This window comes from Oryctolagus cuniculus, chromosome 9 (assembly GCF_964237555.1).
Source record: "Oryctolagus cuniculus chromosome 9, mOryCun1.1, whole genome shotgun sequence".
In the NCBI taxonomy this organism is placed as follows: domain Eukaryota; kingdom Metazoa; phylum Chordata; class Mammalia; order Lagomorpha; family Leporidae; genus Oryctolagus; species Oryctolagus cuniculus.
Genome location: NC_091440.1, coordinates 1,159,103 through 1,302,509, shown reverse-complemented (window position 1 = coordinate 1,302,509; position 143,407 = coordinate 1,159,103). Strand labels below are relative to the sequence as shown.

The window sequence follows — 143,407 nt, the reverse complement described above, 5'->3', positions numbered from 1 at the left end:
ACTGGGGCATTTTCTGCCCCCGGACACCAGGCGGCAGGGTCTCAGCTCCAAGCATGCAGGTGCCTCATGGGCTCGGTCCTCAGGGCCACGCGGGCATGGGCACCTTCCCCACCTGACTCCAGATGAGAAACCCCAGTCCCAGGGGACGGTCCTGGGCCATCTCGGCACACACGGGAGGGACAGGGCCCGCGCAGGGCTCCTTCCAGGAGAGCAGGCCGGGAGGATCCTGCAAACCGGGTCCTGGGCAGAGAAGTCGGCGCCGGTCCATGCACACTGCTGAACTAGGGTTTTTTTTTCCCCAGATCTGACTACTGAAACGCCATCCAGTGCAAGAAACCAAGACATGCCTGGAGTGTTTGGTAAGGACTCCCCCCGAGTCTGCTCTGCCTGTCAGAGGAGTGGGAGTTGTTAGCACAAGCTGTAGATTTCAAAAAGAGCCCATTTGGTGAGGCCAGAACCATGCTGGCACAGCCCACGGCCTCCGCGTCTGCCTCTGAGAGTCAGACACCCACAGAATGAAGTAGAATTTTAGGTCAGGAGCCCTGGCCAGCGTCTGGGAGCCTCGCTTCCCCCAGCAAGGTCCAGGGGCCAGCAGGGGCACCCAGAGCTTGCTAGAACCACCTGGGCCCAGGCCCCACCCAGACCTCCTGAGTCCGATCTGCATCCCTGGCCGGAGAGCAGGACCCACGAGGACCCAGGCAGAGCCCCGGCCTCCCCAGCTTCCCACCCCCGGGGGGCAGGACCGACCCCGCCTCTGCCCCAAGCGGACTGCTGCTTTGGTGGGCCTGAGTGTTTCCTGAGAGCTCCCAGGGAGGCTGAGGGTCGCGGGTCAACACGAGGCAAGCCACAGATGCGGCCCCACACGCTCCACGGCCACGGCAGTGAGAGACGGGAGAAAGGCGCTTCAGAGCCGCCGTTACTGCAACACAGGATGGGAGCCGTGCTCCAGGGTAGTTTCAGTCTTGTTATCACGCCGAATCTTCACCGTGCAGCGTGTACCTGGCACTGAGAGAACGCTGCAGTCTGGGGCAGCCACGTCGTGGCGCGTGGCCACGTGGCCAGAGCCCCCCAGGGACAGTGCCCCAGGACTGGTCGGCCCCTGATGGGTTTGTTTTTTTTTTTTTGGGGGGGGGGGTTATGTTTGCCGTCAGGATTTCCAGACGGTTTTGGTGTTTCTGCAGGAATTCAGGGCAGGGCCAGCCCAGCCCAGCTCAGGCCCCCCGGCCAGGGGCTCCTGTTCTGCACCCACAGGGTGCACAGACGGCCCCAGGCACGGGCGGCCAGCGGGGCGGGGGTCCTGTGGTCCTGTGGCCAGGGCTTCCCTATGCTCTCGTGTGCTTTTCCCAGATGAGATTCTCGTCCAGGAGATTTTGGATCCGAATAAAACAAAGTCGGCTGAAACGCAAACCACCGCGGCGACAGTGCCCATGAAGACGGTCCAGGAGAAAAGCAAGTGCAGCGCTCCCGGCCACATACAGCGCGTCCGCCCCATGTACCACGTGTCTACCCCACGTACAGTGCTCCCGCCCACATACAGCGCTCCCGCCCACGTACCACGTGTCCACCCCACGTATAGCGCATCCACCCCACGTACAGCGCTCCCGCCCACGTACCACGTGTCCACCCCATGTACCACATGTCCACCCCATGTACCACGTGTCCACCCCATGTACCACGTGTCCACCCCACGTACAGCGCATCCGTCCCATGTACAGCGCTCCCAGCCCACGTACACTGCTCCCGGCCCACGTACACCACTTCCGTCCCACATACACCTCTTCCCGCCCCAAGTACACCTCTTCCCGCCCTACCTCTTCCCACCCCACGTACACCTCTTCCCGCCCCGCGGTCGCACGCGCCCCTGGGAGTCTGTGGGACAGGCCCAGCCCTGCTATCTTAGCACACTGAGACCAGCTGTGCCTGAGACAAAGGCACGCGGTGACGTGGAAGAAAGAACTACACACCACTTCTGCGGGGACGGAGGCAGGGACCCCAGAGTGGCAGGGCGGTTCCCTGTCCACTCCGGGGTGGTCCCCAGTGTGCACACGCCAGCACATTGTGCTCGGCTGCACATGGGGTAGCCCCTGAGGGACAGGTGCAGGGACAGTGGCCACGCCCAGCGTGCACCTCGCGTGGCGCCCTCCGGAGGCTTCGGGGAGCAGAGCGGCTGCTGTTACCCCACTTGAAGGGAGGCGGGACTGAGCTGTAACCGGGCTGCGCCCCGGGCCACTGAGACGGGGCGGGCACACGCAGCGCACTCTCCCGAGTGCAGCTTCACCTGGTCAGAAACGTACAGGTGAATCAGGCAGCACGCAGACCCCGGGCAGCCGCCGGGGTGGGGAGGGGCCGGGCCAGCAATCCCACGAGGCACAGGGGCGGGCACTCCTCAGGAGGCGGCTCGGCATCCTGACACCCCGCCCCCAGGCATCCCCCCAGCTCCTAGATGTGCCCAGACCACTGGACGCAAGGTGGTCAGGTGAGGCCAGACTCCTGCGTGGCTTTCTGCATCGGGCGTCGCGAGGAAACACCCGAGGCTGTGTAATGTATGAACAGGCTATCACGTGGTGGGCGAGACGGGCTCTCTCCCTCTTCTCAGGAGCCACAGCGGTCTTCAATCATGAGACCCCCGTGACCTCACACAACCCCAACAGCCCCAAGCCCCAGTCCGAGCCCGCAGCTGGGTCAGGGCTGGCCCCTCTCGGTTCCCCACGACGGGCAGCGGGGCTCGGCAGTGGCGTGAGGGACAGTCCCCCAACCGTGGACTGCGTCTGCCCCGTGCACTTGTCCAAACACAACCCGAGCTGCCGACATCGTCCCACCTGCCACACTCCGGCCAGGAGAGTTCCCACATGTGTGATGAGACGCCCTCCCATCTCTTCCATGTTCTCCATGAAGACTCTGGGATCGATGAGAATTACCAGGCTGACAGCTCCGAGAATTACCACGAATTATTAGAGCACATACAGTTCTCTTCTGGCAATGAGGACAGAAACTCCAACAACGGTAAACACACCCAGGAGGGAGGGGCGGCCCTGCCCAGGGTCCCCAGGGGGCTGTCGGGGGGGGAGGCAGTGCAGACGCAGACGGAAGCGTCTCCCTCGGGAAGGGAAAGGGCCCGAGGTCTCCAGCTTTGGGGAAACCACAGCCTGGAGCTTGGCAGAAAGGCCTCTGGTAGGTGCCACAATGCCAGCCCCTGCCCTGAGACTAGGCTGAGTCACTTCTCCCTGGGGGCAGGGGGGCCAGAGTGTCCCCCAGGGGTTCCCCAAGAGAGGGATGAGTTTGCTGGGGCCCAGGGGGACACGCGGGAATCCCACAGGGCACAGGGTGCCACGTCTTCTCTGTCCCGAGGGTTGTGAACCAGAAAGGGGGAGGTGTCACATGACACAGGTGTGGAACACCCCGGTGTGGTCACGGCTCCCACGCTGTGTCGGGTGAGGGGGAGAGTGGATTAAACGCTCGTCCCAGCCCCCAGCAGCTCCGGGGGGTCCGGAACTCTGCGCTCAGTCGCCCCACCGCCTCCGTCGTGAGCAGCCTCTGGGGCTGGGAGGCCTGAGCCAGGTATTTCAGGGTGAAGCTCAGCTGTGACTCCACTTTGCATTAACACCTCACACTGCCCCGAACCCGTCCCACTGCCTGGCGTCTGCCGGTTGCCTGTGGGTATCCCAGTGTTTGCCACAGGGCAACTCCTCTGCCTCTCCTCACAGACTCATTCACCCGATTCTGCGGTGCTGCCCCTCCCCCACCCACTTCTTCACTCAGCATTGCCAAGCATGTGGCCACGTGGCTCTGCATGTAGTCCAGGGTCAGCACACATGAACGTGGTTATCTGTCCCGCTGCCGGGGGCCCAGCAGGGCCGGGGCTCCCTCTGCACGGCTCTCTCATACCCCGACGTGTCCATCTCTGAGGCGCCGCCGGACTTCCTGGTCCCACAGATGTCCTGGGCTCTCCGGGGGCTCCCTGCTCCGCCTGGGTTGGGCTCCATTTATTGGAGGGGTGCTCTTCGCAGTCAAGCACCAGCACCGGGTGCTGCGGCACGCAGGGCTGGGCACGTGCGGACTGCGCAGCCCTCCCTCCGCTCGCTGCAGTGGACACCCTGGTGCCCAGGTGTTCTCCTGTGGCTGCCGAAGCGTCTCCGAGGTAAATCCTCAGAACCGGAGTGAACATCCGTGGCAGTGGCCGGGTGACTGACGCAGACTTTGCGAACACGTTTGCAAGTGAGACCTGACGATGTCTTAGCATCTCAGGGTAATGCTTCATGACGGCCGAAATCTTCGCACGCCTGTAATCAGTAACCTTCCTGTTTTCCCCGTGTTCTGCGCTGAAGAGGCCAGCACTGGAGAGAACGCCCACGTGGGGGCTGCCGAGGACTCCCGCAAGCCACAGCTGTCTGCCGGAGGTGAGGCGGCTGCAGGCCCACCTGCGCTGTGGGCGCCGGAGGGGCAGCACGGGGGGGGTGACCACGTGCTGTGATGCTGCCAGATCCCCGTGACATCGTGTGGTCGCCATCAGGATCCCCGAGGCACGCGGAGTCTGAGCGCCTCCCGCAGGCCGTTTCTGTGGACGCGGTCGGGCTGTTTCCTCATACCTGCTGGGTTTTGTGTCTTGATGTTTGCCTGTTGCGTCTTAAGATCTCGGGGTGTACCTCAAGCTTCCTAAACTAACGCACAAAGCTTCTGTCAGCGGGGCAGAGCCAGCCTTGCGGGGGGCGGGGGCTTCATGGACCTGGCGCAAGGGAAGTCGCATCATCTGGTTTCTGGTTCTCTTGTACAAGACCCGAACACCTTTCCTCGTCACACAGTTCCGCTCCCTCCCTGTCTCCCCTCTTGCCCCATGCCGTGTGGCTTGATGACGGAGGCATCCAACCCTGGCCTCGCGGGAGACGGCGCGCGGCCCTGGCAGGACCCTCGGCCTCACGGTGGACTTCCTGCAGCCTCGGGCACCCTCGAGCTCACCTGCGCCTACCCCTGCCCCCCCCAGGGAGGTGGGGGGGGGGGCAGGGGCCGTGCCCGTGACCGAGGAGCTTCTGTGACGTTTCTGGCTCCAGCTGCCGTGACATGTGCGGCAGTGCTGTGGTGGGCAGCAGGGAGGGGGTGGCTGGTCTTACGTCACGGTGTTTTCTCCCGTTTTCTGTGCTGGCTCAGGCAGACACCGGCAGGCGCAGAGCTAGGCAGCTGCCGCCATGACCGTCAGCTCCGTGGAGATCAAGCTGAGCGACTTGGAGGAGGCGATGTCCTTGTTTTGTTTGCCAATGTTGAAAACTGTCAAAAATTCTCTAGCAGTTCTAAGTAAAGCGTAATAAAGATGTTTTTAAAATGCATAGCTGGTCCAACAACAAAGTAAAGGAAGTCTGGGCTCGAACCCAAGACTTGAAACCACGAGCAGTCGGTTATACATGTGACCAGAGTGGCCCCAGGGCGTTCGGGGGGGGGGGTGTGTGCAAAGTTCAGCTGCAGAAGCTGAGGCCACCTGAGACCCCTGAGTGATGCGGAGCCCAGCACGGCACAGGGCAGCACCCGGCTCGGGGAAACCGGGCGGTGTGTGCCACGTGGGGACCTGAGCGTGCTTTAATTGGAGAGGCAGACACACACGACGGTGCACTCCCACATGCCTGCAGATGCGGCAGGCCAGGGACTCGATCCATGTGAAGAGACAGTCCAGAGCCAGTTCCGCTGCCTCCCGGGGTCTGCGTCGGCAAGAGTTAGAATGAGAAGCCGAGAAAGCTCCCATCTCTAGTGCACTCCCCTCCCCGAGAGCCTGCAATGGCTGAGACGGGCGGGGAACCCCACGGGGTCGCCCAGGTGGGTGGCAGGGACCCAACTACTGGAGCCATGGCCTGGGACCTCCCAGGGTGTGCATTAGCAGGAAGCTGAGTCAGGAGGGAGCTGGGGCTTGAACCCAGGCACTCGGATGCGCGATGTGGGTGTCCCAGGGACGTCTGAGCCACCGCGCCAAAGCCCTGCCTTGGACTGGTCCTTCCTGCGGATCCTGGAGCAGCTCCTCTGTGACCCTAGCATGGCGCTTGTCCTACCAGGCAAGCCCGGGGGGTGGGTGCACGGTGGGGGCCATCGCGGGCCGGCTCTGGGGAAGGCCGCCCTCAGCCCAGGCTTTCGGGGACTTCACAGACAACGGCTCTGCTGAGCACGAGGTCACAACACCGCACTTGCGGAGGCAGCACGCTGTGGGGAAACCAGCCGGCGGAACACGCGCGCTGCTGGGCTTCACGGGCTGCGGATACCAAACAGCTTGCCGGGGCCTTGGGTGTACGGGTCTCCGCTTCTCTTCTGCTCAGAGCCCTTTTCGGAAAATGCTCTCCGAATACAGAATCCAAAATCCCAGCCTTCCTGTGGCCGCCAGGAAGCTCAGGCAGCGGGGTCCCCGTGCGGGCTGGATCCCAAGTCAGGCCCAGAGAAAGGAAACAGGGCCCATTTCTCACGCTTGGCCTGGGGTGGCAAAGAGGAGCTGCCACACACAGGTGCGAACAAAGCCATCAGTGAGTCACAAAAGCCGGGCGTGGGCGGCACGCTCCCCCCGGCCCTGGCACGTGCGAGGAAGCACTGGCCAGGTGCGCAGCCCCTCCCACTCTCGGGAGCGTTAAGCCTGCAGAATGCTTGGTTCTTCCCAGAACACAAGCCACAGCCCATGGATCCGGGGCAGGCGTGAAGGCACCATTTCCCGCCTCTTTCTTAGGGGTTCCTCCCCATGACCAAGTGCTGGGAGGGGGCAAGCGCCCCGACTCAACATCAGTCACAGACAGAAAGGCCGAGGCTGGGCGGCAGGGATGCTGAGTGGACGTCACCCCTGGGACCCAGGCACACGGCACCTGCGTGTAAAGTCAAGACAGCCTGGTGGGGGGGGGGGGGGCTGCAGAACTCATCTGTGCCGTGCAAGGGACTCAGGAGGGCCGAGCGGCCCCCAGCCCCCAGGCCAAGAGCAGGCGACCGCAGCCAGCTCGGGGGAGACTGACCTCCACAGCGGCCACACAGCCCTCGCCAGGCCACCTCGGACTCACGCCCGCACCAACGGCAGAGCAGAGACGTGCGCTCGTTTCAAGGCGTGAACACAAGTCCCTCAGCCTGTGCCACGCGCTGACACGTGATGTCTGACACGCAATAGAACATCCAGCACGCAAGGGAGAAGGCGAGCAGCCGGGGTCTAGAGGGGGCGAGCAGAGCCAGACGGGGACGCCCTGCCTGCTGGAACTGCCAGGCAGCCACAGCGGCGGCCACAGGCTGAGGGCCACAGTGGAAGCGTGGAACACACACGCAGTGAGGGGAGGTCAGCAGAGGCAGAAGAGACGGAACCAGACACGAACCCTCACGCGGTTTCTCCAGGGGCCGGCTGGTGCTGCACGGCCAAGATAGCAGTGGTCATCCCGAGCACGGGCCCACCGCAACACAACTGAGGCACAGAGGGGCCAAGAGCACCAGAAACGTCGGAGCCAACACCATGGCCTCGCGCGCTCCCACACACGTCCCCAGTCACAGCAGAGGAGCCAACCAGGGGAAGGAAACACGTGGTGGTGGGGGGGGGGGTGAGGACCATCAGAGGGACGGTCTGACTACAGCTCCACGCCTCAGAGGACAGTGAGCAGGGGCAACCACACACACACACCACACTCACCTCACACACAGCCACACACACTCACCTCACCACACTCACCTCACACACAGCCACACACACTCATCACACCACACTCACCTCAGCCACAGCCACACACACTCATCACACCACACTCACCTCACACACACACATACCACACTCACCTGACCCAAGCCACACACTCTATCACACCACTCTTCTCACACACACACACTCACCTGACCCACAGCCATACACACTCATCACACCACACTCACCTCACACACACACACCACACTCACCTCACACACAGCCACACACACCCATCACACCACACTTATCTCACACACACACACCACACTCACCCACAGCCACACACTCTATCACACCACTCATCTCACACACACACTCACCTGACCCACAGCCATACACACTCATCACACACACTCACCTCACATACACCACACTCATCACACCACACTCATCTCACACACAGCCACACACACTCATCACACCACACTCATCACACACACATACCCATCACACCCCACACACATGCGCACACACATGCACACGCACCCAATCACACACTCATCACACCACTCATCTCACACACATGTACACACTACACACACGCAGACATTTCATACACACATGCAATACTGCAAACACGCACACACCACACATTATGCAGTCACGTGAGCGCATGCACACACCACACATTATGCAGTCACACACATGCACATACCACACATGTGCAGATAAACCACACGTGGCACACATTCATACACACGCATACATGCACACACACACACTTCTCTTGGCATGTTATACTCAAGTTGCCTACAATTTTAAAAGGAGAATAGTCGAAATCAGGCAGCAGGGAGAAAAGAAGCACTCTGTACAGGAAAGACAAAGAGGAAGCACAGCCAACTGCTCCTCGGAGAGCTCACAGCCTGCAGGACAATGCAGCGGCCTCCGGGAACTGAGAAACACTGTCAGCCCACAGTGGCAAACTCGGTGAAAATATCTGTCAAACATGAAGACAAAGTGAAATTTTCTGCAGACAAACAAAAGCTGAGAGACTACATTGTTAGCAGATCTGCAAAATTAGAAATACCAAATGGCATTCTTCAGCCCAAAATGTGGATTGCACAAAGAAGCGAAAAGTGCAGAAGCGGTATAAATGAGAGTAGCTGAGGGAGACTTTGTTCCCGGGAGCTGGAAGCACTTGAAAACACAATAGAAACCTCCAAAGGAGAAAAGGGAGGAAATGCAGAAGCAAAAATGCAGCAGACGGACGCGTGGCGGCTACAGCCCACTCTACGTGGCGGGCTCTGCACACGTGGGGAGGGGGGGCTGGCTTCACCTCAGGTGGACGGAATACGTTACACACGGAGACTGCAGGGCCCACATCTAAGCACCAAGCCCGGGAAACAGGCAGCCTGGAGTCATCAACAAGGCAGGGGGAAGGGAATGCACGAGGAACCCATCAGGCCACTGGGAAGCACGGAGCGCGCCGGCCACTTTGAACCCCGACACCCGACAGGCAGGTTGAGCCTAGGTGTCCTAACCAGGGCTTGTCAGGGTACAGGTAAGGAGCAGCGCGGCCCCTGGCTCACTTCTCTAAGACTCTCCAACTTGGAACTGTGGGATCTAAGCCTACTAGAGACCACCTACCCACCAAAGGATGAACTCTGACCCACAAAGTCAGAAAAGCAAGGCTTGGCTTTGTGACCTTGCCAGGCTGGGGGGCAACACTGGGGGGCAGCACTGGGGGGCAGCACTGGGGGCAGCACTGGGGGCAGCACTGTGGGCAGCACTGGGGGGCAGCACTGGGGGCAGCACTGGGGGCAGCACTGTGGGCAGCACTGGGGGCAGCACTGGGGGCAGTACTGTGGGCAGCACTGGGGGCAGCACTGGGGGGCAGTACTGGGGGCAGCACTGGGGGCAGCACTGGGGGCAGCACTGGGGGGCAGTACTGTGGGCAGCACTGGGGGCAGCATTGGGGGCAGTACTGTGGGCAGCACTGGGGGCAGCACTGGGGGGCAGTACTGGGGGCAGCACTGGGGGCAGCACTGGGGGGCAGCACTGGGGGCAGCACTGGGGGCAGCACTGGGGGGCAGTACTGGGGGCAGCACTGGGGGACCGAGGAGCAGCAGGCTGGGGGGCAGCAGGCTGGGGGGAGCAGCAGGCTGGGGGGAGCAGGCTGGGGGCAGCTGAGTCCCACCGGGGATCTGGGGGCCTCACCACGAGGCGCTCAGTCCTGTGGGGCAGACAGGCTGAGCACACACAGGGCAGGAGGGTCTGTGTCACGGAGGACAGTTCCCTCAGGCTTCCTGAAGGCCAAAGGCAAGACAGACGGAGGAGGCAGACAAGGGCCACGTGACCCCCACAAGCCCATGTCCCCCCCCACCCCGTGTCCAGGAGGCCCAGGCACGGCTTGTGCCACAGCCTTCAGAACAGGGGTGCGGCCGGCGCCACGGCTCACTAGGCTAATCCTCCGCCTGCAGCGCCGGCACCCAGGTTCTAGTCCCAGTCAGGGCACCAGATTCTGTCCCGGTTGCCCCTCTTCCAGGCCAGCTCTCTGCTGTGGCCAGGGAGTGCAGTGGAGGATGGCCCAGGTCATTGGGTCCTGCACCCCATGGGAGACCAGGAGAAGCACCTGGCTCCTGGCTTCAGATCAGCGCGGTGCACCGGCCGCGGTACAACAGCCACGGCGGCCATTGGAGGGTGAACCAACGGCAAAAGGAAGACCTTTCTCTTTCTCTCTGTCTCTCTCTCTCACTGTCCACTCTGCCTGTCAAAAACAAAACAAAACAAAACAAAACAAAAAACAGGGGTGCTCTACGCTGGCGGTTTTCAAACTGAGGGTACGACCCAAGCTGGGGCAAAAACCCCTTGCTTTGGGATGGCACCCAATATGGGACAGACTAGAGAGCCTGGCCACACCCACGCGTCTGCAGTGAGGGTCGCGATGCGGATGTGCAGGCCACTACGTAGGTGGCTCACGGCGTCAGCGGGACTGGGTGGGTCTGAGGCTGTGGGAAGGACCTGGCCCGGGCCTCTCCGGTGCTGGCAGTGCTGTAAGCCCTTGGCGAGCCCTGGCTCTGCGACATACCAGCTGGTCTCACCTCCCCCTGCGCACGGCCCTAAGTGTGGCTGTGTCCCACCATGCTGGCTCAGGGCCTCCCTGAGCCAGTGTGACCTCACCTCAACGTTCTCACCTGCAAGGACCTATCTCAAACGTGGAGCTGCTGGGGTGTAGCGCTTCAGCGCCTGATTCAGGGAGACCACAACCCCATCTTGCCACCAAAGACCTTCTCACCAGCTTCCGGGAAATAGGCTGAGGGGTTCCCCCACTGAAGGTTGACTGCACTCTCTAAAATTACAGTCCACACTCCACCATTTTGTTCGGTTAAGAGCCACACTGAAGGTGAGGATTACTTCCTCCCGCGGTGGCACGTGGTCCCTGACACCCAGGCCACAAGCCCAGTGTTTCCATGGCGACCGCACAGGTGGCTCCCCACAGAAGGCTGCTTCAAGGATGCTGTAGAATAATTCACATCCAGAGCCCATTCAAATGTCCAGTTCCTCATCCGGGCACACCCTGAGGGCCGCTGTGTGTCAGGGAGGCAGATGTCAGAGAGATGGACAGGTGGGTAGGTGTACACATGACTGACAGACGATACATGGGTAGGTGACAGATACAGATTGGGTTACAGGTGGGCTAATAGATGATAGATAATGAATTGATAGACTTCTGACAGATAAATGGATAATAGTAGGCAGGTAAGTAGATAATAAATTGAAAGACGGCTAGTTAGGTTGACGGGTAGACAGAAGGTAAGAGACTGAGACGCGAGAGGTAGGTAGATAACAGATTGATGGGCAGATAGGCAGGTAAATAGTGACGGGGCTGGGCAGTCACAGGTAGACCATGTGTTTTTAATTCAGGGAGCAGAAAGCTGACGGAGGTGACTTAGGTTGGAAAAGCTGTTTTCGGGCTGGCTCACTTCAAGTAGGCACCTTTTGTTTTCCTTGGGGGTTACGGGAAGCCGCACATCTGTCTGCAAAGATGTTCCCGGCCGCCTGCTCTGGTGGTCCTGCGGGAGTGGCCGCAGGACCATGCACCCTTGCCCTGCGCACCGCAGGCCGGCCGCAGGGCGCTCTGTGGGTGTCGGGAGGTCCCGCCACTGATGCAGTCTGCTATGTACCTGAGCAGACACAAGCATAAGCTGCAGGTCACCACAGGGGACAGCCCCCCAACACCCTCGCAGCTCCCACAGTCCTGCTTGGAGCAGGCAGGCAGCAGGCCCTGGGGTGAGCTGGCACCTGCTGTCCAGGGCTGCTCCCAGCTGAGTCCGGCGACCACTTTAGAGGTGGATCTCAGGCAGAGGCGGTAGCCGGTGGCGCCAGAGCCGCCCGTGGGCCCGTGGCTCCTACTCCCCTCGGGGGCCTCGAGCCTCCTCCTGCAGAAGTGAACCGGGGGCCAACAACCCCCAGCCTCCGCGCAGACAATCCTCCAGGGGGTTCCTGCGAGGCAAACCCTAAACATCAGCCGGGGCTTCCCCCGGGTGTCCACCACGAGGTGGGCAGGGAGCCCTTCCCCCTTGGTGTCCACCAAGAGGCAGGCTACGGGCCCTTCCCCCAGGGCGTCCACCGCAGGGCAGGCCGGGAGTCCTTCCCCCGAGGCGTCCACCACGAGGCGGGCCAGGACCCTTCCCCCCAGGCACCCCGCAGCAGGGCGGGGGCGCGCTTTTCCCCGGTGGGCGCACCTGCCACAGAGCTAGGCCCCAGGCACCGAGACCCTGAGAAGACTCCTGGCCGCGCCGCGCATGTGACTGGTCCTGGTCCTAGAGCCGCGAGCCCAGCCCCAGCCGCAGCCCTGGGAAGGTGCCGCCTGCAAGCCCTGGGGGAGCACACGCAGGGCCGGGGTCCCTGTCCTCAAGGGCCCATGGCCCCGAAGCCGGCTCCCCAACCTCGTCCCCTCACCTGCCCGGGCTGCCCTGACCAGAGCCGTCCCCAGCGGCCAGGTGCTGGCAGAGGTCTTGGGCGACTCCCCCCACACACACAGACACGCGGGCTGCACAGCAGGGTCCTGGTGACCCGCACCCGGGCACGTGGGGCTCCAGAGAATCAGTGTCTGAGGAGAAACTCGGGCCACCTCGGCGGGCCGCTCTGCGGGAGCCCACTCGCCCTGCTCACTGGGCTGCAGCATGGGAAAAGGGTCCAGCCGCACCTGCTGCATGATGCCCCTGGGCCAGCACTGTCGCCTGAAAGGGTCAGGCTTAGCTCAATCTGAAGTCCACTCCATCCTCCCATCTGTCATGTTGCAGGGCACCCTCGTAGGCCAAGGGGAGACAAGTGGGCAGTGGACCCCAGGGACAGAGGAGACAGAAGAGGGGGACACTGGGAGCCACCACGCTCAATGAATTAGCAGACCCGGGATTTGGTACAGGGCCTGACCCACTTGCCAACCTTCATTAAGGTACTCTGCATAGGATAAACTATGCACCTCCTGAGCATACAGATCTGCATGTTTCAACAAGGCCGTGGCACCCCGTCACCGTCGCCATAAACAACAGGGCAGGGGCTCCTCACCCGAGGAAAATCTGGCCCGGCAGACCCCAGCCCGGCAGACCTGCTGCGTTCTGCCCTGCGACTTCTCCAGGATGTCACATAAATGGAACGACACGCCACCTGGACCCCTGAGCTGGGATTCTACAACGCACACAGAGTGTTTGGGACTTGGCCCTCTTCTGCGTATTTCTGTCATTCATCTCTCTTCTCTGCTGAGTAAAATTCAGTTGTAACCACAGTTTGTTCATTCTCTTGCTAGCTGACCAGCAGCTGATCTGCCTCCTGGCCTGAGAATTACAATATGAAGCAGCTGGAAGCATCGCCATGTTTGTTCTCAGGTGACCACAGAGCTTCGTCCCGGTTAGCTGGGGGCCCAGGGCCACGGTCACAGCTGTACTGGATAAGAACGTAGCCCGCCAGCAGGGTTCCAGCTGCTCCGGAACTCCCCAACGCCGCTCTTCTCTCCTTAATTTATTTTTATTTTATTTATTTAGTTATTGCATTCCAACAGGTGCACAGCTACGTCTCACTACAACACTAACAGGATGTCCCCGAGGACCGACGCTGGACACCTTCCATGTGACTTCACGTACCTTCTTTGGCCACATCCCTGCTCAAGTGTGCTGCCCACTTTTCATTGGTCTATTTTCTTGTCATTGAGTGTTGATGTCTTTTTCTATGCACAACCTCTATCAGACAACCTGGTTCCACCGTCTGACCAGCCTACGGGCCTTCACTTGCACGATGGTCTTTCAAGGCTGGGAAATTCTTCAGCGTGACCACGTCTACCTCTTCCATTTTCAGCTCCTGGGACATGATCCTGGTTCCACAAAGAGGCTGCTGTCCAGTTCAAGGTCACAGATGTTGTCTATGCTCTTTCCTAGAAGTTTTGTTTCTAGGGATGCGACCCATTTTGAGTTAATTTGCATATATGGTGCAAGGTAGGGATTATTTTGGTTTGGCTTTGCACATATTCATGTCCAGTTATGCCAACACCATTTTTTAAAAAAAAGAAACCTCAGCTTTCTCCTTTGAATTACCTTTGTGTATTTGTTGAAATGAGTTGATTATATGAGTCTACTTCTGGACTCTACTGCTTTCCATTGATCTCAGTAAGGCCAATCCTTTTGTAGATACGGCATTGTCCTGGTTACCGTAGGCTGATAAGATCTGACCCTTCTAGCTTTGTTATTAATTTTGGAAATTTGTTAATTCTGGTTCCTGTTTTTCCACATACATATAGGAAACTGTTTCCATAAAACATCCTGCTGGGATTTTGTGACTGCTACAAATCTGTAGATCCATTTGGCAAAAACTGACTTCTTAACAATATTTAGTCTTCCAATCGATGAATGACCCTGTTGACTCAGCCCTCCTTGGTTTCCTTCATTACTATTTTGTAGTTTTCAGCAAAAAGGTGTTGGCTATAATTACTAGGTTTACACAAAAGTGTTTCATACTCATGTGTCATTATGGTACTGGTTTTTAAAATCAACTTCTATTTCTTCATTTGTATTAAATGCAGAAATACTATTTTTGTACACTGACTTTGTAGCCTGCAACTTTGCTAAACCCATTACTTAATTCTAGCAGTTTTTTGTGGGTTCTTTAGGGTTTCCTACATAGAGACTCACGTCATCTCCCTCCCCAGACACCCACCTTTGACTTGCCTTCATGCCTACTCCCTGGTGGGGCTCTCCAGCGCAGCGCTGCGTGTTGAGAGCCGGCCTGCTTCCACACTGAAAGGTGAAGGCATTAGTCTCCACCAGGAGGGTAATGCTCCCGAGGGCTTCTCACGAATCCCTCTAGCTGGGATGAAGAAATGACCTTGCGTTAGTTTGCTGAGTTTTGATCATGCATGGATATTAAATTTGACAGAGGATTTTTCTGATCTACTGTGGACAGCAAAGCCTTTCTGTAAAACGTCGGTCAGAGCTCTGCTCCGAGGGCAGCCTGGTGTCTGGGGCAGCTGCTCACCACGACTGGGTGAAGATGGCAGGGTGGGAGGGGCTTGCTGCTCAAGTTAGGAGAAGACAGTTTTAAAAAGTGGGACGAGTGTGGTCTCGGAAGCTTTCCTTCATTCTGTGGGTTTGGTGGAACATGTGATTGAGTCTGGGGGGTTGAGCCAGCCCTGCACTCCCAGACAGACCTACCTGGTTACGACATACTCTCCTTTTCACATATATTGCTGGTTTCAATTTGCTAAAATTCGGACTAGAATTGATGCCTCAGTGTTCATGAGGGATACTGGTCTGTACCTTCTTCAATTATTTTAGTTAGTTCCAGTTTCAAGATGATAATGGCCTCATACAATAAGTTGGGAACTATTCCTGCTTCGATTTTCTGGGTATGTTTGTGTAAAATGGACAATATTTCTACCTAAAATGTTCGCTAGAACGTACCAATGAAGGACATGGGGACTATATTTTCTTTACGGAATGATTTTAACTGCACGTTTAATTTCTTAAGGAATGAGGATCTACGCACTGCTTCTATGTCTTCCTCATAAGCTTTGTGCCTTGAGAGAGATCGTCTCATTTCATCTAAGCTGGCAAAAGTCAAAGTCAAAGCTGCTCCTAACAGTCTCCTGTTATCCATTTCAATGTCTGCAGAACCGGGCGTGATGTCAGTTTTCTAATTCTTGATATTGGTGGTCTGCAGCTTTCAAAAAAATTAAGTCTGATTAGAGGTTCATCAGTTTCATTGTTCTGCTCAGAGGACAGGTTTGGCCTCATTTTTCTCGACTGCTTCTGTTTCCATTAGAGCGACTTCCACTCTGTACTTCCTTCTTTCCGCTGTTCATTGTGAGTTTTCTAGTTGTTTTAATGTGAATATGTAAATCACGGATTTGAAATTTGGTCACTTTTGTAATATAAATGTTTAGTGCTAAAAAATTCCTTTAGGTATCACGTAATCTCATCCCTTTTAATTTTCATTCAGTTAGACATCCTTTCAATTCATCTTTTAAATTGATTCTTTTTTTTTTTTTTTTTTTTTTGACAGGTAGAGTTAGTGTGAGAGAGAGACAGAGAGAAAGGTCTTCCTTCCGTTGGTTCACTCCTCAAATGGCCACTACAGCCGGCGTTACACCAATCTGAAGCCAGGAGCCAGGTGCTTCCTCCTGGTCTCCCATGCAGGTGCAGGGCCCAAGGACCTGGGCCATCCTCCACTGCCTTCCCGGGCCACAGCAGAGCTGGACTGGAAGAGGAACAACCGGGACTAGAACCTGGTGCCCATAAGGGATGCTGGCGCCGCAGGCGGAGAATTAACCAAGTGAGTCGTGGTGCTGGCCCCTAAGTTGATTCTTTGATCCCTGGGTTATTTAGAAGTTAACTGCTGATCCCTGGGTTATTTAGAAGTTAACTGTTGGGTTTTGAAATATGTGGAGATTTTCCAGATACGATTATTTGTTGATTCATAATTTAATTTCATTTTGATAATAGAGCATATATTATATTACTTAAATATTTTAAGTGCATTTTAAAACTTTCAATATGGCTAAGAGAGTACGCTTTAGCAAATATTCCCCATACACCTTAAAAGCGTATGTACCGTACTGTTGATGGGCGGACTCTCTTATAAACAGCTACAGACTTGTTCAGGTTCCTACACACTGTTGAATTTATCTACCTATTGGACTGATGGTTGAAAATGTGTACTAGGGGCTGGCGATGTGGCTCAGCATCCTGTATCAGAGCGGCAGGGCAAGACCCGGCTGCTCCACTCCCAATCCGGCTTCCTGCTAACGTGCCTGAAAGACAGCCCAAAAACCTGGCCCCTGCACCCACGTGGAGGACCTAGATGAAGTTCCTGGCGTAAGCTTTGGCCTGACCTAGGCCCGGCTGTGGAGGCCATTTGAGGGGTGAGCCAGAGGATGGAAGGTCTCTCTCTCCTTTTCAAATAAATGAACTTTTTAAGAAAATGTGGTATTGAAGTCTCAGACTATAATGTGACTTCTCCATTATTCCTTTTAGTTCTGGCAGTGTTTGCATGCTTTGAAGCTCTTTTTTAGGCAAACACATGTGGGAATGTTATGTTTTCCTGATGAATTACCCCTTTTAAAGTTAAGAAATTACACTTCTTATCTCTAGTAATGTTTTTTGCCCCTAAATCTACATTGTCTGAAATTTAAATCTGGCATTTTTTGATCAGTATTAGCATGGCCTGTCTTTAATCATCATTTTCCTTTTAATCTATTTGAGTCTTCATAATTAAAGGTCTTCCTTTTTTAAAATCTAATTGGACAGTCTATGATTCTTGAACATAAGGTACACGGTTTTGTTAAAAATACATGCGTCTTTTATTCCACCATCTATGTTATTTCTGGGCCAATTTGAGTGGTTGATTTTTCTTCTCATTTAAGTGATAATTTACTGCTTATCTGCATGTCCTGTAATTTTCGGTTAGGTGTGAGATACTGTGAGTTCTACTTCATGTGTTGGATATTCCCACATTTAAAATAATAATGTTCTTGGCTCTTTTTCTCTGTTAAGTTACAGGAATCGGTCTGGTCTTCTGGCTTTTGTTCTGTGGGACACAGCAGCGTTTGCTCGAAGCCCAGTGCTCCCCACGACTGAGCTGAGGCAGTTCCGAGCGCTTCACTCGCCGTCCTGTGTGTCACGACGCTCGGCTTGTGTTTCCTGTGTACTGCGGCCCGCGGGAGCTCTGGAATGGTTCTGCCCATCGTTGTGGGGTTCTTTTCCATCCTGGGGAGTTCGCTCAGAACCACTGCGTGACCAGGTGACCCCTGCAGCTCTCCGACTCCCTCTGTCTCCCTCTGTCTCCCTCCCTTCCTCCTCTGGCCCGTGGGCCTCTCCGAATCCCCAGCTGCACCTCAACCTGGGAGTTCTGCCCACCCCTGCCCTCCACGTGCTGCCCCCAGGCTGTGCACCCCTGCTTCACGCCTCCTGAGGACCTCCAGCTTGTGCTGCCTGCTGTTTGATATATACACTCATCGTCCCCAACTATTTTCTTATTTTTTAAGTAAACCAGGAGGATTAATCTGGTTCGTGTTACTCCATATTGCCCAAACACTAAAGTAGAAATACCAGACTTAAACCCACATGGTTCCTTTGAGGAACTGTGCCCTGGGAGGAGTCGACGGTCCCTAAGCTCTTTCCCAGCTCAGCAACAAACTACCTCAGTGACCCTAGGCGAGTAGCCTGACCTCAGCGGGGCCTCATCCGAGGGTGCCAAGGGTCAGACAGGAACACACACACAGGGACCATGGGAACGTTAGCATGACTGGGGCCTCCTGGGGACTCCCAGAGGCTGCACACTACACTCTACACTCCTCAGACTCAAGATGAAGGGTCATTACATTAGTTGATGAATTCTAGATTGTTCCACAAAACAGTTACCCTGAAGCACATGCCAGTTTCCTAAGCAGTTTCCTCTACAAAACATCAAGCGTAGTAAGTGTGGCGTTCGATGTCCAGGCAGAGTATGTCACTGCCGCAGTCCGCGTCCAGATTATCCCTGGGAAAGGACAGAGAGTTTAACCGCCGCGGTCTCTGGGAGGAAACGCAAGAGGAACTAGCTCACTGCTTTCCGGGGTAAGAGCCGTACCATGTGCCTTTAACACGTCGCCACACATAACCTGAGGACCTCAAAACAACCTGGCCGAGTGGCCTGAAGCCTGAAGCACCCGGGGGAGGAAGGATCTGCGAACAGGCTCCCTTCCTGGCTGCCAGGGCAGCCCCCCCCGCCCCGCCCCTGTGACCCACCGTTCCAGGACCCCCGAGATCCTGACGCCCTTCCTTACACAGCAGCTGCGCCTGCGCTGCAGGTTAAGACTCCCGGCCCCGTTAAAATCTGGGGGTCCCTGGGGCATATGTACCTCTACCCATCGTCACTGATGTCCTACTTAACATGAACGTCAGCCCAGGATCCCCTCGCTCAACTGCAGCCCTGGGAGCCACCGGGCAGGTAAGTGGGGGGTCGTATTTCCCAGGAAACCAGAGGCCGCGGGAGCCAGGGCAGGAGGCAGAGGGGCAGGGCCCAGCAGTACTTCTGAGTGCTCCACGCTGTCCTCGTGGGGAAACAAGAGCCAGGAGGCAGACACAGAGAAGGAAGAAGCGGGGGCATCCCGGGGCAGAGAGGAGGGGCGGGGCAGGGCCACACCAGGCTCGGGAGCAGCAGGCGCTGGGCCCTCACAGCCCTCGTACTCCCTGCGGCAGAGGGCAGGACGGCTGGGGGCGGGGCTGTGGCAGTGAAGTGTCCTATGGGGCGTGTCCAGGTCCACGGGTCAGCAGTGCCAGATCCTCTTCACTGCATCGAGTCTGGACCTGCACGGTCTCCGGGCAAGGGACAGTCACGAGGGGCCCCCGACCTGAGCGCGACGCTGGCTGCCCGGCTCATGGAAGAGGGCATTGTGACAGCCTGGCCCGAAACCCAGCCGGGTCACTGCCGGTGTCGGCTGCGCGTGGCTGCCCAGTGTGAGAGGAAGAGGCCGGGGCCACGCCTCACTCATCAGGGCTCACCAGTGGGAACTTTCTCCACAGGAAAGAATTCAAAAGATGATCAGCATCACAAGCTATCAGTTCTGGACAAAATCCTCGCGATACAGGGCGATAGAAAGGTAGACCGGAGCCAACACTGGGATAAATCCCTTCCCAGGCAGCTCTGTTCCCAGGCGGAGAGAACAACGCGGCCACTGCAGGGTCGGGGTGTCCTCCGGGCGGCTCTGGGCAGGGTGGGGAGGGGGCGGCTACAGCTCCATGGGCATGGGCACCTGACCTGCAAGTCCAAACTCAGAGTCCTGGGCCACGTCAGCACGGGAGCCCCCCGCCCTAGCCTGGTGGGACCAGGGATCACCAGGGACACGTGAGGCTGTGCTGCGCCCACAGGACAGCCTCCACCTGGGCCCTCTGTGGCCAGGCCCAGGAAGGTCACCAGCGCCCATCAGGCCTGCCCACCCCCGCTGCTGCTCCTAGCTGCTCAACGGCGGCTCACACACATGCCCTGGCTTCTGGCTCTGGCCCAGCCTTCTCTCTGGAACTTTCCAGAAGCCTTTTGGCCCCTTCTGCAAGCCAGTCCTTCCGTGGTGGCCAGGCTGGGACGTGGCGGGTGTGTCCAGACGTCCTCCCAGCCTCCGAGGGGACGTCGGCCATCAGCGCCAAGGGGCCGGGGCTGAGACCCCTCCCCCCACACGCCTGTGGTCACATGGAGCTGCTGGTGGGCAGACTGTCCAGGCTGTGGGAAACACTCCCGCTGGCGTTCTGTGGACCTGAGCACCAAGAGTGCGTGGCGCTGGTCCAGGCCTGCTGGGAGCTGGGGCTGAAACTCAGGCCCAGCAGGAAGGCTGACCCTGGGTGTCTCAAATTAAACCTCCTTCTTCCAAACAGTAAACAGTGTCCACTGAAGGCCGGAGGGGACCAAGCTCAGAGGCGCTCAGGGCAGTGAGTGTGGCATCAACATGAGCCCCAGCAGGAGCCCCGTGCTGCTCAAAACACGCCACCCCCACCCTTGGGAGGAAAAACCCATGCCCACATGTGTGTTGCTAGCCATTCCAAGTAAGCGAAGCTGTTTCGTTCATGCAGTCCCAAAGACGTGCAGGCACTTCAGGGCCCGGCTGGAAGGCTCATGGGGTTTTCATGAAGGAAACAGGAAAGAAAGACTGATCAAGCATGGAAACAGAGCGCAGAAGATCCTGCATGTCCAAGAGAACAGGATCTTCCAGATGCATGTAACACCCACAACACACGTGTGCACATGCATGACACACCCATGACATGCACACAGGCATGGCCCAGGCACATGTACGCATGGAATGCCTACAACACAGGCACAACACCCACATGCACACAGGCACATGTCTACGACATGCACACTCATACATGGCATGCCTACCATGCACACGTAGAAACACGCCCATGACATGCATGTACACACAGGCACAACATGCCCACAACACACCCACAACATACACAAATGCAACACACATGCATGGCATGCCCACAACACACACAGGCACAACAGGACCATGATGTACACACGCACACGCAGGAGCCCCACACCGCTGCAGGGGGGATCAGGCTGTGTGCGGCAGAAGGTGACACGTTTGGGATGCTAAGTGACAGTGCCAGGCCCCTGCTGCGGCTGCTTTCGTCAGTCAGTGGCCCCAGCTGTCCAGGGAGGACTGTTGACTGCTTGTCCACACAAGCCCCTGTGCGGGGAAATTAGACACACGAGGCAATTCAAAGATGGCGCCCAAAGGAAGCAAGGTGGGCAGAACACAAAGTTTTTGCCACTAAAGCTGATTGGCCGCGCAGCGTCAGGGTAGGTGACGATGACTGATGATGAGTGTGTAGACATGTGGCCAGTCCTATAAGAATCGCCCCATAAAGCGACCCTTTCAGTGACTGGTTGGTCCTTAGCCCTGCCCCAATGACTCTGCAGTTTTGTGCTTGAAAAGGCTCTGTTACAGGCGCAATAAACGTGTAATAATAAGCTCTCTGCCTGACTTGGCTCCCCGCTGTGTCTGACCGTCTCCGGGTTTGCGAGGCTGGGAAATGGGCGAGCAACCCACTTGCCTTTCCTCGGACCCAGTCCATCCTCGTACGGGTGGACTGAGACCCTGCACCCCGACAGCAGTGCTGGCCCTGAGACCTCACAACTGCGTCCTCCCACCCCACGCTCGTCCTGACCCCACAGGGCCCCCGACTTCCACGGCCTTCAGAGCTGACTTAATAGCACAACCCTATCACCAGGCCCCTCTCAGTGACGCCTCGAAGGCATCAGAAGGCGGGGCCTGGCCCAGGGATGGACGCCCACTGCTCTCAGCCGAGAAGTATGGTCATGAGCAAGACACAAACACGGACGCGGGCTGGCATCTGTGTGAGGGTGCGCCTGGGGAGACGGGTCTGCAGCCCCGCATCCGACCCCGCATCCGATCCCGCATCTGACTGGGTGCGCCCCATCCTACGTTACCGGCTGGGAGGACGTTTAAACTCCTCCTCCACTCTGTATGACTTCAGGGTTTTTTGTTTTTTGTTTTTTGTTTTTTTTTAAGAACAACTCAGCAAAATAAAATTCCGGTTTATTGTTGGACAACATTGTTTCACACATACATCAAACAGGCCAAAAAAAAAAAAAACCAGCAACTTCATAGACAAAAAAAGGAAAAAAAGAAACCTTTTATCTTTGGCCTTTTTAACCATCTCATACAAACCAACTACTTTTAGTACAGCTAAGTACATACCCAAAAATGTTACGGGAATGCTCGGAATAAGATTGTTTTTTTTTTGTTGTCGTTTTTGCTTTTTTTACAAGGTTTTTTTTTTCTCCTTTGAGATTAGAATGAACATGGTCACACCACAAGTAAAGTCAGAAGTAGGACAGAGGACGCTCGAAGGCTGGTCTGGTCATCCGAGATCATTAAAAATGGCTGACCCCTAACAATATGTACAAAAATATAAAATGTAAATAAAAAATACAAACAAATTTTCCTTTTTAAAGTACTTTTAAGAAAGAAAGCAGGGCCTGGAGTTTGGTGCTGTCCCTCCCCTGTTGCGAATTCACTGGGTTTGTGGGCGTGAGCACTGCGTCCGCAGGGGCGCGGGCGGCCTCTACTCGGAGGTGACCACGTTGAGGGAGACGGGAGTGAGGGTGGAAGGTCACGACGGCCTCGGGTTCAGGGGTGCCTTCTGCCTTGCGGTCTAGTCATCCTCGTCGGTCTTCTGCTTCTTGGTGTCCACGTCGTCCTCCTCGTCATCCTCAGCTGCCCGCTTGCCTGTAGCCGCCTCGGCCTCCTTCGTCTCCGTCTTCTTCCTCACCATCGCCCTCTTCCTCCTCCTCTTCCTCGTCTACCTCATTGTCCGCCTCCTGCTCCCCTTTCTCCTCGTTGGCGTTGCCATTGGCGGGGGCGTCTCTCCCATTCTCCGCCTCCTCCACCACTTCCTTCTCCTTCAAGTCCTTGGTGGTGATCTCGGAGCTGGTGTCCACGGCCGCGTCGGACATGGTGGGGCACGCCGGGGATCCGAGGCAGCGGACTCGAGAGAAAGCGGACGTTCGGGGGCTCTGGTGACAAAGCTGCCGGAGTCCGCGGCGGCGGTGGCGGAGGCGGCTGCGGCGAGCGGGGAGCCGGGCCCGGGAACAATGCAAAGATGGCTTTTCAGAGCAGCCAGTGGGGCGACTTCAGGTGTTTGACACGTGTGACCTGCTCTTGGCAAGTTCCTGTCCTCTGGTCTCCACGCAGGCCCATCAGCCGCCCGCAGGGGAGGGGCTGTCCCGGGCTTCTCTCAGTCTTGCTGGAGCCAGGCTAGAGGTTCATATAGACCAGGCCGCTACATCAGCTGCTGGATTCCGCCTTTTCAGAGACGACATGTCTGTAGTACTCCTGCCGCAGACGGCTTTATCTATCTCTCGTCCACACTGTCTTCTGGGTAATCCTGGCATCGTTTACCATCCTGTGGCATTCAAAGTTCCCTAACATTGTATTTCTTTATTTTGCCCTTTTTGTCTTTTTTCTTCTAATATCCTATTTAACGTGTATCTTTTCGGTCACTATATAGGAGTAACATTTTTCAAAACCCAGTCCTCTGTGTTTTTATCAGAATATTAACCTGTTTCCATCTGTGTTAACCCAAGTGACTCCACACTGTGGCCGCATTTGCACCTGCTACCTCAGTGTCTTCCACCTGTCTCACACGCCTAAACTGCCCCTTCTTCCACTACCTGGATTAGACATGGATTTTCTTACCAGACAAGAACTTCTACGTCTACTTAATTGCGAACACGGCATTAAGGGTGCCGTGGCGACCTCACTGTGTGTCCAGGACTTGTTACAACCTCAGATCAGTGCTCTCGGTGCCTCCTGAACACGCCCGGACGAGAGATCCAGAGAACGCAGCTCCGTCGCTGACGCCTCCCGCTTCCCGCTGTCGCTAGCTTTCACTCCCTGCCTGCCAGACGCCCAGAGGCTCCCTGAGCCCCAGGCAGGCAGCGTCACTCGTCTGCCCACATGGCCACCTGCTCCGCCGTGCGCTCCTGCCCACGGGAGACCCGTCCCGGGCGAGGGGCCCGCGGGCAGATGCCCGGTGCGCAGCGCGGAAGCCTCGGCAGCGGCACAGCCCTGCCCTCTGCAGCTCCCGGGGCCCCCCGCCTCCCTGGGAGACTGCGCCCAGACAGCCACGACTGCCCTGGGACACAGGGCTAACCACACGCCTGCTCGTGTCCCTCACACGCACCCTGTCACGTGTCCCAGTGACATCGCCTCTGCGCCTCGTGTGTGTTCTGGAGAATTCCGGGCTGGCTTCCCAGGGCCGACCGCGCCGCTGCTGCCCAGGTGAGGCGCTTCTGTCGGTCCCCCACCTCCCGTAGGCTCTGTGGTTTCCACCCTTAACCGACCACTTTCCACGGAGCTACTGCCAGTCACTAATTCTCTCTTCAGCCGTGACAATCATTCGGTTTCAGCGACTGTGCTGGGGATCCCGGAACGTGCCGCTTCTGTGTCATGCAGTGTCTCTGCGGAGCTCACCACGGGTCGCGGGTGTGTTGAGGCGTACTCGTCGCGGGTGTGTTGAGGCGTACTCATCACACTCTGTGTCACGCAGTGTCTCTGCGGAGCACACCACGGGTTGCGGGTGTGTTGAGGCGTACTCGTCGCGGGTGTGTTGAGGCGTACTCGTCGCGGGTGTGTTGAGGCGTACTCATCACACTCTGTGTCACGCAGTGTCTCTGCGGAGCTCACCACGGGTCGCGGGTGTGTTGAGGTGTACTTGTCGCGGGTGTGTTGAGGTGTACTCATCACACTCTGTGTCACGCAGCGTCTCTGCGGAGCTCACCACGGGTCGCGGGTGTGTTGAGGCGTACTCGTCGCGGGTGTGTTGAGGCGTACTCGTCGCGGGTGTGTTGAGGCGTACTCATCACACTCTGTGTCACGCAGTGTCTCTGCGGAGCGCACCACGGGTCGCGGGTGTGTTGAGGCGTACTCATCACACTCTGTGTCACGCAGTGTCTCTGCGGAGCGCACCACGGGTCGCGGGTGTGTTGAGGCGTACTCATCACACTCTGTGTCACGCAGTGTCTCTGCGGAGCGCACCACGGGTCGCGGGTGTGTTGAGGTGTACTCGTCGCGGGTGTGTTGAGGCGTACTCGTCACACTCACGCTGGGAAGCCGAGAGCCGAGGGCAGCAGGGCCCGTGTCTGCCTCGTGCTTGCGGAGCTCCTCCTTCCGACTGGGGCGGACGCTGCACGGGACGGGCGTGCAGGGCCAGGGCCTCACACAGGCAGGCGGCACGGGAGGGTCCCCACGCTGGGCGCAGCACGCGTCTCGGTCTCTGTACACCTGCACGATGCCCAGATGCCTCCTGCTCAGGCCTCCGGATGAAAGCTCAGAGACCCGACCAGGGCGCCTGGACCCCTGTGAGAGGACAGCGTGAAGCTCTGGCGAGGCCGAGGCCCCTAGGCTACCGCGCTCTCTGACCTGCTGTGGGCTGGATGACCAGGGTCCGCACGGCACCGAGGGGACAGCGGCCACCTGCTCCAGTCCAGGACGTGGTGCTCAGGTCTGGCTGCGTGAGAGACTCCTCAGCGCTCGCTCCCCTCCCAGCCCTGGGCCTCTGAGCTCCGCTGGGCTTCTCCACCCCTCAACAGTGACACGGGAGACCCAGCCGGCCCTGCACAGACACTGGGCCCAGAACACAAACCACACGTTTACCAGTGTGCCTTCCACTGACGCCTGACGAAGCAGGTTCTACATGTGAGATAGCTTTGCAGGGTGAACAGCGTGTACGTACCAGGGTCTGTCCTGGTGGCTCTGCGGTGAGCACAGCGTGCCCTGTCCAGGGTCTGTCTCTGTGTCTGTAGTGTCCACAGCGTGTCCTGTCCAGGGTCTGTCTGTCTGGGTGACTGTAGTGTACACAGTGTGTCCTGTCCAGGGTCTGTCTGTGTTGGTGACTGTAGTGCACACAGCGTGTCCTGTCCAGGGTCTGTCTGTATGGTGACTGTAGTGTACACAGCGTGTCCTGTCCAGGGTCTGTTTGTGTTGGTGACTGTAGTGCACACAGCGTGTCCTGTCCAGGGTCTGTCTGTATGGTGACTGTAGTGTACACAGCGTGTCCTGTCTAGGGTCTGTCTCTGTGACTGTAGTGTACACAGCGTGTCCTATCCAGGGTCTGTCTGGGTGACTGTAGTGTACACAGCATGTCCTGTCCAGGGTCTGTCTGTGTTGGTGACTGTAGTGCACACAGCGTGTCCTGTCCAGGGTCTGTCTGTATGGTGACTGTAGTGTACACAGCGTGTCCTGTCCAGGGTCTGTTTGTGTTGGTGACTGTAGTGCACACAGCGTGTCCTGTCCAGGGTCTGTCTGTATGGTGACTGTAGTGTACACAGCGTGTCCTGTCTAGGGTCTGTCTCTGTGACTGTAGTGTACACAGCGTGTCCTATCCAGGGTCTGTCTGTCTCTGTGACTGTAGTGTCCACAGCGTGTCCTGTCTAGGGTCTGTCTGTATGGTGACTGTAGTGTGCACAGCGTGTCCTGTCCAGGGTCTGTCTCTGTGACTGTAGTGTACACAGCGTGTCCTGTCCAGGGTCTGTCTGTCTCTGTGACTGTAGTGTGCACAGCGTGTCCTGTCCAGGGTCTGTCTGTGTTGGTGACTGTAGTGCACACAGCGTGTCCTGTCCAGGGTCTGTCTGTATGGTGACTGTAGTGTACACAGCGTGTCCTGTCCAGGGTCTGTTTGTGTTGGTGACTGTAGTGCACACAGCGTGTCCTGTCCAGGGTCTGTCTGTATGGTGACTGTAGTGTACACAGCGTGTCCTGTCTAGGGTCTGTCTCTGTGACTGTAGTGTACACAGCGTGTCCTATCCAGGGTCTGTCTGTCTCTGTGACTGTAGTGTCCACAGCGTGTCCTGTCTAGGGTCTGTCTGTATGGTGACTGTAGTGTGCACAGCGTGTCCTGTCCAGGGTCTGTCTCTGTGACTGTAGTGTACACAGCGTGTCCTGTCCAGGGTCTGTCTGTCTCTGTGACTGTAGTGTGCACAGCGTGTCCTGTCCAGGGTCTGTCTGGGTGACTGTAGTGTCCACAGCGTGTCCTGTCTAGGGTCTGTCTGTATGGTGACTGTAGTGTCCACAGCGTGTCCTGTCCAGGGTCTGTCTCTGTGACTGTAGTGTCCACAGCGTGTCCTGTCCAGGGTCTGTCTGTCTGGGTGACTCTAGTGTGCACAGCATGTCCTGTCCAGGGTCTGTGTGTCTTGGTGACTGCAGTGTCCACAGCGTGTCCTGTCCAGGGTCTGTCTGGGTGACTGTAGTGTACACAGCGTGTCCTGTCCAGGGTCTGTCTGTGTTGGTGACTGTAGTGCACACAGCGTGTCCTGTCCAGGGTCTGTCTGTGTTGGTGACTGTAGTGCACACAGCGTGTCCTGTCCAGGGTCTGTCTGTATGGTGACTGTAGTGTACACAGCGTGTCCTGTCCAGGGTCTGTCTCTGTGACTGTAGTGCACACAGCGTGTCCTGTCCAGGGTCTGTCTGTATGGTGACTGTAGTGTACACAGCGTGTCCTGTCTAGGGTCTGTCTCTGTGACTGTAGTGTACACAGCGTGTCCTATCCAGGGTCTGTCTGTCTCTGTGACTGTAGTGTCCACAGCGTGTCCTGTCTAGGATCTGTCTGTATGGTGACTGTAGTGTCCACAGCGTGTCCTGTCCAGGGTCTGTTTGTGTTGGTGACTGTAGTGCACACAGCGTGTCCTGTCCAGGGTCTGTCTCTGTGACTGTAGTGTACACAGCATGTCCTGTCCAGGGTCTGTCTGGGTGACTGTAGTGTACACAGCGTGTCCTGTCCAGGGTCTGTCTCTGTGACTATAGTGTACACAGCTGTCTTGTCCAGGGTCTGACTATGTGACTGTCGTGTACACAGCGTGTCCTGTCCAGGGTCTGTCTGTCTGGGTGACTGTCGTGTACACAGCGTGTCCTGTCCAGGGTCTGTCTGTCCCTGTGACTGTAGTGTCCACAGCGTGTCCTGTCCAGGGTCTGTCTCTGTGACTGCAGTGTACACAGCATGTCCTGTCCAGAGTCTGTCTTGGTGACTGTAGTGTACACAGTGTGTCCTGTCCAGAGTCTGTCTTGGGGACACTGCACTGAGCACAGTGTGTTCCGTCTATGAGTCTGTCTCTGTGTAACGCCAGTCTGCTTCGCCATAGTTCACCACTCGCACTGAGTCGCACTGATCTACCCGTAGACGGTAGATCGGTAATGAAAGCAAACATCACGCGCGTAAAGATTTTGCTACGCTGTCATGTTCTGCTTAGAGCCGCAGAATTCTCCCGCGAGTCCTCTCTGACCGCAGGCACTGCCCTGCCCAGCTGGAGGGGACTCGGGCCTTTTCCGGAGTGGCGGCTTCCTCTGGAGCACACCTTCCCTGCACCGGCATTTCCCCACAGGCCAGGAAGCAAAGCTCCTTCCCCAGGGACTCCTGGTCTTAGAATGAACCCTCTGCCGTTCCTCGAGGGGGCGGTCTCCGGCTGTGGGGTGATGTGGCTCCTGGGAGACCCACAGCCTGCGCTGCCATCACCCAAGGAGGTGACCCTCAGAGGGAACCCTCCCCCAGCAGGAGCCCTGGAACACGGCACACACACCCACGCATGTGCAGGGTGAGGTCAGCTGTCCCTGTGCTGCTGTCATCCTGTGTGCAGAGCCCCACTGTACTGCTGCCTGGGTATACTTGAGACCCACCCACAGCTCCTGGTCCCCCACGGATGTGCCAGCCCCACTTCCTGTGTGCAGAGCCCCCGCTCTGTCTGTGCCTGGGTATAGTCAGGACCCGCCCACAGCTCCTGGTCCCCCACAGATGTGCCAGCCCCACTTCCTGTGTGCAGAGCCCCCGCTCTGTCTGTGCCTGGGTATAGTCAGGACCCGCCCACAGCTCCTGGTCCCTCACGGATGTGCCAGCCCCACTTCCGGCCACGCTCTGGAGCGAGCGCCCTGTGTGGCGGGCTGCGTAGCCGCACGTCAGGGACCTTCAGCTACAGCCCCAGAGGCAGGCTGGTCTGCCCGCTCAGAGTAGCCGCAGAGCCTTCCCGGTGGAGGCCACGCCACAGCCCCACCACCTGCACAGGGGCCTGAGCCACACGGAGGCTGCGGACACGTATGGCTGAATTCTATTTCATTTCCTTAAGCGGGCTTGAGGGTAAATAACGGGGTGGCTACAACGTGCACAGCCCCCTGGCCCACAGCGCAGGGGGTGCCCCGTCCGAGGCAGCTGTCACCGCCACGGGCCGGGGCCTCGGGCGCCTCTCCCGCCCAAGCCTTCCCTCACGCCCAAGGAGGGTTTGCTCCTGCAGAGCCAGCAGGTGCAGCATCCCACAGGAGGGGCCTGGGGAACCACAGTTAACACGTCGGTTTTTACACGGCCAAGCAGGACACGCGTGTGAGAAAACGCTTCCCGGCTAGAGGTCCCAGGAGGCGAGACCAGCTCAGACCAATCCCGGGTGACACAGCCGACAGCCCCGCCAGCCATACCCCTGCCCACCCACGGCACCAGAGGCTGGCGGGCCCACCAGGCAGTGCCAAGTGTACCTGGCCGGCCCGTGGATGCGGGGTGAGCCCATCTCTGCCATGACCTACGCGCCGACCTGGGCCAATGCCACAGCCCTGTGGGTGGTCCCAGACTTTTCGCCTCCACACGGGAGTTGGCAGGTGCTCAGCTCACAGGCAGCTGTGACGATCCATGCGGGCTGTGAAAGCAGAAGCCACAGCTTGGGACCCAGTGGCCATCGGTAGCACAGAGCACGCCCGTGCCACCTCGGGGGCTAAGTGTGGGCGGCAAGTCACAGCTCCACCTCCTATGTGAGCCTGGGCTCCCAGGAGAGACAAAGTCAACGGCACACATCTCAGCCCAAACCCACGCGCACACAAACATGTGCGCATGTAACACACGCAACACGAAATGCAGGCACACACAGAATGCACTAAGCACATATATGAAACAGGCATGGACAACTAGGCACACACAGGCAGGAACACAGGGACGCACACGTGCACTCCGAGAATCGCTCGCGTGCACACGCACACAGGAACCGCTGCGAGACCGCTGAGGCCGGCTGGCCAGACTCCTGGGCTAGGAACTCGAGGCGGCGGCAGCCCAGGGCAGAGCCGGTCTGCAGGTCACGGCCCAGGACGGCGCAGGCCAATGCCCTCCCTCGGGGAAATCAGTGTCCTCACAGCCTGGAGGAGGCCGGCCCAGGGAAGGCCTGGAAGCTGAGCCGGCCTCACACAAACGCGCTCTCACGCAGCGTCTCTTCATGCCCACCCTTCAATCAACCCCACGACGCATCGGGGCCTGGGCTGCCAAAGTACGCCCGGGCCAGGGCGGACACCGAGGCTCTGCACGTGGGCTCTCGGCCTCCACCCACACCGTCGTCCTGCACTGCCATCACTCTCCCTGCAGAGTGCAACCCGTCACGTGTGCACACCTGGCAGGCAGCCACAGCACGGCCCCCAGCCACACAACCCAGAGCTCACGAATCCACGCACAGCCGTGGCTCCCTGGGCACAGACCCTGGCACACCCGGCACAGGCAGGACCACACCACACCCCAGCAAAGGTATCTGCTGTGGCCTGGGAGTGCAGTGGAGGATGGCCCAAGTGCTTGGGCCCTGCACCCCATGGGAGAACAGGAGAAGCACCTGGCTCCTGCCATCGGATCAGCGCGGTGCGCTGGCCGCAGCGCGCCGGCTGCAGCGGCCATTGGAGGGTGAACCTACGGCAAAAGGAAGACCTTTCTCTCTGTCTCTCTCTCTCACTGTCCACTCTGCCTGTCAAAAAATAAAAATAAATAAAAATAAATAAAAAAAATTAGCAGGGCAGGGCTTTTGTTTAAGATTTACTTATTTATTTGAGAGGCAGAGTTACAGCGAGACGGATAGAGAGATCTTCCATCCGCTGGTTCACTCCCCAAGTGGCTGCCACGTTGATTTGACCACAGCCCTCGTTGAGGTCAGTCTCCCAAGTCCTTTCTGAGAGGCGTGGCCTCAAGCTTCTCTGTCTTGCAGGATCCAGTTTGAGCTGGTTGTGTTGGGTCAGTGACCGCCCCGCACCCCCACGAGCACTGCACCTGACCCCCGACATCTCATTCCCAGGCTGCCCAAAGCTCACTCCGGCCAGAAGCCCCTTACCCTCCGTGCTCCCACCCCTGCCTGTGCCCTGTGAGGGCCCTGGAACCTCCCCTGAGGCCTCCCCCGCCCAGCACCAAATCCTCAGATGCCCTCTCTCGCCGCGGTCTGCGGGGCGCGGACCCAGCTGCTCCTTCCACAGGATGGACAGGGAACGGCTGCAGAGGGAGTCAGCCATGGCCAGCCCGGCCGCTGTCGCCCCCTGCTGGTCAGCAGTCCCCAGGGCCCCCGCTGGCCTCCCGCTCTGGCCACGCTGTGCACTGGGGGGCTCCGGCTCGCTCGTGGGCAGATGAAGGGCCGCTTCCCGCACCGTGGAGCCTGGGACACAATGGCGAGGTGGCCGGCAAGGCGGACGCGGGGCCCCAGGCTTGGCGCCATTGAGCCAAGCAGTCAGCTGCCCTGCAGTACAGACCCCGCGCCAGAGGGCCGCGCACCCAGGAAGTCGCTCCTCACTTCCGCTTCCTCCCAGGGCACCAGTTCGAGTCCCGGCTGCTCCACTTCCCATCCAGCTCCCTGCCATGGCCTGGGAAAGCAGTGGAAGATGCCCTAGTGATTGGGCCCCGGCACGCATGTGGGAGACCCGGAAGTTTCTGGCTTTTGGCTTTGGATCAGCTCAGCCCCAGCCTTTGTGGTCAATCGGTGAGTGAACCAGAGGATGGAAGACCTCTCCCTCTCTCTCTCTCTCTGCCTCTCCTTCTCTCTGTGTAACTCAAATAAATAAATAAATCTTTAAAAAGAAAGAAAACAGCCAGAGAGAAAGACAGGCGGCGAACAAAGACCACCAGCACCATGGCTTCTCTCCAACAGGGGGCGCCGGAACAGCCCGCGGTGACCCCGGGGTCAAGCTGGATTTCCATACCTGGAAAAGCAGGCAGACAGAAGAGTGACGCTGACCACCATGCACACAGGCAGACCCACGCACACACGGTGTGTGCCTGTGTGCTGAAAAGGCTGTTGGTTCTTTGAGGTAAAAACAATACAAACGTGGCGTGCTGTTGGCCCCGGGGGGAGCGGCGTCTGACTCTCCAGGAGGGGTTTCAAGGCGCGGACGGAAGGAGGTGCACACTGCCACATCTGCCGCAAGCGCTGAAGCCCATGACGAGCAAAGAGACTACAGCCCATAAGTGACCCGCAGAAACCACGTGGAACGCCAGAACTCAGGGCAGGAAGAGGAACGGACCAGGAGCTGGAGTGACCACTCCTACGTTAGCAACTACACACAGGGACAGGGACACCATAGAGTTCACCCGGTGTCCCGACAATGACGTTGTATGTAACAGACCAGGGCTTTAAACGTGACCCAGAATTTCCAAGAAGAGAACAGACTGCCCTGAGTTAGGAAGGTCCTCATCCAAACCATGACTTCCCGGCTCCAAGGGTGGCCAGTGACACTCCCACAGCCACCCTGCATGGTGGCGCGTCCAGTGCTCAGTGAGCTACGGGTGACTGTGACGTTTACACGTGGTTATGCAGGACAGCGTCTGCTCGCGGGAACTGTACAGCAAACAACTGTCGAGTGCTTGTTTCTTCTACTGTACGTGCAGCTTTTCTGCAAGCCCGAGACTGCTTCAGCGCGAGGCCGTTTATAAAAAATCTGACCAGCCAGCTGTGAGCCGAGAAAACGCAGCCACTGCCCTGGGATGGATGTGTGGGCCCGAGGACGTGAGGGTCTCCCGCAGCCCCACAGAATCGGCTGTGCAGGACGGAGCCAACTGACCCAGGGGGCCGGGAGCCCCCACACAGCCACGAGGCGCTGACTCAGGGCTGGGGGGGTGGGCGGGGAGGGCCCAGGCTCTCCGCTGGGAAGTGTGCAGCAGCCGGGACTCAGATGTGCTCAGCCTCGTTCCAGAACCATCCGGAAGTATCTGACAAAGTCACACGCAGCCAGCGTGCAACCCAGAAACTCCACCCAGAGGATTTATCCACGAGACAGAAACTGCACACACACTCAGCCTGTCCACAAATACTGAGGGTAGCTGTGTGACATAGCAATGAATTACAGGGAAACAGCCTGGGCGCCCGCCCAGCGACACACGGGAAAAGGAACTGGAGCCGTGCAGCAGCGGGCACTGCCGTGCGCAGCTCCACGCACGGTCCTCCAGAGCGACCGCTGAGGGCCACACACAGGACGCACGCGACAGGCCCGACTCGTGCCGACACACGTCCGTGTCCCCCACCTTCGTGGAGCCGGGGCGGGGGCTGCATTCAGCACACACTTCAGCCCCGGGCTTCCTCCCAGCCCAGCCTCACTCCGTGTGGATGCCACACCAGGCCCGGAAGGCTCGCACGCACACAGGTAGGCGCCCCCAGTACAGGCCTGTCTGCCCCAGTGGGAGCCCCGGCCCGAAGAACAGCGTGGGACTTGGGTCTCTGACGCGCCGGCTGTGCCGTGGCACCAGGCTCTGACGGCGTTTTGAGTGTTCAGAGCACAGCCTCCATTTTTTGGCTTCTCAAGTGAGAAACGCGCGTTGCCAACATTCTCCCCAGGCGTCCACAGGTGGTCTACCAGTCCCATCCTGGGGACCACTGCACTGACAGCTCCTCTGGACACTGGCGCTGTGCTCAGCCAGGTCAGCGGAGGCCCCGCAGCCAGGCCACGCTGTGCTCTGAATCTCCGGTGACAAGGTGCTTGGGGCTATCCCTGAAGTCTGCCGCCCACAGCTGACGGGATGGGACTGTCTAATTTGCAATCCATTACGAGATGCCCAGCCAACAGGTGCACACGCCCGGACAGCAGGTGCAAGTGTCCCAGAGCACAAGTGTGCACGTCCAGAGAGCAGTGCACACCCCAGACGGCAGGTGCACACGCCCGGACAGCAGGCGTCCACACGGCTACCGACACAACGGGCTCTCAGGCTTGTAGCAATGGCTCCAGGCAGAAGGGCCCTCTGCCCAGCTACACCTCTGCTTCCTGCCCAGAGCAGCACCGAGAAGGAGCCTTGTTACCAGGACACCAGCCCTGAGCAGGCAGCAGCGTGCGTGCAGGTGCTGGGCGAACAGGTCTAGGAGGTCCCCGTCGAGCCCCCGCTGTGGGGGAGCTGAGCCCTAGACACACAGAGTGAGTCCAGCACCCACCCTGGGTGCTCGGCCGTGAGGCCAGACTCGCCATCCTCACCCTACTCCAGGATGGGCACTCAGGGTGAGGGTGCCTGCCATGGCACACCAGACAGGCAGCCCGAGGCCCGCCACAGCTCTGGCAGCGCTCCCTGGCGGCATTCTTATTAAAACCATCAGCCTGGGTTAGGGCACAGAAATACAGATTTACTTCTCCTCTTTAAGAGACACCTGGCGACACGTCCACAGAACAATATCCATAATCACATAGTCAAATTTCCATACCATTTCACTCCATTTTCTCAAAAGCCGAGCTATATTTTTGGAGTGCGGATGTCGTGTGTAATTTCCCTTCCCCTCCTGTCGGGCCCAACCCCAGCCCCTCGCAAGGACTGCATTCTGCTAACTTAGCTTCTGCAAATGGGTTCCTGCTCAGAAAGCCCCCTGGGGGGCCAGCCAGCTGTGGGCAGCCGGGGAGGGGGCGGCGCTGGGGCAGAGCAGAACTGGGTCTAGACGGTGCCCCCGCGGCCCTGGCAGTGGCCACATGGGCTTGACAGCACAGACGCCCCTCCCACCCGGTGTCCTGGATGGGGTGGCCTCTGCCCACAGGGCTGGTGGAGGGTCAGTGGGCAGCGCCTCCACTCTGAGCCTCGCTTTTCCAGATACAAAGGAACAACTGGGAGTCCCTCCAGGGTGCAGGCAGTGTTACAGCTGAACCACAGGAAGTGCCAGGTACTCATTAGGTGTGGATAAACTAACCCTGGGCATCACCAACGACCCCAGAGAGGCTGCCATTGTCACAGAGCCGCACGTGACAGCCTAGTGCTCAGGTGAGGCTGTGACCCACAGGGCACACCTGACAGGTGGCACTGTCGGTGCCATGACGGTGTGCAGCTGTGTGGCCACTGACCCCACGGATGCCTGTGCCCAACTCCCAGGACAGCAGGGAGATGGCCCAGGCTGTCCGCTCTCTGGGCAGTTCTGAGGGCAGCTGGCTGACCTGCAGGACTTGCTGGCACAAGCTCCCTGAGACGTGCACCCACGTGTGTTCCAGTGTACAGCAGCCGGTCTCACTCCAGGACAGCTGCCGAGAGCTGTGGCTTTTCCGTAAGGAGGGCGGTGTGGGCACCGCCGTGACAGCACACAGCTTGAATCCTGCCCAGCTCCCGAGGGTGCAGCAGACATGGCACCAAAGCCCCCAAGGTGTCACCCAAGACCTGCGATGCGAGCAGCCTTGGCGTCACACGCCCGCGGGCCTGCACGTTAGTCCACCATATAACCAGATCCGTCAGCTGCAGGATAGCATCCGCTGGGCAGGCGTCGGGCACGGCACTGAAGATGCCATGGGGTCGCCTGCATCGCTCATCAGAGCACCTGGGTTCCAGTCCCAGCGTTGCTGCGCATCCCGGTCATCACGTGCCCCGGGAGACTTGGGCCCTGCCGCCAAGTGGGAGTCCTGCATTGGGTTCCAGGCTCCTAGCTCTGCCCTGGTCCAGATCCAGCTGTTTGGTGGGCAGATAAAAATGTTCTCCCTAATTTCAAATAAAATGAAATAAATAATTTTTTAAAAATAGATAAAATGAAAAGGTTGTACAAAAAAGAAAACAGTAATTCCTACAAACTCTATCATCAGAGAGGACCCTGGCATTGTGGGCACATCCCCTAGTCTTTTGATAAAGGACAGACGGACAGATGGACAGATAGATACATGGATGGACAGATGCGCGGGTAGATGGATACAAAGCTGGAAAAGGAAATGTATAGATACATACATGGACGGACGGACGGATACATGGACGGACGGACAGATACATGGATGGATGGATGGATACATGGACGGACAGACAGATACAGGGACAGACGGATGGATGGGTGGATACAGAGTAAATACATTTCTAAATGTAAACAAAATGCAAGTATTTTACACAAACAGTACGCACACACCCCTTGACTGACAGTGGGGAGACGCCCTGGTAAACCCGTTGCAGGTTGAAAGCATCACACGTAGCAGGCTCAGTAATGTCCCAGCCTCACGGCCGTGGCAGCCCAGCAGCGAGCACACTGGCTGTTTCCCGTGTGACCGCACGGCTGGCAGGGTCACCGCTCCTGTGAGGGCACCGAAGCTGGCAAAGCTCCAACCAAGCCCCAGACACAGCTCCGGAATCCACACCACTCGCCAGCACCAGGACGCCGGAGACCGGTCACCCAAACCCCGCAGTGTGGGGACACTTCAAAAATATAACCAAGCCCCTCTTAGCTGAGAAAATACAGCCTGCTTCCTGTTTCGAAGTGTTCAGAGCCACTGAGCATTGATTCAGAAACTCACCTATCATTGCACTTTTCACACCTCGATCTTCACGTCCAGTGTTGTGTTTTATACGTTGTGCTATCACTGTAGCAGAGCCTCTGCCTTCGGATACGCCCTGACAATCCGGGCACTTGGGCCACACAGCTGAGGCCTAGGACATGAGCTGCACAGGGACCAGGGGCTGCCCCTCCAGCCGCCCACACGCAGTGTCTCCATCCTGAGATCACACTGCAAGGACAGGGCTCCCCACAGGTCACCGTGCACGTGGCAGGTGCTTCTCTGTAACACGGTCCCCCACCCCATCCCCCGCCACTCCACACACAGGCTTCCGGCTGCAAAACAGCGTTGGGCTGCTGTCCACGACTCGGACATCCAAGCCGGGGGCAGAGGCTGTGGGAACGCCTGCGAGCCCCTCCCTGCCGCGCCCTGTTCTAGAAGCACACCTGTAGCCAGAGCCTCGCAGCCTCCAACCGTGGGGCTGCCTGAGGGCGCTCCAGCCCACGACTGAGTGGGAGGTGCTGAGACAGACCCCTCGCAAGACGCAGGCCTCCCTGGAGGGCCACTTCAGCTCCAGGACCCCCAGGGATTCTTCCACCCAGCTCAGAGCTGCTCTGCGGCCTGAGAGCCACGGCCCTGCCTCCCAGCCCTCCAGTCTGCGCAGAAGCCCGCCCCAGGGTCTACTGAGCTCCCCACCTCCACTGAGCGCCTGCCCTGGGCTCCCAGTGGCTCTCCCGGCCAGGCCGCCTGCAGGTGCAGTGCTTCCTGGGGTGCACGCAGCACAGAGCCCGGAAGAGCCGAGGAACTCTGGACACACAGCTAGGATCCTGACGCCAGGGCAGCTCAGCCAGTCGACCGCGTCTGCATCGGCAGCGAGGAGGAACCTCACCTCGAAGACAGCACTTAGCAGCTGACAGCAGCCGTGCACAGAGCAACCACAGAACCCGCAGAGAGCAGGCGGACCGCAGGGCTGTCCGGGACGGCACCCTCGGAATCCACTCACAGTGCAGCCCTAACCCAAACTTTTCCTTTTTTGGTGAAATTGGATTCTAAAATTATGCAAATCAGAAGGAAAAGAGGTCAGAAGAAATAGCCGGGGGAAGTATCTGAAGTTCAAAGCTCTCCCAGGAGAGGCGGACACGCCAGTGAAGTCCCAGAACTCAGGACAGCCTTGCAGGTCTGGGCTCAGAGGGTCGGCAGCGGGCGTGTCCAGCCCTTTGACTATCTGGAGCTGGGAAACTGGAGGCACTCGAGAAGGAAATGAAACTGGGCTCCCACACCACTGTCACCTCAACTCCAGGTTAAACACAAATGCAAAGGACAAAGCACTAACTCTCCTGAATAGAACCAAGAGCCGATCTTGCACGGTCTCAGGACTGGAAATATTTCTGAAATCTCATTTGCCAGCCATGACGTTGTAATGAAACACGAGGAGGGCCGTACTGGAGTGTGAAATGCTCGTTCAAGAAAGGACGACACAAAGCGATCGCGTGCTAGGAACTGAGAGCTGTGCAAGACGCGGAACCCACACAAGGCACTCAGTCAGCGCCCTACCAGCAAGCAGAGGGGAACACTCCAGGGAGCAGGAAGACAGGAAGGTGTGCAGCCTCGTTGATATTCAAGGAGCACGCACACCAACAGCAGGCACAGGGACACCAGCACACGGCAGCCAGAGGTGTCCTGGCCACGCCGGTGTGGACCTTGGGAGCCGACAGGGCATGGGAGAGACTGTGTGCACCGCACAGTAACGTGGAAGGTGCCCTCCGCCCCTGTGTGCGCCACTCCTGTGTGCGCGCCCCAGAAGAATGCCCAGTTGTGTGCCCAAGTGGCCAGCGATGTTCGTGAGAGCTGACCACCAGCAACACACCCATCAACAGGACGGCTGGACCCACCATGGCACAGGCACGGCGATGGGTGAGACAGACACAGCCACAGGCACCAGCCATCGGTGTGACACCGTGACCACACAGGCATGACATGGCGTGCAAAAGGCCAGAGGCGGCGGAGCGGATCCATTACGGTACAAGTTCTTCCATGGCAGAAAATCACGAAGAAAAGCAAGCGAGCGCCTGTCCTCACGGGAACCAGAATCAGGAGTCAGGAGCTCCGGCTCACCAGCCACACCCCGCGTTTTAAACCACGAGCATGAACAGGTTCTGGCTTTACTCAGTCTGTAAACTACGCACGTGTGCCTTAAACACACGATTAATCATGCAGGGAAGTCCACACAATCAAGAGCTCCCAACAAAGCCCGACAGGCGGCGCTCCAGCCCACGGCTCTTGCTAACCCTCTCCTGGGCCCTGGCAACTGACACTCGACCTCCTGACTTGAGACCTCATGCCTCCAGGGATACTCCTGCCAACGAGGGCCAGAAGCCCATCGCTGGCCCTGAGTGCGCCCAGCCCCTACGCAGAAATCTGGTGGCCGGCACAGCCAGGCCACCCCGCCCAGGGAAAGGACCGGGCTCCTCCTGGGCCCCGCCCCGGCGCTCCGATCAGTAGTATCTACGGGAGAGCCTTGGAGCTTACAGTAGCTACAGACACTGAGGAAATGAGAAAACAGTGCAGAGCGCACTCTGTCCCTAAGCCCGACCACGGGGAGGAGGACCCGCGCCCAGCAGAGACGACCACATCCTGGGCGAGAAGAGTCAGGACAAGCTGAGCCAGAACCGAGGACGGGACGAGAACGCCAGGCACAAAATAAATACCACGCTGTACCACAGGACAGACACCCGGGAGAACACACCACACTGTACCACAGGACAGACACCCGGGAGAACACACCACACTGTACCACAGGAGACGCCCGGGAGAACACACCACACTGTACCACAGGACAGACACCGGGAGAACACACCACGCTGCACCACAGGACAGACACCCGGGAGAACACACCACGCTGTACCACAGGACAGACACCCGGGAGAACACACCACGCTGTACCACAGGACAGACACCCGGGAGAACACACCACGCTGCACCACAGGACAGACACCCGGGAGAACACACCACGCTGTACCACAGGACAGACACCCGGGAGAACACACCACGCTGCACCACAGGACAGACACCCGGGAGAACACACCACGCTGCACCACAGGACAGACACCCGGGAGAACACACCACACTGCACCACAGGACAGACACCCGGGAGGACACACCACGCTGTACCACAGGACAGACACCCAGGAGAACACACCACGCTGTACCACAGGAGACACCCAGGAGAACACACCACACTGTACCACAGGACAGACACCCGGGAGAACACACCACGCTGTACCACAGGACAGACACCCGGGAGAACACACCACACTGCACCACAGGACAGACACCCGGGAGAACACACCACGCTGTACCACAGGACAGACACCCGGGAGAACACACCACACTGCACCACAGGACAGACACCCGGGAGAACACACCACGCTGTACCACAGGACAGACACCCGGGAGAACACACCACGCTGTACCACAGGACAGACACCCGGGAGAACACACCACGCTGTACCACAGGAGACACCCGGGAGAACACACCACACTGCACCACAGGACAGACACCCGGGAGAACACACCACACTGCACCACAGGACAGACACCCGGGAGAACACACCACGCTGTACCACAGGACAGACACCCGGGAGAACACACCACACTGCACCCACAACACCCGGGAGAACACACCACGCTGTACCACAGGACAGACACCCGGGAGAACACACCACACTGTACCACAGGACAGACACCCGGGAGAACACACCACACTGCCCCACAGGACAGACACCCAGGAGAACACACCACACTGCACCACAGGACAGACACCCGGGAGAACACACCACACTGCACCACAGGACAGACACCCGGGAGGACACACCACGCTGTACCACAGGACAGACACCCGGGAGAACACACCACACTGCACCACAGGACAGACACCCGGGAGAACACACCACGCTGTACCACAGGACAGACACCCGGGAGAACACACCACGCTGTACCACAGGACAGACACCCGGGAGAACACACCACACTGTACCACAGGACAGACACCCGGGAGAACATACCACGCTGCACCACAGGACAGACACCCGGGAGAACACACCACGCTGCACCACAGGACAGACACCCGGGAGAACATACCACGCTGCACCACAGGACAGACACCCGGGAGAACACACCACGCTGTAGCACAGGACAGACACCCGGAGAACACACCACACTGCACCCACAACACCCGGGAGAACACACCACACTGCACCACAGGACAGACACCAGGGAGGACACACCACACTGTACCACAGGACAGACACCCGGGAGAACACACCACGCTGTACCACAGGACAGACACCCGGGAGGACACACCACGCTGCACCACAGGACAGACACCCGGGAGGACACACCACACTGCACCACAGGACAGACACCCGGGAGAACACACCACGCTGTACCACAGGACAGACACCCGGGAGGACACACCACACTGTAGCAAGGACAGACACCCAGGAGAACACACCACGCTGTACCACAGGACAGACACCCGGGAGAACACACCACGCTGCACCACAGGACAGACACCCGGGAGGACACACCACACTGCACCACAGGACAGACACCCGGGAGAACACACCACGCTGTACCACAGGACAGACACCCGGGAGGACACACCACACTGTAGCAAGGACAGACACCAGGGAGGACACACCACACTGTACCACAGGAGACACCCGGGAGAACACACCACGCTGTACCACAGGACAGACACCCGGGAGAACACACCACGCTGCACCACAGGACAGACACCCGGGAGAACACACCACGCTGTACCACAGGACAGACACCCGGGAGGACACACCACACTGCACCACAGGACAGACACCCGGGAGAACACACCACACTGCCCCACAGGACAGACACCAGGGAGGACACACCACACTGTACCACAGGACAGACACCCGGGAGGACACACCACGCTGCACCACAGGACAGACACCCGGGAGAACACACCACGCTGCCCAACAGGAGACGCCCGGGAGAACACACCACGCTGCCCCACAGGAGATGCCCGGGAGAACACACCACACTGCCCCACAGGAGACGCCCGGGAGAACACACCACGCTGTACCACAGGACAGACACCCGGGAGAACACACCACGCTGTACCACAGGACAGACACCCGGGAGAATACACCACGCTGCCCCACAGGAGACGCCCGGGAGAACACACCACGCTGTACCACAGGACAGACACCCGGGAGAATACACCACACTATACCATAGGAGACACCCGGGAGAACACACCACACTGTACCACAGGAGACACCCAGGAGAACACACCACGCAGCCCCACAGGACACCTGGGAGAACACACACCTCCTCCCACAGCAGTTCAGGACCGCCGAGGGCTCCGCCTCAGCCATGAGCAGCTCAGCCCGCTCCTTGGGGCGAGCGGCACACACGGAGGGCAGCAGCACACATGGAGGGCAGCGACACCCCCAGCACGGGGTCACGGCCTCAGCCCAGCGGGCGAGGTCTGCTCGGACCAGGACCAGCAAACCGGGACCCGTGTCCTGGAGCGCTGACGGGCCTGGCACTCAGGGCTTTGCTCGGTGGGGCCTGCGTGCGACACAGGTGGAGGACGTGTCCCGCGCAGAGGCCTGCCCCCAGGGCGCAGCAGGAGCTCTGCATGGACGTCAAGGCCCGAAAAGGAACAGGTGCCATCGATTTGTATGGTGCACTTCATTTAACCAAATATGCATAAAATACAATCACTTCAACACTTGATCAGTACGACTACTGAGACGTTTGGCCTCCGCCTCTGCCCACGGGCTCTGCACAGGCTCTCCACCCCCGCGGGCCCTGCTCAGGCTCCTGTTCCCACCAGCACCGCCCAGGGGGCACCTGGTCCACACCATGACTTACAGGGATCTCCCTGTTGTGAGCACAGAACCAAGCACCGACCGACTTTAAAGTGAGAAGCCATGAAGTAGAACAAAACATTTGTGAATTATCCGCCTGATAAAACACTTTCCTATAAGGATAAAAGTACACGAGGGGCTGGTGCTGTGTAGCGGCTAAAGCCGCCACCTCAGTGCCAGCATCCCATATGGGCATCGGTTCAAGACCCAGCTGCTCCACTTCTAATGTAGCTCTCTGCTATGGCCTGGGATAGCAGCAGACGAGGGGCCAAGTGCTTGGGCCTCTGCACCCACGTGGGAGACCCAGATGTTGTTCCTGGCTCCTGGCTGCGGATCTGCACAACTCCAGTTGTTGTGGCCAATTGGGGAGTGAACCAGTGGATGGAAGACCCCCTCCCTCTTTCTCTCCCCCCCCCCCCCCATGTAACTCTTTCAAGTAAAATAAATAAATCTTTTTTTAAAAAAAAAGTACACATGAAATATTTCTAAATATGTGAAGTACGTGTGTGTGTGTAACATAATATACTTTTCTCAGACTGCTACTCAAAATGCAGTTAAAAAAGAAACACCAAGAAATGGGCAAAAGCGTTCTGACATTTGCTGTTTCACGGCCAGAAAGTGCAGGAAAATCGGCAAGGACAACTGTCAGTGACAGCCACAGTGACTGCCTCCACACACCGCTCAGAACGCCCCCCGAGACTGAGGGCTGACTCAGCGCTGCAGGACCTGCAGCCCCCAGCACTCGCGCCCGCTGCCGGGAAGGCCAGGCGGCGGAGGCTCCTGGGCAGAAACCCAGCGCAGGACCTGGCCACCCCTCTCCTGGGCACTCTACCCATACAGCACCTGGGCAGGGGACCAGGGTTCTTCACAAAGTTCGAGGAAAATGGAATTAAAAGCCATTTTGGTCTGGATACAAGCAGTCTTCAGATACCTCACAGAAAATAAACTCTGAAAAAAACTATCAATTTCCAAAATTTCTGCACCAAAATAAACTTTACAATCCCATTGTCTGTGGATTTCTTGAGGGACCCCTGCATTCACAGCAGCTTTACTCACAGCAGTCGAATCCGGGAGCAATCCCAGCAGTCCCCTGCAGGAAGATGGGTGGGAAATTGTAATTTATCACCGGAAGGACGGCTCAGAAACAGGGAAGGGAGCAAAGAGTTGGGTGGCGCTGCGGCGTAGCGGGTAAAGCCACCACCTGCACTGCCACATGGGCGCCGGTTCCAGTCCCAGCTGCTCCATTTCAGATCCAGCTCTCTGCCATGGCTTGGGAAAGCAGATGGTCCAAGCCCTTGGGTCCCTGCACCCACGTGGGAGACCCAGAAGAAGCTCCTGGCTCCTGGCTTCAGATCAGTCTAGTGCTGGCCGTTTGCGGCCATCTGGGGAGTGAACTAGTGTAGAGAGACTAGTGTAGAGAACTAGTGTACGGAAGACTTTCTCTCTCTCCCTCTCTGCATTTCAAATAAATAAATCTTTAACAAAAACAAACAAAAAAAAAAAAAAAAACCAGCACAGTAAGCTCCGACAGGGAACAGCATGAAAACTCGGGACAGAACCGTGGTTGGTGGTGAGGCTACTTACACAAACCACACATAAAGCCTAGGGATGACATGGCTGTGCCTGCGGGGCGGGGCGGTGGGCACAGGGACCCGTGACCAGTGGTGACGGAGGAACAGGGCTGAGAGGGAACTTGGGGGTGGGAAGAGCTCATGGCTTCCCAGGTGTACACACCACCAACATCCATCAAACTGCATCAACCATGTGGAAAAGTCTGTGGAAAAACACAGGGAAAAGTTTGTGTGCAAAAACTGTTTGAATCCATGCCTAAGAACACAAAAAGCCACACCTGACGAGTGAGGCTGCCACAGGCACTCCTCTGTGCGGTGTTTCCATGGGGGGCTCCTTCTTACAATTGCTGGGGTCGAGTCCTGGCTCGGGTTCAGATCTGGGAGGCACTGGTGACGGCTCCCGAGGTGGGCGCCTGCTACCCGTGCAGGAGACTGGCCTGAGTCCCAGCTCCCAGCCCGGCGCTGGTCCAGCTCCGGCTTTCTGGGCACTTGGAGAGCGAGCAATGGGTGGGAGTCTTCTGTGTGTCTCTCAAGTAAAACCAATAGTGGCTTTTTTACTAATTGAAGAAAACAAAGGCAAACATGCTAGCAATTCAGAAGGTGTAACCATCCCCAGAGTCAACAAATTACATACTAGTTGGGCAATTAACAACTTGGAAAACTGAATTCAATCAGCAATCATTCTTGAAATAAACTGAAAGAGTAAAGTATTAACTTTAAGATAATAATTCATGAATATAGAAAAAATTGCATCTATTGTAAAATGGTAACACCAAGAATGAGATAAATTTTTTTAAGATTTTATTTATTTTGTAAGTCAGAGTTACAGAGCGAGAAGGGGGGGGGGGAGGGAGAGAGAGAGAGAGAGAGAGAGAGAGAGAATCTTCTATCCGCTAGTCTACTTCCCAGAAGGCCAAAACAGGCCAAAGCCAGGAGCTTCATCTGGTCTCCCACGTGGGTGGCAGAGGCCCAAGCACTAGGGCATCTTCCACTGCTTTTCTCAGGCCATTACCAGGGAGCTGGAGCAGAAGTGGAGCAGCTGGGATTCGAACTGGGAACAACACAGGATGCCAGTGTCACAGGGTGTGGCTCTACTCACTACGCCACTTCGCTGCCCCCAAAAGTGAGATAATTCTTAAAAAACCTGAACTATAAACAAATCTTGGTTCGTGTGAGATTGAAAGAGAAAAGCATGCGATACTAAGACAAAACAAACATAACTCAAAAATGATTACTCAAACACTTGCAAAGGCACCTATGTAAAAACTAACGCCAACAGGTCTGAAAGCCTACACAGTGAGAACACACACTCTCTAGGAAGTGAAAACATCAACAAATGACTTCCCTTCTAGGATCCAACAGTCCACTAAGCGCAGCGCACGGCAGGCTGTTCAGAATCCACCCTCAAAAGGTGGAATGACTGTGAAACTGGCCACGCGTGGTCCTGCTGACCAAGGTGAGAGCTCTAGGAACAGACCCCCATGCGCACCTGATGGGTCACTACCTCAACACAAGGTCAAAGGCCAACAGGCTGTGGCCCAACCTAGTCCACGTGACCCAGAGAAATATCCTGGCTCTCCCTAGCACTTACATACTGAGTGACACTCATTTAACCTTGCTTCCTCTAAATACACACTATTCCTGAATTCTGAACATCTGTCTTGCATCTAAACTTCCTGGAGGGACAGAGAGCTGGCCTCTCGTGCTCGGCAGGTGCTGGTCACAGGGACCTGAACTCACTGTCTACGGCTCAAGTACAGAAGTCAGACACTGCAGCCACAAGTCTCACTGGCGTTCACCCTGGATCCAGCCACAACGGGGCTGCCACAGGTGCAGCTCCTGGCCCATTCGCCAGCTCCAACCTCGGCGCCTGTGCGGCCTCAGGGACTGTGGCTACGTGATAAAGCCTTCTAGTAATGGAATTTCAGGTTGGCGTGCCCTTCATTCCTATATGTGTTATGTCGGGAAGACGCACTTTTCCTCAGGGACTTGTGAGCCCTGGTGCCATGAATCTGCCTATGACAAGGAGGCCAGGAAAGCCAGGAGTCAGCCTGCTCCTGGTGAGCCTGTAGATGAAACAAGACACAGGGAAGGCCCGCCCTTCCACCCACTGGCTCCTGGGTGGGGAGGTGGTCTGCTCAGTGACAGCAGCAGGATGTGGCCCCCCGGATACCAGGACCAAGGCGCATCCCGACCAGAACACAGGCATTCCCTTCAATGCCAGACCCACGCATGCTGCGTGCACTCTGCGCCACCCCTGAGCTGGGATGAGTTACACTGTACGGGTGAGGATGTACCACCCTCGGGGCCACCACAGGCTCGCCACTCTGCAGCACCCACAGGTCGCGAGAACCTGGCTCCTGGCCAGGCCTGACCGTCTGTTCACGGCGCCATCCCCAGGCCTCGTTCGTCCATGCAGCCAGGCCGCCACCCCAAGTGTGAGCTGCTCATGGCTCCCAACCCCAAATGGAGTTTTCACCCCTGGACCTGGGGCGGCATTCAGCCAGGGGCCTGGGGACACTTCTTGGAGGCACCACACACAGGATAGGGGCGCCGGCTTCCGATTCCTCATGTTGCGAGGCTTTAGATGAACATGGAATAAACCTGTGCTCTTCAGAATGTCTGCCCTTGCCACGGATTCCCTCCTGCACTGTTAGGACGCCTGGCTGCCCTCTCACGACGACAGGAACCCACAGCCCCAGGAACACACATGGGGTCACAGGGCTGGACAGTGAGAACCCACAGCCCCAGGAGTCACATGTGGGACACAGGACTGATGGCGGGAACCCACAGCCACAGGGGACACATGTGGGACACAGGACTGATGGTGGGAACCCACAGCCCCAGGAGTCATACGTGGGGTCACAGGGCTGGACAGTGAAAACCCACGCCGGGTCACAGGGCTGATGGCGGGAACCCACAGTCCCAGGAGTCACATGTGGGACACAGGACTGATGGCAGGACCCACAGCCACGGGAGTCACACGTGGGGTCACAGGACTGGTGGTGGGAACCCACAGCCACCAGAGTCAGATGTGGGGTCACAGGACTGATGGGGGGAACCCACAGCCACAGGAGTCACATGTGGGGTCACAGGACTGATGGGGGAACCCACAGCCACGGGAGTCACATGGGGGGTATCACAGGACTGATGGCGGGACCCACAGCCCCAGGGGACACACGTGGGGTCACAGGGCTAATGGGGGAACCCACGGCCCCAGGAGTCACACGTGGGATCACAGGACTGATGGCGGGACCCATAGCCACGGGAGTCACACATGGGGTACAGGACTGATGGCGGGACCCACAGCCACGGGAGTCACATGTGGGTCACAGGACTGATGGGGGAACCCATAGCCCCAGGAGTCAGATGGGACTGACAGGACGCGTCCCATCAGCACCGAGTGCAGGACCCCTTTTGCTTCCACACTGAACTGCACACGGCCCGACCTCCTGGTTTGCCAAGGGAAGAATCCACGTGCTGCCGCCCAGGACGCCAGCTTCCAGCACCCTCCCCCAGACCCGGCACCGAGTCACTCACCTCCTCACAGCGCACTCCAGAAACCACAGACGCAGCTGGAAGAGAATCGTTTTTAATTCTCTAGGTGTTCAGTTATGGAACATAGTAAAGGCAGATTTATGTGACCTGTATGATATTTTTACAAAAACACTTCCCCCAACATCTGTCTGGATGTTGATATAAATATTTACAATGAAAAAATAGGCAAGGAAAAGGGGATCTGCATTATCCAAGTCCATTTCTCTCTGATGCTTATCAACAGCTTTGAAAATATGGATTCCATTCACTGGGGGCCACTCATGCTCCCCCTGCTCCAGCTGACGGTGTCAAGGAACGTGGGCTGCACGGCTGAAGGATTTCACTCTGCATAGCTCATCCTTTTCCCTAGACTCTTTAGAAGTTATCTGAAATAGTAAATTAAATATAAAATGTAAACTTCGGAAGAAGAGAAAATAAGAATAAACATATGTAAGGTACATTAAGATACAAAGGTTCTTATACAGGTTAATATTTTACAACACTAAAAAACTAAAATAAAATGCTCTCTCTATTTTCTTAGTAAGGACATTTTCTTACATTTTGATTACATTAACAAAAATTGTCTTAAAGAGGATGTTAAAAAAATAGCAACGACATTACCATCTTAACAGATGAACAGCCTATCCCCTAATCTTCTCTAAAAGAAACAGGTATTCTTAAAAAGTGACAGATATGAACTGCATCACAGGGCTGAGAAGCCTCAACAAGCCGGGCTGTCGTTCAGCTGTAACCGACGCGCACAGGGCACCCGGGCTGCTCATCTCCGCGGTATCAGGACAGTCTGCTCCGACGTGCGACACCACGGACGCTGCAGCACGCGTGGGCAGAAACGGGGGCACCTGCAGCATGCCAGGTGTCTGGAGGGTCTGTGTGTGAACTCTTACGTCCGACATTGCTAGAAATGGCAGCGCACTTGCAGCTCCTTGGGACGACGGGCTTCACGTGTGCGAACCGCGCCGCCCTCTGCTGCCCAGAGACACGCGCAGTCTGGGCTCTCGGGCTTTATAGTGCTCGTTAAAGTCCAACCGGAAGCTCAGAAAACGGAGGCTTTCATCAGAGCTGGTCGTCAGTGACACCAGAAACTGCTGCACGATGCCCTGCACAGAACAGGAACAAAACACCCACTTCAGCAAGTGCCACCACAAACGGCCCCGGCAGCTCCACACGGACCCCCATGGGGCAGGCGCTGGGTACCTGAGCCCAGGTCAGGAAGAGAAAACGTCGTCACGGATACAAACAAGCAATGAAAACATCTCACTTCAAAGCAACTGGCCCACAGGTATTTCCTTTCTGCCCCAAGTTCTACGAGAATGAGCGAGCAGCGAAGCCAGACACCAGAGCAGCCACCCTTGGGTTCTGCTCACAGAGCTCAGCGCCACGCTTCCTGTGAAGGGCTTCCCAGGCCCACGGGCTGACAGCACACACGAGGCCATGGAAGATGGACCACGGCCTTTCAGTGCCATCCATGCCTGTGCTGTGAATGCAGCTGCAGCCCCTGCGCGCAAGGCCGGGCACGGCGTCGCCACAGTCACTTCATGCAGAAGTGCACCCAGATCTTAGCGTGAGAGTGACCGTTCAATGCAGGGTTCAGAGTCACGGCCTGAGGACAAGCTCCCTCCTGTCAAGTCCCCACCCTGCTGCCAGCAGGCGGCTCCAGCCCAGGTGGCTGCCGCTCATCTCCATACGTTCCGGCTGCCCTGCCAACTTCTCGTCCACGGAGAGGTCACCGGACGCCACATCCACGGCAACCTCGCCAGCGTCTTCACTGCTACTGTCAGCCCTGTCCTCGCTTTGGTCAGAATAATGAACGCACGGAGGGCAGAGTAAGACGCTGGCAACGCTCTGGCATCCCCGCCCCAGAGAGACGTCAAGGTCAACAGCAATTCATGCAACAGGTCAACTGAAATTTTCAAATGATTGCATGAGGAATTCAAAATAGCTGCTTTAAGGAAACTCAATGAACTTCAAGATAAAAGAGAGAAATGATTTAATATTCTAACGGACTTGAAAGATGGAACTAACATAAATCAACCAAAAAATCCCTCGGGGCTGGCACTGAGACACAACGGGTTAAAGCCCCAGCCTGCAGTGTCTGCATCGCATTTGGGCGCGGGTTCAAGTCCCAGCTGCTCTACTTCCAATCCAGCTCTCTGCTATGGCCTGGGAAAGCAGTGGAAGATGGCCCAAGTGCTTGGGCCCCGCACCCACGTAGGAGACCCGGACAAAGCTCCTGGCTCCTGGCTTCCGATCAGCTCAGCTCTGGCTGTTGTGGTCACCTGGGAAGTGACCCACCATCTGCAAGACCTCTCTCATGCTCTACCTCTCTTTCTCTCTCGCTGTACCTCTCTCTGTAACTCTTTCAAATAAATAAATATCTTTTAAAAAAATCCTTCAACTGTAAAGTATGTGAAAATTAAAAACACGACAGAGGCATCACGAGAACCGATCACACAGAAGAATCAGTGAGCTCGAAAATTCACTTGGAGGAAAAAGAATCAACAAGCATGAGGAAGGCTTAGGAGAAACACAGGACAGCCTGCCAAGACCAGACGACCGGAGAACGTCACAGGACAGCCTGCCAAGACCAGACGACCGGAGAACGTCACAGGGCTGCAAGCGCACGCACAGAGATGACCCTGGAGAGAGGTACAGTTAAGCAGGTAAAGAGGCCAACAGTCCCCAGTCAGACTCAACCCAAGGACATCTGAACCAAGACACAATGGAGCTCTTCCAGGCTGGGGGAAGACGCTCAAAGCAGCGCGAGGAAGAAATCCCGCACAGCTGCAGAATGACCTCACGGGCCAGGAAGACTGCAGCCAGCAGAGCTGCTCTCCGGCGCTAGGGGACACACACCCCACACACCAGCGGCAGAACGCGCCGCACCGCCACAGCTGTCTTACGGGACAACGCTAAAGGGAGTTCTTCAACCTGAGAAGAAAGATAAGAAGATTAGGAGACGGGAAAGTCACTGGAGTAGGAGTGAGCACGCAAGTTCAGGATGCTCCAGTCTACGAACCAGAGTATGCAAACCATTGACACCTTTAGTGTGAAGACTAGACATCAGAACGCTAACAGGCAAATGGGACAAAACTCACAGAAGGAACGGAGTGCATATGCAGCGTTCTTAACTAGTATTTCTTAGCTCTTTTCTCGTTTCTTTTTAGTTAAATATTTCTTTATTTATTTGAAAGGCAGAGTTAGAGAGAGACAGACAGACAGGAAGACAGACACAGAGAGGGATCTTCAATTTGCTGGTTCTCTCCTCAAATGGCCACAACAACCAGGGCTGAGCCAGGTCAGAGCCAGGAACCAGGAGTTTCCTCTGGGTCTCCCACGTGAGCGCAGGAGTCCAAGCACCTGGACCGTCTTCTGCTGCTTTCCCAGGTGCATTAGCAGGGAGGTGGATTGGAAGTGGAGCAGCCGGATCTCGAATTGGCACCCATATGGATGCCAGCATTTCAGGCAGCGGCTTTACCTTCTACACCACAACGCTGGCAAATTCTCTATTTTTATAATCAATGTTAAGCTCTTGTCATTTCAAAACTACTTGATATAACCAAAAGAAGTTTTTTTGTAAGTTTCATGGTAACTACAAGGCAAAAATTCATAATAGACTTACCAAAAATTATATAATAAATCAAACCACACTACTAGAAAAAAAATCACTTAACCATAAATGGTTTTAAGTCAGGGATAAAGAAAAGGAGCGATCAAATAATTAATTAACAAGCACCAAAAAGGCAGTAAGGACTTACTTATCAACAGTTACTTTAAATATAAATGGCTGAAATTCTCCAGTGACCAAACACAGAGTGACCAAATGGATAGAATAAAACAAGACTCAACTATATGTACTTTACAAGAAACTCGCTTCTCCTTTAAGTCAAAGCCAAAGAATGGGATAAGGTATTCCTTGCAGATGAACACCAAGGATGGCAAGATCAGCTGTGTTTACTGTCAGATAAAATAAATATTTAAGTCAAAAGCAGTAAAAAGAGACAAGGAATGTTATTATAAAATGATGAAGCAATCCAGCAAGAGACAACCATTATAAATATATATGCGCCCAGTATCAGAGCACCCAAATATATAAAGCAAATATTAATAAACCTAAGGAGACAGATCCTAATACAATAATACTAGAGGCCTTTAACATCTCACTTTTGAAAAAGATTTATTATTTTGAAAAGCATAGTGACAGAGAGGGAGGAAGGGAGAGAGGTTGAGACAGAGAGAGAGAAAGAGAGAGAGAGAGGGAGGGAGGGAGAGAGGGAGAGAGAGAGGGAGGGAGAGGGGGAGAGAGAGAGAGGGAGGGAGGGAGGGAGGGAGGGAGGGAGGTGGGGAATGAGGAGGAAGAGGGAGAGAGAAAGAGATTTTCCATCGACTGGTTCACTCCCCAAATGGCCACAACAGCCTGGGCTGCTCGAGGCCAAAGCCAGGAGCCAGAAATACCCCATAGGTCTCCCACATGGGTGCAGGGGCCCAAGTACTTGGGCCATCCCCACTGCCTTCCCAGGAGGATTAGAAGGGAGTTGGATCAAAAGCAAGACAGCTGGGACTCAAACCAGGGCTCTGATATGGGATGGGGGCTGCAGGCAGCAGCTTGGCTCACCACACCACACCACTGGCCCCAACACCGCATCCTTCAAAGTGACAGATCATTCACAGTCAGCAAAGAAACAGCAAGAGAAGACAGCACACCCTAGATGAACTGGGCCTAATACACACCTACAGGTGTTCCCCAGCAGTGCAGAATACAGTCAGCCCTTCTCAAAAGCACAGGAACCATCCGGGAGAGATCCCATGGGAGGCACAACGCAAGTCCTCACATTTAGCAACAGAAATCACATAGTTTTATTACATTGTCATCTTTACTGAGGAAAATGTAATAAAACTAGAAACCAGAAATGAAAAACTACAAAAATACATGGGAACCAAGCAACTAGTATCTGAATAATCAATGGATCAAATAAGAAATTCAGAGGCAAATTTTTAAATTTATTGAAACAAACCAAAATGGAAACACAACATACCAAAAATCTATGAGAAACAGCAAAAGCAGTACTGCACTAGAGAGAATTTTATAGCAATCGGTGCCTGCAACAAAAGCAGAAACATCCCAAGTAAGTGGCCTACCACTGCACCTCACAGAACAAGAAGGAAGGATCAACCCAAATGAGCAGATGTAAAAATTAGTACAGATTAATGACAGAGCTAAAAACAGAAAACAAACAAAAAGCAGTGAAGTAAGAGCTGATTCTTTAACAAGATAAAACAGACAAACTTTATAGCTAGAATAAGAAAAATCCGGAGATTCACACAGATAAAACAGGGATGAACAGAGACACCACAGCTGACCAGGAGGCACAAGGGACTGCTGAAGATTAACGTCAGCAACCACGAAGCAACAAATTTCATCAGCTTTAGAAGAAAGAAACAAACCCCGGACACACACCTACGCCTTACCAGAAGACTCGCACAGAACAGTGACAAGCAGAGACGGAATCAGCAACAAGACCTCTCCCATCAAAGCAAAGCCTCAACCAGATAGCTTCACTGCTGAATTCTACCAAGTATTTAAAAAATTAACATCAATCCTTCTTAAACTATTTCAAAAAAAGCAATTAAAGCAACACGGCATACAACCAGATACACAGAGCAATGGAATGAAGAGATCCTCCAAGTAAACTCCTGTATCTCAGCCAACCACAATGAAATACCGGGAACACACTGGGAAAAAGGATAGTCCTCGGAGCCGCTGCTGTGGCGTGGCGGGTAGAGCTGCCGCCTGCAGTGCCGGCATCCCATATGGGTGTCAGTTTCAATCCTGGCGAATCCACTTCCGATAAAGCTCTCTGCGATGGCCTGAGATAGCAGTAGAGGACGGCCCAAGAACTTGGGCCCCTGCACCCACGTGGGAGACCTGGAAGAAGCTCCTGGCTCCTGGCTTCGGATCGGCACAGCTCTGGCCATTGTTGGCAACTGGGGAGTGAACCAGCGGATGGAAGACCTCTGTCTCTCTGCCTCTCCTTTCCTTTCTGTGTAACTCTTTCAAATAAATAAATAAATCTTAAAAAAAAAAAAAAACAAAAGACAGTCTTCAGCAGAATGAAACTATACCCCGATTTCTCCTCATGTATAAAAAAAAAAAAAAACTCCAAAAAAGATTAATAAAAATTAACTCAAAATGAATTAAAGACCAAGACCTGAAACTTTAAAACTACTATAAGAAAACATACAGGAAATGTTTCAGGGGACCGGTGCTGTGGCAAGTGGGTTAACGCCCTGGCCTGAAGCGCCGGCATCCCATATGGGCGCCGGTTCTAGTCCCAGCTGCTCCACTTCCAATCCAGCTCTCTGCTATGGCCTGGGAAAGCTGTGGAGGATGGCCCGGGTGCTTGGGCCCCTGCACCCACGTGGGAGACCGGGAGGAGGCTTCTGGCTCCTGGTTTTGGGTCGGCACAGCTCCGGCCACTGCGGCCATTTGGGGAGTGAACCAGCGGAAGGAAGACCTCTCTGTCTGTCTCTTCCTCTCACTGTCTGTAAGTCTACCTCTCAAATAAATACATAAAATCTTTAAAAAAAAAAGAAAAAAGAAAGAAAGAAAGAGAAGTTTCAGGAAGTTGGAATCAAAAAAGGTATTTCTGTATCAGACCCCAAAACAAGGCAGCAAATTAAAAATAGACAACTGGGATTCCATTAACCAGCAAGCTTCCGTGCAGCAAAGGAAGCGATCGGAGAGGGACCAGAGAACAGCAGAGAGCATTTCTGAGTTGTGTGCCTGACTAAGGGTGACAATCCAGCAGCAGAAACTGAAGTGTAGCTCAGCACAAAACGCTGAGCGCCGCTGTCCGGGAGACGCACACCCAGCGCCCAGTAAGAGATCGCCCCAGCCCAGTAAGACCGGCTATTGTTAACAAGACTAAACAAGGCGGCCAGGATGTGGACGAGGCAAACTCCTGGACACTGCTGGGAGTATCAAGGAGTGTAGCCACCGTGCAAAAGTGTATGAAGATTCCTCAAAAAACGAGACACAGAACTACCACAGGACAGTGGAGATTCAGCCAAGGGGAATGAAACCAGGCTGTGGAAACCACATCTGCATTCCCAGGTTTATCCCAGCACCGCCCACAACGCCAAGTGAACTCTCGTCATCCACAGTAACACGGAGAGCGCAGCGTGGCCAGGGAGAGGGGCCGAGCACAACAGGATGGCGGGGGCTGGTGCTGTGGCAATCTGCGCTGCCCTGCTTCTGCACCAGCTCCCTACTCACGTGCCTGGGAAGGCACCGAGGATGGCACAGTGTTTGGGGCCCTGCCACCCGCAGGGGAGACCCAGAGTTCCAGGTTCATGGCTTCAGCCTGGCCCAGCCCCAGCCACTGTGGCCATCTGGGGAGTGAGCCAGCAGATGGAAGATTTCCACCCCACCTACACACATTTCTTCTCCCTCTCTATAACGTTGCATTTCAGATAGATAGATAGATACATACATACATACATTCATACATACATAGATCTTTTCATAAAAATGATGGTGGGGCCGGCCCCATGGCACAGTTAATCTTCCACCTGAGGCACCAGCATCCCATATGGGCGCCGGTTCGAGTCCCGGCTGCTCCTCATCCAATCCAGCTCTCTGCTGTGGCCTGGGAAGGCAGTGGAGGATGGCCCAAGTGCTTGGGCCCTGCACCCCATGGGAGACCAGGAAGAAGCACCTGCTCCTGGCTTCGGATCGGCGCAGCTCCGGCCGTTACAGCCATTTGGGGAGTGAACCAGCAGAAGGAAGACCTTTCTCTCTATCTCGCTCTCTCTCTGTCTATAACTCTACTTCTCAAATAAATAAATTTTTTAAAAAATCTTAAAAAAAAAAAAAAAAGATGGTGATTTACCAGTGGTTGGGGAGAGGAAGGGAAAGAACAGGTTCTGCGTTATGACAAGACAAGAGTAAGTTCTGGGGATCTCCTCCACAATTAGGGTGACTACAGATGACATTCGTACACTGCATATTTCACTACTTAAAGGCAGAACTGGAAGATGTGATTTTGGACTTTGACCATAAAGAAAGGTTAAATGTTTGAGGAGACAGGTAAATCCACATTACTTGAGCCATCTTTCGCTGCTATCTCAGGCATGTTACCAGGGAGCTGGATTAGAAGTGAAATAGCTGGGACTCGAACCAGCACTCCAATGAGAGATGTCAGCAGGGCAAGTGGAGACTTAGCCGGCTGTGCCACAATACTGGCACCTAAGTATTAAAAAATAAATAACTTAAGTAAAAGAAAGGAAAAAAGAACAGGAGTGGGCACTGCGGTGCTATGGGTTAAGCTGTGGCTTGGGATGACCACACCCAGATCGGAGCACCAGTTCAAGTCCTGGCTGCTCTGTTTCTCATTCAACTCCCTGCTAATGCGCTTGGGAGGCAGATGACGATGGCTCCAGGTATCTGGGCCCCTGCTACCCTGGGAGAGACCAGCATGGAGCCCAGCTCCTGGCTTCAGCCTGGCCCAGCCCCAGCTGTTGTGGGCATCTGGGAGGAGGACCAGTGGGTGGAAGATCATCGTTCTCTCTCTTAGTGTCCCTTTCAAACAAACAGACGAATCTAGAGAGAGAAGGGAAGGAACCAAGCACAGCGGGCACAGCTGGCAGACGGACTCTGGAGAGTGGCGAGCAGGTGTGTGCCAGAGGCGGGCAGATGCTGCAGGAAGGGTCCCACCTTTAGCAACCCATCGCATTGCAGATGGGAACGTGTCTGTCCAGGGTTTGGAGAAGAAAGCACTGACGGACGACACTGCAGAGACAGGGACAGGGACTTCCTGTCAAGGTACACAACGGGATGACAACCATCAGGAGCCCCCGGGGACGTTCTCTGCACGGGTCGGCCCTGGACACACAGCTGCTACAGCCACAGTACGCGGCACTGCTGAGAAGAGAAAGGCCTTCTGACGGTAAGGAAAAGGAATCTGAGAGGAATGATTTAATTTCAGTGAGACTGGGTGATGCTGATTGAGACGGCTTTCTAAACAGCGCATGAACTCCATCAGGAAGATGTGTAACCATAAACAAGATTACTGCCTCTTAGAAATGAGCACATGGACAAATGCTTAAATTACACCTTCTTCCTCCGAGCTGAACAGCTATCTAATTATTTCAGTAGTGTGGAACTAACCATTATGCATCCACGCTCTAGAAATCTGCATGAGTATGTACCGCACACACAACTTACAGGAAGCACCGCTATCTGTCTAATAAGGGTATTTCAGCATGGAACTCACACCAGTCATCACGGCCATTTACCAAACTTGTGTTGTGGGAGTATGCTACTTGCAAAAGGGACCAATTTCCCTGTTACGTTGAAAGAAAAAAAATATAAACCTAGGAAGCCCGAGGCCCTGGAAAGCAGACTGGCTGCTCCAGAGCAGAACCACGCGAGCACGTCGGCACACAGAAACAACTTCTAAAGGCTGGAGGAGAGGGTCAGCGTTTGATTTGTGTAAGCAGCTATCAGCCACTGAAGGGAAAATTATTCACAAATTCTTTTAATTTCTATCATTAAAAATCACACAGAGAGGCCGGCGCCGCGGCTCACTAGGCTAATCCTCCGCCTAGCGGCGCCGGCACACCGGGTTCTAGTCCCGGTCGGGGTGCCGGATTCTGTCCCGGTTGCCCCTCTTCCAGGCCAGCCCTCTGCTGTGGCCAGGGAGTGCAGTGGAGGATGGCCCAGGTGCTTGGGCCCTGCACCCCATGGGAGACCAGGAGAAGCACCTGGCTCCTGGCTCCTGCCATCGGATCAGCGCGGTGCGCCGGCCGCAGCGCGCCGGCCGCGGCGGCCATTGGAGGGTGAACCAACGGCAAAAGGAAGACCTTTCTCTCTGTCTCTCTCTCTCACTGTCCACTCTGCCTGTCAAAAAAAAAAAAAAAATATATATATATATATATAAAAAAAATCACACAGAGAAGCAGGTGAGATGAGAGACGGACGGAAACAAAGGCAGAGCACCTGGCCTCGCAGACCGGCTGCTCTCTCCCCAGATGCCTGCGATCTGTGTACACGGTCACTGGCTGCGGGGACCCCCACCGGCACGAGCAGGGCACGAGCGGTGCAGCAAGGCTGGCCGTCCCACCAGTGTCCACTTGACTAGACTAAGGAACATGTGAAACCTGGAACAGCACTCCACTGAGTGCTTCCGAACAAGGTGAGCACACAGGTCTGAGTGGACAGGAGGGAAGACCCGGCCAGTGTGGACGGCACCTGCACCAGCCAGGGGAGGGAGAGCTCGTGCAGCTGATCTGAGAGACCTTCCTGCTGCCGCCTTTGCGTTCAGAACACAAGGCTTGCTGGCTTAGGGCTTCCAGGACTTACCCAGACGGACCGCCCACCACGCCCCTCACGGCCAGCTCAGGCTGCTGGCCTTGACCTGAATTACACTGGACCGTGAGGCCTTCGTATCTGGGACTGAGCCTGGCGACCAGCACCCAGGGATGCCAGCGTGCAGACAGCATGCACTGACACACACCTGCGTGCACGTCCCGCTGGCCTGTGTCTCTGCAGAACTCTACCACAGGAGACTCGCCTGTAAGCTGGGAAGTCCTGGGACCCCCATGCTCCTACCCACCGCGGGAGAACATCTGCGGCCCCCCGCCTTGGTCAGGGGTGCACGGCAGCACTGCCAGGGAGCCAGGGCAGACCCGAGACTCCTGGAGTGTCCCAGGCCCCTGGGCACACCAACGTGTCACCAAGGTGGGAGACACCTGAGGTTGTCTACTCCCACCTGTGCAAGTCAGTGACTTCACCTCTCACTGTTTTGGAAGCAACCATCAGTTACTGAAAGGGGGCGCTGTGGTGTGGACGGGTGCTTGACAGACACACGCACCTGGTAGAAATGTGTCAGTATTCGCAACTGCGAGCACATTTTTGGTATAGATTCTTGGAATTCTCGAATCCTCTTGTTCTCCTCGTCCTCCTCTGCAGCCGTCACTCCCCACTGGCCCTGAAGAACCAAACACACTGAACTCAGTTGACATCTCAAGGGGAAACCACCTGCAGCAGTGGCCACACACAGCATGTCAGGAGCGGGGCGCCTCTGCTGGCCCTGCTGTGTCGGCCCACACTCCTGCCACAACTTTCTGTAACTATGCCTCTCAAATAAAATCTTAAAAAAAAACCACAACACACCACTTTGTAACAATCAATGTAACAGTGTCAACTTGTTTTCAACACTGCTGCAGTAAGTCACCTGGGACCCCGAGTCCTCTCCGCATGTTTTAGTAAGAGCGAGCAAGGACTGAAACAGGAGCCACCAGGTTCACCTGTGGGCACCCCTGAGCCCTGCACCTGCCTGACTCCTGGGCGCCTCCCTGCTTCTCAGAGCACCCGCCCTTTGTGCACTGGTGCTGACACAGCATCCGTTTCTATTTAAAAAGAATGCCTCCAACCAATGGCAAATCTGACAACATGTCTTCTAGCCAGCAAATCCAAGAACTATCACTGGATTTCTTGCCTTTTTCAACTAATACGGCGAATTACGTCACTTGATTTCCTGAACGCTGGCATTTATCCTTTTAATTCTACTAGGTTTTATGCAAGATCTTTCCATCAGTATTCGCGACCCAGATTTATTCCCTCTTTCCAAGTTTGGTACCAGCCTCAGGGTGCTTCCCAAATGGGATCTGGAAACAACTTTCCAGACTGGACAAGCACAGCACTCCGACCTGGCTGCGAGGGCCCCGGGGCTGCTCTGCAGGCCCCAACCACGCCCTCAGCGGTGCCACCTCAGCTATTTCATTTCTTCTCCAGCAGTCTGATCAGACCTGGCCTTCTCTTCTAGGTCCTCTGGAAACGTGCAGAGAATCGTTAACCTCCCTGCAGAGCGGAGCTCCTGTGTGTACGTGCACTGTGCCCTCGTAACGAGTCTGGGGTGGTGGGGTGGTGGCGCCAGCTTTAAACGTGCAGCGCTAAGCGCGCTCTGTGAAGGCACCACACAGGCAGTGACATCTGTGACTCGCAAGTGGTGAGGGGCCCTCTACCTTAGAGCACCTCACGCATCCTCAGGACATGAGCACAGCCGTGAGCACGGGTGGGGGTGGGGGCGGGGGCGGGGGTGGAGCCGGATGGCAGCAGCATGGCCACAAGCCCGCCCAGAACGCAGAGCGGCAGTGTGGAGCCTACCTCGGCCTCACGCTGCTGCTTCTTCTCCTCAAACTGCAGCCGCCTCTGTAGCTCCTCCAGCGCCGCCCTGTAGATCGCATCCTGAGCGTTCTGAAGCTCAATAATTTGGTCAAACACGGCTCGGAGCTGGTTCAAAAGTACCTGAAAAGACACATACCATCAAGCTTAACGTGTTTTCAAATAAAATGTTGCTACTTCAAAAAAATACACTTGGTGGGGCTGGTGCTGTGACAACGTAGGCTAAGCCTCCGGCCACGGCGCCAGCATCCCATATGGCGCTAGTTTGAGTCCCTGCTGCGCCTCCTCCGACGCAGCTCTCTGCTATGGCCTGGGAGAGCAGCAGCAGATGGCCCAAGGTTGAGCCCCACACCTGCACGGGATACGTGAGGAAAGCCCCTGGCTCCTGGCTCCCGATGGGCTCAGCTCTGGTCTTTGCGGCCACTGGGGGAGTGAACTGGCGATGGACAACCTTTCTCTCTCTCTTCCTCTCTCTGTAACCCCACCCCTCAAATAAATAAATAAAATCCTTAAAAAAAAATACTCGCTAACACACACACACACACTCACTAGCTATGGTTTCCATGTGGCTTGTCCGAGGCTCGGGAGACTGGACTGTGCTCAGCAGGGCAGGCTGTGAAGGGGAGTGGGCGCTTGCCGGCCCTCTCGCTGCCTGCCCTCTGCCTGCGAGCAGCCAGCAGCAAAGCGCCTGACGAGCCGCTTTTCCTTAGCTGCTACAGTCCCAGGGAGTGTGTTCTAGACAGAACTCAGGCCTGCGACGACGCAGCCAGGTCAAATACCAGGCCCCCAGGCGGATCATGTGCCCGGTTCCTGAGGCAATAACCTCCAATTCTCAAACCAACCTCAAAAAGCAAAATTCAGACCATTCCCAGCTGGGCTAGCAGTGGAACTACCGCAAAGACGAGGAGGAATGGGATGGCAGCCAGTGGTTGTTATTTCTGACATATCAAAACCAGGTACAGAGACCATGAGAAAGGAAATCCCTGGTAAAATACAGAAACCAAATTCAGCAAAGTTAAAAAAAAAAGGGGGGGGGGGGAGGTTAGCACCTCTTATAGCTAGAATGAAAGGGTGGTTTAACACTGAAAATAAAATTCTTCACATTTTAGAAATCCATTTCTGTTCTACTTTTTTTTTTTTAATTTATTTGAGGTAGACAGTGAGAGAGAGAGAGAGAGAAAGGTCTTCCTTCCGTTGGCTCACCCCACAAATGGCCGCCACGGCCGGAGCTGCAGCCATCCGAAGCCAGGAGCCAGGAGCTTCCTCCTGGTCTCCCATGTGGGTGCAGGGCCCAAACACTTGGGCCATCCTCCACTGTACTCCTGGGCCACAGCAGAGAGCCGGACTGGAAGAGGAGCAACCGGGACTAGAACCCACACCCATATGGGGTGCTGGTGCTGCAGGTGGAGGATTAACCAAGTGAGCCACGGTGCTGTCCCCTAGAAATCTATTAACAGCACGGCACACTGGTAACTGTCCCACAGTGATCGTCACACGCCCACCACGTTTCCGTGAGTCTTCCTCCATGTGTGGCACAGAAAGAAGTGAGGGAGATGGACTGAGCTCATGAGCTGGAAGCCAGGCCCCCCATTTCATGTGACCAAATCTACTCGCCTGTCAATCAGACGACCCCTTACCCAGGAAGTATTTCCCCTTACCCAAGACCTGGGGACAGTACTGTATAAACACTTCCGTTCTCTAAGCTCACAGGAGTAGGGTAAAGCAAAAGCTTGCTTTGTCTCTCCTCATGGACCCAGAGCAAGCAAGATAGGGAGTCCCTCTTTACTCCCCCAGGCCCATTCTCACTGAATAAAGCTCACATGTGCGTGTGTGCCTCACTTTGTAAATAAACACTGTCGCACTGCACGTCACGTCTGTGCCTGTGCTTTGAATTCTGCCTGAAGTAAAAAGCAAGAGTCTGGAACAGAAATTTAGGCCCAACCCAGCCCACAACAGAAGGGGATGATAAAACCTACAGCACTCAATCACTTATGCCTGTTAAAACAATGCACACATGGGCCGGCGCCGCGGCTCACTAGGCTAATCCTCTGCCTCGCGGCGCCGGCACACCGGGTTCTAGTCCCGGTCGGGGCGCCGGATTCTGTCCCGGTTGCCCCTCTTCCAGGCCAGCTCTCTGCTGTGGCCCGAGAAGGCAGTGGAGGATGGCCCAAGTACTTGGGCCCTGCACCCCATGGGAGACCAGGAGAAGTACCTGGCTCCTGCCATCGGATCAGCGCGGTGCGCCAGCTGCGGTGGCCACTGGAGGGTGAACCAACAGCAAAGGAAGACCTTTCTCTCTGTCTCTCTCTCTCACTGTCCACTCTGCCTTTCAAAAAGAAAAAAAAAAAAAATACACACAGAAAATGGCACACATACACACAGAGGCCACAGAGCAGACGTGTGGTGGGGAAGGAGGGTGACAGGAGGGGACCAGAGATGGGTGGGGGAGGGGATAAAAGTAAACCCAAGCGTGATGAAAGGACAGGTTCTCCCGGAAGAGAGGAGACCGACTCTCCCTCTGCAATCTCGGTTATAAAACCCTTCAGCCATGGGGAGGGGTAGCTAATTTCAACCACACGGAAAAACTCCAGAGATAAAACAGAACTCATGATTTAAATAAAGCACCCAAGCAAAACAAGGCTGGAGCGGCACCTCCTTAATTCAACACAGGTGCTGGCGGAGGGCACCCGCAGAACATGACTCCCCTGTGCTCAGGATCAACCCAGGCACACTCGAGGCGAAAGGCGGCAGAAGGCACACTGTGCGGAACGACAGAACTCTTCTTACTGTGAAAAACGGTCCAAGAAATTACGAGAAAAATAGGTAAGAGATTAAAAGAAACATATCAAAAGTGTCCCAGCATCCAACCACTGTGGCAACAATCTAGTGAGATTTGCAAGGGACATATGGGAACCAAAAGCAACTAATTGTTTCAAGAAAAGTCTCACCTACATCAATCACGAGGCATGAAAGAAACCCGGGTCCCTGGAAGACAGTGCAGCTGACCTGGCCCCGGGTCCCTGGAAGACAAGGCAGCTGACCTGGACCCGGGTCCCTGGAAGACAAGGCAGCTGACCTGGACCCGGGTCCCTGGAAGACAAGGCAGCTGACCTGGACCCGGGTCCCTGGAAGACAAGGCAGCTGACCTGGACCTGGGCTGCACGCAGCGGACAACCCTCGGCGGGGGAGGCCGGGCTCACGGCTCACTCCGCAGGACAACCTCCAGCACTGCTACGGCCCACACAGCACTCACCAAGTCCCTGCAGCAGCAGCAGCAGTTGAGCCAACGTTTGAGCTCACACGCACAACAGAACTGGAGGAGTGTTAGCGACATGACTCTCAGAACAAGCCAATTCAAGAGCACTCAGACGCGACGAAACAACACTTTATGACCTCTCACTTTCCAAACGCACCTGGCTAAACGGGGTCTGTAAGTGGCACAGCACCAGCCGTGCTGGCTTGCTTCACCCCAGAAGGCGGGTGGAGTGTAGGAGGCAGCACACCCTTCACGTTTAAGAGTTGTTTTGTCCTCTATGGCCATTCCACCCTGAACGTACCCAGTCTCCTCTGATCTCAGAAGCTACGCAGGGTCAGGCCTGGTTAGTGCTTTTGTCTTTCTTAGGGTATTTTATACTGAAAAAGCAAAACAAATTACTACTTTGTTTTCAATAATACCAGTTTGTACCACTTCTCTATGTGATTTGGGAGTTTTCTCAAACAAAAACACAAATGCACAAACCTTGCAAGTGGTGCCTGTCATGACAGGGGTCAGAACTACTTCAGATCCCTTAGCAAGCAGTGCAACAGAAATAAAACACTTACAACAGCTTGTCAGCAACAGCGTTTTGATCTGTTTATTATATATTGTTACTTTAACAACCACCCACCTCGGGCCAGCACTATGGCGTAGCAGATTAAACCTTCACCTGCAATGCCAACATCCCTATGGGCACTGGTTCGAGTCCCGGCTGCTCCACTTCCAATCCAGCTCTCTGCTAAGGCCTGGGAAAGCAGCAGATGATAACCCAAGTACTTGGGCCCCTATACCCACATGGAGACCCAGAAGAAGCTCCCGGCTTTGGCCTGGCCCAGCTCTGGCCACTGTGGCCTTTTGAGGAGTGAACTAGCAGATGGAAGAGTGCCCATAGTCTCTCTCTCTCTCTCTCTCCGTGTGTGTGTGTCTCCCTATCTCTGACTCTACCCTTCATATAAATGTGAAAAATCTTAGCAACAAAAACAATTCTAGTGACTACTTAGGAACAAAACTAAGCAAAGGCACAAGATCAGAAAGCCCCGCTGAGCCTCCAGCACTTCTCCGGGGAAGCCGGGAGGGCTCACAACACGCTGTGGGCAGACATCGGCCCTCAGGCAGCAGCGGCTCCTCCCGGGACGGGGCTCCCGTGAGTGGAGGCTCCAGAGGTGCGAGTGCAGACCACGCTGTGGGCAGACATCGGTCCTCAGGCAGCAGCGTCTCCTCCCGGGACGGGGCTCCCGTGAGTGGAGGCTCCAGAGGTGCGAGTGCAGACTCCCTACCTCTGTGTGCTGAACTGCCCAGACTGCTACTTACTCACCTGTGTTCACGTTGGGCATAATCCTTGTAGTCCAAATGTTTTGTAATCAAGTGATTACAAATATTCTTGCAACACACACAGAACACAAAAATGACTTAATTGCTTAAAAACAGTAGCTACTGGGCCGGTGCTGTGGCACAGTGGGTAGGCTGCCTCCTGCTGCGCCAGCATCCCATATGGGAGTCGATTCGAGACCCGGCTGCTCCATTTCCGATCCAGCTCTCTGCTATGGCCGGGGAAAGCAGTGGAAGATGGCCCAAGTCCTTGGGCCCCTGCACCCACTTGGGAGACCTGGAAGAAGCTCCTGGCTCCTGGCTTCGGATCAGCACGGCTCCTGCCATTGCAGCCAACTGAGGAGTGAACCAGCAGATGGAAGACCTCTCTCTTTGTCTCTCCTTCTCTCTCTCTGTAACTCTGACTTTCAAATTAAATAAATAAATCTTAAAAAAAAAAAAAAAAAAAAAAAAAAAGTAGCTACTAACAGCTATGTATCAGCCTTTATAGTGGACATTTTACATGAATCACGGTTGATTTTAATTCTTACCAATCCACTGTGAAGAGACCAGCATTGGCCCTTTCCCAAGAGAAGCAGGTGTGAAGCGGGACCCAAGCCTGGGTCTGCGGCCTGCAGACTCCCAGGTGGGCGAGCACCTGCCCTCCAGCACACAGCAGGGAACACCTCAAGCCCACGTCCATGGCCTACTGGTTAGCACAGCAACACATGGACCAGTGTTCTGAGGATGCCCACTAACGCCAGTGAAGAACATACTAACTTCTCCCGACAGAAAATAATGTCAGCAAGAGGTCTGGAGCCCCGGGAATGCTGTGGACCATCTAGATGAGCTGTTTCCTCACTCCTGTAGATATCGACTCCACGCAGTGAAAGTACAGAAAGACCACCACTAGACGCAGACATGCACGCCCTGCCGAAGGCACGACATACATTTCTTCACGCCATTCTTCAGCACTTTCATACATGTTACCACGTGTTTTGTTCTGCTTCTCAGTTTATTTTCTCAGAAATTATCCTTCTGCAACTCAAAACCATCATTCACAGTTAATTTTCTCTTTGAACACCCCAGCAGGAGGTGATTAGGGACCATCTTTAAAGGCTTGTTATTTATTTACTTAAGCTACTCACAAGGCAGACAGCCAGACTTCTCCCAACCACTGGCTCACTCCCCAGGTGCCCGGGATCAGGAGCTCAGTCCAGGTCGCCCTGTGGGTGGCAGGGACCCAACTACCTGACCGTCACCTGCTGCCTCCCAGGGTGTGCATTAGCACAGATCCGGAATCAGAGGCCGAGCTGAGACTCAAACTCAGGCACTCCAACGTGGGGCGTGGGGTTCCAACAAGCATTTCCAGGGCTACGCGAAACGCCTGGCCCTGACCCCCCATGTGCACGGCCGGTTAGACCTGAGGCACGTCCCTGCTTCAGGACGGCTGTTCCAATGCTGTGAGAAACACGGCACTCAAACAGCAAGCCTGCAATGAAATCGTGCGAATGGCAACGCCGCGGCCGCCACCAGGCGGTCTCCAAGACTCCCTCTGACGGAGCCCAAGACCCCGGATCCCAGCATCCTCTTCTTACCCTGGAGTCGGCGTCCAGCAGACAGCGGGAGATGATGGTATCCAGGAACACTTCGTGGGCAGCTATGATGTGGTCCAGGTCCTGGGCCCGCTGCACTTTGTTCCAGAGCTCATCCCAAGAGCACTCGAGCACCTAGGAAAGGTGAGGCCGCGTCCTTCCCTCACACACAGGCCAGCGCAGTCGCGGCCGTGACGCTGCCCTGCTGAGGAAACGTACCTCAAACGTGATGTAGTACTGCATCTGGTGGATGAAGTGCACCATCTCGGAGGCCAGGATGTGGCACTGGTGCAGCACCCCGGAGAACTCTGCAGGGAGGCAGAGGGCACACGTCAGACGGGGCCCCCCGCTCACAGATCCTCTTTCTGAAGAGAGCACTGGCTGTAACTCCTGGCCCCTTAGCAGGGAACACTCCCATGACCACGTCCTGTGATACTCAAGCTAAACAAGGACTTAGCTATCAAATCGAGGAGTTATATTACTTTACCACCTATTAGGACCTTATTAGGAATGGCATGAAACACAATGTATTTAAATGTTAAATACAGAAGTTTCACTTTAACACAATACAGTAAGTTGCACGGAACTCAAGCTGTTTTATGGTTTCTACTCTGCACAAAAGACTTCCGGTTCCCTGGTGATCTGGACAGGACGGGCACCTCCTAGGGACTGACCGTGCACTCGTCCCCTCTGCAGAGACCAAAGTCGGACTCTGCAGAGCTCCTCACGCAGTCAGCCAGCCACCAGGGGCTCGAAGTCCCTAGGGTGCAGCTTTCCTACAAGCACTTCTGTTCAACAGCCGCACTAGAGTACGTCACACAGACATGCTCGACATTAGGCCTGGTGGCAGAGTGGCCACGGGAATCTGTGGCAGGGGCCAGACGGGACATCTGTAGCTGTCTCTCCAGATGCCCTCAGCGAGCTACACAGCCTCAAGGCAGGGCTGTGCATCACACTGGACGGCGGGTGAGAGTAGCAATGAAGTGGGCTACAAACAGGTGTGTGAAACCACAACATATCCGCTACAGCACTGTGGCAGAGCAGATGAAAGCCTGCCTGCAATGCAGGCATCCCATGAGGGCACTGGTTCTGGTCCCGGCTGCTCCACTTCCGAGCCAGCTACCTGCTAATGGCCTGGAAAAGCAGTGGAACGTGGCCCAAGTATTTGGGTCCCTGCTACCCATGTGGGAGACCCGGAAGAAGCTCCTGGTTCCTGGCTTCAGCCTGGCCCGCCCTGGCCTCTGAGGTCATCCAAGCAGTGAACCAGCAGATGGAAGATACTTTTCTCTGTGTGTCTTTGTAACTCTGCCTTTCAAATAAACACATAATCTTAAAAAAGAAAAAACCCACCTAAGTGTTTAAAACAACAAAACACTCCTCTGTGCAGGGTAGGGGCTGAGTGACACTGGGGACTCTGCTGTCCCGGCTCACCTTGTGCCGTCTGGTCACAGGGAGAGCAAACGTCAACAAACGACAGACAAGCATAAACTGCAGGTGCAAACTGCTAAGTGCTGTACAGGATCGATGAGACGGGTGAGCCGCACATCTGTGCAATGGTGAGGAAGAAATGGCAGGGGAGACGTCAGTCAGGCCCCAGGCACGCGGCCTCACAGCGGGGCCAGGGAGAGGGGCTCTGAGAAGACAGGCAGATTCCTGAAGCCGACGTGGACGCATGCCACACGGCCACTCTCTCCTCATGAGAAAAGCAGTGAGGACACCCTGGACGCAGTGAAGACCAGCGCTGGCAACAAGAAAAACTGCTTTAAAAATACGTTTCAGAAGATAAAAGAAACAGAAATAAGAAATTTGTTTTCAAGGTGGGAGAAGTATTTCTCTTTAGAGATAAATTGAGACTGGGAGAATGGACACACCTTTCACGTGGCTGAAATCAACTTTTTTTTTTTTTTTTTTTTTGACAGGCAGAGTGGACAATTAGAGAGACAGACAGAGAAAAAGGTCTTCCTTTGCCGTTGGTTCACCCTCCAATGGCCGCCGCGGCTGGCACACCGCACTGATCTGAAGCCAGGAGCCAGGTGCTTCTCCTCTGCCACTCTTGGGAATCCACACCCAAGCACCTCAGAATAGGCCAAGCTTCAGGGCTCATTTGAGGCCCAGGATGAAGAGTACCCTCTCTCCGTGGAAACCACGACCAGACACCAGGATCACCCGGGGCCCTCTCTCCGCAGAAACCATGACCAGACACCAGGATCACCCAGGGGAGTGCCTGCATTTGAGCACCGCACCCCCTGCCCTCAGCTTCCTGATGATGCCCAAGCCGCTGCGGCCCGTGTCCATGCAGGTCACCCAGCCCGAGTGCCCCACCTGAGGCTTCGGCCTGGTCCACTCCACTCCTGGCTGTTGTGGGCATTTGGGGAGTGAACCTGCAGATGGGGCGTCCCCTCTCTCTCCTTCAAGTAAATTAATTAATACTTTTTAAAAAAGGATTTCTAATCTAGCACTCAAAGCCTATTCAACTGAAATTAATTTTCAATGTAAAAAGGCATCATAAAGTGTTGTTTTAAGTAGCGGTCTGCTGTGTTACTGTTTAAGCTTCCATGGGAAATAACTCCCACCTTACTGGTGTTGGGTTTAAACCTGGAGCCCAAATGACAGAACCACACCCCTCACCCTGGTCCAGTCAGGGTCCAACCTGGGCGAGCCAGGCCTGCACCACCGTCTGCGTGTCAGCGCACGTGTGACACTGCCAGTTCTCGAGACCTGTCTACAGGAGTCGCTCTCTGTGGTGCAGCAGTTGTGAGCGGGTGCAGGTGCCGCCTATGGGGCAGCTTCCCCAGCGTTCTTCATCCTGGGCTGGTCCTGGCGAAACACTAACAACCGCACAAATCCCGCGGAGTGACACTCGGGCCTCCCCTCTCCGCGTCCGTGCCAAGGACATTCCCACAACCCCTGGCTTCGCTCTCAGAGAGCAGCACGTGCCGATTCCCTCGTCTCTGACACAGCTCTGTCTTGACAATTCTCCCAGAGAACACAGCACGACGGACGGCGCTGCAGCTCTCCCGGGAAAGCCGTGGTGGGCCTGGCCTGCACGGCTGGGGTCTCCCCCAGCAGCACCGCAGCAACAGGCTGACTTCCCACATTTCACGTTTGATCTCCTAACCATGAAACCAGGATCTGTTCTCTGGCTTCTCAGACTGGATACAAAACACAGGGGATAATCATGAATTCTGTTTTGTAATCTCCGATTTCCCTTCACTACTGATTAATGTTCTCGATGCTTTAACGTCCCTACAATTGGAAATGAAAATGCAAGCAAGTGGCTGCAATATCAAATATATCTACAGAAACCTCACCACGTAATGCTGGAGTGCGGACTTACCTGCCCCCCCCCCCCCCGCACTCTCCTGGCAAGGGAAGGACCACCAGGTGCCACAGCCTAGCTGCCTGCTGTTAGCCGTGCAGCACCCCTGCACCGGAGCCCAGGGTCTGCCCAGAGCCAACCCTGCTCGGCTCTCAGGCACCATCTCAGTAGCACGTGCCCCTCGGCACCGCCACCCTCCCGAGTATGACGTTTTCTTCCAGGAGGCCCACACCTTCCTCTACCTGGACGTCAGCTTCCCAGCTCACCCGCCACCGCTTCCCCTCTGCAATTCCTACAGCACGAACAACTCACCGTGCTGTGTGTACTCTGTCCTACCCCAGTAGGCAACAAAGCTCTGCACCACAGGGTCTGCTTGTCGCATGTGTCACCAGATGCCAGCCCCGGCAGCAGAGAACACAGCCTCCAGCACTGCTCTGAGTGACGGGGACACTCCCAGTGAGAGCAGACAATCTGCATTCACCTACATCTCGAGGACACAAATGCTTTCAAAAGGTTCCATGACCAAGGGCAACTTGGCAACAAGGCTAATGCATAAGTCCCTTCTTTTTAGATCTTACAGCACTGCCAACTTACACATTTTTCTCCCTAGAAAAACCGTCTTCCCAGTGGCTAGCATGAGTACAAGGACAGCACCTTCAGGGCCTCCTCTAGACAGAGGTTCTGCAGGGAGCAGAGACGGCTGCTTTGAGGACACTGCCGACTGAGAGCCCAGGAAAGCTGTGCACGTCCTGCAAGTCGGAAATCCACACAGCACTGCCAGTGCGCAGTAACCCTGAACTCCTAACTGCTCTGCACCTCCAAGTACTGGGAACTCAGCTCGCAAGGCACAGTGCACTCCTTCAACTCCACCAAAACACAGTTTACACGTGAGCGCCTTTAGACTGTACCTCGCACTCTGAAGGTACACTGAAAACACACGCAGGCCTCCTTCTGACAGCTGACCCACAAGTGGCTGCACTAACAAGTGCCCCAGAATCAGAGCAACACTGGCACCCAGGTACAGCAGACGCGTGAAGTCTGCCCCCTGCTGGCTACGTCCCTGCCACAGGGTTCCCTACAAAACAAGATCAGAGGTGGCCTCCTTCCACGCTTCTCTACTGCCCCCCAGTGGCTCACCTACACTCCGCAGCCCTGCCGCACAGCTCCCACTCTTGGAAGCACCCTGTGAGCCGCACTGGGCACTGCTGAGAGTCACGAAGGTGTTCCGGGGAAGAGCTCCTAGAACTACTCCTCCAGCCTCACCCTCAGCTGCACGCGTGCCTGATCTTACAGTACATACAAGTGACTACCAGCGCCCGTCTCGCTGACTTTTCTCAAAGCTCAGGATTCGAACGGTGCTTTAAAAAGCCAGGATTTGCTCGGTATCTTGTTCACAGGTTCTCCTCACAACACCATTTGGGATTTGCTCCCTGTGTCCCTAGACAAGTAATTCCTGGGATCCCCGCCAGCCAGGCATTTAATGCTGAGCCCTCAGAAGTGAGTGCCTTCATCACGCCTCGCCGCAGGGGAGGGGACCGAGGAAGAGGGCTAGGCGAGCTGAACACAGCCCTGGTGAAGGGTGGTGCGGCGGAGGCCCCCAGGCACCACAGTTCAGCATCTGTGCTGGAAACGAACCACTGAGCGTCAAGTCTCACTACGCGTGCAGCAGGCAGAGAGAACTGCGCCGTCTGCATCGTCACTGAGGACTCGCTCAGCCACACTCAGAGGGGTATATACACAGAGACATTTTGAGGGAGAAAACTCTCGACTCTCTTTCAAAGCTAAGGCTAAGACCCGGGGTCTGTAAGATGCATGACTGTCACATGTAGGAAGGACAACCAGCTATGGGGGCAGGCACCTGGCAGGTCAGCGCTCTGGCTAGCACACACCCTGGGAGGCAGGGGATGGCTCCAGGACTCAGGGCCCTGCCACCCCCCTGGGAAAGCTGGACTGAGTTCCTGACTCCCAGTTTTGACCTGGCCTAGCCCTGGCTATTGTGGGCATTTGGGGCCTGTCTCGCCTCTCCTTTCAAATAAATAAAATAAATACTTTTTTAAAAAAAATTGTTAAATAGTTGCCAATTAAACTAACTGCCAGATGTGCAACAGCCCCTGGGCTGCCAGCAGGCTCGGAGGATGGCTGGGCTCTCGGCTCCGCCTCTCCCAGGGTCACCCCCCACCCGCCCCCGCCAGCGGCCACGTGCTCCTTCCTCTCTGGTAACACACAGAGTGCGGATGTGATCTTCCTCTCCAGTAAAGGAAAAAGGGAGCGAGGCTGCAGCAGCAGGCGAGGGGGGGACTGGAGGGAGAGGCTGGCCTCCCTGCCAGCACCAAATCCAACACTCACGGCCGCACCTTGCATCGCGCACTTTCACCAGGGAGGGGGGTCATCTGACCCAGGACTTCTGCTTTCGTTCTCAAGCAGATCCGAGGAACATGAGAGTAAACGTGTGTATGCACGGCCCAGGGCCAGTCGGCTCATGCACCAGCTCGGACTGTTCTCAACTGCCAATGAAGGGGTTGGACTACAGAGCTCTAAGCGCCTTCCCCTTCAGGAATGTGCTGACTCTGACTGACTTGTCAGTGCAGGGGCCCCTTAAACCTATTTCTGGGGCAGACACGGCCTTCAACACACAAGCCAGGTCTCACTCCAGACTCTGGTTTTACCGAGAGCACGCTCCGCTCAGTGGGGCTGGAAGAGAACACGGGCACAGGAGTCTGGTGCAGCAGGAGCGATCCGGGCCACCCACATCTCATGCCCCGCCGCCCCCACTTCCAATCCAGCTGCCTGCTTACAAGCACCCTGGGAGGCAGATGACGGCTCTAACACTCGGGTCCCCGCCAGCCCATGGGGGACCCAGGTGCAGATCCCAGCGCCTCACTTCAGCCTCTTCAGGCCTGCCCAGTCCAGGCTGCTCATGCATCCGGGGAGTCAGCCAGGGAGGGGAGAAACGGCTTTGGCTTTTTCTTTCTCTCTTTCTCTGCCTTTCAGATGGGAAATGGAGATCTCTATCTCTATCTCTTCTTTCTCTCTCTGCCTTTCAAAAAAATATAATGAGTAAATATTTTTAAAAAAGAAGACAAACTTATACTTTTATTATTATTTTAGCCAAGGACTAATTTGGTACCTAGTGCACAAACTCCAACTTTAGGCCCAGTGTTATGACGTTGCACTTTAAGCGAGTGGACTTCTATTACCTTCAACAGAAAGTAGGCCCTGGGGTGGTGGCACAGGTGGCCCTGCTTGGGACACCCACATGCACACTGGAGGACCTGGGTTCCAGTCCTCGCTCTATTTCTGACGCCATTCCCTGCTACTGTGCACCCTGACAAACCCCTGAGTGTCTGGAAGGGCAAAGGAGAACTCCCACAGGCACGTCACTCTGCGTCAGGCGCAGCCCGGACTCGCTGTGCAGGCATCTTAGCTCTCATGAAAGATGCAGGCGTTCTTGTGTTTCCTTCAGATCGCGAGAGGTCACATTTACCTCCAGCACAGACAGGAGTTACTTCAGCTGCTCTTCTGAAAGCGGGACAGGGTGAGAGAAACGCCTTTCACACCTCCTCCGCAGCACCTGAGGTAACAGGCACGGGCCCTTTCCTGCATGTCTACTCCATTCTCTGAAACAGTGCTTAAATAGGAATTTAGTTGCCACTAGCAGAAATTTTTTCTAAGGTTAAGTGAATCTAACAAACCATTTTAGTGCTGTTTTCAGTCTAACTGAATGGCAAATGTATTTCAAAAAACTTATCCAGCATTGGCAAAGGTGTGGGAAACACAGTGTGACACCAGAAACGGGGACAACCCTCTTAGCAAACCAGACAGAACTCCCGTCCCCAGCAAATCACGTCCAGGCTCCACAACTACTCTGCCCAGTGCAGAAGTGAGGATTCTGATGGACAGTATTAAAGGCCCTCCAGTGAGACCAGGTGATGGCGACCTGTGGAGCAGCCACACGGTCGTCTGTACCCCTCACTCCATGGCTGGGAGGACACTTCCAAACGGGCTCTATCAGCACGCCTACCCGGCTGGTTAATTTCTATTCATGAAGCGGACTGTTCATAAACTATTTAAATACTTCCTTCCACATGAAAGTAAGGTCATTAACACCCAAGCAGGAACACAAACAAACAATTTCCTGAAAAAGAAAATCCAACTGCAAAAAGAGAAAAAAGGAGGGCTTATCCGCCAAAGTAAACAGCATAAGAGAAATTTAAATGAGTTTCCATTTCACCTCAAAATCAACCATCTGTTCGAATGTAACAGCGAGTGCTAGCAAAAATGCAGGGACAGACAACTTTCAGTGTTGTGGCTAGTAGCACGGACACTGAACCGCTACAGCTTTCCTGGAAAGTAATCTGACAACACACGCCAACAGAGTTGAAATATGTGAAGACTAAGTATTAGTAATAAAATGTGAACACAAAGCTCACACCTGCTAACCTGCGCTTTCTATGCTCCTATTCTCAAGAGGCATACAAAGGCATGTTTACCAAAGTTACCTCTAAACTGAAAACAAAACTCACTGATTATCCAACAAAAGAATACGAAAAAGCCAGTTGCAGTAGATACCTGAGCTGACAGCCAAATCATCTCACCCCATCAGGGCCTGGAGAGCTAAAAGCATACAGGCGCCCACGTGGAGGGAGCCTCCGCTGTCCCGGAGCTGGTCTACACTCTCGGGAACAGACACTGGCCCGGGACATGGGAGCCCACAACCCTCTACTCAGCTGAATGGAAGAAGTCAAAGGCCGGGACACAGCAGCCAAGAGCAGCCCTCAAGCACAGGTGCAGGACGCTGGCGGGCGTCAGCACCTGGCGTGGAGTGAGGTCTGGGCAGGGCAGCACCAAGGCCGGTGCCATCCTCTGCTCCTGCCCACAGACCAGGCGAGCCCCACTCACCAGCAGAACGCTGCAGGAGACACCTCTGTCCACAGCCTGTCCCTAAGCCCTCCATGCCTGTCTCGGCGCGTCTCTCCTCTGCAGCGTGCAGCACCACGGCCCAGTACAGAGTGAGCCCCGCAGTCCATGCCAGTCCACGTCCCCCGGTGCCCACAGGCCTTGCCACCTCTCACTGTCCTGGAGCCCTGGTATCTCCCCAAGGACGAGCCTCCGCGTGAAGCAGCGATCATGTCTTCCAGCAAGCCCTCCCTCCAGAGCAACTGCATCCAGCAATCACTCTTCACCAACCAAAGGGTTAAGGGCATGCGCAGTTAAGTCCTTCACAGACGTACTTCCTGAAATCCTTTCATGGAGGTTCTGACCAAATCAGCTTCAATATGAAGGCTTCAAAATTACTCATGTTTGAGGTCATTCAAAACCTGTTAACATTAAAATATTCTTGGCTATCTGACACCCAGGAATTTTTACTATAAATTGTAAAGTAACATAAATACTCACATGTCCTGGTTTATGAACAAAAATATAAAGAAAAGAAATTCCTGAACATTATTTAATTAAAACACAATTACATTTTAAATGATGCAGATTTAATAAAAACTTGGTAGTTGGTGCTGTAGAAGTGAGCGTTTGGCACAGGGGCTGGGACGGCCTCTGACACTCAATCCCGTATCCGGGTGACTGGGTGTCGCGTCTCAGCCCCACCCTGACTCCGGCTTCCCACTAACGCGCACCTTGTGCAGGCAGCAGTGATGGCTCAAGCACGTGACACCCACACGCGAGGGCCGGACTAAGTTCCCAGATCCCGGCCTCAACCCGGCCCAGCCCTGGCTGCTGCAGACATTGGGGAAGTACATCCACAGAAGGCAGGTTCTCTCTCTCTCTCTCTCGTGCTTTTCAAACAAATAAATTTTTGAAATTGGCAATTCAAAAAAAGTAAAGTATACATATGAAAACTAAAGTGAAAAACAAATGGTATTTTTAAAAGAAATTTCATGGTCTGAAAAACCAACCAGGCTGACCCCACTATTTTTCCTGATATGGCTGAAGGAAAGATTAAACCACATCACAATGGGGATTCCCACAAAAGCCAATTCAGTTCCATCACTTTACAGAGACCTGAACTGCACGCCACCGGGAGCCACAGCCAGCGGATGCTGCGGGGCTCACCCGGCTGCGGGGGCTCACCCGCCTGTGGGGGCCCACCCGGCTGCGGGGGCTCACCCGGCTGCGGGGGCTCACCCGGCTGCGGGGGACCCACCCGGCTGGGGGGCTCACCCGGCTGTGGGGGGCTCACCCGGCTGCGGGGGCTCACCCGGCTGCGGGGACCCACCCGGCTGTGGGGCTCACCCGGCTGCGGGGACCCACCGGGCTGCGGGGCTCACCCGGCTGTGGGGCTCACCCGGCTGCGGGGGCTCACCCGGCTGCGGGGGCTCACCCGGCTGCGGGGGCTCACCCGGCTGTGGGGCTCACCCGGCTGTGGGGGCTCACCCGGCTGTGGGGGCTCACCCGGCTGTGGGGGCTCACCCGGCTGTGGGGCTCACCCGGCTGTGGGGCTCACCTGGCAGGGCCCTCAGGAGCTTTGCGTTGCACATGTGTCCCTTCCGGATGTCGGTGAGGATGTACTCCATGCGCTTGGCCCTCCAGAGGAAGTTGAACACCCTCAGGTAGTGGCTCATGCACTCTCGAGTGAACACCTGCAAGAGGAGCACACGACGGGCTCGTGGAGTCCGTACGCACATGCACACGCGCACCCTCGCTGCGCAGGCCCCAGCCAGGTCTAAGGGGGCTGCAAGCAGCTGACGCAGCACGCTTCAGGAAGCACGGGGCCACCACACAGACTCCTCACACAGCAAGCAGGCTCGCATGAGAAGGCAGAGTTTTTCCACCGATTTCACTGGAAACCCAGCACCTGCTCGCCAGAGGCTGTCCGCCATGGCTCCCGAGCTGGCGACTCTCAGGGAAGGGAGGGAGCCTGCAGGAGCCTGGGTCTCACGTCCTTCAGGCTGTCTCCATATTTCCTTTCCAGTTCTGAGTGCTTCCTTGTGGTGCAGGGGGCCGTGTGAGATCTGCTTCCCAGGCCACACCTTCCCCTGGGGCAGGTGTGGGGGGCACATGAAGACGCAGGACCCTCAGGAAACATGGGACCAGAGAAGCTACAAGTGACTTCCTGGTGTGAGCATGTGCCACGCACACGTGAGGCAGAGTGTGCCCCGAACTGCAGCCCCACACGTTTCTGACCCGCCTGAGTACAGCGCAGATGTGGGGCACACACTCATCCTCTGCCAGCTACTACCACTGTCACCACACACAGTGACCTGAAGACCCCCGTAGAGCGCCCCAGGGCCCAACCAGCTGTGCAGGGAGCAGCCCCGGCCCCCCTCCAGACATGACCCTCTTGTAGAGCCCCAGCCTACCCTCCTCACGGCCTCAGCCCCATCCATGTACAACCAGGCCACCATGCACATCCTTGCTCTCACCATTGTTAGCGCCGGTCTACGCACAGCTCTGCCCACCTGCCCACTCCACACCTTCTCACCTGTCAGCAGGGACTACTACCTACCCTTCCATGCCCCTCCTGGGCCAGTAACTGGGGAGCACTCAGTGCTGGCAGCAGGGCCTCCCAAAGCAAACAGGAATGTTCTGGAAGCCACTCAGCTGGCAATGCTGCCCGCACCACTAATGCTTGACTAGCTTGAATGATTTTATCAATGAAGTAGTGCAGGAGTGAGAACCATCCTGCAACCACGGGCTGTGTGGACACTGACGACATCATTCGTGCACACACAGAATCAGCAACTTAAAAATTAGCCTGCTGTCGATCTGCTGAATGCCGAGGCCGGCACGGCTGCCTTGCCAGGGCCATACCGCATGATTTCACGGGCCCTGCACGGTGGGTGGCTGGATGTTCCCACCCTGCAGAAGGTTCCTCCCTACACAACCGCAGTGTTGCGAAGGGAGGAACACACTAAGTACACTCCCACAGCACATTTCAAACAATCCGATGTTTCTGAATTTGGCTTACTAACAACTCTTTAAGAGGAAGACGTTCACATGCCATGGCTTTTGAGCAGAGCACACATCACCCATGCTTCAGTTCTGCTGTTCCCGTGACCTCCCAGGTCACTCTTAACACAGAATAAAGTTCAGAGAAATACTGCACAAATAAGCCCTGACACCACACCTAACACTCATCCCTGGAGGCCGGGGACAGAACTCCGCCTCCCTTCTCCATCCGGCATCAGGCTGGCTTGCCGCAACTGCAACTGCCTGGCCTCAAAGCAAAGCAAATCCTTAGCTCCAGTGACCCACCACACCAGAATTCTGGATAAAATCACTGACTTGAACCAAACAGCTTAGGACTCATTAAAGACAAAGCGAAGAGAAGAGATTTTAAACATTCAATGAATTCAAGTATTTTTGCATGGCCTGAGGTTTGAATCTCCCAGACTAGTTTTCCAAAGTAGTCTACCCTAAGAGTTCTTGAATTTTCCCACTGAATGAGCACAAAGCTAAAGTTATGCTACCTAAGATGGAATCATAGAGCACAATGCATGTACCTATTATAATTAAATTCTACGCAAAAACAACCATTTCAATTAATGTGAATAGAAAGGAAGTAGAGGCCGGCGCCACGGCACACTAGGCTAATCCTCCGCCTTGCGGCGCCAGCACACCGGGTTCTAGTCCCGGTAAGGGCACCGGATTCTGTCCCGGTTGCCTCTCTTCCAGGCCAGCTCTCTGCTGTGGCCCGGGAAGGCAGTGGAGGATGGCCCAAGTGCTTGGGCCCTGCACCCCATGGGAGACCAGAAGTACCTGGCTCCTGCCATCAGATCAGCGCGGTACGCCGGCCGCAGCGTGCTAGTCGCGGCGGCCATTGGAGGGTGAACCAACGGCAAAGGAAGACCTTTCTCTCTGTCTCTCTCTCTCACTGTCCACTCTGTCTGTCCAAAAAAAAAAAAAAAAGAAAGAAAGGAAGTAGAGGTAATATGCAAAGTAAATTTAACAGGGAAAAAGCAAAAACACATTTCCTTCTAATCTTGACTTCAAAAATATTGTTTTTAATATGAGAGCCCACTTTTTTATCTTTCCAGTGACTCTTACATACAAAGGAGTATGTAATCTGTTGAAAGTTATTCTAATTTCTAATACTAGTTTGAATACTTGGGCCATCCTCTACTGCTTTCCCAGGCCACAGGAGAGAGCTGGATCAGAAGTGTGGCCGCCGGGACTCGAACCGGCGCTTAGATGGGCTTTACCCACTATGCCACAGTGCCAGCCCCTGCATTATTTCTTAACAAAACATTTTTCCCAATAACTAAAGAAATGCAATATCCTGCTCCAGTATTTCAGATACAAACATGACTGAAGGGGCAGGGGCTGTGCAGCCCATGTAAGGGTGTGCGGGTCCACTCCTAGCCCTCTGCTTCCCATCCAGCCTCTTGCTACTGCACCTGAGGGGGCAGCAGGTGACAGGTCAAGTACTTGGGTTCCTGCCACCTACGTGGGAGACCAAATGGAGCTCTGGGCTCCTGGCCTTGTTGTGAGCTAGCCAGAGGTGTCATCCCACCCCACTCTGTTACTTTGTCTTTCACATAAATATACACATCTTTTAAAAAAATGACTGAAAGGAGTTCAAAGAAGTATTGTGGTCAAATTCAAGCTTGATTAAACAGAAAAAAATGACCATTAAAAAGAGACCCTTTAGTTGCAGACAAGCAGCAAGACGCCCCCCGCCCCCGTCAACCTTTTATGATCTGCCAACCACTAAACTTTGCCCTGCACGTGGTTAAAGCCCTGTGAACAACAGTGCAGCTCTCTTCTCTTCAGTTCAAATGAATACTAATCATCAAATTCTATCTAAGTAATAAAAATATGATTCTCCTAAAATATACTTTACAGTTCTTTGCAAATCATCCTAAATTAGTTGCTACAGCCTAAGAATAATTGAACAAAATGAACAATCCATTAATTAAATACTTGCCGAAACCTATGATAGAACAAATGATATTTTTAAGAATTCCTAAAATAAGAGCATTTAGCACTCATTAATAATTATTTAAAACTGACACGTTTTTGGCACAAGTACTCATTCAATGGGTATAGCCTAGGTGTTAAGTGTTCATTTTGATTAGGAGTTCTTAGAGAAGAAAGGCAATTTGAAACAAAATGTTTAGCAATGTACACAGCTGTGCACAGACGATCTTACAGTTGCAATTGGTCCATCGACATGGTAGTCCAGGCTGAAGACGTCCCACCCAGTGTCACCCGGAGAGACCTAGGATCAAACAGAAAAAGCAGCTACAAGACCTTAAGCTGACAGCTGAACAGCCAAGGGACCCCTTTAAGAAAAGGCAAGAAAACCATGTCCAGATTTTAAAGTCCCCTTAAGTTTTGAGAGTTTAGCTATGTGAGAGCAGGTAACTGTATCTTTTATCAACTTCTGTACCCTCAGGAACATCAGGCACAGAGTAGGTACTCCAAAAATATTTGGCCAAATGAATTCTGTGAATACATGTTCAAAATTCATCACCACCGTTTACGACAAACAAAAGCCTGCTACCTCATAGCATCTTCCAAGTCCTGAGAAGTCAGTATTCTAAGAAAATCAATGGGGTCTGCTAATGCTCACTCATTACACCTACGCAAGCAGCGTGACGACGTCTCAAACACCCGGGCCCGAGGAAAGCCACTCCCCTCCAAACTGAAACACGTGGATTTTTCGGGTGAACAAACAGTATTACTACGTACCACTCCTCACGCCTTCTAGCAGGTTTCCCATGAAAAGCAGGTATGATTTACTAAGCGCCTGTAAGATGCTACTAGGCCCTGGGTGAGAATCTTGCTTTTTTTAATCCAACTTCAGCCCAGCAGCCCTGCAAGGTTCAGAAGGCAGTGACTGCTGACAGTGCCCCAGGAACAGGTGCACAGCAGGGCTCACGCCCCGGCTGTCCAGATGCAGAAATGACGCGGTGGCGTGCACGTCAGCAGCAGGGGAACGCCAGCGCGGCAGGTACTGGGCTGGGCCGCGCGCCCCGACACCGCTCCGTACCTCCAGCAGCCTCACGTCCAGCCTCCGCAGGATCTCGGGACTGTCGAACTGCGCATTGGTGGCTCTGACGGCGGTCTCCAGAATCCCAGTCAAGTTATGCTGATACAAGGTTGTAGCTGGACGGACAAGTTCTGGTCTTAACAATTAAAGAAATATTCCTTCAATCACTAGCAAGTTCTAAAAAACTTTAAAAAGTTTGAGTTCAAATTATAAGCTGAAGGGACAACTGGGCCAGCACAGTAATATGGTAACAAAAGCGTCACGGTGTTAACTGCAAGCAGTCTCCCAACTATTCTGAGGACAAAACATTCTTAAAATGAACTAACACTCACCTTGTTACTGCTTAAGCTGAAGAACCTGAAATGTGCCCGCACATGAACGCAGTTTTCAAACTTGAGCTGGCCTAGGGCAGCAGCACTGCAACCCCCTCTGGAGTGCAGGGAAGGGGGTGCCCGCACGGACCCCAACGCTAGGGCACGTGACGCAGCTGTGCCGCTGTGCCGGCGGCACGCACCTCCGTAGGGTCTGCCACCTGCGTCTCTAAGCACACAGCTGCCACCTTTCTGTCCAGAGCTGGCGGCATCAGGAGCACACACAGACTGTCAAGTGCCGGGCGGGGCCGGCAGGGCCACTGCTCAGTCACATCTGAGGCAGACAGGCATGCTGAGGGCACTCTCGCTTTTAGTATCAGAAACTCAAGTGTCTGAGAACAAATACATTTTTCATTAAATAGCAAGAAAGACACTTTAAACACCCAAACGTAGCATACGGCAAACACGGGTGCTGCATCAGCTAAAGGGCGTGCCCGGTGCGCTCTCAGGGCCTGCGTGCCTCGCCCGGCCTGGCCCACCTCTGCCTGCAGCTTGCCCAGACCTGCACACGGCACCCACACTTGGAGAACACTTCCCCTTTAGCAACTCGTGCCACGCACGCTTCAAGCAGGTCCTGACCACTGACCCTTTCTCTACTTGCAGGAAGCAAACAGTGGTGTACCGGGCACAATCACCCAGCATGCACCTGAAGCAGGAAATCACCGGTTTTACGAGCTAAATCATGAGCATAGCGAGGTCAGCTATTGCCAACCTCAAAAATTCAGAAAGTTTTCATGTTGCAAAGTGACCTGTGGCTGGAGCTGGGCAGCAGCTGCCTCTGAGTGCTGCCCCTCGCGGACGGTCCCCCTACATGGGGTGTTCCCGCACACTTCAGGAACGTGCCCGACACCCACTTCAACCTGCTCCCTGGAAATCTGACGCACACTGACCTGTGAGGACCAAAGCCCGAAACAACAGCTTGATAACCACAGGCAGGCGCTTAAGGTAACTCTCTCGCGTCCTAAAGGGAACACTTCACTTCTTTTAAGTCTGCTACAGGGAACGCCAAAAGAAAGAAGTCCCCACTGTTACAAGTGCCTAAGTGAAAGTCGCCACACGCGTGGCCTGGCACACCCGGCACTCAGGGTCCCCCGGACGTCTGCAAGCCCAGGGCACAACAGGCTCTGGTCCGGGCACAGCTTTCTGTGCAGACGGGGAGGGCACGCGCCGCGCGCTGGAAAGGAAGACTCCAGAGAAAGCCGGGCAACGGAAGGATGACAACAGCGGGTCCGCTTTGCTCTTACATAAGACAACATCGGGGGCCGGCGCTGTGGCTCAGCAGGTTAACCCCCGGCCTGAAGCGCTAGCATCCCATGTGGCGCCGCTTCTAATCCTGGCTGCTCCTCTTCTGATCCAGCTCTCTGCTATGGCCTGGGAAAGCAGTAGAGGATGGCCCAAGTTCTTGGGCCCCTGCACCCATGTGGGAGACCCTGAAGAAGCTCCTGGCTCCTGGCTTCAGATCAGTGCAGCTCCGGCCGTTGCAGCCAACTGGGGAGTGAACCAGCGGATGGAAGACCTCCCTCTCTCCTCTCTCTGTGTAACTCTGCCTTTCAAATAAATAAATCTTTAAAACAAAACAAATTTGAAGGCCGGCGCCTCAGCTCACTAGGCTAATCCTCCGCCTTGCGGCACCGGCACACCAGGTTCTAGTCCCGGTCGGGGTGCCGGATTCCGTCCCGGTTGCCCCTCTTCCAGGCCAGCTCTCTGCTGTGGCCCGGGAGTGCAGTGGAGGATGGCCCAAGTGCTTGGGCCCTGCACCCCATGGGAGACCAGGAGGAAGCACCTGGCACCTGCCATCGGATCAGCGCGGTGCGCCGGCTGCAGCGCGCCAGCTGCAGTGCGCCGGCTGCGGCAGCCATTGGAGGGTGAACCAACAGCAAAGGAAGACCTTTCTCTCTGTCTCTCTCTCTCACTGTCCGCTCTGCCTGTCAAAAAAAAAAAAAAAAAAAATTTTGATTTGGGGCATTAACTTCAAAGTGAAGCCCTTTCAAGGAACACAAGCATTCTGATGAGTAACACAAACACCGACTTCAACTCCTGAGCATTTCCTAATGTGGTCTTTGCAAATTTTAAAGACATACTAGTCTATGATGACTCAACTCACTTTGCTCTAACTTTAAACTAAAAGTGTGAGAATTTATCAGACACACGGAGCATTCACAAGAATCCAAGCCACTTCTTACTTGAGCAAATCCATCAGATGCCTTATGAAGTCCCCCTGCCCGAGAAGCAGGTACCGCCGCATCGCCTGCATGTGGTCCAGCAAGCTGTACTTTTTATTGAGCACATCCAAGAGATACTTGCTGGTCTCAAAGTAAGCAGCATCAATTTTCCCTTGGAACGCGTTTTCCAGGTCTGTGAATAAATCTGCAGCTGTGAGAACAGAAGAGAGAGCACACAAACATGCCAGTCTGCACCGTGACAAAGGAGCGCTCAAGGCACACGGACAAACGTCCACGCCAACACCGGCCAATCGTGGCCGCGACAAAGCGGCCCCGTCCCGCAGCTGCCTGCTCTGAGTCCCAGCACCTCAACCCCAGAAGGCTCAGGCCTGCTGGACTCAGACAGACAGCAACATTCGGACGCACAAGAGCTGAGTGGCTACAGCACTCGAGGGTCACCCCCGACACCGGGAGCTGCCGGGAGCTCAGACCCACTCTGGGATCAGGGCAGGTGAGTGCTGAGTCACCTGTGCGTGCCCCAAGAGCACCTGGGGGTGAGCTCTGGAAGCCCTCACCTCGGCACAGGCCAGCGCTACGGCCACGCAGCCACATCAAGAACCACCGAGTGAAGCCCCTGGGAAGCTGCTGCAGCTTCCCCAGGGGCAAACGCTGGCTGTCAGCAAAGGCGGAGCCGAACTCTGAAGCAGAGCCAGGAGTGCGTCCACAGCTTCACACCGAGGAGAAACAATGTGGACACCGCCACGTGGCACAGCTCCTTCCGATGCTCACTAAAACCTCGAAAGCACAAATCTGCTCCTAAACTACGTCTTAAAACCTGTGACGGGAGCCGGCGCCGTGGCTCACTGGTTAATCCTCCACATGCGGTGCCGGCATCCCATATGGGTGCCAGGTTCGAGTCCCGGTTGCTCCTCTTCCAGTCCAGCTCTCTGCTGTGGCCCAGAAAGGCAGTGGAGGATGGCCCAGGTGCTCGGGCCCTGCACCCCATGGGAGACCAGGAGAAGCACCTGGCTCCTGATCGGCACAGTGCCAGCCGTAGCGGCCATTTGGGGAGTGAGCCAACGGAAGGAAGACCTTTCTCTCTGTCTCTCTCACTGCCCAACTCTGCCTTTAAAAAAAAAAAAAAAACTGTGACAACACTTGGGGTAGAAGCTCACCCGAGGCTGGACGCAGCTAAGGAGGAGAAAAGGTAAGCCAGGCCGAGTGAGTGAGGCAGTGCCCTGGACTCCCACTGGTCTCCCCCAGCAGTGAGCCAACCACAACACTGCAGAGGGCTGCAGGCATCTTAGTGTGTGCACGTCTACTGCTGCTGCGGCTCTGTCACAGGCCGGGTGAAACCAGGGAGACCCAAGAGCTGCGGGACCAGCTGCACTGGCACTGCGTTCACAGCAGGGGCTCCGTTTCTGTAATCTACGTAGCTCCAAAAATGTAAACATTTTGCCTCATCCTTTCTTGAGCTATTGAAGATTTCCATTAAAAACTAAACAGGGTTTAATATTAACCAGTTTTCTCCAGAGCAGCCCACTAGGAGACGTGGAACAGAGAGCCTGCAGCTGTGAGCCACGGCGCTCTCCTCTCACACTGTCACGTCTTCCGAATGTTTCCACACGTGAACACAAACTTGATACTTCCACGGCTTTTGCAATATGCGTCGTCTCAGGCTTTGAGTCTTTCAGCTTGCCACCTATACCACACACTGTAAAGGAAAACACCGCGGCCTGCACAGACATGGCCGCAGGGGAGGGACGACAGGACAGCAGGGGTGCTCACCCCTGGCAAGAGCAGCAAGAGCGACGTGGGGCGGCAGCGGGCAGGGCAGCGAGAGCTCCAGCAGCAGCCCTCCCCGGAGCCGCCTGCACCGCGGGCACAGGGTGCCGCCGCGAGACCTCTCCCGCAGGCTGCGTGCCTCTCCTGTGCGTAGTCTAGTCCAGGCTCTACCGAAAGGTCAAAGCTAACCACACGACTTCTCTCCTAGCTCTTCTTCCTGCCTCCACCTCTTAAATGCATGCAGTCCTCAAAACTCTGCACTTGGGTAACAGCTCTCCATCCCAGGAATTCACCCGGGGCTGTCAGAACCCCCAAGAGCTCGTGCCCATTTATGTGAGAGCATGAGGCACTGGGCTGAGACCGTGGCTCCCACAGGAGTGGAAGGGTCGTCCCCCCGGCCGGGGGATCTGGGGACATCGTGTCGTCTTGTCTTTGCTGAAGCAGCTCCCAAGCACTAGTGTGGGTCCAGCACTTCCAACCCACACTGGACACCTCCTCGCAGCCGCTGACAATCAATCTGCCCAAAACAAAATCCCACAAAATCGGAGAACTTTGGTTGCTCCCCTGCCCCTCTTGTTCAAAAAGGAGCATCCTACTGAGCATCTTCACCCTATACACACTCAACTAACTAAAACCAAGTCCAATAACAGCCTCGTTCACCTCCCAAGTTCTCTGTGATCCATCCATCACACTAAAAATAAATAAATAAAAACTAAAGTAACTGCAAGCGTGCCATGCTTCTGCTCAAACCCTTACTCAAGTCCTGCAATCTCTTCCCCTCCCGGGGCTGCACACAGCCACGAGAACATCCAACCCTGCCGCAGGACAGGCAGCTCCCACCCCCCCCACCCCCCCGAGGTCTTGCTGAGGCGCCCATCAATCACTTCCCACTTGAAGTGTTCATGGCTGAGTGTTTTATTACACCGCATCTCCATGACGAGACTAACAAGTCACTGATTAAGGGAAGGGGCATGCATGATGAATTTGTATTATCTTTCCTATAACTTCCGCAATGTCCTATGCAATGTAGATTCTCTGAACAATTCAAGATGACGATATAAAAAAGAAAAACGGCCAGGACTGCACAGCTACCGACCTCAGCTAGCCACCTACTAAACAGCAGGATTCACCGAGGCTGGGGCAGGCTGAGAAACGGGAGGCGGGGACAACTATCAGATGAGGGGACCGTTGCATCCTGAAGACAGTGAGGACTCGCTCACACCTGCTTCTCAACTAAGGCACGTGACCCAAGCACGGCTGCTATTAGCAATCCTTTCTTTCACTTCCTTCTTCTGGCACACCGTCACACTGCCATTAAAAACAGAAAAAGAGCCATACGAACTGCTTAAGCAGGATGAAATACCTACATCATTGCTTACTGTTTACCTCTATATGGAAACAGAATTAAAAATTTACATAGTGTGATTTTATATACACCGTTTTAAGGTGTTTTAGACAGTAATTCAGATCACCTGTAAATCCTTAGGACAAAACATATTTTAAGCGATACGTACTACCATCACCACCTCCACCACCACCACCACCACCACTCTCATCACTTCTACCATCATCATCACCGTACCGTCCTGGGGTGACTCTGCAGACTTGGTCACAGCTATCATCTTTGTGGTGGGAGTCTGATCATGACAAACTTGGTGTAAGAAATTTATTGATTTTCCTATCAGCAGGACCTAAAACGGAAAATATCATATAATTACCCCGATATAAAATTCAAGTGATCATACGAATGCTTCATATATTCATAACTATATGTAAATATATATGCTTAATATAGTCAAAGCAGTTATGGATTAAAAACTAAATACCAAGAGCATCAGGTATAGTATCAAGTGAATTTTGGGAATTCAAGATACATTAACAAACATAGGTGAACACATCAAAGTATTCAATTAACGTAAACCTCACCTCAAAAACATGTACAATCCTACATAACCCAAGAACATACAGCAATAAAAGATCAAAACCACAAAGATTTCTTTTACCCCTACCTTCCGAGATTGATCCATCGTAATAAACGAGGGAATCATGGACGTCCTCAAAGTGTACTTGTCATGCCACAGCCGATCTGTCTTAACTGTTGGATCTGAGGCTACAAAAAACTGAAAGCAAAGGAACACCAAAATGCATTATAAAGCAGTATTTCAGCAAGAAATTAACAGCAACACCAAGAGTAAGCTATGCTCGAAAGCCAAGATACCCGGATTGGGAGGGGCGGGGTTCCTGCCGGTGTTTACCCAACTCGGACCTTGCTTCATAAAACATATGGTCCGCGATCTCCTCAAATCAAGTGCATTCTCAGACATTCAGAACTGACGCCTAAAGACAAGCTGCCCTGTTTCCCAGACAAGCAGGATGCTCGCTGTGCACGCTCCGTCCCGGGATCCCGTCTGAGGGCTGTCCCCGCTGCCAAGAACAGCCTCCAGCGGGTGCCTATGGTCGCTGTCTCCTCACTCTGCCTGCCTCAGGCTGCTCTCCTGTGCCCGGTTCCCAAGTCCGCAGCCCGGAGCCCGCAGCCCGCAGCCCGCAGCCGTGTGCCCTGCTCACAAAGCAGCCGCAGGCCAGTCACCCACAAGCAGACACTGAAGCACCCACAGCCACACACACAAACGGGTGCTGCGGGAAGTGCCTCTTCCGCTTCGTCCCCTGACCCCACCTCAGCCCCCGACAGCCACACAGCTTGGATCACAGGCACCAGAAGCACACAGAAGGGACACACAGCAGCAAGGAGCAAGCTGCTGTGGTGTGCATGTGTCTGGCACTGAAACACTGAGGCTGCTCAATCCTCAGTTCCACCGTAACACTTGTGCTCTCGATGCCACACACTTGTGTTCTGAGGGCGGAACTGCTGAGCCACAGTGAGCGTTACTTTTAGACAGCACCAGAATTCCTTTCCGAACGGGGTCGCGACGGACACTGCCGCCGGCAGGAAGCAGCAGGCCCTGCAGCCTGGCCACCGAGGAGCCACCGATGGCGCTGCAGCCCCCGTCCCAGCGCCTCACTCCAGCCACTTTCAGGGCCGACGTGCTCCCAAGACCCTAAAGGAGCCACTTCTCCAAGGAGCCCTGCTCCCGTCTCGGCAGGGAGGGCACTGGGCCGCGGCCCCAGGACTCGCACAGGCTGAAGCTGAGCTCCCCCGTCAGGCTGCAAACGGAGCTTCCAGTGAGGTCCCCTCCCGCGTGCGCTGTCCTCACTAGGTCATGACACACAGGCCTCACCAGGAAGACGTATCCACAAACACAAAAGGGATCTAAGGAATTCTGAAGTGTATTTATAGCAACCACATAGCCATGCAAAATGAATGGTGTCTCAGCAAACTGCAAATGACCAAAACTAACCGGAGCCAGAGGAGACTAACAAAACACAACCTTTTGAAGAAACTGTGAATGTAAATGCGACCACTAAGGCACAGGCCTAATTAACTTTTCAAAACAAATCATTTTTATGTTAGCTGTTTAAGGTAATTGAGACAACAGAAAAAAGTACAGAATGCCCTGGGTTATTTTATAAAACTAATATAAAACTAGCACACTCAGTTAAAAAAATACAAAAAATAATAATAATAAAACGCCAGTTTTATTTGAATGGAAGAATAAACTCTGAAGTAAGTATTATCCTTGCATTAAAGGCATAAAATAGTGTTGATCAGGCTGTATTATACTTCCCATAAGCTAATAAATGTCTAAGAAAAAGGAAATAGAAAAAATGATTTATAATCACGTAGTCATTAACAATAAAATTTGTTCTTAACCAGCATACACCTTACCGAGAATCTGATCAAAAGAACAACTTTTCTTTCCAAGGAAAAAAAATGCATGACCCACAAACTACATCACAAGCCATTCAGGAATTTCAGAGATAATTTAAAGAAACAATGACACAGAAGAATTATAGTTAATGGCACAAAATAATGCTATTTAAGGGAAAACTATGTTATAAAATATTATGCATGCTATGAGACACACAGATACACAATAAAAATATAGTACACATAATAAGTACGGACAGGTGTTATCTGTCAGAACATGACTGACGAATTTTGACTTTTCCTCTGAAATGGTATATACGATAAAATTTTAAACACATATTTTTTTCTTTTTCTTTTTCTTTTTGACAGGCAGAGTTAGACAGTGAGACAGAGAGAGACAGAGAGAAAGGGCTTCCTTTTTCCGTTGGTTCAGCCCCCAAGTGGCCGCTGCGGCCGGTGCACCACGCTGATCCAAAGCCAGGAGCCAAGTACTTCCTCCTGGTCTCCCATGCAGGTGCAGGGCCCAAGCACTTGGGCCACTCTCCACTGCCTTCCCGGGCCACAGCAGAGAACTGGACTGGAAGAGGAGCAGCCAGGACAGAACCGGCGCCCCAACTGAGACTAGAACCCGGGGTGCCGGCACTGCAGGCGGAGGATCAGCCTAGTGAGCCGCGGCGTCGGCCTTAAACATATATTTTAAAATCAGAAAAAGATACAGTTTAACAAAACAATCATGTAATTTCAAGTAAATATTGAACACATAGCACTAAGAATTTATGATAACATCATTTTCCCAGGACAATTAACTAAAAAAGATGTGTTTTCCTCCAAAGAAACTTAGTCCCAAGGATGAATATTTACAGAAACAAGATTTGAACGACATCAGCCTCACTTTGGATCCTGGGAGCGAGAGGAAGGCGAAATCCACACGTACAAATGAGCAGGCAGCAAGTCTTTATGACCAGAGGAGACGGCGGCCTTTATTCCCAACTACAGTTCATCGTCTTCAGGTATGCGCTCAGCGATCCGTGTTAGACTGTGACTTACGCTACCACTTCATCCTGGAACACAGACTCAGACTGCGGAGGGATAAGCAGTACCACGCCAAAGGGCCATCCCCTCCAGCACGCGCCCATCGCCTCTCACAGAAGAAAGGCAGGATGCACCTGCCTGCTGCAGTCCACGCCGCCCAGGCGGCCAGTCACCTGCTAGGCCAGCTCTGCAGGCGGCCATTCAGCAGATCAGATTTAACTGCTGCATGTACATTGTGTTTCTCTGCTTCTCGCTTAAATACGAGAGCCAGTTTGTACAGACAACACACTCATTTGTCCTGATAGCTGGAGTGCAGCGGATTTTCATCAGTACAAGCACCAGGAAAATTTCATTTATACCACAAAACCTCGGGCCATTCAGTCCTCTCTGGAAGTTCTGAGCGCATCGCTTCATCCAAGGCAAAGCTGCGTGCACTCATTCTCCGAGCAAACATCTCGGAGCAAACACAAAGAGCGTGGTGCACGTCAGCAGATAATTAATTCTGTGAAAAATATATAGTCACAGAGGAAAAACCAAGGTCAGAATATAACTGCAATATGCTTTTATCTTATTGATGCATTTTCCACTCAAGGTTCTTTAATTTTCACCATTATGTCAACTGCAGAAAGAATTGAGAAAAAAAATAAAACATAATTGTACCATGATTTCTCATTAACTGTTGGACAAATGCCAAGGCCTCCGTATTAAAAACAGAAATGAAGAGGGTAATTTTCTTAGCAAGCAACTTAGTTTCTAAAAATCAGATCCATTAATACCGACCACAAAGGATCCCAACTCCAACTTGCCAATCACGCTGGCAACTCTGAGAGCCTCCTCCTGCCACACCCAGAGAAAACACGGGGCAGGGCACCAGGGACGGTGAGCTGCTGGGCTGTGCAACACAGGCTCACTCACGTAAACGGCAGCATTTCAAGGGCTGTGGCGTAAAAATGCCAGACGCTAAGGTATTTTTCATGGTAAAATTTTCGTAGCAAAAATATAAAGAGTGCAGAAGGGACACAAGAGAAGTTCCAGAAAGCAGTGCCCGAGTTATCTGCAGTTCACTGGCCTCTGACCCAAGGACGTGGGCTTGCAGGGTACTGTGAGCGCACAGCGGCAAACACGGGAACCAAGTGTGAGAATCCTCAGCTCTGCAAGGCTCAGTGACATTCTCCCTCCCTGCTTGTGCCAGCTGAGGACCCAGCCTCCACTCACTGACCGCCTCGGCACGGCCTGTGCGGGGCACTGACAGCCATTGAAAGGCACACTCCGGCGCTCTGGGGCCAACTACAGCACGGGGGTCTCTGGCTTCCTTTTACCTAAGACAATAAACGCATCTCCTATGTTGAAAGTACTTCTCAAGTTAATCACTGAGAATATCTTCTAATTTTTAAGACTCTATTTTTGCCTGCCTTTTCAAACACAACGGGTCTCTAAAGTTTGTGGAAATAAACGTACATTATGAAAAAACTATACATAAATTTCAAAAATTTTGGACCACAATAAGCTTATTTTTTAATTCTATATTTTCCAAGAACTCTTTGAAGTACTCTTGTATATGATGTAATTAAAATAAACACACAAAATACAAGTTGGATTCCATTCCCTACACTGTGAGGATAAACAGACCCCTGTCATTTTTATTGTCAAAAAGCAAAATCCTAGCTGCTGGTGCTAGAAGCAGGAGACATGGCAAAGGCCAGCAGGCACCTCAAGTTCAGCTGTCAGATAAAGGAACAGGGTGTAAACTCACTCACTTGCCAACTGGCCACACCCAGGAGCAGCCCAGACTAGACAGCACCAGAGTCCAAGAGAAGACCCTCCCAGGAGGAGGCCACAGCTAGCATTCAAGAGCTGGCAAGGGGCGCTTTGGGATGAAGTAGGTTAACCCCAGCCTGGGATGCCAGCAACCCGTACGAGAGCCAGTTCGAGTCCCAACTCCTCCACCTTCTACCCAGTGCCCCTGCCACCCATGTGGTGAGAAACCCAGATAGAATTCCTGGCTCCAGCCTCAGTGTAGCCCAGTCTCAGCCACTGTGGCCACAGAAGGAAGATCTTTCTCTCTCCCTCTCTGTAACTCTGCCTTTCAAACAAATAAATCTTAAAACAAAAGAAGAGGAGGAGGAGGAAAGAGGGAGAGAGGGAGAGAGAGGAGGGAGGGAGGAAGGGAAGAGGGGGGAGGGTAAAGCTGCCACCTGCAGTGCCAGCATCCCATATGGGTGCCAGTTCGAGTCCCGGCTGCTCCACTTCCAATCCAGCTCTTTGCTATGGCCTGGAAAAGCAGTGGAAGACGGCCCAAGTCCTTGGGCCCCTGCTCCCTCCTAGGAGGCCTGGGAGAAGCTCCTGGCTCCTGGCTTTGGATCAGCTCAGCTCCAACTATCAAGACCATCTGGAAAGTGAACCAGTGACTGGAAGACCTCTCTCTCTCTCTCTCTCTCTCTCTCTCTCTCTCTCTCTCTGCCTCTTTGTAGCTCTTTCAAATAAACAAATCTTTAAAAGAGAGAGGCCGGTGCCGCGGCTCAATGGGCTAGTCCTCCGCCTGGCAGCGATGGCACAACAGGTTCTAGTCCTGGTCGGGGCGCTGGATTCTGTCCTGGTTGCCCCTCTTCCAGGCCAGCTCTCTGCTGTGGCCCAGGAGTGCAGTGGAGGATGGCCCGAGTGCTTGGGCCCTGCACCCCATGGGGGACCGGGAGAAGCACCTGGCTCCTGGCTTCGGATCAGCGCGGCGGCCATGAGAGGGTGAACCAACGCGGGGGGAGGACTTTTCTCTGTCTCTCTCTCACTATCCACTCTGCCTGTCCAAAAAAAAAAAGAGAGAGAGAGAGAGAGAGAGACAGATTTCTAAGAGGGAGAGAGGGAGAGAGGGAGGGAGGGAAGGGGTAAGAAGGGAGGGAGGAAAAAGTGCTTCCAGGAGGGGCAGCAGTGAGAAATCCTTACACATCCAGAATCCCTGGACTGGCAGGAGCCAGGAAGGGCCTGAGGGGCGGCGGCAGCGGCAGTGAGACAGGACGGAGGGCTGAATCTGACCAGCACCCACTGCCTCAGGCCGAGGAAGACTGAGAGACCCTCCAGCTCTCCTTCCACAACCTGAGACCAGATCTCGTTTGCCAAAGCCCAAGTCAAAGAAAAGCCTGGGCTCCAATTCTGGCTCTCCTGTGTCCACGGGTGGAGAACCCAAGACTAGAGACCTGGAAGAGAAAGTCGCCCGTCTCTACTCAGCATGCTCTTTGGACACGGAGCATCTCTGTAACCACAGGACCTGTGAGCCACCAACAGAAACCACACATTGTCACATCACCTTAACTTGCTGAAGCTTATCCTGACATAACCACCAACCCTCCTACCTCGAGTGCTACTACCCATGCGAACCAGCAACCCCACCACTCCTGGGAAACCCTGCATAGCGCAGTCCCTGCCAGCAGCATTTCTGTTTGCTGGAGTGTGCAGCGGGGACACCAGCACGCCGAGCTGGCGGAGAGCAAGGCGGCAAGAGCCCACCTTTCCCTTGACCACTGTTACCTTCTGGCACATACTCTGCAGGTGCCCAGGTGCTGGGGAAAGTGTCACAAGAAATGGAGGCAGGGGCCAGCAGGCATCCCCAGGCTTCCCAGCACACGGAAGTACCTTCAGTCCACACAAGATCTCCCACGCAGCTAAGAGACGTGTGGAATGAGATACCAGGGGCCCACGGGAGACAGTGAACGGGGCCACCTCGGTCAGTGGGAGGGAAGCAGGTGTCAGCGAAGAAACCCGGGAGCCACAGGCAGCGCGCGCCCCTCACCCGTGTTCTGAGTTTCCAGAACTTTCATCCCTGTGTTTACTGAGATAAAAGCCACGTGATACAAATGTCACCCAATGTGCAATCCAGGGGTTTCAATAATCACCACCATCGAATTTCAGAACACACTCATGACCCCGAAGAGACAGTGCATATCTGTTGAGCAACCCCCACCACCCCCCTCAGCCCTGACGCCCCTGCCACTCCCCACCACTCCCCACCACCCCCCTCAGCCCTGAGGACCCTGCCACTCCCCCTCAGCCATGAGGACCCTGCCACTCCCCACCACTCCCCCTCAGCCCTGAGGACCCTGCCACTCCCCACCACTCCCCCTCAGCCCTGAGGACCCTGCCACTCCCCACCACTCCCCACCACCCCCCTCAGCCCTGAGGACCCTGCCACTCCCCACCACTCCCCACCACCCCCCTCAGTCCTGAGGACCCTGCCACTCCCCACCACTCCCCCTCAGCCCTGAGGACCCTGCCACTCCCCACCACTCCCCACCACCCCCCTCAGCCCTGAGGACCCTGCCACTCCCCACCACTCCCCACCACCCCCCTCAGTCCTGAGGACCCTGCCACTCCCCACCACTCCCCCTCAGCCCTGAGGACCCTGCCACTCCCCACCACTCCCCACCACTCCCCACCAGCGCCCCTCAGCCCTGAGGACCCTGCCACTCCCCACCACTCCCCACCACCCCCCTCAGCCCTGAGGACCCTGCCACTCCCCACCACTCCCCACCACCCCCCTCAGTCCTGAGGACCCTGCCACTCCCCACCACCCCCCTCAGCCCTGAGGACCCTGCCACTCCCCACCACCCCCCTCAGCCCTGAGGACCCTGCCACTCCCCCTCAGCCATGAGGACCCTGCCACTCCCCACCACTCCCCCTCAGCCCTGAGGACCCTGCCACTCCCCACCACTCCCCACCACTCCCCACCAGCGCCCCTCAGCCCTGAGGACCCTGCCACTCCCCACCACTCCCCACCACCCCCCTCAGCCCTGAGGACCCTGCCACTCCCCACCACTCCCCACCACCCCCCTCAGTCCTGAGGACCCTGCCACTCCCCACCACCCCCCTCAGCCCTGAGGACCCTGCCACTCCCCACCACCCCCCTCAGCCCTGAGGACCCTGCCACTCCCCCTCAGCCATGAGGACCCTGCCACTCCCCACCACTCCCCCTCAGCCCTGAGGACCCTGCCACTCCCCACCACTCCCCACCCCTCCCCACCACTCCCCCTCAGCCCTGAGGACCCTGCCACTCCCCACCACTCCCCCTCAGCCCTGAGGACCCTGCCACTCCCCACCACTCCCCCTCAGCCCTGAGGACCCTGCCACTCCCCACCACTCCCCCTCAGCCCTGAGGACCCTGCCACTCCCCACCACTCCCCCTCAGCCCTGAGGACCCTGCCACTCCCCACCACTCCCCCTCAGCCCTGAGGACCCTGCCACTCCCCACCACCCCCCCTCAGCCCTGAGGACCCTGCCACTCCCCACCACTCCCCCTCAGCCCTGAGGACCCTGCCACTCCCCACCACCCCCCCTCAGCCCTGAGGACCCTGCCACTCCCCACCACTCCCCCTCAGCCCTGAGGACCCTGCCACTCCCCACCACCCCCCCTCAGCCCTGAGGACCCTGCCACTCCCCACCACCCCCACTCAGTCCTGAGGACCCTGCCACTCCCCACCGGCCCCCCTCAGCCCTGAGGACCCTGCCACTCCCCCCCGGCCCCCCCGCCCCGGCCCTGACGCCCCTGCTCTGTTCCTGTGGGTGGTCTGCTGGTCCCTGACACGTCTATAAGCACGATCAGGGGACATGTGGTATTCCGTGCCTGGCTGATCTCACTCAGCACTGAATTTTCCTGGTTCATCCATGTTGCAGCAAGAACCAGATTCTCACTTCTTGCTAAGGCGGAATGATTTCCCACTGCATGGATCTACCACACTGACAGACACGGAGTGACGCTGCTGTGCACGCAGAATGTGGACACGTGTTTTCACGTGTCTTGAGTAGGGATCTCAGCAGGCAGAGAACTGCTGGGGCACATGGTCAGCCCACGGCACTCCATTTCTACAAGGCATGAGGGTTCTATTATCTCCAAATCCTTGCCATACTTGCTGCAGCCTTCTGCTTGTTGGTTTGGTTTGCTTCAGGATGTGAAATGGTGTCTGGCTACTGTTCTACGTGCACTTCCCCATGACTAGTAATGCTGAGAAAATCCTCCTGTACTTATTAACCTCTTGCTTACCTTCTTGGGGTCCCTTTAAAAACGGGGTTGTTCATCTTGCTGAGTTGTAACAGTTCCTTAAATATCACAGACAGGACAGCAGACCACTGCCAAACAGGTGACTGGGAAACAGGGTTTCCCACTGTGAGCTGCTTTATCAGTTTCTCCAAAGCGACCTTTCATGTGAACAGTTTTTACTTTTGATAAAGTCCAACTTCTGTTTTCTTTTGTTGTTCATCCTTATGGTGAAAAACTAAGAAATCACCACCTAACTCACACGCCCAGATTTCCAGCTGTTACTTCCACAGGTTTTTTAACTCCAGCTCCCACACACAGACATCTATCTGATCTGAGGTGTTCTTTATACATGGTTTGCAATGCAGGTCTAAGTTCATTCTTCTGCATGAGGGTATACAATTGTCCTAGCTAAGAGTCTTGGCACCTTTGCTGAAAATCGACTTAATGAAAAATTTAATGAAGATTTATTTCTAGACTTTTTTTGAAGATTTATTTATTTTGCTTGAAAGGCAGAGTTACAGAGAGTGAGCGCATGCCTCCAGCTGGTGGCTTTCTCCTCAAGTAGCTGCAACAGCTGGGGCTGGTCTAGGTCAAAGCCAGGAGCTTCATCCGGGTGTCCCACGTGGGCCATCTTCCACTGCTTTCCCAGGCACACTAGCAGGGAGCTGGATCGGAAGTGCAGCAGCCAACATTGGAAGCAGGGCGCAAATGGGTGACGGCGTTGCGGGCAGCAGCTAACTCTTTGCAGCGCAATGCAACCCCTATCTGTGGACTCCAGTTCTACTCCATGGACCTCAGGCTCATACTCATGCCTGTGCCATCCTGTAACTGAACGGCCCTAAAATGACTAGTCCCACTCCACTAAAGGAAAAGGACCACAACCTAAGTTTCCTGACTACCCTACCAAATAAATACTACACTATACAAATGAATACAAGAATTGAAGTCTCCATTTAATCTTGAAAAATTCAGACATGAAGTTCCAATTAACAGTATCTACATGCTTTCCAGAGCTAAATGTATTCAAACTGCATGATGACAACCGAGTATGCCTCCAGCAGATGGCACACAAATGCACTTTAGCACAAAGAAACACTGTGACTCCAGGGCCATGACATGGGAAGTGAGGACAGGAGAAGTATGGTGCGGTGACGCAGAAACAGCAGCGAGCGCAGGACGCGGTGCCGACACGGCACTGCCTCCTGGCGTGATCAATCGTTACAACCTGTGCCCTTTTCCTTATGAGCATCTCAACCTAGGGTGGTAGCAATAGTGGCCACTACATGCAGCAATGTAATGCTAAAGCGATGCAAACCTAAATGCGCAGCTAGCTGAACTCTCGAAATAGAAGGCAATTTTTACAAACAGCATGTATATTAAAATTAAAAGCAGTAATAATACAATCGAGATCTACACAAAAGCTATACAGAGATTAATTGTAAGGGTGGGAACAGATGTGAGAGGTGGAAAACACCTCCTCTTAGTGGGGGAGGGTAAACAAATGGTTGTGATGACTTTGACATTTAAAAAGACAGAAGTTAAAGAAATCGTCAAGATGCCCTAAGTCAACCATTAATAAACTGAAAACACAACACCCTTCAAAGCTTTCAGTTCATGTGTAAAAGTTCACTTAGCACAAGGAACACAGGGAACATAACAACATTTCTTCTTCTTCTGTAAAGTCAACACGCAGTCCCCATAAACAGGAAGGGGCGAGGGGAACTGCCAGCTGAGGCTAAACTGCTACGGAGACAGACACGCAATGCCAGCAGGGAAACCGTGCAGGAACCAACAGGGGAAGGCGTGCCCTTCCGTACAAGCAATAAAGCAGTGGCCTTGGTAACGCTGACAAATGAACAGCCAACAGGAAAGAGAACCCAGACACAGCTCAGCCACACACATGGCAGGACATGGGGCATCTCAGCCACGGCTTGGTCACTAGCACAGTGATCCTCTGTGCAGCCGCTCTCCGTTTTCTGTAAGTTCAAGACAGTGTGAATATAAACAGCTAAAAGGACAATTAAAAGTAGGATTACTTATACAAGACATCCAAATATATACGGGTAAAACTATCTGATTCAGTTCTAAGAAAGAAAGGCAAATCTGTAAGAAAAATGGGCAAAGGACAGGAACTGTCACAAGGAAAAACACAACCAGTAAGCAGGAAGAGCTGGTCAACCTCACTGGCACCTGGGAAAGGAAAACCCTCCAGCGGATGCCTCGTTTTGAACATTCAATTTTTTTAAAGATTTATTTATTTATTTGAATCAGGGTTATACAGAGAGGAGAGGCAGAGAGAGGTCTTCCATCCACTGGTTCACTCCCCAGTTGGCTGCAACAGCCGGAGCTGTGCCCACATGGGATGCTGGCACTGAAGGCGGCAGCTTTACCCACTACATCACAGCGTCAGCCTCTCATACTTTAGATTCGGAGCAGTTTTACTGGGGCCGGTGCTGTGGCGTAGTGGGCTGAGCTTCTGCCTGCAGTGCCAGCATCCCACGTGGGTGCCGGTTCATGTCTCCTCTTCTGATCCAGCTGCCTGCTGGTAACTCGGGAAGGCAGTGGAAGATGGCCCTAGTCCTTGGGGCCCTGCACCTGCATGGGAAGGAGATCCAGAAGCTCCTGGCTTGTGGCTTTGTATAGGCTCAGCTCCAGCCATTGCAGCCATTTGTGGAGTGAAGCAACAGATGGAAGACCTTTCTCTGTCACAACCTCTGCCTGTAACTCTACCTCTCAAATAAAAAATAAAATCTTTAATAAAAAAAGAATAGCTTTATTAATGCTTGGCAACAGCAAGTGCTGATAAGGATGGAGGAATGAGAACCTCAAACGAAAGATGACACAGGGAAAGCAGACCTTAAGAAAAGTAAAACGCCTGGAATATTTGCGTCTCTATAACGAGGTATCCTGGGCCTGCTTTTTGTGGCATAATGGAGTAACACAGCCACCTCCAACAACGGCATCCCACCAAGGTGCGGGTTCGCATCCCAGCTACTCCACTTCTGATCCAGCTCCCTGCTTATGGCCAGGGAAAGCAGTAGAAGCGTGTGTTAAAAACAGTGCCACAGTGTGAGCCCAATGCCCACTTCACGTCTGCTGAGGTGCGGCTTCATCAGTGCCTGGCGGTGGGGAGCACAGGAATCCACAGGGAGCTGCAGGGACACCCTCAGATCCACTGCCACTCTGCCTCGGGCCACCCTTTCCCTGCCACGGCAGGTGGCCCCTCCAGCCATCCCAGCCACACCCACGCCAAGTCCTGCAACGCCTGCTTCCACAGCAAACGTGGGGCTTTTGCAAGGTGAACGTCATAATTACTGTGGTCTTATTCACCTCTTAACCATTTAACATACGGCAAACAGGTACTAGGTTCCTATCTTTGTTTTTGTAACGTTACTGACAGAGTTTGAGTACAGTGCCCCTCGTCCTATTTTCTGCCAAAAGTCCGTGGTTTTTGTTGCACGATGTGTGTTCCGGTCATGTTTAAGAATGCAGCTTTTGGGCCGGCGCCACGGCTCACTAGGCTAATCCTCCGCCTAGCGGCGCCGGCACACCGGGCTCTAGTCCCGGTCGGGGCACCGGATTCTGTCCCGGTTGCCCCTCTTCCAGGCCAGCTCTCTGCTGTGGCCAGGGAGTGCAGTGGAGGATGGCCCAGGTGCTTGGGCCCTGCACCCCATGGGAGACCAGGAAAAGCACCTGGCTCCTGGCATCTGATCAGCGCGGTGCGCCGGCCGCGGTGGCCATTGGAGGGTGAACCAACGGCAAAGGAAGACCTTTCTCTCTGTCTCTCTCTCTCACTGTCCACTCTGCCTGTCAAAAAAAAAAGAATGCAGCTTTTGGGGTCAGCGCAGTGGCACAGCAGATAAAGCCACTGCCTGCAGCGCCAGCATCCTATACAGGCATCGGTTCGGATTCTAGCTGATCCACTTCGAATCCAGCTCCCTTCTGATGGCCTGGCAAAGCAGCAGAAGGTGTCCCAAGTACTTGGGCCCTTGTACCCAGGTGGGAGACCGTGAAGAAGCTCCTGGCTTCTGGCCGGCCGGGCCCTGGCCACTGCAACTATTTGGGGATTGAACCAGCAGATGGAAGCTCTCTCTCTGTAACTCTGCCTCTCAAACAAATACATACTTCTTTAAAAGAAAAAAAAGCATGCAGTTTTTGCATTTTAGGAGGTTCACCACACAGACCGGAATAACGTATTTCACTCACTGTCGGCACACAGTTAACCAAGTGAGCCTGTGAAGTAACCACACGGTGCAGACTCCTACGTTCTGTGCCACGAAGAAGACGGGCTGACTCAGGAGCCCGAGCTCTCCTCTGCAGCGCCTCTCTCACTCGGAGAGGTCGCCGCCCTCACGGGGCTCCCACTGCTCAGACTGGGTGACAACCGCCGCGCGCCAACTGCCTTTCAGGAGCTGTGCAAGCACACAGGCAGCCACAGGAGCACGCGCGCTCCCGGCAGGGGAAGGCAGCGTGGGAGCGCCCGGCCACCGCGTGCTCACCTCATGGTAGGTGTCCTCCAGCTCGCCGTCGTAGATCCAGCGGTAGAGGAAGTTCAGGACGGGGTGCGACACCAGGCTGAGGATGTGCCGCACCAGGGACCTCATGTACGGGTCCCCTGTTTTTGTGTAGGCGTGGACAGCAGAGGCCAGTGCACCTCCTTTCCTTCCTGGGGATGAGGGAAACACAAAACACATTTACACTCGGCACTAACCAGTCACTGACACTCCCCCAGATGCCACGGATCCAGAACACAGTGCATGTTTCCACAAGGCCACGAGCACTGCTGACTCAGAACCAGCAACGACGTAACAAGGCAGGGCAGAGCCCAGGCCGGCCCCCACGGACCCCAGGCTCAGCTGCTCCATACACGAAGGCTGAGGGGCGAAAGGAACTGGATGTGCGGTCTGCGGCTGCCAGGACTTGCCGACTGGGACACGCTGCGAGCCACACTTCCTGTCTCAATTCACAAATACATCAACACATAAAACTAATTCTGAGTCAACACTTACTCTCTCCTTGGTGTAATGCACCAGTCTCAACTAACTCAACATTTCATAAACCATTGACTGGCTGTAACAAACCCATCTCAGGCAGGCCCAACAATGCTGAGTAGCAGTGACTCTTGGCTTCCCAGTGTCACAAATGAGAAAAAGAGAGTCCAGGTAGCACAAACAGCTGAGAAGGCAACCAGAAACACAGAACGCAGGGCCCAGGAGAGGCTCAAGCTGGACATGCCGACACGGGAACCTCAGGCACCCACACGAGCGGGGCCATGAACCCCAGCCTCAACAGGAAAGAGAGCAAGGTAACCAACCCAGGAAAGGCTGCCTGTTAAGATTCAAATGAAAGAGAAACACAGAACTCAAAGCCTGCCAACACCAGAGAACCCCTCCACGCCATCGTCACCATTAAGATAAACAGCCGATCACAAAGACAAAGGTGATATCTTCACGGTCACACATGTCACCTTGTGCCCATCAACGTATTGGTGACTGCAGAGGACACAAAAGGACAGGGCAGGGGCTGCTGTGGCATAGCAGGTAAGGCCCGCCGCCTACAGTGCCAGCATCCCATATAGGCACTGGTTCGAGTCCCGGCTGCTCCGTTTTCAATCCGGCTCTCTGCTGTGGCCAGGGAAAGCGGTGGAAGATGGCCTGAGTCCTTGGGCCCCTGCACCCATGCAGAAGACCCAGAAGAAGCTCCTGGCTCCTGGCTCCGGATCAGCACAGCTGTGGCTGTTGCAGCCAACTGGGCAGTGAACAAGCAGATGGAAGACCTCTCTCTCTGCTTCACCTTCTCTCTCCATGTAACTCTGACTTTCAAATAAATAAATAAATCTTGAAAAAAAAAAAAGAAAGGGCATGCACCACACGAGTTCTGAAACAAAGCAAGTCCAGGAAGCAAACACACAAGAAATACAGAGGGACCTTGGCAGTGATCCACTAGCGCCGCGAGGGTCTTCAGCCTTATTTTGGGGTCATACGTCCAAACCAGGAGGCGTCGCAGTGTTAAGCTACTCTCAAATCCCAAATTCACTCCCTGATCATCCTCTAGCTGCAGCTGAAAGACAACAGAGGTAGAGGGTTTAATACAGGCAACGAATCTTCCCCATCTTTACGCTTCTACACAAAGCCATGCAAGGCAGTGATTATTCTCATTAAACTGAAGCAGGAGGTCCCCTCTCATGCTGCAGAACTCTTCAAATGGTCAGAGGGATTGAAAATCAACAAATAACTGGCCTTTGGCTACAGCAGACCTCTACAGATATTTAGACCCTACAAATATAGGAGATACAGTCTATCTTTTAAAAATAATGTATGCAGCAATTTATAATATTCTATAATAGCTTCACTTTTTAACCTTTCAAATCACGGAGAAATCAAAATAACAACAAAGTTTACCTGGGAGTGTAAAACAGAGAGCAACCGGTAGTACTCTTTGAGTTCCTGGTGCAGGGCGGCACAGAAGCTCTGCGGGGAAAGGGAAAAGAACAATGCGGCGAGACGCACTCCTGCACACCGCCCCGTGCTGGTGCCAAGGCGACGCCTTCAGACAGTCCTGGTGACGTGCAGCGGCACTAAATTCTGGCCCCTCAACGGCCCCCACGTGCTGACCACAGCCTGGATCCCGCCAAGCTTCAGCCCAGGTTTCTTAAGTAGCACTCGGAGCAAACCACGGCACAGCACCCTGTCTTACCGAAGCCCAACCCCAGCCCCCAGGGCAGAGACACAGTCGCACAACTCCCACCAGCACCCCGACGGGTACTTGTAGGCAGAGCTGTTCTGTGATTCCTCTGTGACTTTTCGGAGAATTAGAATGGCAATGGTCACTGCCCAAGAATCAAGCTGTGCCCACAACTATGCACCACCTAACAATTAAAAAGGGACTGGGGAGAGGGAGCCGGCACTGTGGCACAGTGGGTTAAGCCTGTATCAGGAGACAAGGGCACCCCGTGAGTGCTGATTCAAGTCCCAGCTGCTTCACTTCTGACCCACTTTCCTGCTAATGCTCCTGGGAAGGCAGAAGATGAGATGGCCCAAGTATTAGGCTCAGACCGCCACCTGGGAGACCTGGATGGAGTTCTCGGCTCCTGACTTCAGATTGCCCAGCTCCGGCCACTGCGGCCATCTGAGGAGTGAACCAGCAGATGGAAGATCTCTTTCTCTGTCTCTCCCTCTCTCTGTAACTCTGCCTCTCAAATAAATTATCTTTTCTTAAAAGGGACAGGGGGAGGAGGGCGTTACTGCAGAGAGCAGCTGTTTGGCCTGGCAGCTAAGACGCCTGGCCCCACATCAGGGCCCTGTGTGCCAGTCACAGCCCCAGCTCAACTCCAGCTTCTTGCTACTGCAGACCCTGGGAGGTAACGGTGACAGCTCAAGTGGTGGCTCCTACTGCCCAGGCTGGAGGCCTGCACTGAGCTCCTAGCTGTGGCCCTAGCCCAGTCCCAGCTACTGCAGGCATTGGAGGGATCTGTCTGTCTCTCTAGTAAATACAAAAAATTGGGAAAATAAAAATCTAATACCACTTCTTTATGTCCACCACTTCCTAACACCAGGCAGGAGGAGGGAGAAGGAATAGCACACCAGCCCCAACAACTTGCTTGTCCATCAGCGATGGCAGCAGCAGGGCTGGCCAATGCAGCGGCAGATGCCCTGCTCACAGACCTGTGTCCCAGCAGGGCCACTCCTCCACCTGCCTGAAGCAGGAGAGCAGCGAGCAGGTCCCCCACGCTCTGGGGCCTGACGGCTCCACTCTCGCCGGCTCCCAAGTGACCACATGCTCCAGGCTGTCTCCTTTCACTGCTCAACCCATCTGCTGCATTCAGCAGGCTCTGCCAACACCGCAGTAGCTTCTGTCTTCCAGAGTGGATCCTGATGATACAATTCTCAAAACCGCTCTCTTTACAAAGAGCCCGCTTCAGAGTTATTTTCACAGAGATTTAAGGTGGATCCAGCACTCCCCAGTATTTTAGAGACAGTGGACGCACCTGACCTACAAGTCCGAAGGAGCGGTCCAGACTCCTGTGGTCAGTGTACTTCCTGATTTTATTATGCAGCCACCCCAGCTCCGCGAGTCGCACTGCCGTGTCCCTCAAAGATTTACTCAGGTTTGCCTAAAAGTAAATATATTCAGAGTTAAAAACTGAAGACCAATACCAGAATTTTAATTTCATTTTTCAACCACGTGTACTTTAATATGAAACTTCTTGGGCTGCCCCACATGGACGTTAACAATAACTAATCCACCATCAACAAAAGAAAAGGCATCGGGGTGGGCATCAGCCTGGCAGTTACCCCTGCAGTGCCTGGGCTCCACTCCTGGTCCAGCTCCTGACTCCAGCTTCCTGCCCATGTAGACCCTGAGAGGCTCAAGGCTTTAGGTCTCTGCCACCCACAGAGGAAGGACAGATTGAGCTTGCAAATCCTGCCTTAGGTCTGACCCAGCCCCAGCTGGTGTAGGCATTTGGGGAGTAAACCAGAGGATGGAAGTGTTCTGTATGTCTGTCTCCCTGCCTCTCAAGTAAGTTACAGAAAACAAAACGCATCAAGTGACAGCGCCTTGACAGGAATGCTAAGCTGTGTCACATCCATCTGTGTAGCGCTGCTGGGCCTGGGCCTGGTCCTCAGTGAGACAGAGGCTGTGACAGTCGCTCTGTGAAGGGCTGGGGCCAAGGGTGCCACGGGAAAGGCAGGTTCCGGAAGAGGAAAGGATCAAGCAAAGACCCCTGAGCTGCACCTGTCCCTCAAGGCCGTGACCTCTGCTGCAGAATGCGGGTATAGGGCTCCATGGGCAGCTGCATAGTGAATATGAGAGGAAGCAGGCACTGCCCAGAGGGCCCAGTAACAGAATCACACCAGCCACAAACTGGACAGGGACGCATAAACCACACGTTGGCAGTGCACTTACGCAGTACAAACCCTGATACCTGATAGTCTAACAGCTCACTAACTGCACTTAATGATCCTTTTGAATATTTTAAACTAGATTTATGTCACGGTACCTTTCCTTCCACTTTGTAACAGTTTTCAGTGTTGCTCATTTTGATATTTTTGCCATCTATGCCCTGGAAGACGTACAAAATATCTCTCACGAGAGCTGCTTCGGTAACTTCCGATGTCCCTGCAAAACGAAGAATAGTTACTAATAAACACATTTTAAGATGAAATGAATGCTATTAGATGCTATATTTCCAGAAGGCCGAAGTCTACCAACTCGTAAATGAGGTCAGGCCGGGAAGAGCAAGGACAGGAAGAAAGACGCCCGTTCTGCCAGGGTGGGGGGTTGAGGTGGTGCAACTCCCCAGGAGAAGTTCTCTCGCGATGGGGCTGCCTGTGAGAACCCAACACATGGGAGGTCTTCAAAAAGGTCACGGGAAATGTGTGTTATGAAAAACGCACATGGATTTCAGATTGTTTCACTACCAAAATAAACTAACTTTTTTTAGATTTATTTATTTGAATGGCAGAGTGACAGAGACCCTCCTTCTGCTGGTCCCCTCCCCAAGTGGCCACAACAGCCAGGACTGGACTACAGAGGCTGATGTGATACAAGCCTAACATTCCTTTCGAGGTGTTTTAAATCCCTGCTGTCACTTGATGTACTTTATCTTCTGGTTTTCTGTAACTTACTTGAGAGGCACAGAGAGACGGACAGACAGACAGAACACTTCCATCCTCTGGTTCACTCCCCAAATGCCTACACCAGCCAGGGCTGGCTCAGACCGAAGGCAGGGTCTGGAAGCTCCCTCAAGGCCTCCCCCGTGGCTGCAGGGGCCCAAGCACTTGGGCTGTCCTCTGCTGCTCTCGGGCAGTGAGCAGGGAGCTGGACTGCAGTGAAGCAGCCAGGACTCAAATGGGCACTGACACAGCCTGCCAGTGTCACAGCAGCGGCTTGAAATGCTGTGCCACAACACCCACCCCTAAGCTGACCTTTTCATTCCACTTCCTGTGAACTCATCAGAGGGTACTAATAAAATCAGAGCACAGCTCAGGAAACATGAGGGGCGGGGTCAGCTTTAACTGACAGCACTTGTCAAAACCAGCTCACCAAACAGATGCACAATGACCTAGGCCCCTCCCCAACACCACACAAAAAGGAATTAGAAGCAGAGAACAGCTACTTAAGGTTTTCATAATCCCCCCCGGACAAAAGCCAAGGCAGAATTTGCGTGATGAGCCAACTAAGGAAGAGGAAGCAATACCTATACATGCAAAACGTCAGAGCGGGAGGAGAAGCCCACAGGGCACAGCCTCCAGCTGCCAGACACGGGGGCAGAGCAAGGGCACGTAGCTCATGGGCGTGGCAGCCGTCCTGGGCTGCAGGTATCCGCTACTCCAGCACAGAGGAGCAGGACGCTGACCCATGCGCCTCTCACTGTGGGGCTGTCTGCTCCTCTCTGCAGCTCTGTCCAGTGCACGCTTTGTGGGCAAAGGCAGCTGGGACCAGGTCTTCCCGAGAACGGACCCCTCCACTGCTGCGATCGCCCCTCCACCCTGCCCCTCCCCCTGGGGTCTACTCCGATGCAAACACAACACTGCCATTCTAACAGACTCATTCACAACCCGGGTTCTTCCCACCCACCCCACATGTAAAATGTGAGGACAGCTGTCACTAACCCGCGTGGTCCAGTCCCTCACTGCGGCACACTCGCTGTCTGTCCCACCGTTCTCCCTCTGAACTGCCTTTCCCACTTGGCACAGAACAGAAGTTTGAAAGTGCTGGTCAGACATCAGGGGCAAAGTCTGGAAGCGAACACGCCGGGCCACACACACAGCTGCTGCAGGCAGAGGCTGGCGCACGCAGGAAGCACTACAGATGCCCTGCCCCGCATCCTACCAGGACGGGGAGACCCGGAGCAACGCTGGAGGCGGCACACTGAGCTGCTGGCAAAGCCCATCCTCTACTTCCAGGACACCTGTGGCTCGGGCATCGCTATCTACAGTTCCTCTGGACTCTCCAGGAGGTATTGACTTCACCACCACCTAACGCTCCCCGAGCTTCCTCTGTGTCCCAGGACTGTGCGGAGCACTGGTGCCGTGAGCGAGACGATGCAGCCCTTCCTGGAGCTGCGTCTTAGTGGGAAAGTGCCTTTGACATGCGTCCCCGAGCAGAGGCTTCGCAGGAAGGAAGCCAACAGGAAAGCGGAAGTGGGCATGCAACAGGAGCGAATGGCAACGCTGGGGTGGGGGTGGGGGTGGGGAAGCATGCAGACAACGGCTGAGCAGAGGATGGCACTGGAAGAGAAGTTGAGGGTGACAGGGAGGAAAGCAGGCATCAAGAGACCACAGCAGGGGCCGCGCCGTGGCGCAGCAGGCAAACCCACAGCCTGCAGCACTGGCATCCAATATGGACGCTGGTTCGAGTCCCAGCTACTCCACTTCTGATCCCGCTCCCTGCTAATGTACCTGGAAGAGCAGTGGAAGATGGCCCAGGTGCGTGGGATCCTGTACCCATGTGGGAGACCCATAAGAAGCTCTTGGCTCCTGACTTTGGATCAACCCAGCTCTGGCTGTTACGGCCACTGGAGAGTAAACCAGCAGACGGAAGACCTCACACTCTCTCTGTCTCTTCCTCTTTCTCTGTAATTCTGCCTTTCACATAAATGAAATATTAAAAAAAAAAAAAAAAGACAACAGCAGGGATTCTGCCTTCAGCATAAGTTCTAGTAGAAATCCTAGATCAGTGTTTTCAATCACGGACGGATGGATTCTAAACGTTCAAAGGCAACGTGACGATGAGAAAGCCCTCACTCACCGCCCGTGTCCCCGTCTCTCCTTGGCCTCGTCGTGTTGCGAGAAGCGGAGTTTGGGATGCCTTTCGAGGTAGAGGCTTGAGAGGAAGGCTGATTTGCACTTAGAGTCCATGCAAGACGCGACCCCAACTGCTGCCGAAGGCCGTCTCCTACTCCCGGGGCTTGGTGAGGCTGTCTGAAAGGAGGAGGCAACATCACAACCTTCAAACAACCAGGCCCCCACCCAAGACACAGAGGCATTCCTGGGAATCTCTGTCTTGACACAACACTGAACGACAGAATGTGTATGTTTCAGAGGCAACACCTGACTTCACCCCAGTGGGACAGGCCACAGCCACGAAGTCCCCGGAACCTCACAGGACACCCTGGGTCTCAGCAGCAGAGCAGTGGCACTGCCAAGGGTCACTGCTCTGCCTTCCACACACTTCTCATCAGAAAAGACAAAACCCATGGGACCTGACTTCAGAAACACGTAACACACGTTACCTGCCTATTTCCTCTGTGCACTGCCAACCTCAGGATGAAACCCTGAACTCCAGATTTTCTAGCGGGGGCTGAAACACCTGACCTCTCATTTGCCTGTCCTCACGGTCTCCTCACTTTTTGGTGCTCAGAACGCAAAGGAACACTGTAGTTTCAACTAATTTTAACAAAGCGTATGACTCCATGACATGTAAGGCAAAACAACGCACGTTCAAGGTCAAGTTAATTTCTTTTTTTTCCTAAAGGTTTATTTATTCATTTTAAAGTCAGGGTTACACAGAGAGGGGAGAGGCGGGGGGGGGGGGGGGGAGAAGGGGAGAAGGGGAGAGGAGGAGGGAGGGAGGGAGGGAGGGAGAGGGAGAGAGAGGGAGAGGGAGAGAGAGAGAGAGGTCTTTCATCTGCTGGTTCACTCCCCAATTGGCTACAATGGCCGGAGCTGAGCCAATCCGAAGCCAGGAGCCTCCTCTGGGTCTCCCATGCAGGTGCAGGCACCCAAGGATTTGGGCCATTCACTGCTTTCCCAGGCCATAGCAGAGAGCTGGATCGGAAGTGGAGCAGCCGGGTCTCGAACCAGTGCCCATATGGGACACCAGCATTTCAGGCCATTGCATTAACCCGTTGTACCACAGTGCCGGCCCCAAGTTAATTTCTTTAATATTTGGGGGAAACATCAAAGCTATTCATGAAAATTCAAGAAAATACGCTCTGGGACCAATGCTGTGATACAGTGGGTTAAAGCCCTGGCCTGAAGCACTGGCATCCCATATGGTTGCTGGTTCAAGTCCCGGCTGCTCCTCTTCCCGTCCAGCTCTCTGCTGTGGCCTGGGAAAGCAGTGGAAGGTGGACAAGTCCTGGGCCCTGCACCCACGTGGGAGACCTGGAGGAAACTCCTGGCTCCTGGCTTCTGATCAGCACAGCTCCAGCAGCCATCTGGAGAGTGAACCAGCAGATGGAAGACCTTTCTCTCTGTTTCTATCTCTCTCTGTAACTGTTCTTTCAAATAAATAAAAAATAAATGTTTAAAAAAAAAAGAACATATGCTCTGACAACTTCAAATAATACCACTTTAGGGCCTGTAAAACACAAAAACCAAGAATCACCAACTGCACTACTGCTCCTAGGTGCAGAGTTCTGATTTGTACTGAAGTAAAAACAATGAGTTCATGTCCAACCCATGCCTGAAGTGAGGCAGAAGAGGAGAAAACTGGCATAGCCTTTATTTATCTGATTTTTTTTAGATTTAATTATTCATTTGAAAGGCAGAGTGACTCAGAGGAAGAGATAGAGCAGGAGAGAGCAAGGTCTTCCATCCACTGGCTCACTCCCCAAATGGCTGTAATGGCCAGGGCTGGGTCAAGCCAAAGCCATGAGCTAGGAACTCCATCCGGGTCTCCCACAAGGGTGGCAGGGGCCCAAGTAGTCAGGTCATTTTCCACTGCCCTCCCAGGCGCATCAGCAGGAAGCTGGGTTAGAAGTAGAGCAGCGGGATCTCAAATCAGCACCCCACTATGGATGCCAGAGTCGCAGGCAGCTTCACCCACCACGCCACAATGCTGGCCCCTACTTATCATGGGAAAGCGATTCATAACATTTACTAAAAGTATCTCTTTTAACAGATCTAAGTTTAAGTGAATAGTTCTAAAAGACTGACCCAGTTCAAAGCTCTCTATGTAGTTTTTATGTCATGACAACGACTATTAAGGCATAAATGAGAATGCCAGTTTACTTTTTCAAGTCAGAATATGGTTTTACGGCCGGCGACACGGCTCACTAGGCTAATCCTCCACCTTGCGGCGCCGGCACACCAGGTTCTAGTCCCGGTTGCCCCTCTTCCAGGCCAGCTCTCTGCTGTGGCCAGGGAGTGCAGTGGAGGATGGCCCAAGTACTTGGGCCCTGCACCCCATGGGAGACCAGGAGAAGCACCTGGCTCCTGTCATTGGATTAGTGCGGTGCGCCGGCCGCAGCGTGCCAGCCATGGCGGCCATTGGAGGGTGAACCAACGGCAAAAAGGAAGACCTTTCTCTCTGTCTCTCTCTCTCAATGTCCACTCTGCCTGTCAAAAAAAAAAAAAAAAATGGTTTTACATTATCTTTGGGGAGCACTGCCTGCAAAGACATTAGAAGACCCTACTGATAGCCCATGAACGTAGTGCACACACTCTAACACAAGGGAAACAGCCTTCATGTGTTGCTAAATCCTTAACCACTGTTCTCTTGGGAAAATATCCACTTTTTAATCCTATTTCATGTGATTTCCCAGAATGAAGCACGGCAAAAAGCAAAGCCACCCCCTATCTACACGCAAAAATGTGCACTGAGAAACAAGGCTCTGAAGGCCACCAAGGCCCTGCGCGGCGCTCTCCGCATCACACACTCTGGGTCTCCCTGTGACCAGACGGCAGCACGTGAAGCTGCAGGGCAGGCGGCCCACGCCGTGTCCCCCTGTATGTTACCATCTCAGTCCATGCTCTAACGTGGCCAATCCTCTACTGAGGAGCTCAGTTCTTGAAGGTAACTCCCCTGACTTGACTTCAGACACTTTCGAGGACTCCCACACAGAAGGCTCAGTCAAAAGCCTGCGGACTTTCCGTTCCCGTCCAGACGCCGTGCGGGCAGCATTACCCCGGGAGGAGCGAGTGCGGTGTGGGCCCGGGGCCGTTGAGGGTGAGCATGCTGAGGCTGCTGACGCCGCTGCTGCCCATGCTGCCCGCGCTCTGTGCCGACTGCGCACTGCGGTCCTGGTAGCTCAGCGGGAGGGTCTGAGGCCTGGCGTAGTAGTAGGGAGTTGAGTGAGCATCTCTGGGTAATGCTTGAGCAAATAACGCAGCGTAGCTGGAAACCTGAAAACAAGCAGACATGCACTCAGCAGGAGAACTGACATCCGTACTTCCTTCCCGTTTGTGGACCTGGGCGTGGATTTCACACTCACTAAACGATATATCCGCTGCTTGGTCTTTTTTTGAAATGTGCAGAACCAACAGAGTCCCAGGTTTCCTGAACTCCCACACGTCCTACGTGGTCTGACCACTCACAGCTCAACCCTAGACTTTCCCAACTGCAAGCTCAAGATCCTCCTACAGTCTTCCAGCGCAGAGAGAAGCACCCCCTGCGGGGTGCTGGGAACTTTACAAACTGACCATTTCTATTTAATCTCTCTAATTTCTACTTAATCACATGTTGTCACACTTAGATAACACAACGATGAGGAACATTCCGGGGAACCACACACTAACCAAAACTGCCCTCAAAACAAGGTAACCCAAAGAAATCTGGTGGCCCTCCGTGACCAGACAAGCATTTGAAATGGACAGTTATTCAAATTTGGAGTGACTGTCCCCAGAAAAGACATTCAGTGGCTACAGCAGAATGGTTACCTTGCCTGTCTGCTTGCGTGGGTCCTCGCTAAGGTTCAGCAAGAGGTAGAGTATCGACCATTTATTTTTCAAAACTCCCTGTTTAGAAAAATTAAAAAAAAGGTCAGTATTAAAAGAACTGTTTCATGTAACTCTCCAGTTTTATTTTCCTCTCCTCTGAATTATACTTACTTCCAAAATAGAAATGCACTTTAAAATTCACATGGTAACCTCAAACCCAGGCTCATTTCATGTGTTACCAACACGCACGGTGCCACGTCAGAAGACCAGAAGCATTGCTCCTCTCCCACCAACACCCTCGCATGCTTTCTCCCCTACATTCTCGCCTGAGAACAAGTGTGAATGACCCTGCTCCTGAACAATACTGTGTCCCCTGGGAAAGTCTTGGGAATTTTCAAACACTGAGTATAAAATAAATGTCATCATAAAATATGCAATTTTTTCCTCATTTATCAATGTCTCATTCAGGCCACAAAAAAAAAAAAAAGAATTCTCAAGTGCAAGAGTTATTAGTCTCAGTGTCACGTTTACCAGAACTCAAGGTTTGGCCCTGCAGGACTCTCAGATGTCTGGAGGTTCCCATGTAAGGACTACCAAACAGGCTGCACTTATTTCCACTTGTGAATCACAGCACCCTAACTCACAAACAGAACAGCGCCAACCTCAGTGAGTGCTATCTAGAATTCACACAGAGCTACCTGTGGGTGCACGGGCCACACTACACAAGCATCCTTATTAACAAATCACGATGGTTACCTACACTAACCAAATCGTCATTCCCTGGGAGTTCCCTGAAAGCAGCAGCTCATCTCAGGTATTTAAATTGTCATCTGGGCCTGGTACTGTGGCGAAGAAGATAAAGCTGCTGCCTACAGCACTGGCATCCCAATGGGTGCTGGTTCGAGTCTTGCCTGCTCTGCTTCTGATCCAGCTCCCTGCCAATGTGCCTGGGAAAGCAGCAGAAGATGGCCCAAGTACTTAGGCCTCTGTACCCATGTGGGAGACCCAGAAGAAGCTTCTGGCACCTGGCTTCTGCCTGGCTCAGCCGCAGCCATTGCAGCCATTTGGGAAGTGAGTCAGCAGATGGAAGACTTCTCTCGCTCGCTCTCTCTTTCTCTCTCTCTGCCTGTCTGTAACTCTGCCTTTCAAATGAAATAAATAAAACTTTAAAAAGTAAATTAATAAAAAAACAAAGAAAGAAATAGCCTCCACCTTGCAGCTGGTTTAGACATGCTGTGGGTACTCATCAACCCCTGCTGGGGCGCCCAGCGAGGAGACGCTGGCCCGTCAGAGTGTCAGTCTGGCAGCAGCAACAAGACCACGACAGCTCACAGGTCAGCAAGAGCTCCCAGTGCAGCCTGAGCCTCTAGAGACGGACTGAGCGAGAGTCCAGACCATAAACGGACCAATCCGCTGGAGCTGGGGGCCCAGGAAGAACCGAAAACAGAAATGAAGGGGCCTCAGACGCCACCCCAAGAAAGGCGGATTTCAGGGTGCAGAGGCAGGCCTTCACAGGACCCCTTCTCTGACAGTTCACACAGTGCCTGGAGAGGCAGGAACCACACACCAGCAGGGAACCTGGGAGGACTGAGGCCCGGAAGGGCACGTGACGACCTGAAGGTCCAGTGTGTGTTCAAGCCTGTGATCTTGACCATTCTCTGAGCTCAGCAACTCCCTGATGCAGGACAGGTAGCCAAACCTCAGTCTGCCTGCGCCACAGAGACACCTTGCTAAGGAGCCGCATCTAACACCAGCCGCCATCCGGGATAACCGACAGGGTCAAGTCCCCCCCCCCCCCATCATCTCCTCCCACGATCAGAGCATCTACGACGGGACATGTTCTCCTCAGTCCACGCAGCTAAGGCACACGGCAAACCTTAACACTTACCTACATCACCACGCTCTACGCCAGGGTTCAAACCCAGATCAGAGGGTCAGCCAGATAAACCAAAAGGGACAGAGGGAGACAGGCAGCAGAGGAACAGTCGACAGGACTTGGGGAGCCAAGATGGCGCCGGGTGTCTGGTCTGGGGGAACTCAGGCTGCAGAGGGTGGATGTGAAGGGACGCCCAAGGGTGTGACATCAGGAATGCGCACGTGCCGTGCAGTTGCCAAGGCCCTGTGGCATCTCCTAAGCAGCGTCTGAGTACTGCGCAGCAACAGGCCAACAAGTCCCACCTCGCACACCTGAGATTCCAGCTCTTTTTAGAAACATGAACAAGGGGATGAAAATGAGCCACGTTCCAAAAAGGAACAAAACTGTGCACCAAAAAGTTAGCAAATGACATTGTTTAAAGGAGGAAGCAACACTGTTTTAATACAAAAAGAGCTGGTATTAACCATCCAGTATCAGTGTGCTGCAGGCACGGGCACAGGTGTAGACAGGAACAGGGGAACAGGTGTAGACAGGAACAGGGAACAACACAGGACAGGGGCAGCCGGCAGCTCCAGCAGCACCAGCAGACGGGGCCACCGCCCTAGACCTCAAGGCAAAGGTGAAGGTGAACTCCCTGCAGCCCGGGAGGGCGCCTGCCTGCAGGACACGCAGGCACTGATCAGCCAAACCGTCACTCGCGACAGGCTCCACCGCCCGGCCTCCGCTCCCCTTTCCCGGCCAGTCCCAGCTGCTTCCTGCAAGGCAAGGGGACAGGGACACATCCCAGAGCAGCAGGGAAAACAGGGAGAGAACAGACCTGGTGAGGCAAACAGAAGAGCCTCACAACTCTCACCGGCACTGGCGCTCAGCCTGCCCTGGACCACTCATGACCCCGCTACCCGGACTCTGAAAGGACCCCAGTGCAGACATTCCACTTCCAAATGTGAAGACACCACGGGACCACAAAGACTCCAGAACAGCTGTCTCCTGAAGCAGCTACTTAACCAGCACCAGCAAACAGCTGGCTCCACCCAGGGGCCCCCACGGCCTCCACACAGCCCTGGCCCCCGCACTGCGCTTGGCCACATCTCACTGGCCCCGCCACACTTCCTCAGCCCTCTCTGTCAGCTACACATCCGGGCCCCGCCCAGGACCACCACATCTCCACTCCTCACCTGGACCCCTCCCCAGAGGCGAAAACATTAACAGTAAGCACTAAGCTGCACGTTCAGCTCCCCCGCAAGGCATGCAGGGCAGTGGGCAGCCCGCAGGACGGCAGGACGAACACCACCAGCAAGCCTCGCACTTCTGAGGAATACACATTTCAGCCAAGCAATGAGAGCTATGGTCTGTACCTATTTTCTAGACTTTGATTAATTACTGGTGTTACACCATTACTGCCTAGTGCTTCCTTTCATATCCAGCCACAAAATGAAAAATCAAGTGAGTTCTGGGTGGGCCCTAAGAAGTTGGCCACTATTTCAAACAAAGATTCGGAATTCCAAACATGACATCACGGTTTGAAACAATGTGTCCAGAAATCAATGCACAAAAAAAGGACTTCTCCTGACTCCATAACTTCTATCATAGATGGAAAAGCATACTTATATAACAGAATTCAAATGGATGAGACTGAATTAAGAAATCAAAATGGCCAGCAAATAAACATAAGTTTCCTTCTTTAAGGCAGTGGTGGGGAACGGCCAGCCCCAAACCATTGAGGCCCGTGAAACCACCGGGTCTGGCCTGCCAAGACAACCTCAAGCAGACTCGCAATTTAGTAAGCTAGAGCAGGCTGAGGCGCAAGCTGCTAACTGTGCGGCCTGCAGATGGCGCTGTAGGTGTCCACAGCCCCTTGGCAAGAGCAGCTTCCCCAGCCCCGCTTTCAGGGCACAGTACATGAACAGGCTCAAAACACAGGCTTTGCTGGGCAAAGCATTAAACCCCTCTAGATCCACTGTCTCTGCAGAAGAAAGCTGGATGAATCCAGGTCCCTCGCGGCCAGAAACCACAATTCACAGAGCAACAGACAGGCTCACAAAGGCTTGTGTAAAACATCAGGGGCACAAATCCCCTGATGTGCTTTCAAGTACCAACATCGATCACAAGATGTTTAAGATCACTGTGGTTAGCTCCCCCCTACAGCAGGACAAATTAGGACCCCACACACAGGAAAGCGCATCAGCAGGATAAGCTTGATGAGCTGCTGTTAACACGTGAGCACTCCACCTGGCAGTCACTCGGGTGTCTGGGACACACGCTCACACCTGCCTGGGGATGTTCCCAACGGAACCTCACTCATCCAAAGCTTACTTCTAATAATAGCCCTAAAAAAGCAAACACTCGCTACAACTAAAAGCCACTACGAATTTCAGAGTATGTTAATATGACACCCCCCCCACACACACACACGTTCAAATATGCCCATTGTACTAACTAGTGGAATTTCTTTCAGAATGCTTGCATTATACCTGGGAATGAAGTTTTCTGTGGAGTTCCGAAAATAACGCAGCATCTGCTTCCCTTCTTTGTCGAATAACTGACAAGTTAGAAAAGAAAGAAGCACGTTATTCGCAAACCGAGATCCATTTTACACCATTTCTGCTACAGTGACCAACTCCCAAGAGCTGAAAAAACCATGAGCTCAAGTGTGAAAAGAACTATCCAATGTGTAACTTTTAGCTACGCAAGAATTTGGACAACCCACTTAACTTCTCTGGCATCTGTAAATCTGGAAAATATTGGGCTGAAATCGAGGAGTTTATGTAAAAATTAGACATAGTAATGCAAACAACGGGATGATCAGATTCTACTTCTAAAGATAAATGAACAGGGAAGGCAAATGATCGCTAATCAACAGTCGTCACCTGGAGAGACTGAAAGTGAAAACGTCTGGAATCCTAAATGCAAAGGACGATAAAGTGTAACAATATGGTTCACGTGACTCTAAAACTACACATTCTAGACATTTTTGTGAAGATATGCAGCAGAGTGCAGCCTGGTTTTAATATAAAATGCTGCAGAATTACTGTTTCAAAATAAAGATCATGCGGTAGTTGTTGGATCTAGTGAGTAAGACACAGCTTGGGGTACCCACATCCCATACGACAGCACCTGAGTCAGCACCCGGCTCTAATTCCCACCTCAGCTTCCTACAAATGCACACTTCGGGAAGCAGCAGGTAACAGCTCAGATAACTGGGTCCCCATTACCACACAAGACACTTGCATTGGGTTCCCAGCTCTCGGCTTTGGCCTGGCCCAGCCCTGGCTGTGACAGGCACGTGACCAGTGAACGGGCAGAGAGGAGCACGCTCTCTCTAAGTAAATGCATAAAAATACAAGAACAAAAAACAGCTGATTACTTTCCACATCATGCCCCACGTCTCTGGATGTTGCAGCCACACTCGGCGCAGGCTGGTCCTGCTCCTCAGAGGGGAGAAGACACCAATCCTACCTGGTCCCCTGCGGGAAGAGAGCCCGCTGCCCACACTGACAGCATCCCACACACCCTGCTGGGCAAGGTGCTTCCCAAGTTACTCAGGCCAGCGCCATGCACAGCAGCCTGAACTGCCACCAGCTGCGACGCTGGCTCCCACGTCAGCCTGAGTCCCAGCTGCTGTTTCTGACCCAGTTCCTTGGTGAAAGCAGCCAAAGACGCCGAAGTGCTGGGGCCCCTGACCATGGCGGAGGGCTGAGGGAAGCTCCCGGCTCCCGGCTCCCGGCTCCCGCCTGACCCAGCCCTGGCTGTGGTGGCCACTTAGCCTGAACCAGCAGATGGAAGGTTTCAATCTTTCAATCACCTCCCCACCACTCTCACAAATAAATCTTAAAAAAATAAATAAAAGCTAACATAACTTCTATATTCTCTTAAAAAAAAAATTTGTTTGTTTCAGAGATAGTTACGGATAGAGAGAGGGAGAGACAGTGAGAGACGTGATCCATCTGCTGGTTCACTCTGTAAACGGCCGCTTTGGCCAGAGCTGGGCCAATCCAAAGCTAGGAGCTAGGAGCATCTTCCAGGTGTCTCACATGGAGGCAGGGGCCCAAGTACCTGAGCCATCTTCCACTGCATCCCCAAGCCATTAGCAGGGAACTGGATCACAAGTGGAGCATCCGGAACTCAAACCAGCAGCCATATGGGACGCTGGCACTGTAGGCAGAGGCTTAGCCTACTACACCACAGTGCCGGCACCCAATTTCCATATTCTCAATCAACTTTCGTGTTTTCCCTTTTTGAGTAGTCTGAATCTATTAAAATTTCATTGAACTATCACATCAAATTTCTATTCCTCGTACAAAGACTGACCACACAGCCAACACTTTTCATATTCACCAACAAGAAAGGACCCTAGACTCACGCACTTGCTGTCTGAAAGACATGCCAGAACCCACAATCCTAATCCTAACTGTGCTTGCAATTCTTCTATGCAGAGTGCAAAGCTGCCTTTGGAATGGATCATACAAGCGGCATAGCAGGTTAAGTTGCCACGTATGACTCCAGCAGCCTGCATGAGCACCTGCTCAAATACTACAGCTCCACTTCCGGTCCAGCTCCCTGCTCATGTGCCTGGGAGCGCAGCACCTGCATGAGCACCTGCTCAAATACTACAGCTCCACTTCCGGTCCAGCTCCCTGCTCATGTGCCTGGGAACGCAGCCAGCACCTGCATGAGCACCTGTTCAAATACTACAGCTCCACTTCCGGTCCAGCTCCCTGCTCATGTGCCTGGGAGCGCAGCACCTGCATGAGCACCTGTTCAAATACTACAGCTCCACTTCCGATCCAGCTCCCTGCTCATGTGCCTGGGAATGCAGCAGCAGACTCCTTGGGTCCCCAGACAGAGTTCCAGGCTCTTGGCTTCGGCCTGATCCAGCCTTGGCTGTTGCAGGTGTTTGGGGAGTGAACCAGTGGATGGAAGATTGCTCGCTCTCTGTCTCTCCTCCTATCTGCAACATTTTTCAAATAAATTCTTTTTAAAAATGTATCATATAAAGTACATCCAACAAAACTAATACAATTAAAATATAATATGATTTACTTTCATTAAACAGTATATAAATATAGTCCAAATAAATACAACCATCAAAGGCCGCCATCTTGAGCACAGGGGTTATATAGCGAGCCGCCTGTAATGCCAGCCTCCATACGGGTGCTAGTTTGAGGCCCAGCCACTCCACTTCCAACCCAGCTCCCTAACGCATGTGGGAAAGCAGCAGAAGGTCCTGGCTCCTGGCTTCAGCCTGACCCAGCCCTGGCCATTGCAGCTATTTAGGGAGTGAACTAGCAGATGGAAGATATCTCTCTCCCACACACTCTGACTTGCAATATATGTATTTTTTTATTTACTTTGACAGGCAGAGTTAGACAGTGAGAGTGAGAGTGAGAGTGAGTGAGAGAGAGAGAGAGAGAGAGAGAGAAAGGTCTTCCTTCTGTTGGTTCACCCCCCCCCCCCAAGTGGCTGCTACGGCCAGCGCTGCGCCAATCAGAAGCCAGGAGCCAGGTGCTTCCTCCTGGTCTCCCATGGGGTGCAGGGCCCAAGCACTTGGGCCATCCTCCACTGCACTCCCGGGCCACAGCAGAGAGCTGGACTGGAAGAGGAGCAACTGGGACAGAATCCGGTGCCCCAACTGGGACTAGAACCTGGGGTGCTGGTGCCGCAGGCAGAAGATTAGCCTAGTGAGCTGCAGCACCGGCCCAAAAAATATATATTTTTAAAAAGAAATAAAAATCTTCACATTAAGAAAGCAATGAGACTGACACTAACTCATAAATATAATAATCATAGAAAAATAAGATGGTAAATAACAAATGAGAATAAAAATGAGCACAGAATATTTACAAATAAGTAATGGTCTATCTATTAAATGTTAAGCAAAGCAAAACAAAATCTTTAGTCACATTGTACTCTACCAGCCAGTGTGCAAAGATAAGGAATCGGTCTTACAGGTCTGTCACACGTGGCCGCTTGTGCTGTTTCTCCAGAAAGCATGCCAGTGTTTTACACTTGAAGTCAGCCATGTAAAATGGAAAGCTAACTTCTCTGCACTGCCCCAGATGGCAGGGCTACAGCAACAACTCAACCTAGTTTCAAATGCTAAGAATCCACAAACCTTACAGACCACAGGACCCATCCCCACAAGACGACCACAGGACTTAGGGGTGGTGCTCAGCAGGAGCAGCCCAGACCCAGCATCCACACACAAGACGCTCTGACCTCAAACCCACACACCCAGGAAACACAACACATGGCACCCTCACGCTGTTCTCTAAAGGGAGGCACCCGGACATCTAGAAGCTCCACGGCAGCCTGCTGCCACACAGATGTGAGGCCATGGGGGCACATCCATGAAGGAGACAGCCTGCCCACACGGCACCTGACAGCTGGGGTTCTCAGCGTTATCTGAAATGTAAGAGGGGTTAGGGGTCAAGAGCAGAGCTCACTGTTCATGTCATGTTGTTTCACTGACATAAAAGAAATAATTCTTAACAGGTTAAGAGCAGCTAAAATACTCCGTCTTTATTCCTCTGCCTCTCTTGGGAAGGGGGTCTGGGGGATACATTCCAAGGCTCTCAGGAGACACCTGAAACCAAGCACAGTATTAAACCCTGGGTTTTCTCACTTAGAGGAAGCACTTCACCGTTTCTCTGGAAACATCCAAGTCACCAGCAACACTACTCTTGCACTCTGGGGCCACTCTCAAGAAAGGTAAGGGTTCTATGAACACAAACACTGCGATACGCAAACAGCAGGTCTGGTAGCTGCGATGGCTACTAAGGGATTATTGGGTGGGTAGCACACACAGCATGGACACGCTGAGTGAAGCGGGCAGAGCTGGGCAGCCTGGAATTCCATCGCACTTCTCAGAACAGTGTATAATGATGTGGCTAGACCACGGCTGACCAAGACAATGAAACCACAGTAAGTGGGGACTGCCCTACACACAGTGAGTAACGCTTATCAGGTGGACCGTTTCAGACTTAACATTGCTCATCATGCTCTAAACAGGACAAGGCCACTACAGTCAGATCCAATTACTCCCAGGCCATAGCCTCCTCTACTACCAGCTCACCCACCATCCGCTTGGTGACACAGCTCTGAACGGGACAACCGTACACACCACAGCCAAATGCAGTTCACAGGGCAACAGCTGGGGGTGGGACACTGCCATGAAGAAAGGGTTTCCTCGGGGGTATCACTGCAGTTTGCCAAAGCGCTGAGAAACAAGGCCGAGGGAACCCGCTGGGACGGTTTCAAGGGGCCCCTCAGGAAAACCTGCTGGCCGTCACAGCAGGCACCTTCACTCAGCCTACAAGCTCCAACTGGAGCATGGCTGACACGGCCCAGAAACCATGAGGGGAGAAGCGGCCACCAGAGGAAAAGGACCACTCAGCGGGACCAGTGCGACCCCACGCCAGGCTGCCTGCTGCTCACAGCCACGCCTCCCCACACACAGAGGTGAGGAGCCCTACCTCACACAGCCGGTTAACCCTGCCACGCCCCAGCCAAGCATAAATGAACGGCTCTCTCCCTCAGGCACCTCAGAAACGCTCGCCTAGGCTCCAAAGCACCGCAGGCATGGAGGTGACGACGCCAGAGCTGTTTACCGCCAGGACGGTGTCCTGTGCTGCCTGTTCAAAAGCTGCGAATCATAAAGAAGTACTGCCACCCAGAAAACTATACCGCACACATCACATTGTCTAACGATATCTAAGACAAACCTCAACCACTGTGTTCCGGCAGTGTTCATTCTAAAACAGAACTACATTGTCTTGATTTGCACAATACTTGAAATCACAATCACGAGGCCTCCAAAAAGTCAGTGGAAAGTGGGATGAAAAGATCAGTTTATCCTGGTGCTGAGGATTCTCAAGTCCCTGACGGCTTTCTTCACAACACTGGTTTTCCATGAACTTTGTATCAAGACCCCTCGTACATTCTCAACCTTTGACAAGCTTCAGAAACCAACACGCAACAGTTAGGAAAAATACATACGTTCTTTCTTGATTTTTTCAGCTACGAGAAATTCATCTCTCTCAACAGTTGGAGCGAAGTTGCTGCCAATAACTCGCACGGCAAACTGGAACTGCTGGGCCACATCAGCTGGAAGGCAAACAGAGGCCGTGAATCACCACCGAGCAGGCTGAGCGCTGGCCACCTGGTGACCGGTGGAGCATCCGCTGTCCCACAGTCTCAGCTGGAAGCACAGAAAAGCTGCCAGGAATCAAAATAAAAATAAACAAATGAATGAAACGAGGATTGCATAAAGTAAGAGAACAGACCAGACAGGACTCCCAGAAGACAGAAAACAAGCTGGACTGATGATCGCGAAAGGAGCCTGCCAAGTCCAGCCCAGACATGCGGCACGAGGGTCAGCTGGACAGCAGAGCCTCTGAGAACTCCAATCCGGAACAGTCACACAGACCCAGATCAGCACACTCCACTGCAACAACTCAATCCTGGAAAAAACCCGTCAACTCTCCAGACACTGAACCATGGACAGGAGGTATAGGCCTGGAATGAAACTAGGGAACAAGGGACCTGCGGTGTCTTCCCTCGCTTTTGTGTTTTTTTCCACGATATTTTGTCAACTTGTTTGCCTCCTCTACACCCCCAGACCACAGATGCACAAAGACAATAGTCCAAGCCAGGCCCACTCTCCAGCCAGAGAGGAAGGGTCTGCTGCACCCCCCGCCATACAGCTTCTTTCCCATGCCCCAGCAACCTACAGACCCTCCTATTCCACAGGGAAAAAAGTAACAAACACCACCCAGCAATCCCAAGGCACCATCAGCATAAGTGCACAGCAACACTGACAGGCTAGCAACTCCCACATTTTAGCCTGAACACAGCCAAGTGTGTTGGAAGCCAGGGTGAGGGCAGGACCAAGGGAGCGGGAGCTGTGAAAAGGGCCCTTTAAATCTACACGATGTCTAAACAACCCACCTGAAACACAATGATGACGGTAGCTTAAAAATAAGAGAATGAAACAAAGATACGCCCTGCAGGCAATTTAAAATGACTGTGGATGGGGCATATCCACATCACACAATGCACACTTCAGACGAAGGAAAGTTAGCAAGGGCGCAGAAGGGCATTAACAAATGATAAAAGGGCCAACTAACCAAGAAGACACAACAATTTTAAATATGTACACACCTAAAGCACACCTCTGAGATCCCTGAAGCAACTAAGAGAACTGAAAGGAAAACACCTGTGCACAACGATGGCCGGGGCTTGCTCGGGGTGCAAGAGCAAGTGAAGACTACAGTAAGTAGCCCAACTAGCCCGGATGGACCCGGACCGGGCACCACCACCAGCCAACCAACCTGACTGACCCTGACCCAGCTGTGCACCCAACAAGAGAACACAAGTTCTACTCACATGCAAATGGAACACCCATCAGGACAGACCAAACCAACTTTACTGAATATGAAATACCTCAAACTACTCAAAAGAATGTTCTCTAGCACTAACAGCACTATGCTAGAAATGAATAACCGAAGAGCCGGCGCTGTGGCCTAGCAGGTAAAGCCACTGTCTGCAGTGCCTGCATCCCATGTAGGTGCTGGTTCAAGTCCCAGCTGCTCCACTTCCAATACAGCTCTCTGCCATGGCCTGGGAAAGCAGTGGAAGATGGCCCAAGTGCTTGGGCCCCTACACCCGCATGGGAGACCTCAAAGAAGCTCCTGGTTCCTGGCTTTGGATCGGCCCAGCTCTGGCCATTGCGGCATCTGGGGAGTGAACCAGCAGATGAAAGTTCTCTTCTCTTTCTGTAACTCTGCCTTTCAAATAAATAAATCTTTAAAAAAAAATTAAATGAACAACAAAACAATATCTGGAAAAAAAAAGCCTCAAAGGAAATAAGAAAATGATAATACAACATACCAGAACATGTGAAATCTGGCTCAAACAGTTCTTGGATAGAGAAGTTATGGCTGGAAATGCTTTCACTCAAAAGGAAGATAAATCTCACATTAAAAAAAAACACAGTTTATACTGTAAAATCTAGCAGAAGAAACTGGTGCCGGTGTTGAGGCAAAGTGGGTGAAGCCAAGACCTGCAATGCCAGCTCCAGCTCTCGTCCCAGCTGCTCCGCTTCCCAGGCAGCTCCCGACTAACGTGTGTGGGAAAGCAGAAGATGGCCCAAGTACCTGGGCCCCCCACCCACAGAGGAGACCCACAAGAAGCTCCTGGCTCCTGGCTTCAGCCTGGTTCGCCCCAGTTGTTGCGACCATCTGGAGTGAACCAGCAGATGGAAGAACCCTCTCTGTCTCTCCCTCTCGCTCTGTAACTTTCAAATAAATAACAAATCTTGAAGGAAAAAAAAAGAGAGAGAACTACATTCAAAGTACACATTAGGAAATAATAAAAATGAGAACAGAAATCAATGGAATTTAAAACAAAAATAAAAGGAAAAAAAATCAACAAAACCAAAAGCTAGGCTCTTAAAAAAAAGGAAAAAACGACTGATAAATCCCCACCAGACCGACAAGAACAAGGCAAGGCATAAACTCCGGAATGGAAGCGGGGATAGGACAGCAGCCTTGATCCTACGAAAGTTTAAAGACAGCAATGGCTAAATAACTGGTGTAGACAACCTCAGCTAAAGGCGGCAGATAAAACCCAGCACCCCACCCTGAACCGCGGCGCCGGCACAATAGCAGTTTCTTAAGGCTCTATTTTCAAGAATAAACCAAGTAAGCCGGCGCCGTGGCTCACTAGGCTAATCCTCTGCCTGCAGCGCTGGTACCCCGGTTTCTAGTCCTGTTCAGGGCGCCGGATTCTGTCCCGGTTGCCCCTCTTCCAGGCCAGCTCTCTGCTGTGGCCCGGGAGTGCAGTGGAGGATGGCCCAAGTGCTTGGGCCCTGCACCCGCATGGGAGACCAGGAAAAGCACCTGGCTCCTGGCTTCAGAGCGGAGCAGAGCGGTGCGCCGGCCACAGCACACCAACAGTAGTGGCCATTTGAGGGGTGAACCAATGGAAGAAGACCTTTCTCTCTTGTCTCTCTCACTCTAACTCTGCCTGTCAATAAATAAATAAATAAATAAATAAACCAAGCTGAAATACGGGAAAACAAGGTTTCTTTAATAAACTCAAAATTGAACCTCAACCTACACAGAGGCGAAGCAGACGAACTCACAGAGGTCACACCTAAGAGTAAAATCACAACCCTGTTAGGAAAAAGGGGAAAGAAGAAACTTCACGACTCTGGGTTTGGCAGAGGTCTTACACGAAGGCACCAAAATCATGACCAACTTTTCAAAAATGGACAAAGTGGACTTCCTCAAGATTAAGGATATTAAGAGAATGGAAATAACGAGGAAAAGGGATTTTTCAAAACCCACAACCAATAAAGGACTTAAATGTTAAGAACTCTCAATGGTCAGCAAGGGTGAGGGAAAAAAAATCTAAGAAAAACATAAGCAAAAGTTTAGGACAGAAAGTCAGTAGGAAGACAGACAGCTGGCAGGCAGAAAAACAAAACCACGTGACGAGACGCCGCAGGTTAGAGGAAGGAACACTGCGCACCTGCCAGCGAGGCTAAAACGCCATCAATACCCAGTGCAGGGGAGGAGGCCATGCACCCCAAGCTCCCCACCGGGCAGGTCAGCAGGCTGGGCGCCAGGGGAGCAGGCAAGGCAACCAGAACGCTCCCACTCTACAGACATCCAGCACCTGGAGCTCCGCCCTGTGCAAGGGAGCAGGCAGAGGGCACCCCAGCTCTCCACTCTGCTGGTGAGGACGTGAACCTGACACCTGCACCCTGAAGAAGAGTCCAGCAGCCTCTTTTAAGGTAAGCTTACATCTAGCACGTGCCTCACAGATCCCGCTTGCTGCTATTTACTCCTGGCTTCCGATGAGCGCAACGCCGGCCATTGCAGCCAACTGGGGAGTGAATCATCGGATGGAAGACCTCTCTCTCTCTGCCTTTCCTCTCTCTGTGTAACTCTAACTTTCAAATAAATAAATCTTTAAAAATTAAATTAAAAAATTTAAAGAATTAAAAAATTTTTTAAATTTAAATTTAAAAAAAAAGTCCTCAGCCTGAAGGATCACGGATTGTGGATCCAGATGAACTTTTAAATCTCACATCTAGACACATCGTAGCAAATTTTCAGAACATAAAGCTACCAGCTACAACTTCAAGGGAACAAGAATCAGATTACTAGGAAAGGCCTGGTCAGTAATGAAGGGATACCTTCAGGGAGGGCAGAGACAGCACCTGAGAGCAGAGCGCCCACAGGCCACACGACCGGGGGTGTGGCGCTCAGAGAGGGGCCTGGTGACTGCAGCACAGGGATCTGGCCTGGCTCCTTCCCAGGCCACGCTCACACAGCTGCACCACGAGCACAGCCCCTGCTCAGCGGCCTGGCACACTCCCACATCTTCCTGGGACCCACCCGTCACGGAGTCCGCCAACGCCTCCCTCACTAGCAGGCACACAGTCCAGGCACCACTGTGCCCAGTGTGTGTGCAGGAAACACCTGATGGATGCCTATACAGTGGGGAAAAGGGCAAAAGGAAATCATCTAAACACTGTTACCGGGGCAGAGGACCAGGGAGTGGTTTTTATTTTTTTCTTAGTTTTCCACACTTTGCATATCTTCTACACTTAGGACACATTAATCTTATAAACATGAGAAGTGTCCCTGAGAAGTTCTATTTCAGGTAATCAAACTACCCTTTTCTTACTCAAGTACATCATACAAACACATCTTCAGAGCTCCACACACTTTAGAATGTTTTCCTCTCAAGAACTACGAACTCCTCAACACAGAAATACTCCCGTGTTCCTTCCTCCCCGCGTCTTCCTCAGCACCTTCAGTGCACATCGTCCCACGCCCACTTCTTCATCCATGACCCAAACTCTACCCGCTCACCAACCCAATTTCTAGTCTGCTTGCTGATTACAGAACAGGAAAATCCACCTATTTATTAAAGCAAATCTTCGGGGCTGGCACTGTGGCACAGCAGGTTAAAGCCCTGGTCTGAAGCACCGGCATCCCATAAGGGAACCAGTTCAAGTCCCAGTTGTTCCACTTCCGATCCAGCTCTCTGCTGTGGCCTGGGAAAGCAGTGGAAGATGGCCTAAGTCCTTGGGCCCCTGCACCCGCGTGGGAGACCCAGAAGATGCTCCTGGCTCCCGGCTTCAGATTGGCACAGCTCCGGCCGTTGCAGCCATCTGGGGAGTGAACCTGTGAATGGAAGACCTCTCTCTCTCTCTCTACCTCTCTCTGTAACTCTTTCCAATAAATAAAATAAATCCTAAAAAATAAATAAATAAAGCAAATCTTTGTACCCTGCATTTCAAAGCTGGATGCACAGAATCCAGACAATCAAAGAAACGAGCAGTGACAAGGGTTCTTTTTCCAGGAACTGACATCAAAGGCTAACATGGGAAGTATCAGACAACCTCAACTACACACTCAATGCTCCCAAAATGCTGTTCTGTTTTTAAAGCACAACTACACTCAGTAATTCAAGCGAAAGTCCTCAGCAGGTACCACGTGCCAAACGCTACAAGCCTAAGAACTTAACACACAGGGGTTCAGCAGACAGAAGGATACAAAAGGTCACATAACCACACAAGATGACGAGACTGTGAGAAGAACTACAACACAAGCAAGCAGCCTACCGAGCGCTATCAACAGGGAAAATGCCACGACACGGGCTGGCCAGGGAAGGACTCGGGGAGGCAGCGGCCTCCAACCGGAATGGAGGCCGAGCAGCAGGTGGGAAGAACAGAACAGTGAGCCACAGGGCCCGTCAGCGTGCTGCTCCCCCAGGAGACCAACACCATGGGCTCCAAAACGGAACTCAGCCCAAAGTCACTCCTTCACAGTCCCAGACAGGGGCCGGCGCCACGGGGTAGTGGGTAAAGCCTCCACCTGTTGCACCAGCATCCCATAAGGGTGCTGGTTCAAGTCCTGGGTGCTCCTCTTCCAATCCAGCTCTCTGCCATGGCCTGGGAAAGCAGAAGATGGCCCAAATGCTTGGGCCCTGCACCCATGTGGGAGACCCAAAGGAAGCTCCTGGCTTCGGATCAGCTCAGCTCTGGCCGTTGCGGCCACTTGGAGAGTGAACCAATGGACAGAGGAAGACCTTTCTCTCTATAACTCTACCTCTCAAATAAATAAACGAATAACTAAATCTTAAAAAAAAAAAAAAAAAAAGTCCAAGACAACTGAGTCTGGGTATAAATCTTTGATGATCTGGCTTAATCCAGAACTAAAATTTAGAGGTTACCAGTGTTTGGTCACCAAGTACCAAAGGAGGGAATCATTCTCTCACCTCCTACCCGAGCTGGGTAGTCTTGGGGGCAGGGAAGAGGGCGTTCAGTGCCCTCGGGTACTCTCTAACCACACTGCCCAGGCGAGAACTGGCACCAGGGGCTGCGCAGACACTGACAGGCCCAGGGCAGGGCAGGGAGGGCAGAGGTGACACGGCCAGTATGCTCCACACCACGGAGCAGGGACCACGAATTCCAGATGACAGCGCTGAATCGGAGACCTGGGCTCCACCCCCCGCCTGCGACCTGTCAGCCGCAAGGCTCCGCGCCTCCGTTTCCTTGTCTACACGACGAGGCTGAGAGAATTACACCAACCCTGCTTGAGAATTAAGCACACTGCGGTGAGATCTGCATATTCTAAGTATGTCATAATGTTAGCTATTTTTATTATTAACCTGAAAATGTTCCTTAAAGACATATGTCTACCACAGCTCAATAAAGCAGCTGGATTTTACCCTTTAAGCAAGATCGTGTGTTCTCCATCCTGAAGACCACAGACAGGAACAAATTAGGTCTCCTCAACGGGTTTCCCAGGAAAGGCCTTTCTAGGGTAGAGGAGGAACGAGTGGGTTCCAAGCAGGACAAGAAACTCAGGGCTGCAGGTCTCCACTCCAAGTGAGGCGGCTCCAGAGGCGCCCAGCCTAAAGGCCCTCAAACACAAGCGCAGTGCAAGTGGCAGAGTGTGCCTGCCTGCAGATTCTACAAGTACCGGGGGGGGGGGGGGGGTCACACACATTGCTCCTGGGGGCCGAGATGCTGCCTTCCCGCCCTCACAACGGTCTGGCTCCCAGGTGCACACTCTGGCTTTTCTGAAGGACAGGAGGACGGTGGGGAGGGGGGGTGGTGAGCCGCAGGTGCTCCATCTGGGAGCAGAGCACCTACACCAGCAATCCTCGTCCCGCTCCTGGCAGAATAACTTTTCTTACATTTCAATGGTTCAGATGCCAAAGTCCAACTGAGACCTACACACGCAGAGCCCTAGAGATGGGCCCACAGCATTCACTTTGAGTTAAAAATGAAAAGGCATGAGGTAAGGTCAGAAACAAGTGTCCCGCCCTCAACTACCGCCTACCCCTGCCCCCATGCCCCAGGTGATCACGGGTGATTCCAACGTGCAGCTCAGCCGAAAGGCAACGCTCTACAACAAAATCAAGGGGCTGACGTGGTGGCACACTGGGCAAAGTCACCACCTGCGATGCCAGCATCCCGTATGGGCACCAGGTCCTGTCCTGGCTGCTCCACTTCCAATCCAGCTTCCTGCTAATACACCTGGGAAAGCAGCAGAAGACGGCCCATGTACCTGGGCACCTGCACCCACATGGGAGACCTAGAAGCTCCTGGCTTCATCCTGGCCCAGCCCTAGCCACTGGGGCCATTTGAGGAATGAACCAGCAGATGGAATATCTCTCTCTCTGTTAACTCTGCTTGCAAATAAACAAAATAAACCTTTTTTAAAAATAAAACAAAAACAAAAGAAAAACATTATATAAAAATTCTTATTTTTTTAAATCTCAGGGTCCCTTCACACTCATGAGTGAAGGCCCTCAAAATCTTGTTATATAGTGGAGGATGGCCCAGGTCCTTGGGTGCCTGCACCCAGGTGGGAGACCCGAGAGTAGCTCCTGGCTTCGGATCGGCGCAGCTCCGGCCGTTGCGGCCATCTGGAAAGTGAACCAGCGAATGCAAGAGCTCTCTCTCTGTAACTCTTTCAAATAAATAAATCTTAAAAAAATTTTTTTTAAATAAACATATATTTTATATTCACTCTGGTTAACTCACCAAATACCTGCAACAGCCAGGACTGAGTCAAGCTGAAGCCAGGAGCCAGGAATTCAATACCGATCTCCTAGGTGGGTGAGCAGGGACCCAAGAACTGGAGCCACCAACTGCTGCACCCCAGGGTGCAAGTTAGCAGGAAGCTGGAATCTGAGTGGAGCCAGGACTGAAACCCAGGCACTTTAAAACATGATGTGAGCATCTTAACAGTCCACCAGAATATACATTTTTTTCTTTTTCAAAATATACATTTTTTTGACAGGTAGAGTTATAGACAGTGAGAGAGAGACAGAGAGATCCGTTGGATCACTTCCCAAATGGCCACTACGGCCGGTGCTGTGCTGATCCAAAGGCAGGAGCCAGGTGCTTCCTCCTGGTCTCCCATGGGGTGCAGGGCCCAAGCACTTGGGCCATCCTCCACTGCCCTCCTGGGTTACAGCAGAGAGCTGGAAAAGGAGCAACCAGGACTAGAACCCGGTGCCCACATGGGATGCAGACGCCGCAGGTGGAGGATTAACCAATGAGTCACCACGGCACTGGCCCCCAAAATATACATTTTAATACACACTTTGCATATGCTGAATTTCCCAGGAATGCAGTTGTCATATGTCAAAGGAAGATCATACGTTATGTGGAGCTTCTCACCATTCTGGAAAACGCTGTAACCAAGAGCAATGCCAGGACAACCCTCGACTCATGTGTGTGTGAGCCGCACCCCCACTCCAGTGTCACGCACCACAGTCACCTCACCCGCAGGCTGAAGTGTTCATCTAATGGACTCTCCTTCATTCCTTCTTCACCTCCAGTCAGAAAGGAGTATGGAACAGTGAGGGGGGAAGCGTTGCCTCTGACAGAGCCACAAGGCCCTGACGATGAAACACCTGGCTCTCACCAGGAGTCCCTGAGATGCACGGGCGCGCGCTCCAGGGAGCAGCGGGGACGAAGACAGCCCTGCCCTACCAAGCCCGTGAGCAGGGCTCAAGGGGGAAGCAGTGGGAGTAGTGCTGACGGAACTTTATGACTGTCAAGCACACACATACCAAGGTGCTCTGCATCTGAAGGTGCCTGGAAGCAAACTACGGAATTTATCTGAGAAGCGCAGAGCTTAAGATGCGGCCTGGGATGCCCATCGCCCGTATCAAGAGTGCCCGGGTTCAAGTTCCCATCCTGCTTCTGACCCAGCTACCCGCTAATGCGCACCCTCGGAGGGCACAGGTGACGGCTCCAGTACTGGGGCCCTGGCGTCCACATGGGAGACCCAGATCGAATTTTGATGCTCCTGGCTTTGGTCTGGCCCAGCTTGAGCTGCCGTGGGCACGTGAGGAATGAACCAGGGGATGAAGATCTCGCTGTGTATCTCCCTCTCTGTCACTATGTCTTTCAAATAAATAAAACTTAAAAATTAAAACATAAAAATGCGATTCATATAAAATTCACATTAAAAATAACCAGTCCACTTTACCTTGATGTTGCAGCCTTAAAAAAGCAACGTGTCAGGAAAGCAGGAGACCAGTCATTTGTGCCGCCTGAATGTCCCTTACCCGAAATGCTGGGGCCAGCAGTCTTTTTGACTTTGGGGTGATTTTTTTTTGGGGGGGGGAGGTTTGGGATAATACATAGGATTTACCAGGTGAGCATCCCTAATCCGAAAGTCTGAAAAATGAAATTCCGATACTGCATGACACTAGAAACATTTCAGATTGCACAGCATCATAGATTTTAGATTTTTGCATGAGGGTTGCAAAACATGTAATTTATCATTACGAAATGAGTAACTAATGAACGCACCAGGCAGTTGTCAGATAAAATAACCACCAAGCGGAAAAGGCTTCAATACAAATGTAGTAAAGGCAGCAACTCCTGCTGCTCCTTTGCTCGCTGAGCCAGAACAAATAAAACACAATAAGCTACTAAACACAAGTTTTTCAGTAAGTAGTAGTAAAACTCAAATTAGTGCCATAAACATCTGGCAATCCTAGCACTTCAGAACACATCAAAGCGAATATCACCGTTAATCTATTTTATGACATGTCATTCAAAGGGAATCCCCTCCGGGTCCCACTGACAGCCATCTTAGTTTAGACCCAATGCTAAATCAAAGACAGAGGACAGCGATTTCTGCAGAGAGAAGCACTGCGGTCTCTGGCGGGAGTGGAACTTTTATATCAACGAGAAGGAGTCTCAATTTAAAAAAAAAAAAAGTTAAATGCTGGGGCTCAGGGCTTTGGTGCCGCAGCTAGCACACAGGGTAGGACGCTGCACCCCGGAGCAGACCGCCTGGGTTTCAGTCCCGATGCTGCTCCCAGCTACTGTGCGCTGGGAGGCAGGTGCTGGCTTAAGTTGCTGGGTTCGTGCCACCCACATGGGAGACCTGGGTTCCACCCCAGCTCCCGGGTGCCCCGGGGCTGGCACTGAGGTCAGCGGACGGGAGCACTCTCTCTCTCCAATAGTGTCTAATTTTCAAAATGCTTAACTGTCGGGAAACATTCTAGCTCACAACAAGTGACTTCCAAAATCTGATGATGACAACGGCAACGAAGGAAAAAAAACTCTGCCGGCACCGGCAGAACCAAACACTGCTGTCCCAGCGCCAGCCCAGGACCAGCACCGCGACCGAGGAACGAGGCAAGCTGACCGCGCTAACGACAGCTGCCCGGCCACCGGGAGGCAGGGGCCGGCCGGGCCGAACGCACACGCAGCGCCGGCGGCGGCCGACACGCACCGGGCAGCGCGCCCCGCACCGCACAGGCACCGGCCGGGAGGCGGCGGGTGCGGATCGGCTACCAAGCCCCGGGGCCCGGCCGAGACCAAACACCGCGGGTTCCTAAGCTGGAGGTCACCGTGACGGCGGGCCCGCAGAACTCGCCAGGGTGCAAGCCCCGGCGCTGCCCCTGCTGAGGAGCCCTGCCCTGCAGTGCGCGGGTCTCCCCTCGGTCTCGGACGGTGCCCGCGCCCACGACCGCGTCCTCCCCTCGGCCCGTCCCCGCGCCCCCCGCAGCCCGAGCGCGCCTCCGGCACAGCGCGGGGTCCCCGCACGCCAGCAGCCGACGCCGCGGCGGAGGGGTCCCCGACCCAGCGACACGCGCGGCACAGAGCGGGGCGGGAGCTGCCCACAGCCGTTCGCTTCCCCCAACACAAAGCGAGTCCTCGGCCGCCCCGGAACCCCGCGAGAAAGCAGCGACCCGACGCGCGCCGGGCGCCGGAGCCGGCCGTCCCGCGGGCCTGACTTCGGAGCCCGCAGCTCCCGCCCCGGGCCCCCAGGACGCGGGAGCCCCTCGGGCGCATGCCGCCCGCGCCCACGCAAGTGCCCCCCACGCGCGGGGACTCCACGCACGCCCAGCCCTCAACGCTCCCCGCTCGGAAAACATGGCCGGTGAGGGTGGCGAGCGCGCCCCGCACAACTCCGCCGCCACGCTTCCCCCGCCCGCCCGCCCGCCCGCCCGGGGCCCGCGAGGAGCTACTCGCCAGCACGCGGCGGCCCGGGCCCCGCCGCGCCCCGCCACACGCCCGGCCCGCCCCGCTACCTTCGCTCCGGCCCAGAATCCGGCAGCACAAGTTCTGCAGCAGAACGTTCGGCGACTTCTGGTCCGGTGTCGCCATCCTCGCCTCGGCGGGGACCCCGCCCGCCTGCGCCCGCGGCTCCCCGCTTTCCCACAGCCTACGGCGCAGGGACCGCCAGCCCCGGGGCCGCCATTTTACCGGAACGCGCGAAACAGAGCCGCTTCCCAAAATGCCTCGCTCTTCCGGGAACCGGCCGGCGTGCGTCGGCCTAACAGTTCCCCGCGCGCCTGCCACGTTTTCCCCCCGGCAATCACCCGCGGGCCACAAGAGTTCCGGGCAACAGAAGGGTCCGCCCCAAGGGCGTCGATTGATGGGGGGGTGTGTGCCTGTCTGAGTAGCAACAGCAACCCCTGTCGTCCGTAATTCGGCGTGTTCTTTTTTTTAAATGGCATTTGTTTGATTCACACTCTCGATGAAACAAACGTATTTACATCAGTGCAATGGCTTCGTGACTTTTTTAAAAAATTATTTATTTATTTGAAAGGCAGAGTTACATAGAGACAGATCTTCCATCCTCCGATTCACTCCTCAGATAGCTGCAACGCCCAGGGCTGGGCCAGGGGGAAGCCAGCAGCCAGCAGCGTCTTCCAGGTCTCCCACGTGGGTGCAGGGCCCAAGGACTTGGCATCATCTGCTGCTTTCTCAGGCCACAGCAGAGAGCTGGGTTGGAAGTGGAACAGCCAGGACTCGAACCCCCAGCTACATGGGATGCCAGCGTCGCAGGCAGTGGTTTTACCTGCTAAGCCATAGCGCCGGCCTGGATTTGTGACTTTTACCATTTGGTGTGTCGGTTATCACTCACTGGTCCCTAACCTCGTGCCTGCTCTGTGCCTGGCGATACGGACTCACCAACCTTAAACCCCCGCGTTTTCTCCTCCCTGAAGTCCGCTTCCGTCTCATGAAGGGCGAGAGAACAGCAAGGGACACAGAACAACCTCCGACCCTGCCAGGTGCCAGGGCAGGGGACGGAGGGAAGGAGGGGCTTCCAGGGTGAGGGGCAAGGGTTCTCCCAGGCGGAGGGTGGGGCTGAGGCTGCATGACCAGCACACACACACGGTACACAGTGGGCACACACAGTACACAGGGAGCACACACAGTGAGCACACACAGTACACAGGGAGCACACACAGTACACAGGGAGCACACACACAGTACACAGTGAGCACACACACGGAGCACACACAGTACACATGGAGCACACACACAGGGAGCACACACAGGGAGCACACACAGTACACAGGGAGCACACAGTACACAGCACACACACAGTACACAGTGAGCACACACAGTACACACGGAGCACACACAGTACACATGGAGCACACACAGGGAGCACACACAGTACACAGGGAGCACACACAGTGAGCACACACAGTACACACAGCACACAGTGAGCACACACAGTACACAGGGAGCACACACAGTACACAGGGAGCACACACAGTACACAGGAAGCACACACAGGGAGCACACACAGTACACAGGGAGCACACAGTACACAGCACACACACAGTACACAGGGAGCACACACACTGAGCACACACAGTACACAGGGAGCACACACAGTACACAGGGAGCACACACAGTACACAGCACATACACAGTACACAGTGAGCACACACACACTGAGCACACACAGTACACAGCACATACACAGTACACAGGGAGCACACACAGTACACAGGGAGCACACAGTACACAGTGAGCACACACAGTACACAGGGAGCACACACAGTACACAGTGAGCACACACAGTACACAGGGAGCACACACAGTACACAGGGAGCACGCACAGTACACAGGGAGCACACAGTACACAGTGAGCACACACAGTACACAGGGAGCACACAGTACACAGGGAGCACACACAGTACACAGTGAGCACACACAGTACACAGTGAGCACACACAGGGAGCACACACAGTACACAGGGAGCACGCACAGTACACACGGAACACACACAGTACACAGGGAGCACACACAGCACACACTGAGCACACACACACTGAACACACACAGTACACACTGAGCACACACAGGGAGCACACACACAGGCACAGGTCTCTCTTGGCTGAGGCCCACTTCCCAGCTCCGGGCTTCTGTTTAGATGATTGGCAGGAAGACAGCGACTGCGGGTGTGGGCCCGTGTCCCTGGTGTGACGCCAGGCCCTGCGTGGGAGTCGGGCCCGTGGGACGCTCTGGTCGCCCGTGTCCTTTCTCCCGTGAGTGGGCCGTCCTCACCCTGAGCTGGCCCAGGGTCAGGCAGCTTAAGCGCCATCTTTCTCGTCTGTCTGTCTGTCTGTCTGTCAGGGACGTGCTTGCCACGCCTGCCCTGCGATGGACCGCCGGACTGGAGCTCTGGTGGGCAGAGGACGTCAGGGCGCTGGCAGGCAGCAGGGGCCGCCGGGCTGGAGCTCTGGTGGGCAGAGGACGTCAGGGCGCTGTGTAGGTCAGCCAGGCCCGCCGGACTGGAGCTCTGGTCGGCAGAGGACGTCAGGGCGCGGTGTAGGTCAGCCAGGCCCGCCGGACTGGAGCTCTGGTCGGCAGAGGACATCAGGGCGCTGGCAGGCAGCAGGAGCCGCGTGAGGGGCCCCTCTCCTCTCTGTTTCCTTGTTCTGCGGGCTTGGGGCCGACTTCCAGGGTGGACAGTTGGCAGGGCCTTGCCCTCCGTCACCAGGAGCACGTGGGGCGCTCTGCTGCCCCCGCGTGGCCAGCGCGGGGAAGAGTCGCTCCCTCCCCCAGCAGGGGGCGCGCCTGCGCACTTCGGGGGGGGGGGCGGTCACGTGAGCGTCGCTCCCGGGTGCCCGGGCGAGGACAGAGCGGCTGCTGGGGTTGGCGACGGCACACAACGCAGCGACAGGGTTCTCGGGGCGCGCGCTCCTCCAGTCCCCTGTGCCATCGTGACTGGGCAGGAACCCCGCCCGCAGTCGCTCGACGCCCGGTCGGTGGCCTTCCTGAGGGCCGGCCAGTGCGGCTGGGCGCTGTCGTGCGTGGGAACTGCGCAGGCCCCTCCACCCTGGAGGACGCTGGGAGGAGGCTGCGCACCCCGACAACTCCGGCCAGGGCCCGCGACGGGGACCCCGCGACAGGGACTCTGCGACAGGGACCCCGCGACAGGGACCCCGCGACAGGACTCTGTGACAGGGACCCCGCAACAGGGACTCTGTGACAGGGACCCCGCGGCAGGGACTCTGCGACAGGGACTCTGTGACAGGGACCCCTCGACGGGGACTCTGCGACAGGGACTCTGTGACGGGGACCCCTCGACAGGGACCCCGCGACAGGGACTCTGTGACGGGGACCCCGCGACAGGGGCTCTGCGACAGGGACTCTGAGACAGGGACCCCGTGACAGAGACTCTGTGACAGGGACCCCGCGACAGGGACCCCGTGACAGGGACTCTGTGACAGGGACCCTGCGACAGGGACCCCGCGACAGGGACTCTGTGTGACTCCACGACGGGGACCCCGCGACAGGGACCCCGCGACGGGGACTCTGCGACAGGGACCCCGCGACAGGGACCCCGCGACAGGGACTCCGTGACAGGGACCCCGCAACAGGGACTCCGTGACAGGGACCCCGCGACAGGGACTCCGTGACAGGGACCCCGCGACAGGGACCCCGCGACGGGGACTCTGTGACAGGGACCCCGCGACAGGGACCCCGCGACGGGGACTCTGTGACAGGGACCCCGCGACGGGGACTCTGTGACAGGGACCCCGCGACGGGGACCCGGTGACAGGGACCCCGTGACAGGGACCCCGCGACGGGGACTCCGTGACAGGGACCCCGCGACGGGGACCCTGTGACAGGGACCCCGTGACGGGGACCCTGTGACAGGGACTCTGTGACGGGGACCCCGCGACAGGGACCCTGTGACAGGGACCCCGCGACAGGGACCCTGTGACAGGGACTCTGCAACGGGGACTCTGCGACAGGGACCCCGCGACAGGGACTCTGTGACAGGGACTGTGAGAAGGACCCCGCAGCAGGGACCTGACAGGGGCCGCAGCACCCGCGGGCTCAGCGGGCTGTGGGCGCTGCGGTCTGGTTTCAGAGCAGGACGCTCTGTGCCCCCACCGGGAGCCAGGCCGCGTCTGCCCAACGCCTGGCAGCCCGGGAGCCCCAGGGGCGGCCATGCGCCCCAAGCGACCACGTCCACACCTCCCAGTGGCCTCTGCAGCCACGTGGCCGAGGCTGTGGGTTTTGCGTGGGCTACAGCGCCGCCCCGAGGGCTCTGCCCACGCCGTCCGGGGCCTCATCCCACCTCCCACAGGCTGAGGAGGTCAGCCCTGTGCCGCCTGCTTTCCAGGGTGAGAACTGCACTCGAGTTCCAGACGGCCCCGAGCCCACAGACGGCCCCGAGCCCACAGCCGGGAAGCCTCGGGCCTCACGCGAAGGCGTTTCTGGGCGCTGCTTGTCCTTCAAAGGGCTGTAGCCCCGTGCTCCCAGGGCATTACGGGAGAGCTTCGGGGAGCAGTCCGGAGGGCAGCGGGCAGATGGGGCTCGGTCTTCCTGGCTGCAGCATGGGCTGAGACGCGGCCAGACTGTGCCCCGGCCTGGGAGTCCTCCCTCTCCCCGCGCAGCCGGCACTGCGCTCCGGCATGAACCTGAAGCGCGGGAAGGGCTGCATTGCTCATGGCTATAAATACACGTTATAAATGGCCTCGGCGGCAGCGTCTGCAGCTCCTCTCTGCACAGAGAAAGGCGCGTGCTCTCCGTCACCGTCACCCTCGCTGTGCCGCTCGGAACAAGTGGCGGGCCGGGCCGGACGGCACACGACCACGGTGTGTTCGCTTTGACGCTCGCGTGGGTGTGTGCCATTCCCAGGGGAGTCTGTCTAACGAGGCATGCCATCAACACCAGGATACTGCCCCAGGGTGTCTTACACACGAACACTTCACTGCACAGCTTGGATTTCTACACAACTTCTGGCCACGCCATGCACCATGTGCACATAAAATTGCCACGTGGACATTCCCAAGGCAAGGTCTGCATTCCAGAATCTCCCCCATGCAGACTAAGGCAGAGTTTAAAAGCAAGACTTGATCAGGTGCAGGCGCCAGCCTGAAAGCAAGGCCTGAGAGCTGGTGGCCGTTCCCTTCCCTTCCCGCGGCTGCTTTCTCTGCCGGACCCACAACCCGAGGGCCTCGTTCATTTCTTGTGCTTGTTGGGGCTGAAGCCAGGTCTCCCACACGGTCGCCAGGGAAGCGACTACTGGACCCCTCGGCACTGCCTCCCAGGCTGCACAGCAGCAGGAAGCTGGACGTGCAAGTGGCGCAGGATGGGAAGCCAAGCACACCGCGTGGGTGCAGGCATCCCGGCCGGCATCTTCCCTGCTGTGCCAAAGGCTGACTCCTACCTGGTTCTTCTAGAAACGCTTATTTACGTATTTTTCATCTACTTGAAGATGGAAAGACAGACACAGGCAGACAGAAAGAGAGAAATTTTCTAACTTCTGTCTTACTCCCCAAATGCTGGCAACAGTTCAACAGCCAGGGCTGGGCTAGGCAAAAGCCAGGAGCCTGGAACTCCATCCGGGTCTGCTAGCTGGGTGGCCCGGGCACAAGCCCTTAAGCCACCCTTTGCTGCCTCCCAAGACGGAGCAGCAGGAAGCAGGATCAGCAACAGAGCAGCTGGGGTTGAAGCGGCACTCCAACGCGGCACGCCGGCGTCGTGAGCGGTGGCTGAATCCACTGCCCCTCAGCACCTGTTCCACCACCCTTCCTGTTCCGCTAGGTCTTACTCTGTTTTCTTTAGTGTGTTGGCAGTATAGTTTTCTGTTTTCAATTCAAGCACTTTTGATTTTCCAAGGCTTTCTTTTTAAAAAATCAATTTTATTTTTTTTAATTTGAGAAGCAGAGTTGCAGGAAGAGGGAGAGATACAGAGAGGTCTCCCCTCCGTGGCTTCACTCCCCAAATGGCTGCAGCAGCTGGAGCTGGGCTGGTCCGAAGCCAGGGGCTTCTTCTGGTCTCCCACGTGGATGCAGGAGCCCAAGGACTTGGGATGTCAATGCCGCAGGCGGAGGCTTATCCTACCACACCACAGTGCCAACCCCTTATTTTCTATTTGAAAGGGAGGGAGGGAAGGGGGAGGGAGAGAGAGAGAGAGGTCTTTCCTTCGCTGGTTCACTCTCCGAATGTCCACAACAGCCAGGGCTGCATCAGGCTGACGCTGGGCACCTGGAGTTCTATTCAGGTCTCCCACGTGGCGCTGGGGACCCAAGTGCCTGAGCCTCTTCAGGAGTTCTTCGGTACCTCTGAGTTTGGGAAATATCTTCAAGCTATTCACTTAGGAGCTAATTTTTATACTGTTGGTACTATTACATATACACTTTAAAAAATAAACTTTTTCTGCTCCCAAAATTAATGTACCTTGAAACATTAGGAAACCACAAAAACACCTCAAGCATAAACACCAGGCATTCTTGTGCCCGCAGAACTGGCCACCGGCAGGCAGCGCTCTCACGCACCACTGCTGTGGTCTGGGTGGCCACCAAGGGACTTGGTCCTAGAGTGCCCACGCTGGGGGTCAGCATGAGCCTATGGGAGGCCTTGGGGTCACTGGGGCCTTCTCTTGAAAGGGACCCTGTTAGCACTTGAGAGGACTGTGTCACAGGCCTGCGCCCAGCCCCGCCCAGCCCTCTGCTTCCTGTTTCAAGGTGTGAGGCTCCCTCTTGCTCCTGCCATCTGTCACAGCCCCGGCCACAGCCAAGCGTGCTGTCTGGATTTCCTGCCTCCAGAGCCATGAGCCGAATACACCGCTCTCTCCAAAGCAGCCTCGGGTACTTGGTGACAAGGAGCGGAGTACCTCTCACACCCAGAGTTTCCCGCTGTGTGTACCTGCCACACCTGTCCTGCACATGACAGCACCTCCCCTCCCACTCAGTAACACACCACGTACTGCTCAGTGTCAGCCCACAGGCTCACGCCTGACCACTGGCTGCACACTCGTCCGTGCACGGAACACAGGGCGGCTTCTGTGGCTCACCTCCCGCCTCTGGCCAGTTGTTTCCAGTTCAGCGTGGCTCCATGCTGAAGGGATTCCGAAAGCACCCTCGGGCCCTCGTGCACGCGAGCTCAGGCGCCCATCTCCTGGGAGGGCGCCGAGGGTCAGCTCCACGGGTCTCCAGCATCTGCCGTCTTGCTGCTGCGGCGTCCTGCACGAGGCTGACCGCGCGGGGCGGGGAGGTGAGAGGGGCAGGGTTTGGCTCTGCCACCAGCCCCGAGTGACCACTGCACAGCCACGTGGGCAGCAGCGTGGCCGCCAGCAGGCGCCATGACAAGTGCTGCACTATGAACGCTGCGGGCACGGACCTCGTTGGTAACTCGGGCACCCATCTCGGATTGTGCTCACCTCCTTAGCGAGGAGAGGAGGTGAGGCCGTTGTCCTCCGGCGCCGGCGCTGCCTGCCCGGCCGAGCCCGGAGCCAGCGGCTGCCCTTGCCGAAGACGCCACTTTCCCAAAAGGAGCGCCGCCTTAAAGCCTCTTCTTAAATAACGACGGGCTATAAAAGGCACCGGCTCTTCTTATTTTAACAGCGTATTAATACTTGGGAGACAGAAAGTCGATGCCAGGCCGCGTGCAAGATAAATCCTCGCCGGGTGACCGGCCCGGCCCCGGGGCTGCTGCCCTATGCGGCCCGGCGTGCGGAAGGCGGATCAGGCTCGGGGACGCGGCTGGACCCCGGCCGGGGTCAGGAGCCCTCTGCCCGGCGCTCCGGGCGTCAGTCCCCCAGCGCGCGCACGGCCCCGCGCGCCCCCAGCCGGCCCGGGGCTGCCCTCCGCGGCGAGTGCGGCCCCACGGATCCCGAGGCCGCGCCGCCCCGTGCACGGCGCTCGCGGGCCGTGAGGGCCCGGCCAGGGCTGAGCGCGGGCGGCCACCGCGGCTTCCGCAGGACGAGGCCGCCGCAGCCCCGGCCGCGCCACAGACGCTGCGCCATTGTCGCGGGCAGCGCAGCCCGAGGGCGGCCGGGCACGCGCCTGCACGCCCGCCGAGGTCGTCGCGCGGCCGAGGCCCGCGAGTGCAGAACGCCGTGCGCGACGTGGTGACGTGGTGACGTCAGCCTCGGGAGCCCTGCTGGGCGCGTGTGGGACGGGTGAACGATGACGTCCCACGTCCTGCCGGGGAGCCAGGCGGCTTCCTGACTTGGAATCCGACTCCGGCCCCCGTGGCCGCCCCCGTGGCCGGGCGCCGGCATCCGCTGGGACCGCAGAGCCGCTCCGTGCCCGTGGCTCTCGCTGGACCCTGGACTCCGCCTTCGCTGGACGCTGGCGCCTGTCAAGCTGTCGCACCCTGGGTCGCTTCCCGATGGGATTTCCATTTTCCTAATTAGGAAATGAGCGAGTGCTTATTACACTCTGGACCCCTGCTGAGAGCGGGGCCCTGGCAGCTGGGGCGCGTGGGCACGACAGCTCCGCGGGCCGCGCCGTCGACCTGCACAGCCGCTGTCCGCCAAACAGGACCCGGCGTGTCGGAACACCGGCCGACCGCTGACACGATCCACGGCGTGACGCGTCGTGGGACTGCCAGCTGCGGCACAGCGGTTAGGTCCCCCCCGTGACGCGAGCACCCACACTGGATTCATGGCTCAAGGCCTGGCTACGCTACTGCCCGTTCAGCTGCCTGCTAGTGCGTCCTGGGAGGCGGGAGATGGCTCCGCTGGCTGGGACCCTGCCACCCGCGTGCGAGACCTGGGTGGGCCCCTGGCTTCAGAGCAGCCATCTGGGGAGTGGACCAATGGATGGGAGATTCATTCTCTCTCTCTCTCTCTGCCTTTCAAACAAATAAGTATTTTTAAAAGACCACCCAATTATTAATTCTATTGAAACAAATGAAAAGACAGAAGATCTTAGCCAAAAAATAGAAATTACTTTTTAAAAAGATCTAAGTGGAAATTATAAAGTTGAAAAACGCAACAACAAAAATGAAACCGTGCTGAGCAAGTGTGGCGGCCACGTGGAGCCCAGGGGTGCTGAGTCACCTTCTCACAACAGGAACAGAGAGAGAAGAGAGAAACTGCCTGGAGCCATCGGGCTTGTGCGCAACAACAAAGACTCGCATTCGCGTCCTGAGTCCCCCGAGGCGCAGCGAGCAGGAACGACCGCTGCAAACTTCCCACAACCGGCGGGGCAACCTAGATTCCAGGAAATCCTGTTGGCGTGAATGCCGAGAATTCCCCGCGAGACACATGATCAAGATGGCGACAGGGAACCAGCTCTAACCGCCCGGGAGGAAGGCTGTGCCATGCTCCCAGGAGAGCCCAGCACCCAGGACAGTGGACGTCGGTCCGAAGGCAGCCAGCCCCGGGGGAGCCGCACCGAAAGGAAAGGCTCCCAACCGCGAATGCTGCTCCTGGCAGGCCACCCTCGGGGACGAAGGGGAACAAAAGCATCCCCAGAGGGGGAGGACGCCTGCAGACCCCCCCCCCCCATGGCTGCAGGGAGGACATGAGGACCAGAAGTGACCAGGAGTTCCAGCAACAGAACAGCGCGGGCGCCAAACGCCAGCACACGGTGCTTCACCTGCGGACTTCTTGAGTGACGGTGTGTGGCTGGAGTGGTGGGCAGTGCGTGTACAGAGTACCTAAAACCGCGGCCTTTAAACGTGGGGGCCGTAAGAGGAGCCAGGTGAAGGACGACTTCAAGACCTTGTTCAGGGGGTCTTGAAGTATAGCAGCCAGTAATCATTTTATATGTATGCTGTGAATCTGTGACAACCACTAGGAAACATGCACTGGAATGGCATAAAAATTAAAATGGACATCGAAAAACATGTTCGCCTGACCCAGGGCGAGAAGAGACATGAAGGAGGGAGGAAAAGACACAGTTATAAAATAGCAGGCAGATTCCTAACACGGCGACATTACCTTTAGTGCAAATGACTTCAGTACCTGACTTAAATGACAGATTGGAAGAGTAGATTCCAATCGCAAGTGAATCTCACTTCAGATATAACGACGAGGGGCCAGGCTGTGACGCAGCGAGTTAAAGCTCCAGCCTGCAGCGCCAGCATCCCATGTGGGCACCGGTTCAAGTCCCTGCTGCTCCTCTTCCGATCCAGCTCTCTGCTGTGGCCTGGGAAAGCAGTAGAAGATGGACCAAGTGCTTGGGCCCCTGCACCCATGTGGGAGACCCAGAAGAAGCTCCTGGCTCCTGGCTTCAGATCAGCTCGCCTCTGGCCATTGTGGTCATTTTGGGAGTGAACCAGCGGAACGGAAGACCTCTTTCAAATAAATTAAAAATAATTCTTTAAAAAATATAATGACAAGCCAGCGCCATGGCTCACTAGGCTCACTCCGCCTGTGGCACCGGCACCCTGGGTTCTAGTCCCAGTTTGTGCCCAATTCTGTCCCAGTTGCTTCTCTTCCAGTCCAGCTCTCTGCTGTGGCCCGGGAGGGCAGTGGAGGATGGCCCAAGTGCTTGGGCCCTGCACCGCATGGGAGACCGGGAGGAAGCACCTGGCTCCTGGCTTCTGATCGGCACAGCACTGGCCGGCTGTAGCGGCCATTTGGGGGGTGAACCAACAGAAGGGAGACCTTTCTGTCTCTCTCTGTCTCACTGTCTAACTCTGCCTGTCAAAAAAATAAAAATAAAAAATAAAAGAATTAATCCACCAAGAAGATACAGAAATCTTAAAAATATAAGCCTAAAAAGTAGTATCAGGGATAAAGCTGGAAAGAGAAATAGCCAACTCCAAGATTATAGCTGGAGACTTGAACATCCGATTCACCAAAGCTGGCACCACGGAAGAGGACTTCAGTTCCGTGCACACCAGCGCACACACATTGACCTCAGTTAAGAGGAGGCATACGCACTAAACCCTAAGACCCATGTTTGAATACATTATAAATATATGCATAGACATTAA

At 54.6% G+C, this 143,407-nt stretch overlaps 2 protein-coding genes and 1 pseudogene across 6 annotated transcripts in view; 1 reads left to right on the top strand and 2 right to left on the bottom strand.

The window, feature by feature from the left end:
- SPACA7 (sperm acrosome associated 7) overlaps positions 1-5,318 on the top strand; it is a 12,229-nt gene extending 6,911 nt beyond the window's left edge. The window contains exons 2-6 of one of the 2 annotated variants that reach the window (XM_070048372.1): positions 303-359; positions 1,348-1,449; positions 2,896-3,003; positions 4,326-4,397; positions 5,147-5,318. In XM_070048372.1, coding sequence (XP_069904473.1) covers positions 303-359; positions 1,348-1,449; positions 2,896-3,003; positions 4,326-4,397; positions 5,147-5,184 — 377 coding nt within the window. In that variant the 3' untranslated portion in view covers positions 5,185-5,318. Of the gene's footprint in view, positions 1-302; positions 360-1,347; positions 1,450-2,895; positions 3,004-4,325; positions 4,398-5,142 lie in introns of both variants that reach the window. The other variant, XM_070048373.1, reaches the window with a different exon arrangement.
- Positions 5,319-22,450: 17,132 nt separating this feature from the next.
- LOC138843670 (prothymosin alpha-like) lies at positions 22,451-23,299 on the bottom strand (annotated as a pseudogene).
- Positions 23,300-47,694: 24,395 nt separating this feature from the next.
- Positions 47,695-132,738, bottom strand: TUBGCP3 (tubulin gamma complex component 3). 4 transcript variants are annotated; one of them, XR_007917722.2, is made up of 23 exons: positions 132,502-132,737; positions 120,904-121,011; positions 115,380-115,447; positions 111,033-111,110; positions 110,281-110,498; positions 107,179-107,351; positions 104,426-104,544; positions 103,412-103,537; positions 101,826-101,894; positions 101,352-101,484; positions 99,924-100,090; positions 86,614-86,724; positions 86,187-86,295; positions 82,841-83,030; positions 80,287-80,422; positions 79,444-79,512; positions 75,796-75,931; positions 66,239-66,327; positions 66,023-66,154; positions 59,843-59,983; positions 58,548-58,664; positions 48,277-48,773; positions 47,695-48,041 (listed from the first exon to the last, which is right to left on the bottom strand). XR_007917722.2 is itself a non-coding variant. In XM_051841681.2 (22 exons), exons 1-22 carry the CDS (start codon positions 132,575-132,577, stop codon positions 48,615-48,617), a joined length of 2,724 nt encoding a protein of 907 aa, XP_051697641.2. In that variant the 5' UTR covers positions 132,578-132,738; the 3' UTR covers positions 47,695-48,614. The 4 variants fall into 4 exon arrangements, 3 of the variants coding, with proteins under 3 accessions (XP_051697641.2, XP_051697642.2, XP_051697643.2); XM_051841681.2 differs by having other exon boundaries at positions 47,695-48,773; positions 132,502-132,738; XM_051841682.2 differs by lacking the exon at positions 48,277-48,773.
- Positions 132,739-143,407: the final 10,669 nt, after the last annotated feature.

Coding starts and splice junctions, on each gene's coding strand:
- TUBGCP3 (XM_051841681.2), bottom strand. CDS start 132,577: ATGGCGACACCGGACCAGAAGTCGCCGAACGTTCTGCTGCAGAACTTG. Junction 121,012..132,501: donor GATTCTGGGCCGGAGCGAAG/GTAGCGGGGCGG, acceptor TTTGCCTTCCAG/CTGATGTGGCCCAGCAGTTC. Junction 115,448..120,903: donor TGAAAAAATCAAGAAAGAAC/GTATGTATTTTT, acceptor CTAACTTGTCAG/TTATTCGACAAAGAAGGGAA.